The sequence below is a fragment of the Macrotis lagotis genome, chromosome 6 (assembly GCF_037893015.1).
Source record: "Macrotis lagotis isolate mMagLag1 chromosome 6, bilby.v1.9.chrom.fasta, whole genome shotgun sequence".
In the NCBI taxonomy this organism is placed as follows: Eukaryota; Metazoa; Chordata; class Mammalia; order Peramelemorphia; family Peramelidae; genus Macrotis; species Macrotis lagotis.
The window spans coordinates 30,867,534-30,993,265 of record NC_133663.1 but is presented as its reverse complement, the minus strand read 5'-3'; the positions used below and the strand labels follow the sequence as shown (position 1 = coordinate 30,993,265).

The window sequence follows — 125,732 nt, the reverse complement described above, 5'->3', positions numbered from 1 at the left end:
AACAGGATGAATAGAACTTCTAAAATACATTTTTATTAATTGACTGATTGAAATGGGTTCTTAAAACACCTTTTTAAGACAAACTCAATTGACAGTGGGGATCTGCTCCAAGACACCGACTCATGTTGGGGCGATCAAAATATCAGAACAAGATTAAAGACACGTCTGGGAAGGAATTGTGGGGTAGAAGGATGTCATATCCAAGTTTTCTTCTATGCTAGGAGGAAGTTTGAGTCCTCTCAGGCCCTCTCCCAGTTGCCTCACCCTTGCTGGTGGTGTTTAATTCAGCACTTCAGGGAACCATGATTTCTTCGGTGTGGAAATTTTCCTAATGACAAGCTGACCATAGTAGCTGTGATTTTAATCATGGCTTAATAACGAATGATTTTATAACTTCTCTGAACCTCAGGTCTTCCTTCTATAAAATGTCTACATGGTTTCTAAAGTCCCATCCGACTCTAAATCTGTGATCCTATGGGATTTAAATGCAGAAGAAAAGACAAATATACAAATAACTATGATTCAAGGGAGCATGAAAAAGTGCAAAGGAGACAGGTCAGTCCCAGCAGTGTTCGGAGTAGATTGCTTAATTTATTGGGCTAATATTAAACATTGACAGTTTACCGAGACAGTTTACAAACCACTTTACAGACACGTTTCATTTGAGCCTCCCAATAGTCCTATAGGGGAGTTACAAATATCATCAACCTCATTTTACAGAGAAGGAAACAAAGAGCCTGAAAGGTTAAACAGCTGGCCTAGGAAGTACTGGAGGAACGATGTGAAGTCCTCATCTTCAGGAAGAAATTCTGTAGCCCTAACCCTTGCTTAAAAGAAGCAAAGCAACAATGGTAGGGTAAGAACTGACTCCTAGGACAAAGCTCGGTCCAGACAAGTCAACTTGCTTTGGTTACTTGTTATTTTAGACCAGTGATTCCATTGGTTAAAGAGAACTCTTGCGGGAGAAATGTCTTCCATTGGCGCAGGTTAATAACTGCTCCATAATTTATAATCTTAGAGAACTGAGAGGAATGGTGAAAGGCTAGTAAACTTGCCCAGTGTTGCTCAGCTGGTATTGTCGCAGGAAGAACTTGAACCCAGATATTCTTCACTTGCAAATCCAACCGTCCATCCACTATCCCATGACCACAGGTCAGCCTATACTACAGTTTAATTCTCTTCGATGGTTTCTGTACCCTAACCATTGGAATCAAGCTATCTCCTTAGCTGGAGAAGCCTAAACAAACCATTTCCATTTTTTTTTAAATGTCATTTATTTAAGGCAATAGGGTTAAGTGATTTGCCCAAGGTCACACAGCTAGGTAATTATTAAGTGTCCAAGGCTGGATTTGAACTCAGGTCCTCCTGACTCCAGGTCTAGTGCTCTGTCCACTGCACCACCTAGCTGCCCCACTTTCCATCTTTACAGTTATGTATTTGCATAATGATAGTTTTGCATAGTCTTCTAAAGTTTAAAAATAACTTGTAATTCTTTATCTCATTTGACTCACAACATTCCAGTGAGGCAGGTATTAAAGGTTATTTTTAACAGAAGAAGAAACTGAGACCTGAGCAATAAAATAACTTTCTGAGGGTCATACAACCAGTAAGCATCAAAGAAAGTGTTTGAAGTCAGTTCACCCCTGACTCTGTATTATGCCTCAAAACCTTTCTCTACCAAAATCTAAATCTAAATTTAGAAGGTCCCTTTCAGACCTTCAGTCCAGCCTCCCAATTCCCCTCCTTTTTTTTTTAAAGATGAGGAAAGGGGCAGCTAGGTGGCGCAGTGGCCCTGGAGTCAGGAGTAACTTGGGTTCAAATCCGGTCTCAGACACTTGATAATTACCCAGCTGTGTGGCCTTGGGCAAGCCACTTAACCCTGTTTGCCTTGCAAAAACCTAAAAAAAAAAAAGATGAGGAAACTGAAGCTGAGGAAGTTGTCACATAGGTAGGAGGCATCAATAGTGAGATTTGAACTCAGCTCTTTCCATTTTACCACACTGGTTCAACTTAGTGCTCATCTTCATTCCTTTATTAAAAATGAAATGGAGACAAACAATGGCAAAGATATCAGACTTTCTACCGCAGCTACTTCCCTTCTGTAACCCTGGCCAATTTATTTCACTCTCTGCTCCAGTAGCTTCATCTAATTCATAATGGAGGCAGAGTTTAGAGTTCAGTCTCCGAGGTCTGCCTGGCCCGACTAGAATCTATAACCATCACTGAGTTTGGAATCAGGAAAACTCTTCTTCCTATGTTCAAATCCAGCCTCAGACACTTACTAGCTGTGTGACCCTGGGCAAGTCACTTAACCCTGTTTGCCTCAGTTCCTCATCTGTAAAATGTTGTCATTTGTTTTGGAAGAAGACCAGTGACATCACCTGGGTGATGTCTTGATGTGAATTGGATTTAAGAGGCAGAGCTGCGCAAAGTTCTCAGCCTCACTCTTCACCAGAATCACCTGAGTCCCTAAGCAAGACAAAAGCCAAGGACCCTGCAGATGGCCCGGGTGGCCATGGGTGAGCTTGACCTGTCTAAAATTAGATCTTTCCCAGGTCTCAGTGTGTCTGAGGCAATACCCATTTAGTGACTAAAGGCTCTATAAGAACTGAAACAAAAGACGACCTAGTTTACTATCATAAAAAATCACTCTGGGAAGAGAGGGCCCTCAGAGTTTCTGATCAGAGCAGAAAACAATTGTGATTTACAGTTACCTAAGCCATCAAAACCCAAACTGTGAGCAACTGTGCTTGGGCTGCCAAGGTAAGGTTGGGGGCACTGGGGAAATGCCTATTATCGGCAATTCAGTGAAAGCCAGATTGATTTAGGTTTAAAGGCATAGTCGAGGAACTCCATTTGGATCACAATTGGCTTTAAAAGCCTGTTTTTACAGAGCTATATTTCTTTTTTCTTTTCTTTTTTTTTTGCAAGGCAAATGGGGTTAAGTGGCTTGCCCAAGGCCACACAGCTAGGTCATTATTAAGTGTCTGAAACTGGATTTGAACCCAGGTCCTCCTGACTCCAGGGCCAGTGTTTTATCTACTGTGCCAACGAGCCACCCCTACAGAGCTATATTTCAAGAAATCATAAATGCAAGCTGCTTAGGACAAACAGTAAATTGTCCCAGCTTTTTGAAAATAATAATAATTTATTTATTTAAGAAATTTTTCTAAAATCTGCCCCCCAAGTCCCAAAATATCTTATAAAATATAATTAACAAAACTGATATTCTTAAGAACAGAGCACCCACATATAAGGATATGGTGCTCTGAATGGAGAGAAGAACCACATATGGTGAAGGAAGAAGGAGGAAGCCTTGTAAAATGAGCTGGAAAAGGAAATGGCAAACCACTCCAATATCTTTGCCAAGAAAATCCCAAATGGGGTCATGAAGAGTCAGTCATAGCTGAAACTACTGAACAATTCTCTCCTTCACTCCCTCCTTCCTTCTTCCTTCTCTCTCTCTCTCTCTCTCTCTCTCTCTCTCTCTCTCTCTTTATATCTTTACATGTATGTGTGTTTGTATGTATGTATGTATGTATATTTGTGCTGTTTGTCCTTCATTCTCAAAGAAGACCAAGATATTAGGGAGGTGATAGCATGACATTTAAGTGAATTGAATCTAAATGAGGAAGGGCTATACAAAGTCACCAAACTTACTTTCTTATTTCTCCAGATACGGATCAGGGCAACTGGCCCTGGATGCAGTGGAGGCCTTGGTCTTTTTAAGTTGAGGTCTTTCCCAGGTTCACACACACACACACACACACACACACACACACACACACACACCCCTGTAATTTCATTAGATGCTCCTAACAACTCTCTAAGGTAGGAGCTGTCATTGCCCATATTTTATAGCTGGAAACTGAGATGGGAGTGTGTGGGGTAGGGGGAGTGATGTGTCCAGGCTGCTACGGCTATTAACTATCTGAAGCAGGATGGTCACCCCAGATCTGCCTGGCCCCAGGTCTAGGACTATCTAACTGCCATATACCAGTTAGCAAATGACCCCTCAGTACAAAATTTAAACTCCATGTTGCTGAATGAATTCACAGAATCATAGCTGCATAGTCCAACTCCCTCATCCCTGAGCACCAGAGAGAAAATGACTTGCTAAGTCCTACATGTGCATAGGGAGAATCAGAAGGAACATTTGAAGTCATTAGACCCAACCTCCTCATTTTATAGAGGAGTAAACTAATGACCAAGATCATACATGTGAAGGCAAGTGATTGGATTTGAAAAAAAAGGTTAATAGAGGGATTTGATCCCAGATCCTCGGGCTTTAGAGTCAAGTTAATGCAGCTTCCCAGGAGCTAAGTACTTGGCTCCAAGAGAAATCAATTGAGTTGTTTTCTCAATAACTGGGGAAATGGTGATTTCCACTTTGGGAAGGGGCACATTGGCATATTAGATAGAGGCCTCAGACAGCCCTGGATTTTTAATCTTGTATTGCCCACCAGCTGTGTGATCATGGGCAGTCACTTCATCTCTCTTGCCTGCACCTCTTTGCTTGCAGGTTATCTCAGCCTTCAGACTATGAGCTCCTAGGAAGCAAGAACCACCTTTTGCCTTGCTGTGTATTTCTTGTGCTTTTGTTGCTCACAAAAGATTTTTAATAAATGTTTGTTAACTGACTGACTAAGCAATATCCTTGAAGACTGTAAGTTGCGAAAGAGTTGCTGAGTTTCATCAGTGAAAGAAATTAATATATCAAGAATTTTTATATTAAGATCACAGGTCTAGACCAAAGTAAAAATTGTTTTCAAATCCTTCTGAAATATTGGTCATATTCAAATCTTGGGGCCAAAATGTAGATGGAAAGCTCACCCTCTTAGTATGAATCATGTCACCTAGTAGATGAAAAATGGTCCATCTACCTTCCACCACCAACTCCCCAAGTGCCATTTTGCCAGAGGATCTAACAAAGTTGACAAATAGCCTTTTGCATTAGTTATGAAGAAAAGACCATGACTTCAGAATGGTATATTAAAGCTTCTATATACAACTCAGAAGAAAGAAATATAATCTCAGATAGTAATTTATGAACATTACTCCATTTGACCTAGATTAGACTAGAACCCAACTTTCAGCTCAATCCAGTCTCTTTCACCATCACCACGCTGCCTTTAATAGAAGAGAACAATAGTAGTTAAGCATGATTTGACCCATAGCAGGATTTAGAGGCTCAGGAGTCAGTTCAGATCCTAAATCTGCCATTCTCTGTATGACCTTGGGAAAGTCATTTAACTTGCTCAGATCTTGATTTCCTCATCTATAAGATGAAAAGATTGTACTAGGTCTTCGAGGTTTCCCATTGGGCCGATAGAACGTGTGTCCACTTGGCCATCCTGTGTTTATAAAAATTATTTATGTTCATTCTTGAGTTCTATTTATAAAAGAAGAAATGGGTAAATGATTGTGAGCATTAACTGCCATAGTCAGAGAAATTCAATTCAGTTCACATGAATAGTTTATTTTTGTGTCTAGGTCTGGCATAATAATATTGTACTTTTGTATAGTGTGTAGTGTACAAAGCATTTGAAATCTGGTACTCATTTTGTCTTCCCAACAGACTTAGGAGACATAAGTTGTACAGTGAATAGAGCACCAGCCCTGGAGGCAGGAGGACCTAAGTTCAAATCCAGTCACTTGATGCTAACTTGCTGTGTGATTGGAAGCAAGTCACAACTAAAAAATCATTATTCTTCCTTTCTATTCTAAGCATTCCTATTTCATGAATGAAAAAACTGAGGCCCAGAGAATTTGTATGATTTTTCTGTGACCACATAGCAAAGTCAGAATTCAAAACAAAGTCTCTTGATTTCCTCTTTCAGGGTTGGTTTGATTCTTTGCCATTTCTCTATTTATTTATAGAAACAAGGAGGAGCTTTAATGGTGAAAATCTGATCTCTTGGAGGGCAGGTCCTTCATTTGTCAGTGGTCTCTGATATTTTAAGGTCCTCCAGAATTAAACAGCAAGAATGGAAGCAATATATAACAGCAAAAAATTACAATTACAATAATAATAATAATAATAATAATAATGTAGTCAGAAGATCAGAGTCCAGATCTTAGCTCTGTGACCTTGAGTAAGTCATTTAACTTCCATGCATCTTTTTTCATCTATAAAATGAAAGGGCTGTACTAGATGATCACCAAGGTTCCTTCGTCCTCTAAATTTATTTTCCTAATTCTTTAACACTTCATGTATGGCCTACCCTCCTACATAGGTCATGATCCATCCACGTCAATGAAATCAGCCTTTATTAAGTGCCTATTATATGCCAAATTGTACTAAGTTTTAGTGATATCAAAAGAAGCCAAAGCTTGCCCTCAAGGAGCTTACTGTCTAATAGGGAGATAACATGCAAATATGTACAAAGCAAGCTATATTCAGGATCGATAGGAAATTATTAACAAAGGCTGGTTGTAGATAGCCAGGAATTGCAATGGCTGAAAAATTCATCCTCTGGAGATTCACCCATTAGTCATGAGCTTTTCTGAACTCAGAGCCCCAAAACAACCTTATGCAATAGGTAATATTTTTATTATCCTCGTTTTAATGGTGAGGAAATTGAAGTGAAGAGAGAATAAGTAGTTGTGATCCAGGATCACACAACAAGTAAGAATCTGAGGCACAATTTGAATCCAGATCTTTGGGGTCCGAAGTCAACCACATCTCATCTATTTATAAAAGCTCAGCAGTGTCCAGAGCACAGTAATGTTTCTCCTTCGTTCTCAAAGAAGACCATGACATCAGGGAGATGATTTGGATTGAATTTAATAGGATTTAAATGAGTCTAAGTCACCAGCCTCACTCTTTCCTCAGGAGTCATCTGGGTCTAATGGACAGAAAGGATGAGGATGACTGGAAATGGCCCTGGATGTGAGGCAATCAGGGTTAAGACTTGCCCAAGGTCACACAGCTGGTAAGTGTCTGAGGTCAGATTTGAACTTGAGTCAGGCTAACTTCAAGGCAAGTATTCTACCTAACTGCCCCCTTAGAACACAGTAAGCACTTAACAAATTCTTGTTCCTATGCCATAAATGTAATATCCGTGTAAAATCCAGGTAATAATTATAATAAACTGCTGTACAATTTCAGCCCAAATAAATCCCTGCTCTGACTTCCAACCCATGCAGGGAAGGACAGGCTTGCTGGGAGATGCCAACAACTCTGTGTGAGAATGACGCATGTCCCTGGCTCTGGCTCTTGTCCAGAGACTTTGAAATGAGGGGACGCTACTAACTGGCCTCTGACTGACTTGCCTTGGACTTTCTCATAAGCACATTAAACTGCAGAGGAGAAGGAGGGGGAATATTGGAGGGCTAGACCTCCCAGAAAGGTCTTCCTCCTTATCTCCACCGGCCTGGAGCCACGCTGACTCACGCCTCCTTTTATTGTTCTCCTATTGAATTGCTTCATTGACGTCACTGCTTTGCTGCAGAACATGTAACAGAATCGGGGCCTTCTAAGCCTCTGTGGCGGGCTTCCTCCTAGTCGGGGGATGGACAGAGGAGGAGGGGAGGAGATGAAGCTCTGCCTGCTCCTGCATCCCTTCCTCTCCCCTCACGCTTTCCACTGGGTTATCTTTCTATCTCAGGCACCAGGCTTGCTGGTCATTTCAGAATCACCAGATCCTACAACTGGGAGGGAGCTCAGAGACCAACAAATCCATCCCCATCATTTAAAACATGAGGTCCCCCTCACAAAGGAAGCAATATCCTGTAGAAACAGAATCATTCATTTGCTCCAACGGCAAAACTCCTGAGTGACCAGAACCTGACTAAAAATTGGGAGTTAATAGAAAATTAAAAAGATATAGTCAGATTTGAGTGGTTCTCATTCCTGATTTTGATTCCCTGATTCCCTTTTGGGGGGAAGAGACGATATAGTATTGTGAAAAAGTGTGTGACCTTGGACATGTCACCTAGTATCCTGGACCTCAGTTTCCTCATCTGGAAAACAAGGCAGTTATTATTAAATCACCTGTGAGGTCCCTTCCAACCCTAAATCTGCAATCCTATGATTCAGATTCTGACGGCTTCAAACCAGTTTGCTATTGTCTTCATTTCTTTGTCCATCTGTCCTCAGTCCTCAGACTTTGCTTCTATCAATATGAACACAAGGAAATAAATCCTTGGGTACAGTGTGAGCAGTCAATATTTCAGGGGAGCTGGGGCCTTTCATATTTAATGAGTAGCTACTGGTTTTCCAAAGAGAATGACAAACAGTTTTATTAAAGGAAAGGAGAGAAGACTAAGCAATTAACTGCCTTCCATCGGTTCTCAGTAGGCATCTCACAGCTCTGGATTGAATTTACCTTGTTTCCCACATGAGGAAATTCAGGTTTTAATTAGACTGCATATAATCAGACTGAAAATCCAACCCAACCCAGTAGACGTTGATTAAGAATCTACACTGTCAGATGGAGAATCAAGATGGTGGAAAAGGTCGGTGAGCTAGCCTCAGAGTGAGGAAGACCCGTGTTCAGGTACCACCCTTAACCTATACCATCGGACATTTATTTAGCTTACAAAGCAATTTATAGGGGCGGCTAGGTGGTGCAGTGGTGAGAGCACCAACCCTGGAGTCAGGAGGACCTGAGTTCAAATGTGACCTCAGACACTTCATAATTACCTAGCTGTGTGGCTTTGGGCAAGTCACTTAACCCCATTACCTTGCAAAAACAAAAACAAAGCAATTTATATGCAATTGATCCTCACAACAACCCCATGAGGGGGGAATCACAAGAGTTATAATCTCCATTTACACAGATGAGGAAACTGAGGTCAGAAATAACTTTCCATGACTCCATCACCAGTATCAGAGGTAGATTTGAACCCTAGTCTCCCTGAATCTAGATCTAAAAATGAGAGTCAATCCCAGGTTTTGTGACTTCAATTTAGCATTCCTTAACCCACAAAAGGATTCTGAGGTAAGTTTTCCACTATGTTTGGGTATCTCTTATATGGTGTCTGAACCAACGATTTCTCTGGGTTTTGGAACAAGGCAGGCTTTCTGCCTCTGCCCCCTGGGGAAATCACTCCAGATTGTGTCTGGGCTGGAGCTGGCTCTGCTTGACTGGCTGGGGCTAGCACAACGTCGTGACGTCTGATTTTTTTCCCCTAATTACTTATATAAGGGGAAGCTATGTTATGTAAACACTGGAAAATTCAACCCAGATTAGCCCAGGAAGAAGGCTCTGGGGGATTCGTGCAAAGATTATATTGGAAAAATGGTTGGACCTTGCCAAGGGAGGTTTTTCATTGTATATACTGTATTTTCTTCTCTCAGGGAAGTAAAGGGTCCCATTGCTGGATGAGAGAAGGGGGTCCCAATCCAGTCTGTCCCTGGGGATAGCCTCAAACGTTCTGCTCCAGGTTACTGGTCAGCATTGATTATAAACTCATGAATAGTAGAGCTGGGTGAGATTTAGTCCACTCCAACAAAATGTTCATGCTCTCAACAGGTTTATATTCTATTGTGGGAGTTTGACATAGAACTTGGACAAGTAAATGCAAGATAATTGGGGGAATATGAATTTAGCACGAAGTCCTTGGTGGATCCAAAAGGACTTTTTCGAAGGAAGGGGCTCCTGAACTGGGCCTTGAAGGGAGCTCAGGATTCCAAGAGGTGAAAGGTAAGAGGTGAATTTCACACATGGCGAAAGCTTGGATGATTCTACAGAGCCTGGAGAAGGAAAGACAAGTTCAGGGAGTAGCTATTAGACCATTTGTTGAAACCTTAAGGCATAAGAAAGAAAATATATCAGGGTATGAGGTTTTGAAGTCAGTCAGTCAATCAATAAGCATTATTATGCCACTTTGCTAAGTCCTGGGGGATACAGAGAAAGGCAAACAGCCCCCTCTCTTAAGGTCTAATGGGGGAGACAACTTATAAACAATTATGGAAAATTGGAAAAAAATTGGAGAGGGAAGGCACTAACATTAGGGAAGATCAGAAAAAGTTTCTAGTAGAAAGTAAAATGTTTGCTGAAGAAAACCAGAAAACTGAGATGGGAAAGGAGACGATTTCTAGCATGAGGAACAGTCAGGCAGAATGCTCCAATTCAGGTGATGGAATGTCTTATGTGAGGAACAACCAGGAGGCCGATGAAACTGGATTGTAGAGAGGATTATGGTAAAAGGAGATTGAAAAGCCTGGGGAATGAAGGACTTTGGATGCCACTAGAAGGTCCCAAGCAGGATGATTATAGCAGGATCGGTCACAGAAGGGAAAAACTGGAGGAAGTTATTACAAGAAATCAAAGTGAGACATGATGAGAGCCTCAATGGGGGTCGTGGTGGCCTAAGGAGAGAAAGGCAGATAGATTCAAGAGGGTTCAAGAAGAAAAATTGGCAGGTAACTGATTGGATTTGGGGGTGAGGGGCAAGAGAAAGAAAAGAAGCAAGGATGATTATGAAGGTGAGTACCTGGGTGACTACCACGCTACTTTCAGATGTTAGGAAGTGTGAGGAAGAGAGTCACTTTGGGGATAAGAGTTTGGTGCCATTTATGAGCCAAGTGCTGTGTAGGATTGGTTCTAGAGTTAGAGATTTTTAAAAGGGGATTAGGCATTGTGGGAATTTGTCTGGCTTGCCTGCATATTTGTTGCAAGAATTTAGTTTGGGTTTTTTTTCTAATTGGAGTGGGAAGAGGTGGGAGGCAGAGATGAAGTAGAGAAGGCAACAAACTCCCCTCCCATCCCAAAAGTTAAAAAAAGAATATAATATTCACAGACACGCATTGTAAGTTGCATGTTGAGCTTCTTTATAACAGATTCACAGTTTCATGTGCAGTCTTCTTTTTCTAGTAAACTATATATTTGGAAATACTCATTTCATTGCATGTTTGTTAAATTTTGGAATAACGGGACTTTTTATTATTAGAGTAAATTATTAAATGGGGGGGAGGTAAGGGTTTCTCTGAGCTCACTAAGATTTATAGTCAGGGACTTGGGTTCAAATTCCAGCTCCATCATTTGCTACCTATATTTCAGAGCTCAGTTAAGTCACAGACCTTTCTGGGCTTCAGGGTCCTCATCTGTGAAATGACAGTATTGTCATTTCTTTCCAAGACCTCTTTCAGCTCTAAATCCTATAATGGCCATAACTAATGTCGTCCTAAGGCATTCATATGGGTTAATCAAGGAGAAGATGAGAAATCCTAGAAGAATACTGTTTCCCAAGGGGGTCAGAATGAGAAATCACAAAATTGAAGGGCATCCTGGGAACTAAAGCTAGCAAATAGCTCAATGAGCTGACCTAGCAACTTACTCCATTCACAAAATAGAATTTCAGGGCTCAAAGAAGCCACCTATGCCAAAGGGCATTAATTAAATGAATTAATTTTAAATTAAATTAATTAAAAATGATCCTGTAGTCTTTTCTTAAAGACCTCCAATAAAACAGAACTCAGTAGCTCCCAGGTCAGTCCATTCCCCTGGGTTAGTTCTGTGTATCTTCTACTTATTGCTCCTAGCTCTATCCTCTCAGGCTTACAAAGGAAACCTTACCTCCGACTCCAAGCTTCTTGAAGACAGCTAGTATGTCCCTGCTGAGTCTACTCATCTTCAGATTAAACATCTCCAGTCCCTTCAACTGGTCATCATACAACACGGACTCTAATCCCTTCTCTTTCTGATGACCCTCCCATTCTCTAACTTATCAATGTTCTTCCTAATATGTTGTGCCCACAAGCGAATTCAATATAACACATGTAGTATGAAGAGGGCACAAAACCATAGAATCTCTTAATAATTGCATTATCAATTATAGTCAATTGAGAACCCCAGATCTTTTTCAGATGAATTGCTCTTACCATCTCTGCCAATATATGTTTATGAAGTTGATTTCTTAACCTGTCTGAGATTTTACATTTATCTCCATCAAGTTTCATCTTATTGAACTTAGCCTTTCTAATTTATCTTCATATATCATTTAAGGATTTAGAAAGTAGATGATCTTACCTTTGCAAATTCTTTCTGAATTGAGCTGTTCCTTTTCATTGTGAATAAACCCTAGAAAATCCATATTTGTAACTTAGAGTGTAATGCAGAAAAGTAAAAGGAGTGAAGAGAGGAAGCTAGAACAGACCTCAGTATTGGTGATTGTACATATAAAGGTAAGTACCAACTCTAAATCAGCATCCATGATATGTGGTATCTTAAAATCAATGCTCCATCCTGTAGTTGGTGAGGTTTGGCAAACAAGAAAGGGATGGAGGAACTGGGATTTCATTGGTTTAAGGAATTCCTGGTGTGGCTGCTCCCCACACCAAAGCAGCTCCCCAAATTCTCAGCTAACTACAAGTCTTAGAGTTGCCCCAGGAAACTGAAACATTAAAATGACTTTGTCTATTATCCCTCCTGTCAGAGGCAGGACTTTCTCTCTCTGCTCTCCACCCCAGCATGCCTCTTTGTAGAAATCATTCTCTGGTTACTTTATTAAATTATAGACCAAGATGGAAATAGAACTGAGATAAAAGCCAATGAAAAAAGATATTTTTCATATCTGATTTGAAAAGTGAAGACAAGCGGGTAGCATTGGCCCAGGAGCAGGGTAGGGGGTCATCGTCAAGTCATTCTGGACAAGGTGTGCAAGCACAAACAAGGAAGGAAGGAAGAGTTCTTTTTTAAAATGAATTCATCTCTCCTTGACAGGTAGTTGATTGATTCTGTTCTTAGCCTTGTTCATGAAAAGAGGATTGTTCTGTGAGCCTGTGGCTCTGTGTCCGTCCTTAACTGCCTCCTCCTCTCGTTGGTCACTTCCAGTGAAATTTGACAGTGGGACACAAAATTCAAAAGCAAAAAAAGGACTCATTGAATTTCACAAGAACAAGGAGCTTTTTGGCCCCCTTTATAGTTGAAGATTTCAGTATCATAGGCTTGAGAATTGGGGATAATCATGTAGAGTAATCATTTTAATGATTTTTTATTCATTCATTCAAATTTAATACACTGCATTTTTATTGTCATACACATGAGGGGATATAAGGTACAGAGGATACAATAATATAAATAAAACAGTGCCTGCCCTCAAATATCTTGCAATTGAATCTAAGGGTATATATTGCTCCTTCCTCTCCCAATGCAGCTCCCCAACTTCTCAGTTAACTACAAGTCTTAGAAAAGTTACCCCAGGAAATTGAAAGATTAAAACGGCTTTGCCTAGGATCCCTCTTGTCAGGACTTTCTGTCTCTGATCTCCACCCCAACATGGCTCTTTGTAGAAACCATTCTCTTGTTACTCTATTAAATTATCGACCGAGATGGAAATAGAACTAAATAGAACAAAGATAAAAGCCAATTAAAAAAAAGATAAGTAAATGTAAGGTAAACTGAGGGAGAGAATGCAGCCTAGAGAGGTTTGACCCTGAATCCAAAGTGCCCTTCTTCATTGTTAATGAGAGAAAAAAAGATGAAGGCTAATGTGCAGTTATTAAATTACATGAAGAAGTAAGGAAGAGCTCCAAGATGACTCATGATAGGAACTGGCCATAAACATCACTCAGAATAAGTAAGATTTATAAATCGCTTGACAAACATTATCTAATTTGAGCTGCACAGTTACCCTGTGAGGTAATTATTACAGGTATTATGTCAGTATATATATCAGGGATCTGCAATTTCATTACTTTTGGAATCACAAGGGGGGAATTACCAATGGTTCTTGCCAAGGGGATGCTGACAAATGTTTAAGAATTGTATCTCTAGAAAAAAAAATGCACACATGAACCACTTTTAATTTAAATCTGTAGTTTTAGCACGTACTTCTAGACTAAAAAGTCAGCAAATTACTACCTAAGGGATGACTCCTCCTTCCTGCTTTTGTCCACAGCCTGTAACTAAGAATATAAAAACAGAATAGGGGGAGATTTGCCTGCAGAGATACAATTTGCCAATCTGTGGTCTGGATGATCACAAAACAATAAATCAAGTCTTGATTTGTAGCACTTTTCTATTTTCCATTTGTAAATGAACACAATGAAAATTTAACAATCAGCTCCAGTACATGTCTGGTTTTTGACCTGAGAGGGCAAGGAAGGACCAATGGGATGCTTCCTCAGGTCTGCAAGCACACTGGCCCAACTATGGTGAGGGCGCCATCTTAGATGTGAATCACGAGTCTATGATGATGATATTTTTCCTTTATTCCTGAAGAAGACCTTGACATCAAGGAGGTGATGCCATGACAAGCACATGAATTGGATTGCAGGGAGGGGGCTGTACTTAGTCACCAGCCTCACTTTCTCCTCCAGAGCCATATGGGTCCAGTGACCAGATATGAATCAGGACAACTGGAGATGGCCCTGGATGCAAGGTATTCAGGGTGAAGTGACTTACCCAAGGTCACACAGCTAATAAGTGTCAAGAGTCTTGAGGCTGGATTCAACTCCCATCTTCCTGATTCTAAGGCCAGTGCTCTATCCGCTGAGCCACCTCACTAGTCTATATCTTAGTAAGGAAATCAGAGAGTTGCCAAAGCTAGAATATGCCAGAAGCAGGATTCTTCTCACTTCCCAGGATCATTTTCTACCCCTGTGCCTCATTGCCTTTCTGAAATGTCTTCATGGGAAAGGATATAGGTAGAATGGCTATTTAAGCCCTTTTGCATGATCCCTCTCTCTACCCAGGCCGCGGTCATTCATTATTATTCAGCTCCATTTTAACTTAGGAAATAAAATTTCTACTTAACTAACTGGATGTGGAGATTTCCCACATGTGTCTAAGTTGGAAATTCATTTCAAACCACTATCATGAAACCTGGTTCTCTGCAGGCAAAGACTAGTGATGGGAAAAGATGCTTGCCTCAGTTTTCCAATTGTTTAATGGAAAAACAAAATGATAGCCAGAAACCAAAGCCACGCTGGAGAACACTCTTCTTGGTTTTGGATTTAGAGAGTAGCTGGAGGGCTATCACCTTCGTAGAACCCAACAAGATTATCTTCAAAGGGAATTTGAGGGCTAGAAATGAGCAATGCACAAAGCAGAAGAGATCAAAACCCCTTATTTTTTTAACTAGCCTTTCAAATCCTCCAGTCTGTCAGAAGCATCAACTATTTTTCTTTGAAAGAAAGCAATGGTGCGAATGTGACATAAATAGACCTTCTTGTTATAGAATACACCTTGTTTCAGAAGATCTGAGATTCTACTCCTCATGGCATCAAAAGATATATGAGAGGGGGCAGCTAGGTGGCACCGTGGATAGACCTCAGACACTTCATAATGACCTAGCTGTGTGACCTTGAGCAAGTCACTTAATCCCATTGCCTTGCAAAACCAAAAATAATGATATTTGGGAACCCCAAGTCAGGTCAAATGAGTGAATTAATGAAGAATGAATAAGCATCCTACCATGTGCTAAGTAAGCACTGGGATAAAAAATGGTTACAAAGATGACAGCCAAAAAGCCAATAGTGTCCAAGTGAATGGATACTAGAAAAGTGCAAGTGACAGCTTGACAATTTGTTGGGAAAGAGTCAGAAAGACCTGAGTTCAAAGCCAGCCTCAGGTACTTGCTAAGTGCATCACCTGGGGCTAGGCATGGAACTTTTTTGAATCTCAGCTTCCTTATAAAACGGGTGTAACAATTGCTCTTACCTCCTGGGATTGTCGTGAGGGATAATATTTACAAAGTGCTTTGCAAAACTAAAAATACCTCATAAATGTTACTAATTAGCTCTTGCCATAACTATATGCGATTATACATTAGGTATATGCAAGAATACCTGTTAACTAACCGCTATGTTGTAGAGCAGAGGTGGGGAATGTCCAACCTGTGCCATGAAATCATTTGATCTGGCATTGCCAATGGATGGGTTCGAAATTCAATAAATCTGTGAGCTTTTCAGGGGTGAATTAATTAAATGTTTGACCAAATAAACAGCCTAATTCTTAAGTTGATAGTTTTATATGACCCAAGAATGATGTTATAAGTATCCAAATGACCATTGGAAGATAAGAGATCCCCCATCCCTGTTCTGGATGTATTCGTAGTTAGACACAGCTTGGACATTATTGCCTCCAAGATGCTCTGAACATAGAAGTGATAAAACAATGACCCTCGCTCCAAAGTCCTCTGTTGGGTCACTGTAGAACAGACATGGCCTTCTAGCTTCTCAAAAATCACACTAAAGGCCAAAAGCGCCGGTCCTACTAATTCAATTTAATAGGCTTTTACTCAGAAGCTACTATGTGTCAGATACTGTTTTTGGTTCTGGGAATAGATAAAGAGAAAAGGGCTGATCTCATAGTTTCATTGTTATGGAGAATTCCCAAATGAGAAATCTTTGTCGAATAATTCAGATCAGAACCTTTTCTACTAAAAACATCAAATCAGAAAGAAAATAGTCCTCGTCCTCAAAGAATGTATGTTCTTCCCGGGGGAAGATGCAATATATCTATTATTATTTCAAAGAATCTTGGGGCATCTAGGCGATACAGTGGATCAAGCACTGGCCCTGGAGTCAGGAGGACCTGAATTCAAATCTGGTCTCAGGCATTTAATAATTGCCTAGCTGTGTGACTTCGGGCAAGTCACTTAACCCCATTGCCTTCAATAAATAAAATTTCATAGTTTTATATAGGTATATCTTGTTGGAAGACAAGCTATAAGAAAAGTAGTCTGCTCTACCAAAGCAAAAGCTTTCATAATCAAGAAACAAAAAACACAGCAGCTCTGAGATATCACCTCTGAAAGTTGACTTGATCCCCACACATACTTTCATCGAGGATACCCTCAATGTCATTGGAGATTGCTTCTGGAAAATTCTTCTGTAAATAAAAAATCTACCAATAGTCTCTTAAGTCTTTTATTAAGCCAAACACCTTGTGAAATACTGGGAGATAAAAAAGAGGCAAAAATATCAGCCCTCAAGAAGGGCACGATCTATTGGGAGAAATAACAAGCAAACAAATAACATACAAACAAGTTAGATAAAAGATAAATAGTAAAAAGTTTAGGGGCAGCTAGGTGACAGTGGATAAAGCACGGCCGTGTGGCCTTGGGCAAGCCACTTAACCCCATGTGCCTTGCAAAAACCTAAAAAAAAAAGAGAGAAAAGAAAAAGTTTAGAGAGGGAAGGCACTAAAAATAAAAGATTGGGAAAGACATCCTGGAGAAAATAAGATTTTAGTTGGAACTTGAAACCAAGAAAGGCAGTAGGCAGATAATAGTTATTAATGTTTCTTCAGTCAACTTTTTTTATTTAAATATATTTTATAGGTGTGGCTAGGTGGGGCAGTGGATAGAGCACCGGCCCTGGAGTCAGGAGTACCTGAGTTCAAATCCAGCCTCGGACACTGAATGATTACCTAGCTGTGTGGCCTTAGGCAAGTCACAGAATCCCACTTACCTTGTAAAAAATAAATAAATAAATATATTTTATACATTTTATATATATATATATATATATATATATATATATATATATATATATAATATTTGATTTTTCTCCTAAACCTTCCTTTCACATTTATGTCACTTCATCTATGTACAGTTGTGCCAGGTGCTTTTCCCTTATTTTTCTCTTCAGAACCAGGTCTACCTCTTCCACAAGCAAATCTACAACTATGATGCTCAGTTCAAGAGGGCTGATTCTGCTGATGGGGTTTGATATAAAGTCTTAGCAGTTTTTCTTCTGGTGGTTATTTTCCTTCTAGTTTTATCCATAAATGCCATCAGGATCATGGTTCATTTAGATGAGTCTCTCATCAAGCTTTCTTTAAACTGATTTTGCCCTCCCATCTACAAGGAAATAGTTCTGACAATCTTTCACAATTCTATGCTAAATTTTATCAATTAATTTATAGTCTTGCCTTATAGTGTACCCTTGGCTGCCATGTCTCTCCACTTGACAAGCAAGGTCAGTGCTGACTAAAGAGCTTTGGAGTTTCCTTTTTTTAATTTTCTCATGATGCCAATTAGTTATCTCTGTATGAAATTGCTGTAATCAGTGTTTATATCCTTTCCCTATCCAATTTCCATTTTTCATTGTCAGTGACTTGGCTTAATGGGTTACATTGAGTTACTCTAATTTCATTTCAAGTCTTTTACTCTTTTTTCTCTTCTTTCTTTCTTTGTACCAATTCTATTCTTTGCTGTTCCACGTCAGTGGTCTGACTATACCCAGTCAGCTGAGTGACTCCCACATCAGGAACGAGTCATTTCCCGTCTGCTGAAAAGAAATCAATCTCATTTCTTGTGACATTGCTCAATACTCACCATTCCGTAAAAATTATGCATTCTGCAGAGGCATGTGGCTTCTGTGCTGCTGACAAGCCTTTCATTCTTTATTCCTGATTCCTATTTTCCAGCATATTTTTCATTATTCTCATCTATTTCCACTTAAGCACTGAAGTCCCCAAGTATAAAAGTCAAATAAATTTATTCTGGAAGATCTTATCTAGGTCTTCATATAATTTCTCTACCTCTCCATCCATTGCAACAGATGTTAATGGAATATTAAAATGGGACATTATTCACAGTGGTCTTTTCTCAAATTCTGTAAGTATTGTAATAGAAGCAGACAAAACAGTTGATGAAGTAATGATATTTATTGCCATTGTTATCCATCAACAATCATTAAGCACTTTCTGTGAGTCTCTCTTCAAAGAGAGAAACAATTCCTACCTTCAAAAAGCTTACATTCTTTTTTTTTTACAAGGCAAATGGGGTTAAGTGGCTTGTCCAAGGCCACACAGCTAGATAATTATTAAGTGTTCGAGGCTGGATTTGAACTCAGATCCTCCTGACTCCAGGACCGGTGCTCTATCTACTGTGCCACCTAGCCACCCCTAAGAGCTTACATTCTAAATGGAGGAGACTATCAACTCAGTGGATGAAGCACTGGATCTGAAGTCAGAAAGACCTGATATCAAATTCAGCCTCAGACCTTTGCTAGCTTGTGACCCTGGATAAGTCACTTAAGCCATCAGCCTCAGTTTTCTTGTCTGAAAATTGAGAACAATAATAGTTCTCCAAAGATTGTTGTGAGGATCAAACAAGATAATACTTGCAAATTATTTTGCAAAACTTAAAACACTTTAAAATGTTAGGTAATATGATGATGATGATGATGATGATGATGATGATGATGATGATTGTTTAGTGGTAGACCTACCATTCCTTTTGTAATCATGCAAGTCGCTTAATTTCTCTAGGACTCAGTTTCTTTATCTGCAAAATTAGGAGGTTGGACTAGAGTAGTACCCTTAGCTGATTCCCCCCCCACCCCAGAATCTGTGAATTGATTTCAGGTGTCCATGAAGAGGAATGGGAGAGAAATACAACTTGATTTCAGCATAGTTGATTTCCTTGTAATCCTCTGTGTTTTATTTTATGCATTGAAGAATATCCCTCTGACAAGATGCTCAAAGACTTCAGCAGACTGTCAAAGGGGACCATGACACAAAGCAGATGAAGAACTCTGGACCAGAGCCACTCTCAGAGCCCATCCGGTTCTAACATTCCACTTATCTCTTTCTATTTAGCAGCTATTGCTGTAGCATTGTTTACTATGCTTCCAGCAAACAGATTCATTTGGGGTCAAAGGATATTAGCAGCTGAGGCATCTACTATAAAGAGCATGCTGTTTCTCCATTTTCAGAAAAGAAAACCCAAAACCAAGAGAAATCAAGTAATTTGTCCAAACTTGAGCAAGTAACAACTGGCAGCTGGAACTAGGACCCATTCTGTTGATGACTTCCAATGCAGTATAGTCAAGTCACCAAGCACATATTAAATACCTACGATGCGCCTAAGCATGAAGGACACAAAGAAAGGCAAAACAAACCAACAACCCAGCAGTCCCCTGTTCTCAAGGAGATCACAGTCTGATGGAAAAACAAGTAAACAACTATTATAAATAAGATGTGTATAGGATAATTTGGAGATAAACAATAGAGAGAAGGCGCTAACTACCACGCAGATAGTAGTATTTTGGTTAGGACCTGATAGAAACCAGGAAAACTGAGAGACAGAGATGAGGGAGAAAATTAGAGGTATGGATAATCAGTAAAAATGGCCAAGGTAAGGAATACAGTACGTGAGGAAACAGCAATGGGACCAATGTCACTGCATGATAGATAATGCTGAGGATAGTTAGGTGTTAGAAAACTGAAGATGTAGGAAGGGACCAGGTTATGAAAGGCAGAGGAGTTTATATTTGACCCGAGGTTAGAAGGAAACTATCTCATGAAGTCACTTATGAATGAGGGGTAAAAACTGTGATTACAGCTGCACTTTAGGAAGATCAGTTTGACAGCTGAGAGGTGAGTCTTCAGTGGGAAGAGATTTGAGGTAAGGAGACAACCAGAAACCTATTGCAATAGTCAAGTATGAAGTGATGAATCCCTGCCTCATCGTGGTGGCAGTATCAGAAGAGAGAATCAGGTGTATACAAGAGACATTATGAAGGCAGAATTAAATTCCACATCTAAAGGAACAAGGATGAAACTTAGCCTCTTTGTGCCTAAGAAAATTCCAAAGACTCAATTAAAAAATTTGTTGAAACAATAACACAGTAGCAGGATGTAAAGTAAATTCACATAAATCATCAGCATACCACACACACACACACACACATATATATATATATATATATATATATATATATATATATATATATATGTGTGTGTGTATATAGATAGATAGATAGATATAGATGTAGATAGATACCATAAATAAAACTCTACAAGAAAAAATAGTAAGAGATATTCCATTTAAAATAATTCCGGACAGTATAAAATACCTTGGAGTTTACCTGCCCCAGAAAATCCAGGAATTATATATATGCAAAATGATTTTTAAAAACTTTTTATACAAATAAAATCAGATGTAAATAATTGGAGAAATATTCATTGTTCATGGGTAGGCAGGGCCATTATTATAAAAATGACACTTTTATCTAAACTAATTTATATATTCAATGCCATCCCAATTGAATTACCAAATAATTATTTTATTAAATTAGAAAAATATTAAAATTCATTTGAAAGAATAATAAGTCAGGAATATCAAAGCAACTAATGAAAAAATGTAAAGGTTTAGCAGTACCTCTTGGGCAAATCTTTAAGTTTATAAATTGAGGGGGTAATTGCTGATCTGCATTGATTGAGGTTGTTTCCTTAGCAAGAGTTTTATATGTCAATGTCCCAATTGAATCAAAGGTTGGAGTCTAGTTAACTAAATCTTCACTATATATCAAGTATGTGTAAATGAGTGTGTGTGGACACAAGTGCATGCATCTGTATAGGGTTATTTGTCTATAAGGCTTTACATTTTCCAAAACAATGTCATATTAATTATCTAATAATATATCCAGAGCAGATAAAATTTAGTTTCATTCATTTCCAGTTTCATTCAGAGCGGCACACAATTTGGCCAAGACCACAGAGCTAAAACCTGAGAACCCAAGGGAAGATCTTGCAAGCTCCAAGTCCAATGTCGGAGAGAATGTATGAGGGGATACATAATATGAGATAGGACTAGAAAGTTAGGTCATAGAGGGTCTTAAAGACCAGACTGAGAATTCGGCATTTAATTCTAGGGACCCTAAGCAGACAATTAAGAATTTTGAGCAGGGGTGTAGCAAGGTCGGATTTACTTTAAGACTACCAATTTGGCAGCTGTATAGAGAATGCTTATGATATCTAAGAAAATAGCTGGGCAAGTGGCAACAAGACTTTGGCAACTTTTCTCATCATTCATCTTGAGAAACCTTTCAGAAAGAAAATCTCACAGAGCAAGAAGCTCTGTGTCCAGCTCTGCTGAACCCCAATATAAAGACCACATCAGTCTAAATTTCCATTTACTTATGACTCTTCTCCATAAGTCAAGTATCTGGAATTCATTTTATATTGAGTGTCTTCATTGAAGAAACTGTTGGGGGACCCCAAAGGGGGCTTTCTCAAACACTTTTCCAAAGGCTGAACAGTGGTCAATGCCTATCACAATGTTACCCAAAGTAAGAGTGTTTGTTGAGCTGAAATTGAATTGGAAGAATAAGAGCCCTAAGTTTAGGGAATATCTAGTTCAGTCCTTCACTCAACTGAATAATTAGAGGAGTTGAATCGGACTAATAGGAAAAGCAAATGAGGAAATGACTCTAAAGGATAGAAGCCATATCCTAGATAGAGTTAAAGTCCACTGACCATGTAGTGGTAAACAGGTTTTGTTTTTCTTAAAAAGCAAACAAATCTAAATGGACTTTTCATTGTATTTTCCCAGCCTACTACCACAAGATGAGTTTCAGATTCATTTCTTGCATTAGGGGAAATCAATATTTTTAGATATCTAGAAGCAAATTAACCGAAGCAAAGAAACCAGGGTTTGTTCAGAATAAACTGAATTCATCCAAGCAGTGGAAATTTAATTTAGGAGAACAACAATGGGTCCAAATCCTGGGCAGCTTCCTCATCTTATTTGTATGAGCTCCCATCCATGTTAATAAAGGTCATTTGAGAAGCTAAGCCAATAACTTGGCTTTTATGGTGCCACTGCATCTGTTGCCCTGTTACTCTGGTGTCTTATGACAAAACTGACCTTTACAGACATCCCAAGTAGAACAGCAGTGACTGCTTAGGTGACTCAGTAGCCCACAGGCAACAGTGCTTAGTACAGACAGTGCTATCCCCATCGTCAGTAGGAATGTTTACAGAATGATGATAACAAGAGTTGATGTTCATATTATGTTTTATTCTTTGCAAAGAATATTTTACCTGTCTTATCTCAATTGATCATTCCATCAACCTTTGGGTGGGGGGATCATAAGGACTATTCTTGAAAATAAAACTGACACTGAGAGAGATTAAGGGACTGGTCACCCAGCTAGTGAATACTAGTAGACTGAAGGAAGGCAAAAATCCCAATGTTCATAAAAGAAAAGAGAATCCAGAGTTTACAAACTATAAGCCAATGAACTTGATTTGAATTCCTGGGAACTTTGTAGAATAACTCATTATGGAGGTGGTTGGTGAAGACCTAGAAAGAGAAACACATTATAAAAAGGCAGCCCACTTTTTCAAAACCAACTGAACTGGACCAACCTTGTTTCCTCTTTTGGTAGTATTACTAAATTGAAAGATGAGGATAATGCTCTTATAGATTTGGGTAAGGGTTCTCATACACTTCCCCAAAAGGTCAAAGAATAAATTTCAGGATGGCCATGAATTTGGGTAGAAAAAAATGGACATTCATTTACACTGACCTCTAACTAAAATTTTACATCCCTTTTAACAATTTAAAAACATATTCTGAGGAAGGATTCATAAACTTTTCCAGGATGCCAAAGGTGTGACAGAGAAGAAAAAAGGATATAATCCTCTGTTAGATAAACAGCATATTGTATACTCAGATTTTAGAAAAACTTTTGCTGGATCCACATTAGAGTTAGGGGAGGTAGGTATTACTGAAACCCATCATTTTAATGTTTGTTCTTCATTATCAAAGAAGACCATGACATCAGGGAGGTGATGCCATGACAAGCAGGTGAAGCATTTTACAGTTAAGGAAACTGAGGCAGATAGAGGTTAAGTAACTAGCCCAGGATCATACAGCTAGTAAGTGTCTGAAGCTGGATTTGAGATCAGGTCATACTGACACTGTCCAAATACTTTTAATAAAATATCTCACAGTATTATGAAGAAGGAAAGACATGTTGATTGGATATGAACACAATTAGATGGAATCAGAGTTGTTTTCATGACTCAACACAAAAAGTGGTCATTAATGGTTCCACACTCCCATAGATTCAGTTCACCTGAGCGGGTTCAAATGGAGAGACAGTTGATATGCACTCCCCACTTATTTAACTTGAGCTCATCTCATTCTATTCTCAGAAATTTTCTGACAAGAAGGGAACCGATCTGCTTCCTGTCTGTCCCAATCCAAGCGGTACTGGGAGATGACATGAACAGAATAAAGCTGTAAGGCACTGTCACCACTTTCCGTTCCCATTGCAGAAAATTTTCTGGGCTTCCCAATGGCATTTCTGGTTATCAAGAGAAATAGACTCAAGTAAGAGCTACCAGATCACTAACAAGTATGATTTATTTCCTACTGTCTTCTATGATAAGTCTTGACGAATGCCCCATCAGGACCGATAGGCCAGTGATGAATCCAGGGACAATGGCAGGTTTAAAATCCTTAACCCCCTAGGTAGATATGTCCAACATGCCAGGAGAGGAGCACTTACTGCCTCTGGCTGACTCCACAATCATACAAGTACTATTTCTTTTTTTTTAGGGTTTTTTTTTTTTTGCAAGGCCAATGGGGTTAAGTGGCTTGCCCAAAGCCACACAGCTAGGTCATTATTAAGTGTCTGAGACCGGATTTGAACCCAGGTCCTCCTGACTCCAGGGCCGGTGCTCTATCCACTGCACCACCTAGCTGCCCTCGATGCAGGTGCTATTTCAATGCCTTCATTACAGCAGGGTGCATTTTAGGAATTACACATAGTGTAGGGTAGTCTAGACAGCCGGAAAACCTTTTTTTTTTTAAACCAATTCACAAAAGCTGGCACTGATCCTTTCTATGTCTGCCAAGGTAGGTTTTCCCTCCCTCCTAGCTGCATATACAGACTCTTTTAATTTCTTATGTTCACAATGGCTTTTTTTTTGCCATAAACATATTTAGGCTGAATTATAGAGGACAGATTCTGGAAAGTGTGTCAAGGAGATGAGTTTCATCTCTGCCACTCATTAGCGATGGAATACTGAACAAATTACTCTTCTTTCTTCCTCAACTGCAAATTAAGCCTACATCATCTCTAAAATCCCTCCAAGTTTTAAAAATGGAGACATATTTATTTAATCATAATATTTACAAATGTAATAAAGCATTTAACTTCTCTAGCACTAGGTGTCACTGTAGAGAACAAAGGAAGGCCGGCTCTCCTCATTTGTCCCCTCTTCTGGTAGGGGAGCAGAGTGAAGCCGTGAGGAACCTTATCCTCTTGCTCCCAGTGACTCCATGTGCCAATAATTGATTTTGCCAGGGAAAATTTAAGTGCATCTCAAGTTCAACTTTTAGGGTTCTACTTCAAAGAGTTATGGGATCATTCAGACAACTAAATGGTGTCTCAAGTCCCAGAGAGGTTCTTTAACTTCCCAAGCTTGAGTTCCAAGGTCCTAGCACAGATAAGCTGTGAAAAGCAAAACCCCTCAATGCCCTTCCCCGAGACACAATCTCATCTCAAGTAATCAATTTGCTTGCAAAGGGAATGGTGGTTGTTGCTGTGCAGTCATTTTCAGTCACGAATGAGGCTTCATGATTCCATTTGGTGTTTTCTTGGCAGAGAATGGTTTGCCATTTCCTTCTCCAGTTTATTTTACAGATGAGGAAACTGAGGCAAATAACTTTTTTTAGTTGTTTTTTTTGGCAAGGCAATGGGATTAAGTGGCTTGTCCAAGGCCACACAGCTAGGTAATTATTAAGTGTCTGAGGCTGGATTTGAACTAAGGTACTCCTGACTCCAGGGCCAGTGCTCTATTCACTGTGCCACCTAGCTGCCCCTTGAGGCAAATAACTTTAAGTGACTTACCCAGGGTCACATCTAACAAATGTATGAGGTCAGATTTGAACTCATAAAGATGAATCTTTCTGATTTCAGTCCTTGCTCTCAATTTGTTACACCACCTAGTTGCTCAAAGGGAGTGGATTAATAGATGAAAAGGAATTTTTTTGTCTAAACCAAGAGGGAGGAGAGAGGAGAAGAAGGAACATACCCCCTGAGCTGCCAAACTTCTTGGGGGCATGAGTTCCCCTGGCTTACCAACTAGGGAATCTGGGAAGGGCTTTTGAAGGAGATAGCACTTCAGCTGAGTCACTATTTTCTTCCAGTGTGCCAAAACTGAATGTGCTCTATACACTTGGGGAATTCCAAGAGATAAAACATCTAAGGTAGAGACTGCTCTATTTTCTGTCTTTCTCTCCCTGGTGCCTAGCTCTGTGCCTTCCAAACAGTAGGAGCTTAATAATCATTTGCTAAATAGAAAAGCACCAGGCCATTCTGTAAGCTGGTCCATTAATATATGCAATTTAAGTAAGACAAAGAGATAAACGAGGAGAAGAAATATATACTGGGTAACAGATGGCAGAAGCTGGCAGCCCAATGGGAGTTTTTTGAGAAAAAAGGGGCATCATGATCCACACTGAGAAATAACAATCCAGGTTCCTGCTTTCCCCACCTCCAATCTGCCTTCTTGAATATTTGTCCCTACTTTAATTTTTCCAACTCAATGAAGCAAAAAAAAAAGAAAGAAAAGAAAAAGAAAGATCAAGAAATCATTGGCTTGAGATGTAAATAAGCATAAGAGGTAATTGCTTTACAAAACAGGCTTGAGTTCTATTTGCCAAAACAGTCTAAGTCCCCCAATCTAAGGGTATTTTCTTTGGAATCCCAGGACAGAGAGGGTCCAAAAGAGCCCTATGGAAAACCAGACTGGAGAGGACTTGTTGAAAACTGGAAGAATACTCATTAACTTACGTGGTGCTAATTGGTGCTCCTTGGTCTTAACCGGTCTTAAGGCCAAATAGGCTGGAACTTGGTGCGCATGGGGGTAATGTCAGATGCAGCAGCCAGGCAGAAAAAGAGTTTAATGGCAAAGGAAATTGTCTTTGGCCATAGAGGCAATAGGGAAACACCGAGACTTCTTGAGCAGGGGAACCATATGGTCAGATCTGGACTTTAAGGATAGAGTTGGGTTCCAAACCTGAGTTCTTCCTTTACACCATCTCTCATCAACATGCTGTTTGCTAAGTATATTCATTGATACTCCTTTACCAACCTCTGCAATCATCCATCTCCTAAATGACGTGATCTTTGGAAAAAGATCATGGCTAACATTTAATTGCTTTCATCTCATAGTCTTTGCCAATCTGATGAGTTGCCTTAATTTGTAATAATTAGTTTAACTTTAGTGATTTGGAGCATTTTTTTTAACAAGGGTAGCTTTCATTTCTGATTATTAAAATTTCCCAGTTACCAACTTTCACCCCTTATTTATTAGAGTATGGTCTTGTTCTAATATAGTTTTATTGGTTCCCTATGTATCTCAGATATCAGATGTTTATCAGTTATACTGCAAGCACATTCCTCCAATTAACCACTTCTCTTCATAATCTAAGTACATTTATTTTATCCAAGGAAAAAGTTTTAGAATTTCATGAAAGTAAAATCAAGTAAACAGATTGGCAAATTGAGTCAATGCCTATTTTGTCAATTTTTGTCCATTTTATTTTCAGCCATCTCCGATCTCTCTCTCTCTCTCTCTCTCTCTCTCTCTCTCTCTCTCTCTCTCTCTCTCTCTCTCTCATTTAGTTAAGAATTTTTTGCAAGTTAACAACCTTCTATTCTTCTCTAATTTCTTTAACAATGATTTATTGTGATAGGTAATATAAGTTGCTGTTCTAAACCTAGTTTCTACCAAACTACTTTCCAGTTTTCAGCAACTACCAAGTCTTTATCCCAATAGCAAACAAATTTGAATTTCAGCAAATATTCATTTTAATTTTAATACTAATAATCAATATCAATCACCTACTATAAGGTGTTGGAAATATAAAGTCAAAAAATTATCTGAGATCTGCTGTTTAGTTACTTACAATCAATGGGGGAGGGAGAGAGAGAGAGAGAGAGAGAGAGAGAGAGAGAGAGAGAGAGAGAATTTCCAAAAAGTACTGTATAAGTTAGAGAGATACAAGAAAATCTGAAGAAGGATCTAGAGCTAATGACTTGAGTCTATCATACATATCATCTTTTTTGATCTTGTGGTAGTAGATAAAAAATACTTTTCTCTTTCTTGATATGAGTGATGTTATCTTAGAATAAGCCTCCATTTTATTTTTAAATGGTCAGTTATATCTAATGCCATATCTTACTCTCCTTTAACTCAGTTCTTTTTGCTAAGATGTTCAGGAACAGAGGCCACCTCGGCTTAGACCCTTGAGGCCAGGGACAGACTAAAAGATTAACAAGTCTCTCGGACTCTCCTTCACAGGAAAAAAAATTAATGCCTCCAAGGTCTGAGATTGACAGTTTATAACAGCATAGCTATATATATATATATATATATGATGTTATGAGAAATGACTTGTTGGCAGATCAGATATCCATCCATAAAGATAAACTACCTGCCAGTTGATGCTTTTCCCCACCACTACACCCCCTCCACAGTGTTATAAGAAATTCACAAGGAAAATTTAAAAAAAAAACTTTTTACTAACTTGTATTCTAAATTTGAATGAAGTGGGTTTTCCAGCCACAGTAATCTTCTAAACAAATCTGTGAGGTCAGCTAGCTGGCACAGTAAATAGAGCACCAGCCCTGGAGTCAGGTCCTCCTGATCTGAGTTCAAATCTAGCCTCAGACACTTCATAATTACCTAGCTGTGTGACCTTGGGCAAGCCACTTAACCCCATTGCCTGGGGGGAAAATCTGTGATTATTATCCCTATTTTAACAAATGAAGAAACTGAGTCACTGAGTTGCCCTTTGGTAAACAGCTAATAAGACCCCCAAAGTGAGATCTGATCTCAAACTTTTCCTGCTTCTAGATGGGGGCCTCGTTCTACTCTGCCACCTCGTTTCTCTAACCAGGACATACATCTGAAAGTTAAGACATTTTCCCAGACATATGTGGTGCCATTGAGGTATGATTCAGACAAGAAATACACAAAGAAGGTACATGCTCTAAAATTCTAATTCATCTGAGATGTGAAACCAGTAAACTAACACTACCCCCCTGTGAACCAAACTGCCACATTTCCCCTGACTCTGTTAATGAATCAGTGTTTCTAAATACACTGAAAGCTGATAATCATTGTGCCAACTGTAAAATAGTTTGAATTAATGGTGTTAGTAGAGTTCATGGCAAAACCATTCCCAAAGGGACTTATCACAAGAGAGGCAGTCTAGCATAATGCACAGAGAAAGGGGCCCTTGGAATCCTAAAGACCTGCGTTCAAGTTCTGATACCAATTAGCTGTATGACATTGGATAAGTCACTTAACCAGGTAGTGCTTCCTCCCTAAGATTGTAAGATGCCCATCCATATTGACTGAAGGAACTCCTCACCCCCAGGAACTTTGTACATGTTTAAAATCATGGATCTGGTTAAAAAATATTGGTAAGAAAAAAATCTTGGTCATATAAATCATATACCTAGAATAAATAATTGATTCTATTCTGGGTGATTTTCTGCTAAACTGGTACATTTATCATATATTCATATTCCAAGAAAATCATCATGATTTTTAGTTAATTCATTTCAGTAAGAATTTATTTCATGCCTGTTGTATAAAAGATACTGTGATGGCCTCTGCAGATAAAAAGATGAAAATGAAGCAGTCTCTGCCCTCAGAGAGCTAATATTCTGTCCATCCTCCTCTCGACTGGCAAATTCATTTTCCCAAAGCATAGAGCTGACCAGGTTGACTTTCCCCTTCTTCCCCCCATTTCTAGTGACTCCTTCGTACATCTAGCAACAGATTTAAAATCTCATTTGACTTTGAGAGCCCTTAGCAACCAAGCTCTCTGTCCATCTTTCCAGTTTTTCTTACTCCTTCCTCTCCTGTCCCCATCCAATGACACTTCCCTCCTTGCTTTTCCTAGAACTAAACATTCCATCTCCCAATTCTCCAGCTGTTTTCATCACTGTTTCCATTGTTTCCTCCATGTCTAGAACTTTCTCCATCCTCAACCTCACCTCCTGTCTTCTGGGACTTCCATGAGTCCCAGTCAAGTCCTCCCTTTTCCCTTCCCTATTTTATTTGTCTCCAATTGATTCTCTGCTTAACACAGTGACCAATACAGAATAGCCACTTAATAAAAGCTTACTGCTTCACTGACAGGAAATACAATATATATTACAAGGTTATATAAGACAATTTTAAGGGAGGAAGATCAGTTTAGAGCTGAAAGAAGTCTTGGAAGTCATTTAATCCAATTCTTTCTTTCCCAAGCTGAAGAAACTGATGTCCAAGATATTAATGACTTGCCCAAAGTCACACACCTAAGAAGCAGAAGAGCCATACGTTGCTATTCTTTCATCTTATTAGAATTATTAGAATGTCTTGGGTATTTCAGACAGCTGAAGTCTAAGGGAGAACAAAAGGGACTTTGACTCGGAAAACCATTTCACAGAAGTAAGATTTATCCTGTGCAAGCTAAGGATGGCCCTGAAGAAAAACAAGCCCTAGACTCCCTACATTCGAGTAGAATAACCCACATTTATGGGGGACACATAGTGCAAGGCTTTTATATCCAATTTCCAGGTGGGAAAAGTAATGGGGAGAGGACCCCAAGTTAGGACTCTAATAAGTCAGTGGCCGAATCAAAGCAAGGAACACAAGATATCCCATCACAACAAAGACAACCAAAGGGGTTAGAGAAAACCATTGGAAATGAGAATCCTTAGCAGGAAATACCTTGAGACCCCACCGGTGGGGTTGCTGATCCTTATAGGCAGAGATCTTGAACCCCAATGAGGCCATAGCTAGAGAGGCTGATTCCAGGGAATTAGGCAGGGCTGGGCCAAGGAAGACCTGAATTGGAGGGGGGAAAACACCCATCTTCTAACTCCCTATTTTAAGCAATTATCATTTGTGTATGTGTTCGTTTGTCTTATTTGACTATCTATAATTGTTATAGGGGAAGGTTTCTACTTAAAGGATAGGGGAAAATGAGTTAGGGGTAGTGATAAACATGAAAAAAGAGCATGAATAAAACTTTCTCTTCATTTGTAAAAACAATTAAAAGATGCAGGAGGGAAGACAAATTGAGCAATTTTGCTAATTAACTTGTCATATTTAGCACAAGCACACACTTCCAAATATGATTTTTTTTAATCAAAGTCTGTAACATTAATTATTCTTCCTAACTACTTGCTAAGTTCATTTGTTTCTATATGACTAAAGGAATGTAATTATCACCAGGGCCTTACTTTCAGTGCTCTGCATCAAAGATCCAATTGACATACTCTAATTATGGCCCTAGACTGAGTTGAGACTTTGAGCCACAGTCCTCTGGACCCTAAGGTTACTTCCATTTGATCTCACACACCCTTTTCTTTTGTCCTTTTCCTTCTAGGGTTTCCCACAAGACCCTAAGCTTCAGAAAAAGGAGGAAGTCCTTGGCTAAACCATGTGGCTGTGGGACTCTCTGGATCTCTTCTGAAAGGAGAGTCTCTCCTCTCTTGAAGTTGATGTACTCCTGAACTATTGACTAAGCCCTCCAATCTCTCCAAGCAGCTGGGCACTTGCCTCCACCCCTCTCCCTCATAATGAGTGGCTTCTTGGCCTCTCTGGACCCCCGGCGGGTACAATGGGGGGCTGCTTGGTATGCCATGCACTCTAGGATCCTTCGCACTAAGCCCGTGGAGTCGATGTTGGAAGGCACAGGAGGCACTACATCTCATGGAACCAAACTGGCCCAGGTGCTCACCACCATGGACCTCATCTCCCTTGGGGTTGGCAGCTGTGTGGGCACTGGCATGTATGTGGTTTCTGGACTGGTGGCAAAAGAAATGGCAGGACCTGGTGTCATCGTGTCCTTTATCATTGCAGCTGTGGCTTCTATCTTATCAGGTGAGTATCTAGGCCTTGGGGTCAACGTGGTGGAGGTTGGGACAAGGGGGAATCCCAAGGGAAATCTGTCTTCCTCAGATAACTCAATTTAATTCATCAGTTCCAGTTGCCCTCTAGGAGCTGAGGGTGATAAGCTAGCAGAAACAGGACGGTGGGCTAAGAAGTAAGATGGCAAAGAGTAAAGCTATTCTGACTGGCACTTCAGTGAATGAATGACTGAGTGAGTGAATGAATGAATGAAATGCATTTATTAAGAAGTTACTATATGAGTTTAAATTCAAAGAACATTTATTAAGCACCAGATGCTTTGTTGCAAACTGAGACAGAAAGGTAAAATGAAAACAAATTGCAATGAAGTACAATTATCAAACTATGGGGGTTTTTTCAATTTCTTATTGTTGTTTTGTCATTTCAGTCATGTCCAATTCTTTAAGATCTTTCTGGAGTATTCTTGTTAGAGATAATGTAGTGGTTCACCATTTCCTTCTCCAATTCATTTTACAGATGAGGAAACTAAGGCAAACAGGGTTAAGTGATTTGTAATGCTGAGTTTTTGAGACTAGATTTGAATTCATGAAATGAGTTCCTGACTCCAGGCCCAGTTTACCCCTTGCTACTTCCCCCTTTCCCCCTTTTTTAAAATTACAAATGTTTATTTTTTTCTCCTCACCCACAGTGAAAATAAAAACAAAGTGTCTTAAAGAGATACATAGTTGTAGACCCAAATTTCTCCAATAAAGATTCATTTGCAGTCTATAGAAGGAATCCCTTCAAATTTACACTAAGAGCCATTCCCCAATTGACAAGTGGTCAAAGGACATGAACAAGCAGCAATTCATATCAACAACTGGTCCCACATGGTTAGAAGCCCATCACCAGTTCTGCCCAGTAGAGAGTGAACTCACAGGGACTGTTTTATTTTTACTTCAAAAATCTTTAAACTATGTTCCCTAGTCACAGATTACAAGCTTCACATACACGCCCTCACTTATACTCATCACACCGACACTCTCACATACTCATTCTCATGTAAACTCACATACACATTCACATGATCATATGTACACTCATTCTCACACACACTTTCACATACTCCCACATAAACCTATATACTCATACATACACAAACATACCTATTCATAAACACACATTCTTATACTTACACTTACATAATATATATGTACACACAGTGGAATAATGGGATAAATCATAAGTATGGCATCAAGCTGGTTGGTCTTTATCCACTGGAATCCTTCTCTGATGACTCCCCATTGTGCAGAGATGACCCTGGGTGACCAAAGTGAAACCAGTTGGCAAGTCCTATCAACCTGCCAATTATCCATAATAATAATAATAATGATGATGATGACAATAATAACACTGATCGTTTCATGTTTATTGTTTAAGGTTTGCAAAAACTCTTCACATATTTCATTTGGTCTTAATAGTCACCCTGGGAGGTAGGTTCTATTAATAAACCAGACACTTGTACACATGAGGAAACTGAGGCAAAGAGAAGTCAAGTGACTTGCCCAAGGTCACATAGCTATTAAATGTCTGAGATTAATGAATATTTTTTCTAAAAGGCTGATGATTTCACGAACCACGAGCAATGAAAATTAATGTCAGTAAAGTGGGTGCCATGGTGGAAAGGATCCTGCTCTGGCGTCAGGAGTCCTGGATTAAAATGCTGCTTCTGATGCTTACTGCTTGTATGACTTTGGGCAATTCTCTTTCCCTCTCTGAGACTCAGACTCATTATCTGTAAAATGAGGAGTTGGTTGGATGGTTTCTGAGGTCCCCTCCAGTGCTAGATCTATGACCCTGATTTCCTGAGAGATTTCTGGTTTTAAGTAATGCTAAGGGTCAGAGCTGTGGGATGCTGCCTTTAAGCTATTGAAGAATTCTGCCTAGTAATGAGCCCATCCTTTTCACTTAGCTTTTATTAATACTCATTTCCACTCTCTGCTGCTTCTCCATTCATCCTGAGCCACTCTCCTCCAATTTGCTGAGTTCGTCATAACAATGGGGACAAATAGCACATTACAATGTGTGTTAGGCTCAGCATTTCCAAAATCACTTTTGTTAATGGGCAATGATGACAAGTCAAAGGCTCCTGTGTTTTCTCAAAGTCTGAGGTCAGAGAGCAACCTCCTAATATTTTTGCACTGTCTTTCAGAATCTAGAATTGACAAGAGCTCTGTGACTGAGGGTTAGAAAAAATTTCAATAAGGTTCTTTAAGGTTGTTCAAAAATGGGGTTCTGGGGCAACTAGGTGGTATAGTAGATAGAGCTCCAGCCCTGGAGTCAGGAGTACCTGAGTTCAACTCCAGCCTCAGATACTTAAAAATTCTCTAGCTGTGCGTGACCTTAGGCAAATCACTTTACCCCATTGCCTTGAAAAAATGGGGTTCCAGATACATTTCCTAAAGATTGATGTCTAAATCTAAGGATGGTAGATCTTTTTTTACAGTGAGAGTGTAATGGACCAGAATACTACATTACCCGGGTCTTCACCTGTATTCAGGGGTGTGCTTGTAAAATGTTTAACATCCAGATCTGTGAAAATCAGAGGAAGGGAGAACCACATCTTTTTAAGCATGATCTGAATTAGTAATGCTTCCTAAAGTTTAGATAATCACAAAACCAATTACTTCAATCCTGGTTTATATTGTTTGCTGGTTTAGGAGATGTGGATGCTCCCACTGAAAATTTGGTGTTCATCTCCAGTGAACTTGTATGAGCTGCCTCCAGCACATCCCTGCTTGTATTCAATGTTTATGTTTTATTGTTTTATTGGTGATTTTCCAAACCATCGTCATCTCCCAGTGCTGTCCCCACTCAACCAAACTCATCTGTAACAAAGAATTAAAATTAAGCAAAGTGAACTGACACATGATCCATGTCTGAAGAGCTTAGTTATCATTCTCCGACTGTAGCTTCCCTCCCCTATCAAGAAGAAGGATATATGTTTCCTCACTAGTCTTCCAAAAGAAAGATTATCATTGTGTTCATAATGTATTTTTTGTTTCCATTACTAAAAAATGTTCTCTAGCTGCTGCGTACTTTGTATCATGTCAGACAAATCTTAAGTCTCTCTGAATTCTTCATAGTTTTCATTTCTTACTGGGCCATGATATTCATAGCATTCACATACCATCATTTGTCCATCCATTCCCTCATCAATGGGAATCCACTTTTTTTCTGGGTTTATTTTATTGCTACAACAAATAATGCTGCTATGAATGCTTTGATACACACACACACACACACACACACACACACACACACACACAAGAGAGTCAATTTTCCTTTTGCATTATATTTTGGAGAAAATGATCAATATTGGTATTACTCAATCAAAAGATATAAACATTGAGTACATCATTCCAAAAAACTTCCTAGATGAGTTGGACCAAGTCACTTCATCAACAGGATAGTAATGCTACATTTGACTCCTAGGGAAACACAAATCATCAAACAAAGAAACCCATCTCTAGGATTTCATCATGGGAGTGGGTCAATCCCAAGATCAATATCTTGTTTTATTGAAATAGAGAGCTCCCAATAAAACACCCAATTCCTTGTTTCATTGATGAGTAACTACTTAAGTTTGTAACTTAAACTGAGTTTGTACTTTGTAACTTAAAATTCCTCATTGCCAAGAGCACTAGGAAATTAAGTGATTTGTCTAGGGATATATAGTTGGTCCAATGAATAGAGCATTGGCCTTGTAATCGGGATGGGAGTTCGAATCCAGTCTCAGACACTTGACACTTACTAGCTGTGTGGCCTTAGGCAAGTGCCTTAACCCTGATTGACTCATATCTAGAGCCATCTCTAGTAGTCCTGATTTCTATCTGGCCACTGGACCCAGATGACTGGAGGGGAAAGTGAGGATAGTGACTTAGCACAGCCCTCCCCCCCACTCAAATCCAGTTCTTGTGTTTGTCATGGCATTACCTCCCTGATGCCATGGTCTTCTTCAAGAGTGAAGGACAGGGCAGCTAGGTGGCATAGTGGATAAAGCACCGGCCCTGGAGTCAGGAGTAGCTGGGTTCAAATCCGGTCTCAGACACTTAATAATTGCTTGGGCAAGCCACTTAACCCCATTTGCCTTGTAAAAAGAAAGCCTAAAAAAAAAGAGTGAAGGACAAACATCACCATGTTGTTGGTATGTATTGGAATCAAGATTTGAATTCATGTCCTCCCAATTCCATCATCAAACTGAACATCACAGAAGCAATTGTTTAAAGAGTACTTGCATTCCAAGTCTAGTCTACACCTTCTCCAGTACCCTACAAGAGTCTCCAATATCCTCACCCAAAAAGCAAAGACTCAAATATATTCATCACCCTGGACTTGCTGAATCAGATAAAAGACTTTCAGCAAATGATGAAACAAAATTAATTTTCTACTTAACCTTCAATTCACTCAAGAATTTTCCTATCCCACTCCCCCAACCCAGGGCAGCTAGGTGGTACAGTGCATAGAGCACCAGCCCTGGAGTCAGGAGGGCCTGAGTCCAAATTTGCCCTCAGACACTTAACACTTACTATCTGTGTGACCCTAGGAGAGGCATTTAACCCTGGTTGCCTCACATTCAGGGCCATCTCCAGTTGTCTTGATGAATGCCTGGCCACAGAACCCAACTGCTTCTAGAGAAGAAAGTGAGGTTGGTGACTTAGGACAGGACCCTCTCATTCAAATCCAAATCACTTGCTTGTCATGGCTTCACCTTTCTGATATCCTGGTCTTCTTTGAGAACAAAGGACAAACATCATCATCACTCCCCACTCATAGTGTGATTGTTTTCTGTATTTTCTTTTAATACAAATTAATTAGTTCATGAAGAGTTGAGTATGACTCAGCTGAGTTTTATGCACTTTGAACTTAAAGAGGGAAATTTTGTAAGGTCTAAGTATGTAGTACATAGATCATTTTATATTTACAAAGATCACTACCCCGTGCTGATCTCTAAAACCAGCTCCTAATTCGACTAATACGTGATCCTATGGGAGGTAAGGCGGTGTGGTAGAGAATCAGCCTGGGATCCAAAAAAGATCTGGGTTTAGCAAGTCACTTAATTTCTCAGAATATGGTCTATGACAGGGTTCACCCTTTTTTTGCCTCCTGGACCCTTTTGGCAGTCTGGTGAAGTCTATGGATTCCTTCTATGAATAATGTTAAGTGAACAAAATAAAATAGTAAGATTGCAAAGGAAACCATTATATTGAAATACAGTTTATCAATATGGAAGGAAGAAGGAAGGAAGGAAGGAAGGAAGGAAGGAAGGAAGGAAGGAAGGAAGGAAGGAAGGAAGGAAGGAAGGAAGGAAGGAAGGAAGGAAGGGAGGGAGGGAGGGAGGGAGGAAAGGAGGGAGGGAAGAGGAAGAAAATTTTTTTAAAAAACATTTTATTAGGGGCAGCTAGGTGGCACAGTGGATAAAGCACTGGCCCTGGAGTCAGTAGTACCTGGGTTCAAATCCGGTCTCAGACACTTAATAATTACCTAGCTGTGTGGCCTTGGGCAAGCCACTTAACCCCATTTGCCTTGCAAAAACCTAAAAAAAACCATTTTATTTATTTGTTTTTCCAACTATATACAATGATGGTTTTTAACCAATCATTTTTTGAACTGTTTAGAGTTTTACAATTTTTTCCCTCCCTCCCTTCTCTCTCCCCTCCCCCGACAGAATGCAATCTTATATAGGCTTTACATTTATGGCCATTCTAAACATCGATCGATATTGAACATGTTGTAAGAGAAGAATCAGATCCAAATGGAAGGGAAAAAATTAGGGGGAAATGACATAATACATAAGACAACTTGTAAAAATTGAAGATGGTAAGCTTTTGGGGCAACTGGGTGGCACAGTGGATAGAGCACTAGCCCTGGAGTCAGGAGGACCTGAGTTCAAATCTGGCCTCAGACACTTGATATTTACTTAGCTGTATGACCTTGGGCAAGTCACTTAACCCCATTGCCTTGCCAAAAGAAAAAAAAAGAAGATAAGAAATTTTGGTCTTCATTTAAACCTCACAGCTCCTTTTCTGGATATGGGTGGTATTTTCTATCACATATCCCTTGAAATTGTCTTTGGTTACTGGGCTGCTGAAATGAACAAGTCCATCATGGTTGATCATCACCCCATGTTGTCGAGAGTGTGTGTAATGTTCTGGTTCTGCTCATTCACTCGGCATCAATTCATGTTGTTTGTCCTTTGTTACTGAGGAAGACCACGATGACATGAGGGAGGTGATGCCATAATGGCTGTGGACTGGATTTTGAGAGAGGGGGTGGCTGTGCCTCACTTTCTCCTCCAGAGTCATCTGGGTCCAGTGGTCAGATATGAAACAAGATGACGGGAGATGGCCCTAGATGTGAGGTAATCAAGGTTAACTTGCCCAAGGTCACACAATTAGTAAGTATCAAGTGTCCAAGGCTTGGATTCGAACTCCCATCCTGACTTCAAGGCCAGTGCTCTGTCCACCGCATCACTTAGCTACCCTGCATCAAAGCATACACATCTTTGAAGGAAGAAAAGTTTTAAAAAATAAGGAAGAAAAGCTCTCAGAGCCCAAGTTAAAAAATCCTGTTCTAAAACTGTCCATTGTAAAAAAAGATACTGATCTGCTTTGACAGAGGGAGTTTACTCACCAAGGAGTTCCATAAACTGGTGAATTCACTGGTCTTTGAAAAACATTTTACCACCCACAGTCAAAGGACTCTAGATGAGTGTACCTTGGCTGCCTGGCTTATTAGTACCCACTTCCCTTTGACGGGCAAATATTTCATACACTGGATGTTCTCTCCTCTCAGAAAGAGACATCAGGAACTGGATGTTCTCTTCAATGAAAGATTCTATATAGATCCCATCTTTGGGGTATAAGAGGTCCCAGCAGTCATTCAGTTGATTGGTATTTAAGGACTTATTCTGCATCTGTCACTTTGCACACACTGTACAACAAAGAAAAGCAAAATTCGGACGTTGTCCTTGAGGAGTCTATAGACTAATGGGGCGGACAACAAACAAACAGCCCTATAAAACTGGATAAATATGGGCAGGATAAACAGGCAATGAGCTCAAAGGCAAACGTGATCTCAGAAGAAAGGCGCCAAGAATGAGGAAGGGCAGAGATCACCTTGTTCACCTCCCTCATGACAAAGATGAGCAAACTGAAGCTCAGGGAGTCTCTGGGAGAATGTGCAGGTGGAGAATACAGTCAAGCAGAGCCCCACAAGGACGCAGGACCAGATGAGCTGGTGGCCCATCGCTAGCACATGTATCTATTTCTCTCTATGAAGGGCAAAGTTTCTATCTGAGTCTAAGCAAAGTCTCTAAGCTTGGTAAAATAGGTAGAGAGCTATGGAGAAATTGATAGAGAAAAAAGAGAGAGATGAGATAGAGAGAGAAATGAGATGAAACAGAGATAGCGATACATCTATAAATATATATTATATATATAATATATATATATATATCAATTTCAGGCTTGACTATGTTCAATTCAAGCCAACAACCAATTATTGATCACCTTATAGATTTCAGACAAAGGAGTTATAACAATTTGGGGGGAACCAATATATCCTACTGAGAGATATCATCTGTAGACACCTACGGGCAAATGTTCACACATATATTACATATATATATATAATTGCATCTATCCATCTATTTGCACCTTCATATTAACTCACATTACACACACACACACACACATATATTCATATACATGCATGTGTAAAGACAATTAAATAGAAACCGTGGTTCTTTCCCTTTCTTTTGTTCCCAATGCTTACATTTGACAGAAACTAAATAAATATTAACAAATATTGGTTGACTAAATTAAAAATACGGACAAAGTAAATTCAGAGCAATGGGAGAGAGGAGAACCACTCACTACTCATGGGATCAGAAAAGGTGCTTTAGGGAGCTAGTGATTCCAAAATTGAGTTAAGAAGAGTCCTCAGGACTTGGAGCCTGTACAAAGGCTTGGAGAGAATTCATGTCCAGGCAAGAGTAAAAAGCCTATAGGCAAATCCAGAGAATGAATGGGAAATGGGGGAGATAATGTATTACCAACCTGGAAACAGATACTGGAGCCATAATTTAAAACCCATTCATAATCAGAGGGGTTTGTTCTAGAGGCTCTAGAAAGCCCTTGAGGAGAGAAGTGACAGGATCAGGACTGTCCCTGTGGCAGATGGGGAGAAGGAATCAGAGGAAGGAAAGACTTGAGGCAAGGACATCAGTTCAGAGGTCATCACAATAGACCAGGTCCATGAGAGGTGATGAGGGGTTGACTGAGGTTAATGGCCATGTCAGCATATTTTTCTTGAGTTTGGGGCTCAGTTATTGAGTTTCCTATTTTTATTTCCTGCTATAGTCAGATCCATAACTAGGGATTCCAAAGTCTGGAGAAAAACAGTTGTGGGGTATACCTGAACAGAGACCTGGTCCATGATGGCTCATGTCTCACAGGGAGGCAACTGGAGGCTGCAAGGGATAAGGAAAGTTTCATGACCTCACTTTCTCTAATACACCCTGAACATCACAACATGAAGGTAGAGCATGGGTCCCTGTGGCATGACATGAAGTGAAGAAAACAGTCTATTTCTACCAAGTACAGCTGCCTTGCTTCATGTGTGGCCCATTCCCAAGAAAGTCCATGTGGCCCCTGTCATGAATAACAATCTGCATTCCCTTATGTTTTAGCCTTGAGAAAGTGGGGGAGGGGGTGACTAGGTGGTACAGTGGATAGAGCACCAGCCCTGACAGGAGTACCCGAGTTCAAATCCAACCTCAGACACTTAATAATGACCTAGCTCTGTGGCCTTGGGCAAGTCACTTTACCCCATTACCTTGAAGAAAAATAAAACAACAAAAAAGAAAAAGGAAAAGGAAAGTAAGTGGGGGAAAGGCAGATCCAGGAAAAACAACAGGGGAAGGGAAAGGGCTAGAGAAATGTGAACCCTGGAAAAGTGGCACCATAGCAAGGGATCCTGGGGGCAGTCACATATACCACAAGTAAAGCAAGTCAGAGAATTGTCACAGGGATGAAGCACAATCCCCCTACCAGATGTTGGCATCCTGGGATAAAGTCCAAGCTTCCCCGCCCGAGTTATAACTCTGCAATCCTCTAACTTTCTTTAAAGTGGTTGATCCATTTACCAAGCTGAACCCACAATAAGGACCTGGAGGAAATGGCCATAGGCAGCAGAGAGTATAGAACAAAGACCGTGAACTGACCTTGAGGATTGTGATGGGAAGAGTCTCCCTTCCAAGAGGTTTGTCCTGGGGTTCCCACATAGTTTAAACGTGGTTCTCCATGTTCCGACTACTCATCTTGGGTTGTTTTCTCAAAGCAGAGAGACTATTGTCTTAAGAAACAGAAATTATTTAGATAGCTTAACAGCAAGTTAACTTGTTTGGTTGTTCCAAGTCTTTGCCAAACTGAGGCGGGATGTGGGCATTGGACCCCAGGAGTCCAGTCGGTCGCCCGGTTTTTATTTCAGTCTCACTTTTCAAAGGCCTCTCCCCTTCAAGGAAATTAATGTAGTTCAACAGTTCTGCAGCTCTTGGAACCAACATCTCAAACATGCTTTTCAGGCTCAGTGATGCTGGTACTTCCCATAGAGCTCCATCCACCAGAACCCCACCTCCATCCCTTTTTCTCTATAGTCACTGGACAGAATCAGACTCATCAAGACACCCCACCCTTTTGCTTTAAAGAGACCCCTTCATTCTACCCTCTTCAACTTGGGCCAGGGGGTACATTACCTATAAACCAGGACATGAAAAGAGACTTCCCAACACTCTGTCAACTGTCGTGGGTAGAGAAAAGGCTACCATCAAGAGTATCACAATCTCTTCTAGGGTGCTGATTGTTGGAATGCTTACTCTGTCACTTATAGGTCCAAAGGGGGTGAATAGCTATTTTAGGAGGGATTTTGCAAGGCAATGGGGTTAAGTGACTTGCCCAGAGTCACACATCTAGGTAATCAGTGTCTTAGGTTGGATTTGAACTCAGGACCTCTTAACTCCAGGGCCAGTGCTCTATTCACTGTGCCTCCTAGCTGCCCCTGAATAGCTATTTTAACACAAATTTTTGCAAGATCTTTAAACTCCTCTAATCATAAAGTGAATTTAGCATGACTTGGATGATAAGGACGTATGATATAGTGGAAAGAGCCCTATGTCTGAAGTCAGAGGAGTTGAGTTCAAGGATCACCTCTGATTCTTACCACCCATGTAACCTTAGGCAAACCACTTATTCTTCACGGGCCTCGGTTTCCTTATCTGTAAAATGACAAGATGCTCTGCAAGGTCTCTTCTAGATCTTGGATCCTATGATGAAATAAATTACGTGACCATTGTATTCTAGGGGATTCCATCTTTGGGAAAGCTATATTCTCTGCTTTTTCTTATTTCTTTTTTAAATTTTCTATATCATCTATAACATCTATAACAATGAGTGCCCTAGTATAATAAAGGGTTATTAAATATACTTGACTAATGATTTTTCCCTAGCATCTGCTCTCTTGCCCAGTCAGATAATCAACCAGGCAGTATTTATTCATTCCTAGTGCCTTTCCTCTCTTACTACCTTGTGTTTATTTTGTATTTATTCTACATATAATTCTTCCGAAGGTACGTGTTATTGAGCTCTTATATTAAGCATCTACTGTAAGCTCACACTGGGGTACAAAGACAAAAATAAATACTGAGGGAGTTCAGAGAGGATAGAAGCAAACATAAAAGAAGACGCAATGGAAGGGGTGAGCACATTGGCCCTGAGCTCAAATCCTGTCTCTGACACTTACCACCTGGATACCCTGGCCCTCAATGTCCTCACCGGAAAAAAAGATTTAAACTAGATGGCTCTGACCTTCTGATTATAGAATAAAGGAAAGATTATATGAAAGCATTTAGGAAATGTTTACTTCTTCTAAAAACAACATCAATCCCACACAGGTTTATTGATCCTAAATTGGTCTGGTATCGACTGAATCAGCCACTGCTTGCCACCTGTGGACAGCTCCAAATGTTGCTATTGAGTTTTTCTATGATTCGTAGACTAGTCCCAGACATTATTAATCATGGCAAAGTCTCGCTAGCCAGGCCTGTGAGAAACTAAGAGAAAATCAAGGCTGGGTTTGTAATCAGAGGACCAGGGTTCAGGCTCCTGAGGGACCTTGGCAGGTGCCTTCACCTTCACTGGGCCTCAGTTTCTTCATCTGTAAAATTAAAGGGTTGGACTCAGGAGACTGTAAGATCTTTTCCAACTCTCACTCTCTGACTTTGTACTTTAACATTTGCAGAACACCTTATATCTCACCAACCCCCCTGAGCCCTATGAAGGGGCTATTTACTGCAGGTATTAGTTGGTGATGTTTTTGTCCTTCATTCTTGAAGACTATGACATCAGGGAGGTGACAAGCATATGCACTGGATTGGAGTTGGGGGGGGGGGGGGTGTGCTAAGTCACCAGCCTCACTTTCTCCTCCAGTATCATCTGAGTCCAGTGGCCAGACAGGAATCAGGATGACTGGAGATGGTCCTGGATGCCAGGCAATCAGGGGTAAATGACCAAAGTCACACAGCTAGTAAGTGTCAAGTGCTTGAGGATGGATTCGAACTCAGGTCCTCCTGACTCCAAGGCTGGTGTTCTGTTCACTGTGCCATCTAGCTGCCCATACAGTATTAGTTACCCATGTTGTATATGAACAGAGATTCATAAAGACTAAGCACTTTGCCCCTGGTCATGAAGCTAATAAGCAATAGAATTTGAACTCAAGTTTTCCTAATTCTGGGTCCAGTGAGCTATCCACTTGGACAGGGCGCCTTCTGCAATGGAGGCACTGTGTGAGTGATTAGCCCTCTCTGTCACAACATATTTAAGTATACTAAAAATAGAAGATAGACAAAACTCATTCTATCAATTCTTTAAAAATAATAGCTAATGGGGCGGCTAGGTGGCGCAGTGGATAGAGCACCAGCCCTGGAGTCAGGAGGACCTGAGTTCAAATCTGCCCTAAGACACTTAATAATGACCTAGCTGTGTGGCCTTGGGCAAGTCACTTAACCCTAGTGCCTTGTAAAAAAAATTAGAAAGCATGAATGGCCTCAAACCCAGATGGCCACCGAGAGCCCTTTAGCTCTGGGAAGTGGTGATTCTTTGACTTTCTTTTCTCTTTGGGCCATTTGCTAGAAACTGGTCTATGCGATGACAGGCTAAGCACTAAGATACATCAGTTGTTGATGTTTTCTTGATTCTGTCAGACTTTAGCGCATTAGTCATTCTATTCAAGCTGAGAAGGATCTAAGCTACAGTGGAGGTCACTTGGCCAAGCCCATAGCACCTAAGTCAACAAAGGATGTGGTGAGTCTGGCCCATGGCCAATGGCAAGAGAGTAAGCAATGATCTAGGGAGAGGATTATGGGGCAAAGGCAGTGTACTTGGATATAAAGGAGTCCAGATTCCCTGCAAACACCCCAGTGGGGCTTCGGCATGCACCACTCTCAAAATAAATAAGAGCTCTTACCTGCCCCAAAACCCACAGAGGGACTCCGTGGACTTCTGAAGAGATCCTGGGATAGATATTCAATTCCAAATAACTTCAAGTTATCACAGTACATAGAGGGCTAGCACTTCCACCATGGAAACTTTGGGGAGACGGGTTGAATCAGACACAGAATCACAAACTCTCAAGAACTGGGAATGACCTCAGAGGCCACCATCCAATGGAAAACTAAAAATGAAGCCGCTCCACAACACCACGTAGCAACTATCCAGCCATGTGAAAATATCTAGTAAGGGGAATTCACTACCACCAAGAAAGCCCATTCCAGTTTTGGATAACTGCAATTGTCTGGAAGCCTTTCCTTTTATTGAGTCTAAATTTACCCCTGTTTGATTTTCCTTCATAATTTCTAGCTCATCCTCTAGGAGCTGTTTCCCCCTTTTCATCCACTTGACAATATGTCATTTCTCTGTATCTCTTCATCTCAGATATAATATACCCGTCACATGAAAGAGTTTTTCCCTAGTGATGATTGCTAATATCAGTTTCACATTTATGAAATAAATGAGGTACATGATGGCAACCAGAGGTTGACACCAACTTGTCAACTTGAGTCTATATTTCTAAGTGTATCCGCCACTCCTCAACTATCTATGTCAGCAGTTCTGGCTTCCCCCATTCCTGCAAATAAGTTGTGTATACATAGGGGAGCCCAGATAGAATTGCAAAACTGTAAGATTTTGTCCTGGGGGGAGTTATACTATCATCGAGTCTGACCTCTCCTTTGACAGATGAAGAAATTGAAGGATGAGAGCAGTTAAGTGACTTCCTAAAGGTCATACAGAAAATAGCAAGAATTCAAACCCAATTCCCCAGTCTTTAAAACTGTTATGTTTCCCAGCTCAATCCAAATAAATAAACATTTATTAAATATCAACATTTACTAAATATTGGCACTGTGGTTGGCATATGGGTTACAAAAGACAAAAATGCATACATACTTAAATGCATTGAACTCACACCCTCCTTGCTTCAAATCCAGCCTTCTATATGTGAATGAAAGGGGAAAATAACCCCCAAAATATCAGAATTGTTGAGAAAAGTTCTAAAGTTCTAAGTTCTAGAAAGTTCTAGGGGTGGCGTAGTGGTGTAGTGGATAAAGCACCAGCCCTGGAGTCAAGGAGTACCTGGGTTCAAATCTGGTCTCAGACACTTAATAATTACCTAGCCGTGTGGCCTTGGGCAAGACACTTAACCCCGTTTGCCTTGCAAAAACCTAAAAAAAAAAAATTTTTTTTAAGTTCTAAAGGGCAAGAGGCCATTTGAGAACTTCCATTTCTTCTGTTATCCAGGAATACACAGTAGGATCTGAATCACTATTTCACAGATGTGGGAAGGTCTTGGGTCAACTTACAACCTTGAAAACTAAAAGCTACTTAACTAAATCTCTAAAGCCTAATAGATCAAAATTTGCCCTTTTGGGGAAAAAAGGAAAACACTTTGGATTTTAAATCGGAAAATCTGAATTCAAAACATGATTCTGCTAAGTATGGGCTATGTGACCTTGAGCTAGTTGCTTCAGCACTAAACCTCAGTTTCCTCGTCTGTAAAATAAAAGGGAAACTAGAATAACTCTAAGCTATCTTCTAGCCTTGAACTCTATGATTCAATTAAAGTTAATGTTAGTCTTTTCCCACCCTGCTATTGGAGAATTATAGAAGATATGAGAGAAACAGACAGGCAGACAGAGACAGAAATATATAGATAAGATTAGAGATGAGAGAGAGAGAGAGAGAGAGAGAGAGAGAGAGAGAGAGAGAGAGAGAGAGAGAGAAAGAGATATGATATATGTTGGGCAGAAGGGGCTAAGAATTCTAGATCTCTAAAGAGAACCATTCAGGTTTCTATCCAGATTAATATCTGAAGGAAAAAACCCTCTGGCCATCACAGAAATAGAAGAGATCTTTGTGAATTCCAAGCTCTCCTCCTATAGACAATCCATTAGCATGATAATCTAGCCAGCCTTGTAATTCAGAAGGGAAAGGAAAAAAAAAATAACAATGCCAAAATAATTCATATTGTTATGAGAAATCTTTTAAAAGTTCACCTTTTGGGGTGGCTAGGTGGCACAGTGGATAAAGCACCAGCCCTGGAGTCAGGAGGACCCGAGTTCAAATCCAGCCTCAGACACTTAATAATTATCTAGCTGCGTAGCCTTGGGCAAGCCACTTAACCCCATTGCCTGGCAAAAAAACTAAAAAACAAAAAGTTCACCTTTTCTTTTGGAAGGAGGGCACTTTTTCAAACTTTACTTTCCATGCAGTTTTCAGAGTGTAGGCAGTTTAATAGCTATCATAAAAAACTCCATTTCTCTTTCGTTTTATGTTTAAATTGTTTTTTCTATTTTATTTCCCAACGACATCCTTTTAAATAGCATCGTAATTAGAGGATCCTCATAGAGATAAGGTGGAACCTGGTTGGTAAAGTGGATATAGTGCAGAACCTGGAGTCAGGAACACCCATCTTTCTGAGTTCAAATCTGAACTCAGTTATTTACTAGCTATATGACCCTGGGAAAGTCACTTAACGCTTTTTGCCTCAGTTTCCTCATCTATAAAAATGAGCTGGAGAAGGAAATGGCAAAGCATTCTAGTACCTTTGCCAAGAAAACCTCAAATAAGGTCACAAAAGTCAGACCCCAAAACTGAACAACAACATGGGGACATGGTAAAAACCATTACAAGCAGCTGTAACCTTTCATGGTGTGTGCAGGAGAAGCATCACAAGAATAGAAAAGACTGGTCTTTTGGATGACAGTAGGTCAGCCACAACTTTGCTGCCTTCAAGTGAATTTGATTTTTCATGGAGAAAGGGCCAGATTCCAGATATCCCCAACTTCGCTCACATTCAATAAAGATGCCAATATCCAAAAGAATATAAACTGCTTGAGGGCAGGGACTGCTAAGTTTTTTACTTTGAATCTCTAATGCCTATCCTATGACAAGAGAACATAGAAGGCACTTAATAACAAATGTGTATTCTTATTTATATGTTTATTATTTATATTTTTTACATTTTTTCTTCTTAAATTTTGAATTCCAAAACTCTTTTCCTCCCACCTCATTCTCCACCCACTGAGAAGGCAAGCAAGATATCAATTATACATGTGAAATCATGCAAAGCATATTTCCATTTTAGCCATTTTTTTCAAAAAAAATAAAGTGAGAAAATGATCATGTGATTTGCACTGAGAGTTCATCACCTCTAGAGAGAGGTGAATAGAATTTTTTCATCATGACTCCTTTGAGATTGTTTTGGATCATCAATTGTATAGATAAAATTATTAGTCTTTCAAAGCTGATCATCATTAGAACATTGCTGTTACTCTGCACAATGAACTCCCAGTTCTTCTTATTTCACTTTTCATCAGTCCATTTAGGTTTTGCAATTTTTTTCTGAAACATCTCCACAGTTATTCAGCACCATAGTAATCCATCACAATCATATGCCACCACTGTTCAGTCATTCTTCAACTGATGAGCATCTCCAATTCTTTGCCAGAACAAAAAGAATTGATATAAATATTTTTTGTATATGAAAGTCCTTTTCCTTTTTCTTTAATCTCTTTGAGGACCAGACCTAGTAGTGGTATTTGGGCATATTACCAAATTGTTCTCCAAAATGATTGGACCAGTTCACAACTCCACTAATGAACTACAGTTCATTAGTGTACCTTTTTTTTCTTTCCTTCCTGCATTTCTCATTTCTGATAGGTACAAAATAGTACATAGAATTAGATTAATTTGCATTTTTAAATCAATAGTGGCTTCCCTCTGCCATCTTAGCTCCCCCCCAAGATTATATATTCTAATGGAGCAGGCAGATTTAAATAATAGGACTCCTGGTTCATAGGTCAAGGGCTCGAAAGGACCTAATACCAATTTTTTTCATTTTTCTTGTTTTACAGAAAAAGAAACTGAGGCTTAGGGAGATAAAGTGACTTGCCTAGATCACAAAGGTAATAAGCAACAGAGATAGGATTTAAACCTAAGTCACCTGACACTAGGGCCAGTGTTCTTTCTATTGTAACAGAAATTAATTTCACAGGGCCCTATGTTCACTGGGGAACCTTTTTTCAAGATTCTATTTTTCTAAAAGTGTACCATGAAGAATTGCAGAGCTATGTGAGGTGAAATTTCACAATGCTGCTTTAGACAGTAGGTGTTTAAAAAAATTCTCACTGTTTATGGGCTTCTAAAAGAAGTGAGTCTATTTTGCCTGTAATTAGATTGCTGTCCCAGTAACATATTTGTGGGTAATATTCCTGAACCCACAAAACGGGATGAGAAGGGGACTGGGTTTTTGTTTTCATCCTGGGAGCTTAAAATATTTCTGTGTGTGTGTGTGTGTGTGTGTGTGTGTGTGTGTGTGTGTGTGTGCATTTGAAACCAGCATTGTTTGAGTCTGTTTCCTCTTAAAAATAGAAGCTGTCTTTACACCACAAGGAAAATTCATCTTACCCTTCAGTTTGGGGAATATTTTAAGGGGTTGATCTATGCCTTCTCCTGAGCAAGGTTTTGATAGAGTAACTGGCACTCAGCAAAAGTGATTGCAAAACCACATCAAAAATATTCCACAAAGAAGCACATTCAGTAGATTCTATGGTAATCATTATTATATATCATTTATCAAGTTATAAAAATGCATATATCTATGTATTGATGTATATTTATATTAACAACTTCAAAGATGGCCATAAATAAAGGATAAGGAAAATTATCTCACACTAAAAAAGGGGTGCAAGGAAGAATTTTATGTGACATGGGCAGAGTGAGCAGTTCTTGAACCTTTCATCAAAATTGGTTCAAAGAGGGAAGAATATACATGTGTCTATATATGTGCATATGTATTTATATTTATATATAAAAACTCACATACACACACTCAGTTGAGTATTAAAATCTATCTCCCCAATAAGGAAGCAGGGGAAGAAGGAGAGAAGAGAAAGGGGCAAGCAGACTAAAGGAGGTGGTGGTCAGAAGCAAACATACTTTGGAGGAGAGATAGGATAAAAAGAGAGAAAAATGGAATAAACTCACCCATACAATAGAAGTGGATAGCAAAATGGTTTAGAAACCAGAAACCTACAATATGTTATTTACAAGAGACACACCTGAAACAGATGTTTTTATACACACAGTTAAAATTAGGAGATGGGACAGAATCTATTATTCTTCATCAGGAATAAAAAGAGGAGCACCAATTACAATTTCAGACAAAGCAAAAGTAAAAACAGATCTATTAACAGATAATTAGAGAAGCCATTTTGATTTTAAAAAAATAACAGAATGAAGTAATATCAAAAAATTTTATAACCAATTTCTCTAATAACATTTGAGTAATTTTTGTAAGTAAATAAATACATACATGCATACATTATATATATATATATAATATATATATACACATACACAGTTGATGAATTGTCAATAGATAGTTTTCAGAAGAAAAAATCAAAGCTATTGTCAGGCGAGCAAAATGCTCTAAATCACTATGGATTAGAGAAAAATAAGTTAAAAGAACTTTGAGGTACTACCTTGAATCTATCAAAAATGACAAATATTAGAAGAGATGAAGGAAATCATACACTAATGAATTGTTGGTGAAGTTGTGACCTCATTTTGGAGAACAATTTTTTTTTTAGATTTTTCAAGGCAATGGGGCTAAGTGACTTGCCCAAGGCCACACGGCTAAGTAATTATTAAGTGTCTGAGGTTGGATTTGAACCCAGGTACTCCTGACTCCAAGGCCAGTGCTCTATCCACAGCGTCACCTAGCCATCCCTGGAGAACAATTTAGAACAAAGTCCAAAGATCTATAAAACTATGCATATTTTGACCCAGCAATACTACTGCTAGGTCTGTACCCCAAAGACACCAAATAAAAAGGAAAAATGTACAAATGTACAAAAATACTCTAGTGGCTTTTTGTGGTAGCAAAGAATTAGAAATTGAGGGGATGTTCGTCAATTGGAAAATGCTTGAACAAATTGGACCACGCAATTGTGATGGAGTACTACTATGTTATAAGAAATGATAAGCAGTATGATGTCAGAAAAATATGAGAGGACCCATACGATCTGATGTAAAATGAAGTGAGCAAAGATAGGGGCAGAATTTGGAATCAAAAAATATTTAAATAATGTTAAAAATAAATAATAAGTTTTTAAAAGCAAGAATTTACATTCTAGGTTGAGAAGTAGTATAGAAAAGGAGACCAAGGACTCACATGAGTTTGGGAAGACCTGGGTTCAAATTGCTCCTCAGATGCCTACTAGTTGTGTGACTCTGAGAATGACATTTAATCTCCCTCTATCTCAGATTGCTTATCTATAAATTGAAGAGATCAGACATGATGGTCTCAAAGTTCTCTTCCAACTCTTAAGCCATGATCCAAGGTATGACTATTGAAATCTTTTGGATTCTAATTCTCTTGTGGATCTGTGATCACATCAGTGTGCACGTTCCCTACAAGGAGGCAAATGGCAGCCCCTGTGTGCCAATCCATCTTGTCCACCTTTGGTCCCTGTAGCCTCTGGAAACCACTCAATATAGTGGGAGCCTTTCTCAAATTCTCTTGAAGTTTTGAGTGTGGTCCTAGCAACAAACTGTGTCTGCTTTCTAGAGAGTAGCCTCCTCAAGAATGGAAAACTCAGTGATCTAAGTAGCCAAGTGAATAAGGTGATGAACTTGGAATTAGGAAGATATGAGTTTGAATCCTGCCCTCACTATTCACTTAACCATGAGACCCCAGGCAAGTCAATTAGTTTCTCTCAGCCTCAACTTCCTCATCTGTAATTGAATCAAATGAAATAACATATAAAGTGTTTTGCCAGTCCGAAAAATGCTATATAGAAGTTAGCTAGCAGCAGCAGCGATAAAAGTTGATAATAGGAGGAGGTGGTAGTGGTAGTAGTGTTAGGAGGAGGGGGAGAAGGAAAAGGAGGAGGTGGTGGTGGTAGGTGGTGCTGGTGCTGGTGCTGGTGCTGGTGCTGCTGGTGGTAGTGGTGGCTTAGCTAATAGTAGGAATAGGATAACTACTTTGTGATTAATTCTTTGACCATGGAAGTCCATGAAACTACATGTATACATATATATATATATATGTATATGCATATAGATCATAGGAAAAATAGTATAGATATATAAATGTTTACAATGTAAATACATATACACACATATGCATATATTCACATATGTATTATGTAACCTATAAGGTCCCACATACTTTTCAGACATTTCCTTTATCCTATTGGACTCAGAAATAGCTATGGATTGCAGAAGTTGACCTATCTTGGTGATGATTATTTCAAATGCTCATATTTGACTCTTTTATAGTTTAAAGAAAATAATCGATATAATGTTCTCAACTGTCTTACCTAACAAATGTTAACACAAACACAATCATGGACACATTCCATCTCAAGAATACTTCACTGTGAGAAGACCCACACATTTTTGTAACTCAAGCTATGAGCACTTGGTTTTTCCTTGCCTAGGAATGGTTCTGGGAGAAGTCACTTAAAAATCCCATGAGTATTCCTATTCTACCCACTGGGGCTCTATATTAAAGGAGTCACAATGTGACACAATGTGACTTCTGGATACATAACCCTGACACCTAGCACCTGGCACCAGGTAAAGGTTCCTTTGAGAATGATGACAATATGGGTAGTTTCTATTGGGCATGGAGCCTACTGCTCATTACAAACCAATAGGAGGTAGTGCTCCCTTCACCAGTATTTTTATTGTCCCCCATTACAAAGATTCTGGAGGGGAGTTTCATTGTCTAAGGAAGCCTAGATAGTACAACAGTGAGGAGAAACAGAGGCAAGGGATCATTGGTTCTGAGTTGAGGCCAAGATCTCTTAACCATTTTTGTGTCATGGACCTCTTAAAAGAGAAAAAAAGAATAGGTGTGATTTCTACCCTTACATTTAAATTCTTGCACTTTTATGGAGCCCTTTCTTTATTTCTTAGGATCCATCCTAGATTAGAGCATCCACCTCCGGTGTTCACATGGACTATTTGTGCCCAACCTGTGGTAGAACATTCCAAGCTCGTATTATTGTAATCATCCATAGTTGGACACGCTGTCATTTGTCTCTCACACGCAGTGATGTCACTTTGGTCTTCCTCAATTACGAAGAACAATAACCAGTCTTGAAGACAGCCTTGCCCCTCGCCATTAATTAGATATTGAGAAGGAAATCAGTATCTAATCTTATATGGAGAGAAGGAATTTCTCTCCACTGTTCAGGGAGCCACTTATCCATGCTCACAGTCCTTTCTGCCATTGCCCATCTCTCTGCTTCCCCAAGTCTAAATCACTTCTCTCTGACCACTATTCCTCTGTATATATAGTGCTTCCCTACTATACATAAGGTCTTTGAAGGCACGGAGAGGCTTGGGTTTTTTGTATTTGCATCTCCAGTCCTTTGTGCATAGCAAATTTTTAATAAATACTTTTTTATTCATCAAGGACAAGCACATATTAATAGCTTACTATATATTGTGCACTGTGCTGAACACAGGGGCCACAAAAAAGTTTTTTAAAAGTCCCAACCATGGGGCAGCTAGGTGACGCAGTGGTTAGAGCACCAGCCCCGGAGTCAGGAGTACCTGGGTTCAAATCCAACCTCAGACACTTAATAATTACCTACCTGTGTGGCCTTGGGCAAGCCACTTAACCCCACTGCCTTGCAAAAAAAAAAAAAGTCCCAGCCACAAGGAGTTCACATTCTAGTGAAAGAGACAACACGCAAGCAGCAATGCATAAACAAGATGCATATGGGATAAACTGAAAGGCATCTTAGAAGAAAGGAAAGGTGTCTTATAGAAGGTGAAATTTTGACTGAGACTTGGAGAAAGTTGAGGAAGCCAGGAGGTGAAGATGAAGAAGAAGAACATTCTAGACATGGAAGCCAACTAGTGGAAATGGTTGCATTTGGAGACAGTGTCCTGTGTAAGGGACAGCAAGGAGGCCAGTGTCACTAAGGCACCGAGTACAGGGAGAAGAATAAGATATAAAGAAGGAAGGATAGGAAGGGGCCAAGTTACAAAGGGCTTTAAAAGCACATGAGAGAATTTTATATTTGATTTTGGAGGTAACAGAGAACCACTAGAATTTATTAAATGAGTTAATGGCATGGACAGGCCTATACTTTAGGAAGATCAATTTGATGAGTGCAGGATGGATTCAAGTAGGGAAAACCAGGCAGGGAGACAAACCAGAAGGCTATTGCCATAGTCTAAGTGTGAGTTAATGAGCGTCTACCCTAGACTGATGACAGAGTTAGACTAGAAAAGGGAGTACAGACAAGAGATGTTATAAAGGTGCCATGGATGGGATTTAGCAATTTATTTGATATGGGAGGGTAGAGAGTGAGGTCACAGATGGACCTGGGTTACAAGCTGAGGTACTGGAAGACTGATATTGCCCTCAACAGTAATAGAGAAGTTAGGAAGAGAGGAGGGTTCAACCTTGGACATGTTGAATTTAAGATGGTTATATCCAATTCAAGATGCCCAATAGGCAGTTGGAAAGATAAGGAGAAAGGAGAAAAGAGAAGTTAGGACTGGATAAATAGATCTTAGAATCATCTGCACAGAAATGATCATTGAATTTGTGGAAGCTGATGAAATTGCTTAGTGAAAGGGAAAGAGCAGAGAACCTCGGACAGACTCTTGAGACACCTTCAGTTAGTAGACATAATCTAGATGAGGTTAAAGGAAAGCGAAAAGTAGTCAAGCATGAAAGAGGAGAGTCAAGTGAGAGTCACATCACAAAGACCTAGAGAGGAGAGGGAATCAGGGGGCTTTAAAAGAAACCCGCAACAGGGTCAAGAACAATGAGCAATGAAAACAGACTATTAAATTTGGCAAGTAAGAGATCATTTATAATTTGTTGGATGATGAGGTCAGAAGCCAGACCATAAGGAGTTAAGAAGAAAGGAATGGAAGTGGGAAAAAAAACAGTTGGAGAAAGTTTTCTCAAGTTGTTTAACCACCAAAGGGAAGAAAGATATGAGTTGTTATCTAGCAAGATGGATCAATAGAGGAAGAGGTTTTGTGGAGCAGGGAAACATGGGTCAATTTTTGGCCATGGGTAAGCAGCTGGTAGGCAAGGAGAGATTGAAGATAATGGGGATGGCAAAGTGGGATGGGAGAGGGAGCAATGATTGAGGAGGCAATCTGCTGAGGGAGATGAGATGGAATGGAACCACTTAGGCATATATATAGAAGAGTTTGTCTTGGCAAGGGGAAGGGTCATCTCCTTCAGTGAGTTGGGAGTATGAGCAACTGGTGTATTCCAGAGCTTGATTCACTGGCATTCCTTCCCAAGTGCTGACTGCTTCTCTTTCTCCTGGACCCCTGTATCTCCATGTTCAATGGAAAAAGACATAAAGGTGTTTTTTCCCTTACCATGTTCCTGAAGATCCTGAAATTCCCATTATCCTATTTTTAGGTGTTTTGAATGTTTTTTGTGACTCCATTTAAGTCTTAGTTCAATGACTCATTGGAGAGCCAGGATGACCCCAGTTTCTTAAAGATGTGCCAGTGGAACACTGATTTGGGCATGTCCTACTCACCGAGTGATGAACTATCTGTGCATCTGAGGACCAGTCTAGTTAAGCTCTGAGAGGCTCATCACTTGTGCCACAACTATGTGTGGCACAGTGAATGGAGCACCGGCCCTGGAGTCAGGAAGACCTGAGTTCAAATCTAGTCTCAGACACTTAATACTTAGCTGTGTGATCTTGGGTGAGTCACTTAACCCTATTGCCTTGCAAAAGCCAAGAAAGAAAGAAAGAAAGAAAGAAAGAAAGAAAGAAAGAAAGAAAGAAAGAAAGAAAGAAAGAAAGAAAGAAAGAAAAGAGAGAGAGAGAGAGAAAGAAAGAAAAGAGAGAGAGAGAGAGGAAGAGAAAAAGAAAATGAATTGTTCAGCTATAACAACTCACAAGGACTATCTTCCAACTCATACAGTGGTAATGATCTGCCCAGATGGAGGAAGCACTAATACTAATTACAAGCAAAGGACTTTATAACTAAGCATTTATGATATATATGTGTGTGTGTGCCCCCATGTAAGAAGCATATGTCCATATGGGCTGTCTAAATGTGACTCATGAGAGAAAACTGATAGAGAATATGTGGCACCTGCTCTCCTCTCTCCAAGGAAGAGTTGATTCTGACTTGAGGGAAATGGGAAAAGGGCCCCAAGGTTAAGCATCCTTTTCTCCAGTCTTGGAGAAAGGTCCTGGACTAGAATTATAGCTATTTTCTCTACCCCACCCCCAAATATTATGCTTTTGGGGATTTAAAACAAAAGTTTCTTAGCTACTCAGTAGTCTTTGAGTAGGGATTACAGCCTCAAGCTTATACCCATTGACTTGACCCCTTCCCACCAAATTCTGGCAGTTCAAAAGGCCATTCCTATTAGCAAATAGTGAGCAAACCCACTTATCTAAGCAAAATAGTAAAGAGGAATTGGAAAAGTTATACAGATTAGAATACATCAGAAAAAATATAAAAGAGTAAATGAGTTCTTCTTTTATAGTAACAAGAAAAGATATCAGCTCTAGCCAAGAGAAAGAATCCAATCTCATCCAGGGGAAAATTACCATCTAGTAAAAAGAGATTGCTTCTAAGGAGTCAAACTAGAAATCAGCACTTTTTAGGGTTCTCATCCATTTCTGCAGCTTTGGTCCCAAAGAAAGTCTGCAAACACATTTATCTCTTTCCCCAAAGGTCTGACTCAAAGAATATTTTGAACCAATTCTGCCCCTTATATAAGTCTACAGTGTGAAGTAGATATTCACCCCACCAATTAGGAGTCACATTAATAGGTATATCTCCTTCCCAAATATAGCAATATCCAAAATACCCCAGGCTTACAGGCTAGCATTCATTCATTCATTTATCCATCATCAATTTAAGTGCCTACTGTGAGAAAGAAACTGTTCTAGGCACTAGAAATACAAAAAAAAAAGTCTAAAACTAAACAAATCCCCTGCCTTCATGAAGTTTACTTCACCCAAGATGGTTACAATATAAGGGAAGGAAGTTGCAGTCTACAGAGGCCTTAAACAATACATTTATGTGGAATCAGGCCTTGCTTTTTCTTAATCTTTCTTCTTTGTCCTCGTTGATCCCCTACTTCCACAAAGTCTTATCCTTGCGGTTATCTGGCTCAATCATTTCAGTTCCATGTGAGATCAGTTCAGGCAATGAATCAATAAACATTTAAACACCAGCTAGGTGTCAGACATCATGTTAGGTTCTAGTTACTGGTCTCTAGCTAAAGTCTCAGCTTGGCAATATTGGTGGGATCCAATTCTCCTGGAATCAACTTCCCAGCTTTGGCCATGACATGTTCTCCTTTCCTTACCAGACCCCTCTGTTGATGATTTCATCTCTACCCATTGTCAATAGCCCTGATTGGTGAATCTATCCTTTCTTGGCTTCCTGGGAAAAGAGTTCCTTTCTCTGATCTGGCTGGATTATTGGAAGCAAGTTTGTGAGCTGCTTCCTCTGACTAGTTCTGCCCTTATTTATGAAGTTGATGTCTCTGCCCAATTGTCCTAGACTGGTGTCTGGACCACCTCCTCTCCCGAGGTCATATAGCCTTGTGAATCCATATACTCAGTTCACTGTGATCTCTTCTGATCCTGGCCTCTGTGTGATGCTCCCAGCATGGGATCCCTCTCCCATATTGGTCTTCATTTCTTGTTCTGGACCCACCCCTCTTAGAGATGCCCCCCACCCCATTCTTGTTTCTCACACACCCTGGGAAAGGTAAACAATGCAAACCTTCTCTTGGCTCTGCTTCCTCAAACCCTTTTCCTTTCTCTCAGAAGGTTGAGTCCTGGTTCATGGCCCTCCCTGGGACAGCTGCTTCCAAGTTTCATAACAAAAAATATACATATTGGCAGACACAATACATAAAAGCAAACAATTCCCACCCTTCAGTACAAAGTCTCCACAAGAGGAATTATAATTGGATCATTATGTCCCATGATCCTTGGGAAATACTTAAGACCTACTCTTCTGTTCTGCACCCCAGTCACCTCCCTACCTGCTTGTGCTGTTCCTGACCTGTAACCAGTACCTAAGGCTCATTTCAATTTCCTTAGATTTAATCAGGGTTTCCTGCTATGTAAAGAGGTTGATGGACTAGGACTCAGAACCTTGTCTCTAATACTAACTATACTATGTTGAATAAGCCGTCTAAATTCCCTAAACCTTAATTTCATCTGAAAAACTGGAAGAAGAAGAAGAAGAAGAGCCACCTTACAAGATTGTTGTGAAGATCAATCTCCATAAAATACTTTGTAAACCTTAGAGCACTTCACAAATAAGACCTATTATCTTTACCCATTATGTTCTCATGAGGGAGCATAATTGGGCACTGATATAAGATCATGGCTTCAGAAGCCATGCTTTAACCCCCTCCTTTCACAGATAAGGAAAACAAGGCCCATTAGGGCAGAGGAAAGATGGAATCCCTGATTTTCCTGACTCCAAGACCAGCTTTCTAGCTATTATTCTATCCTCACCTCTTGTCCTTGCAAAAGACCTTGAGCAGGAGAGAAGATAAGGTCGGGGCAGAGTTCCATTTTCTCATTCTCAATATAGTCACTTGGTCTTTGATCCACTAACCATAATTTCCCTAAAGGAAGAAGGGTTGGGGGCAAAAGGGAGAAGGGAAGGAGAGAGTGATTTATAGTTCCTTATCTACCCCTAGAGTCCCATGCTGGAGACATGGGAGGGAAAGCTATATTTAAGGTGAGAACTAGAAACTGAAACCCCTAAGCCCAGAGACTAAGATACGGCTGCTACCAACACAGATCAAAATTCAAGGAAAATCCACACACTCACATAATGGACTATACACAGCACTTAAAAGCATTTCAAAAGTATTTCACTGGTCTTATAGATGGGACAAAGACCCATTGTAATATATGACATTAGCCACCTACAAGCTATATTCACATAAGAGTTTTGAGGGACCCTAGAAGTCATCCAGGCCAATGTTCTCCCTTGTTTTGCAGATGAGGAAACTAAGGCTCAATATCTCAATATCACACCAAGAGAACCAGAGTCGCTTTAGAAACAGCTTTTTATGATTTTGGAATGTTACTCTAGTTTAACTTTCTCTTCTGTGATTTCATCTCCTACATAGGGTGAATCTTATGGTATAATGGCAAAAGTAGTGTCTCTGTGGCCAGGAGACCTAAGACCTATTGCTCACTACTGCAAATTACATCCCTTTTCTGGGTCTCTTCTATAAAGTGAAATTACTTTGTAACTCTGAAGTGTTAATCCTTACAAATTTTGGTCCCAGGGCTCATAGATCTCTGGTTGAAAGAGACCTCAGAGATCTCTCTGTTCAACTTTAGGAGTTTATCTTCTAATTCAACCTTCTCATTTTATGAATGAGGAAATTGAGACTGAAGGAAACCAAGTCACTTGTCCTGGATCACAAAGATGATAACAGCTGAGATGTTGTCTCAGATCTTCTGACTCCAGATTCATTGCTCTCTCCACTGGCCCAGATCACCTAGTAAGGTCCTTTCTAGATCTCAACCATATGATTCTGTGATTACAAAAATAGCCTAGACTTCAAATGGGGAATGAATCATACACAATCCATTAACCAAAAAGGGGCATGAAAGAATTTCCTACAGTGGTTCTTAGGAGCTGTCTAGATTGGAGACTTCATGGCTAAGCAGGTTATTCAGCTGGAAGTTCTAATCCATTTCCATGAAGTTAGAAAAATGTTTCTTGTGCAATTTGAGTTAGGTCACCCCTAAGTGACCAACAGAGAGATATATGCCAGTGGGTTAGAAGGACAAGGAAGGAAGAGACAGTACATGATGATAACACATCTATACAGGCATTGCCAGCTTCTAAAGTGCTTTGCTTTACAGCAGCTCTAGGAGGAAGGTAATACAAATAATATTGTCCCCATTTCCCAAATGGGGTGATCCAGGTTCAAAGTGCTAATAATAGTAAGCATTTACTTACACTTTAAGGTTTGCAAATCTCCATATTTTATCTTATTTGACCTTCACAACAACCCTGGGAGGTAACCACTATTATCATCATCATCATTATTACTATTATATTCATCTTACAGGTTAGGAAACTGAGGTTATAAAAAGTCAAATGACTGGCCCAGGTCATGCATAAGTAAGCACTTCATGCAGGATTTGAATTCAGATTTTCCTGACTTCAGGTCCTGTAGTTTATCCACAGCTAGGTCACACAGATCTTTGAGTCTGGAGTTTGAAACCAAGGATTCCAAGAATAGGACTCTTAATACACACCAAAAAATTAGATGGACACCTGAGCTCTTTAGAACTCAGTAATCAAGTAAAAAGAGTTGTCCAATATAGTCAGAAAACATAAATGAGTCACATTAGACCAGGGGTTCTTGACATTTTTGAGTACATGATCCCCTTTAAGCAGTCAGTATGGTATAGCCTATGGACCTCTTCTCACAATTGTTTTTAATGCATAAAATACTTGGGATTACAAAGGAGACCAATCTTATTGAAATTCAGTTATAAATTTTTTTCATGGACCCCAGATTAAGATTACATGGTTAGCTGTGTGGTCTTGGGCAAACCACTTAACCCCATTTGCCTTGCAAAAACCTAAAAAAAAAAAAAAAGATTATACGGTCCCTGAAGTTCCTTCCAGTTATCAAATTCTATAATTATGTGATTCTCTTCACCTAAAACACCATGAAAAGTGACAATGAACATCACAGGCAAGTGAACAGATGGAATCTGGAATCATGAGAAACTAGGACTTAGATCCTGCCGCTAGAAGTCAACTCAGCTTTTGGTGTCTCTGGGCAACTCTACCATTGTTAATATGCTGTTGGTTTGTCACAGGTGGAGGAAGCTTCCTCATCAAAGATTTCACCATACGGGTCCAGACGTTCCCCCTATACACTGGAACACAAACATTCACATATATACGCATTCAAATATAGATGCTCATTTACATAAAGATACACACACATTCACATATCATGGTTTTAGAAGAGATACCAGTAAACTACCAGTCAACCAGTAGAACTTGGGCTGTTTCCTATGCGAGAGCACACACCACTCTTCCTTTTCAAGCATTTGAAACCTTGCCACTCTCCCACTAAACATAAAAAATAACAGTAACTTCCCCAGTTCCTTATGGTTTTCAAAACAGGTTCACATTCAATGGCGTGTTGAATTACCGTATCATTCCAGTGATGGAGTCAGAGGAAATGTTTTGCTCTCCTCCCATATTTCAGATAAGGAAACTGAGGCTCAGGAAAAATTAGAAAAGTTGTGCAAGATCACAAATTAGTGCAGCTAAGACCAGAATTCAGATATTCTGATTCTTGCCCAAGGGTGCATTCCACTCTACCAAGCTACATTTCTCCCACATCCTGTGAGTCTCATTGCTAGTAGGGAATGTGCTGAAGGAAACTGAATTGGCTGAAGGATCAGTTGTATATATTTCAACCCGAGCATCTATAGCTTAGAAATTAAAATTATAAACCAGGGCTAGATACAAAATCAATGCAAGATAACTCCAGTGGGGAAAGGTACTAGTAGCTAGGAGGATCAGGAAATGCTTTTCTCTGATTTACTACCCGTACCTAAATTCTACAAACTATAGTATAGAAACTACAAACCACAGTATATCGTACCAGCTCCCCTTACAAACACAGAATTCACAAGGCTTAAAATATAATGAAGTTTAACTTGGGAATTAAGAGAAATCAGTAGCTTACTATGAGAACTAGTAGAAAATATATCCACCAGAGATTACCTTCCCCTCAGAAACTGATATAATCTCAGTCCCTTATAGTATCAAGTCAGATAGGACTTCCACTTAAAGGTCTCTCCTTCATATTTCCTTTGAGTATCCTCTGATAGCATTGTTTTTCTTATAACTCTCAATTCTAGTGACCACTCTCTTAAATGTCACCAATTGCTGCTCCCTGCCAGATTGTTTTTGCCTCCTATATTGTTTTGCCTGGAGTTCATATCCCCTAAAGTTCTCTTTAATTCTCGGGAGATAGTAGCCACTCCCTTCCTGAGAGGACCAGCTCTCCATCTCCAAACTCTCTTCATAAATTTCACAACACTTTTTCATGTAGCTAAGTTTCTAAAGCCTTCTCTTCCTTTTCCAAAGGTCTTTTAGTTACAATCTGCTTATGCAAGAGAGCTAATGGAAGTAGACCTCTCCTCGCACCTTACAAATATATCTCTTTCCTTAATTTTATATTGACTCATATTTTAAAAAACCAGTTTGTATTCTCTCTTTCTCAGATTCTGGGTTTGTTGCCAATCTTTGTCTTCACTGCCAATGGGATAGAGGATAAAGAAAAATAACTCACTCTCCTCAATTATTTCTGTCCATTAGGATTTCCTCTTGGAAAGTTGGGTATTTTTTTTTCAACTCAATCAGAATATCTTCTTGAAATATCTAGAGGAGGGAGATGGCAATGGACTGACTACCTTGAAGGAAATTAGTGGGGAGAAGTGCTCAATATATTCATGATGAACAATGAACAAAAAATGACAGGGTTTGTTTGGTTTTTAGCATGCAGCGTCATCCAGTTCTCTCACTTTAAAGATGAGAAGAACAAGATGGAGAAAAGTTAAGAGGTTTGTCCCTAGGTTATGGAAATAGTAAGTAGAACAAAAGAAAATTAGAATTATTATGAGAAATGTTCATACAAAAAAATGGGCATGAAAAGACAAAAAAAAAAGGTAGAGACTTAACAGAGGAAGAAGAAATTAAGAGGCAGCAAGAATACCAAAAGACTTTTATAAGAAAGATCTTAACATCACAGATAACCACAGTGGTGTGATTACAAAGCTAGTGGAGCTGATGGAATTTCAGCTGAGCCATTTAAAATTCTCTAGGATGATGTTGTTAAAATGTTAAAAAAAAATTCAATGTGCCAGCAAAACTGGAAAACTCAGTGGTGGCCACTGAATTTGAGAAAATTAGTTTAATCTCAATTAAAGAAGGGCAATGCCAAAAAAATTGCTCAAATCACCGAACAATTGTGCTCCATTTATTTGCCGGTAAGGTTATACTTAAGATTCTACAAACTAGGCTTCAGCAATTTGTGAACTAAGACTTACCAGAAGAGCAGGCTGACTTTCAAAGAGGAAATAAAAGTTAAATTGCCAACATTTTCTGGATTCTGGATTCAGGGAGTTCTAGAAAAACATCACCTTCTATTTCATTGACTACACGAAAATCCTTTGACTGTGTGGGTCAAAACAAAATGTGGCAGGTTCAAAAACTGCATGTGGACCAAGAAGTTAGAACCGAATATGGAACAACTGATTGGCTTAAAACTGGAAAATGAATATGACAGGGTTGTATGTTGTCACCTTATTTAGTTTACTTACATGCAGAATACATCACATGAAATACTAGGCTGATTGATTCAAGAGTTGGAATGAAAGTTGCTGAGAGAAACATCAACAATCTCAGATATGTAGATGATACTACTCTGATGGCACAAAGTGAAGAATTAAGAAGTCTTTTAATGAAGGTGAATAAGCTGTTAGAAGCTTAACGGCAAAAATAAAACCCTAAGATCTTGGCAGTTGAGTATATCACTTTCTGGAAAAAAAATAGAAGTAGTGTCCGATTTTATATTCTTGGACTCAAAGATCATTGCAAGCAATGAGTACAACAATGAAATCAAAAGATGCTTGTTCCATGGAAGGAAAGCTATGGCAAATCTGGACAATCTACTAAAAAGCAGAGACATCACCTGGCCGACAAAGATCCATATAGTCAAAGCTATGGTTTTTCCATGACTGTGAGGGTTGGACTATGAGGAAACCTGAGCACCAAAGCTACATTTTCAAATTGTGGTGTCAGAGAAGAATTTTGAGAGTTGGTTGGAGAGTAAGAGGATAAAATCAAGCAATACTGAAAGAAATTAATTCAGACTATTCACTGGAAGATCAAACACTGACGATGAAGCTTAAATGCTTTGGCCACATAATGAAAAGCTGGGACTCATTGGAAAAGACTCTGATGTTGGGAAAGATTGAAGGCAAAAAGAGAAGAGGGTGGCAGAGGAGATGAACATATAGTATCATGGAAGCAATGACATGAGTTTGAAGAGACTTCAAGAGATAGTGAATAAAAGAAGGGTTTCCTGTGCAATGGTCCGTGCAATCACAGAGTTGAACATGACAGAAAAATTCAACAACAGCAATTAGCAGACATAGAATTTGAACCCAGAACTGATTCCAAATCCAGTACTCTTTCCAATGCTCCACACTGCCTCCCATAATAACCATTATTCTATAAAAGTTCTCCTCTGATTCCCATTTGTTGGAAGGAGAAGAACCTTGGTTCTCAAAGACTTTGTCAGTCAAGACAAACAAATCACAAAACTAAAGACTTCTAGTAGGTGCCTAGGAATGAATTATATAATGTGTATTCCTTGCAAAGACTAGCCTGGTTAAGTTTAGAAAGGTTTAATGATAAGCTATCTCCAAAGGTGATGTACTCTGAAAGACCATCTACAGAGTCATAAAGGGATTGCAATTTGAATCAGTGAAGTGAGTGTCATGTCTCAGAAATCATGGATACTAAACCAACATTTCTTTATGAACCACATTTGTGAGTTTATTAGGATAGGGAAGTCTCAGGGAGAAACTCTTTCTAACAGTGCAGTTTGGTACCTACTCTTCCACTCAGAGAATTGTCTACAGCAATATAACATTACTGACTTGCCCCAGGTTACCTAGGCAACAGGCATGAGGTAGGATTTTTAACTCATGCCAAAGAAAATACGTCCCCATCCCCTGTTCAACATTTCTCTCCATGTGGGTTATACAAGGAAGAGTCCCATTGTTAGAATCAGCCAACAATAATGCCTAGGCTTTCACTTGACTCAAGTCATCATTAATTCAAGGGCACCATGCATGATTTTAAAGCCATCCAAGTGAACCTCCCTCAGGGGTTCCTGTTACAAGAACCTTCCAGGTGCAAGATGATCTTCTGAAGTCTGACATTTGGAGCTTACATGCCTATTAATTCAGTTTTGAAAGAACACATCTTGTTTTTTGATGTGAGGTTAAACTGGGGACTTTGGGGAGATCGTGGCTGCCTGATTTATAAGAATCCATTATCAAATATACTTCAAGAGGCTCAAATCAGAGGAGGTCTCTCACAAATTTCAAATACTAGCAAACACTGAAAAGAAAAAGATTTGTGGAACTGGGGAATGAGGGACATACAGTAGGATGATGTAGTAAATTTTGAATGGATGGGGGATCAAAAAATGTGGATTTGTATCCCTGTTAAGTTATGTATCTTGTGCCATTAAGCAAGTCATTTAACTTACCTGGGTCTGCATTTTCTCATCTGGCAATTGAGAGATTTGGAGAAAGTAGTCTCTAAGATTCCTTCCTAGCAGGCCCTAGTCTGATCTAAGTGGAGAAAGGTGAGATAAGCTTGGAGAGAAAAATGCAGGATCCTTGTAAGCACTGAAATTTTAAGCCTGCTATAGAATCTAGCCTGTTGACAGAATTATATTCAACATAGTTCAGGCAAAAGAAATGAATTTGGAGAAAGGTCCTGGGTTCAGATCTAGTTCTGCTACTGTGAGAATCACAAAGCCTATCTAGTCTTGTTTCCTTATCTCTAAAATGAGGTGATAGACTGGATGATCTTTAAAGTTTCTTCCAGCTTTAAATCTATGCAAGGACCTGTGATTCTGTGAATCACAATGTAAGAATTTTGCACTAAAGAAAAACTATAGAGTCTTCACTGTTCATTATTGAAAATCATTCTCAGCCTAATGATAAGTCTTTATTTTACATTCTTTAAGAATCTCAATAGATCCTTTTTAAGTGATGTCCATTGTGTCCCAATCAAAGACTCAGAAAGGTTCATAGGAAGAGGGCAAAGATGTGGAGTTGGAAGGGACCTAAAACATCATCTAATCCAACCCTCTCATTTTATAGATGAAGAAATGGAGGCCAAGAAAGATGGATAGACTGACCCATGATCAAAGACTAGCAAGTGGTTGAGCTGAGGTTTGAACCTAGATCCTCTGACTTTTAAATAAAATAGTCTTTCACTATCCTCTAATTTGAAATAGCTCAATCCTCCCTCTGTTGAGTTACTTCACTCACTTATGATTCATTTTTAATAAATTATATGTCATTCTTTCAAAGTACTGGAGAGTTCCCCATTCACTGGCTTACTTTGATTATAGGATGTCACTCCTTGGTTGCAACAGAGCTCTTTGACTGATGGCAGGCCCTGCTCTGTAAACATCTTCTGTTGCTGTATTTCTGGAAAGCTCTACCCAGATTTCTCTGCTCAACCAAAGGGAAGGAGATGAGAGAAGACATATTCACTACCCAGACAAATTACTTTTCTTCCAGACATATTTGTAAAAACTGACTGGAATCCACTTCATCACAGGCGATGTAATGATAAAGTCTGGCAAAATATCCTCCATGGGGGAAAAAAGGACAGACAGTCTCAGGGAAGCAGGAGAAGTTGATGGATTATTCTCTGGAAATGGAATCAGCCATTTGTTTAGCTAAACAAGACTATCAATCATGGGATCAATAACTTCAACCATACAAGGACAAGTAGAACCAAATAGATTTTTCTCAAAATCCAGCAAAGTCTGCTCCCCAGAAAAAAATTAAATTGGCAGAAGCATTTTATCCTTAAGTCATCGGAAATTCACTAATGCAGAGAAAATGATATCCCAGAGGTTTTAAAGAATCCATTATTCCTTTTCTTGATATTTCCCTAGCTTTAAGGAGTTGGGTGTACAAAAGCTAAGATTGTTAGATTTGGAGACATAAAGACCTGAATTCAAATCCCCTCTCAGATACTTACTAGGTGTGTGATGCTAGGCAGATCATGTAACTCCTCTCTTTCTCAATTTCCTCATCTACAAAATGAGGAGTTAGAATTTGTTGACCTTTAAAGCTACTCCCAATTAGACCCAGAGTCCCTTTGTCTTTTGTACTTTGCCTTTCTTTGTAGCACCAGGACTTAGCACAGTGCCTTTAATAAATGTTTATTGATTGATTTCTAACTCTAAATCTCTGGTCTTATGTTCTATTTATGAACTAAAGAGGAGGTTAAACCTTGAGAGCCTTTAGAGTAATATAATGGAACTCTTTGCAAGTTGACTCTCCTCCCTTTCTGACCCATGGGCCATGTTTATACCCATGAAAGGAAGAGCTGGCAGGCTTCCTGAGTCCAAACCTATCTAGAAATTGTCTCTCAACAATTAGCAGCCTGAGGGTAATGGGGATCTATATCTCCTGAAAGGTTTGCAGTTTAGTTGTAGTGGGAATGACCTCTAAATAAATGTCCTTTATCAATTGGAAGATCCTTTAAATAGGCAGCATCAATGATCCCAGGGTGGAGACTGTGATGGCTGCTGGGTCTTCTTGGAGTTCTTTAGTTATCTTTCCAGGGAGCCTCAACCCTTGGAGTCTTTAATGTTTTTCTCTTCAGGGTGAAGTTCTGTTTCAAGTTGGTTCAGAAACCAGACATCTAGGTTTAGAAGATACAAGAGCTCAGACAAGAGGTTCAGAGAAAGAACTGGAAGAGACCTAAGAAATCATCCCAACAACCTCCTCATTTTATAGATGGGATGAGATCCAGAGGGGAGTGACTTGTCCAAGGTCACACTATCAATAGGTAGCAGAGCTGGGATTCAAAACTAAGACCCCCAATTCCAAAGCTACACTTGTCATTCCACTAGCTGCCTCTCCAATCCAATTGACTAGGAGTGATCCTTCAATCATCATTTCCAACTAAAATGGTGAAATCATCAGTTTGTTTTTTCCATTCTTCTGAGCTCTCCTCCACCCCATGCCCTTCCCTGGAATATTTGTTCTCATGATGTCCCTACATAACTAGGGGTAAACCAGGTTTTCCCAAACTCCAAAATTACCCCTCAGGTCCCATTATAACTCCATAAAAATTCCTATTCCCTCAAGGTTTTGGTTAGTTAATTCACAGATAAAACATGAGTTAGGAAATTAATTTGTAGTAATTAGTAATCAATTGTCATTAAATGTTGGGGGAAGATATCTGTTAAAGGAAGATGCTTAAAAAGTTAAAGGAATGAATCTCTTGATGGAAATTTGGTTGCAGGAAATAATAATAGTAACCGGAATTTTATGTTTTGCAAAGTTTTATATATTTTATCATATCTATTCTTATGAGATAGGTACTCACCTACCTGTGAGATAGGCACTATTATTATAATATACCCTTTTACAGAGAAAGAATTGAGGCACAGAGAGGCTAAATGACTTGCTCAGAGAAGTAGAGGTCATATTTGAACTCAGGTCTTCTGGATTCCAGTCCTCTATCCACTGTGTGAGAGCAGGAGTGTCTAAGGATACCTGAGGGTGAAAGGACATACTGTAATAAGGGAAACAACCAGGGAGGTCACAGACCATCAGGTTTAATTACCTATAGGTTGTGGCAAGAGGAGCACAGGGGTCATGATGAGCCTGGATGAGGTTTCCTGCCTTCTAAAGCTGCCCTTCTAGGCAACAAGAAGCTTTCATTACTTTCCTGGATCTTTCACCCTCCAAAATAGTAGGGTCAGGATAATTCACAAAAGCAGGGTAAGTCACTGGTTTAATGATGTTCTTATCTAATGACTAAAGTCATTGGTTTAGATGGCAATCTGACAAACTTATCTAATTGGTTTCCCAATTATGATGCCACAGGAAGGGAGATGCTGAGGAACTGCCAGAGAATGTCCAAGATATCCCATCTCCATATCAATCACAGAGTTAGGAAGTCTTCAGCAATGGGCAAGTCTTGAAAAGGGATAGGTGGACTCAGAAAGAAGAATGAGAATATTTAGAACACAGGAGCCCAATGTATCTCAAAGGCAGGAAATACAATTTCTAAATTACCACAAATACCAGACCCATTCAGTTGGTTCCAATTTAATTTCAACAGACAAAGGAAATATAAATATACACACAGATTAACTCAAAAAAAGGAAATCCACTAAGGTCAGAAAAGTATAGCAAGACTGAAGTAGTCTACATTCTTTTTTTTTTAGGTTTTTGCAAGGCAAATGGGGTTAAGTGGCTTGCCCAAGGCCACACAGCTAGGTAATTATTAAGTGTCTGAGACCAGATTTGAACCCAGGTACTCCTGACTCCAAGGCCAATGTTCTATCCACTACGCCACCTAGCCACCCTAGTAGTCTTCATTCTTCAAAGGATTTCTAATGGAGAAAACATTTTGGTTTGTTTTATTGATGCCTTTTGTTTCTACATCACAATCATTTCTAAATCTATCCCTTTCTCCAATCTCTTCCCAAGGAATTTTTATTTACAAAGAATAATTTAAAAAAATAATTCAAGAAGACCAATCAATATATCAATTTGTATTTGACAATATCTATATCTATATCATTCCATAGCCATGGTCTCCCAACTATTCAGTTGTCTCTTTTATGTTATTATAATGACACAGCAGTTGGGAAAACTGGAAAGTGGTCTAGCAGTTTGCAAGTCTTAAGCCAATACTTTAGGCCATATTCCACAATGAATTCTAAAGCAATATTTTATCTTAATATTAAAGAAAATAATTAAATCATATTCTCTTCAGAGCTATGGGTAGAAAATGAATTGCTAGCCAAACAAGGGATAGAAGTAATTACAAAAGGAAAAAATGATTACATGAAACTGAAAAAGTTCTGCACAAATAAAATTAACGTACCTAAGATAAGAAGAAAAACAGTAGATTGGAGGGAAAAAAATCTTTGTATCAAATTTCTCAGATAAAAGTTTGATATTTAAAATTCAGAAGCAATTCAGTCTAAAAGTCTTCCCCAAACAAATAAGTAGTTAAATGATGTGAAGAAATAGTTTTGAAAAGAAAAAATGTAGACTATTAACAAACATATAAAAGAATGTTCCAGATAACTGATAATAAAGGAAATGCAAATCAAAACACTGAAGTTTCACCTCACATCCTACAAATTGGCAGAGATGACAAAAGATGGGAATAGTCAATGTTTGAGGGCCTATGGAAAGGAAAAAAAAATGTTGATTGTTGGGGTAGTTGTGAAAATAATTCAAATTGTCTACATAAAGTGGAATAAAATGTTCATATTCTTTGATCCAAAGATTTAATTACTAAGTTTATATCTCCAAGGAATTTATTATAAGAAGAAGCTTTCCAAATACACCAGAATATTTATAGTAGCATTCTTGTGTTAGAAAAGATGTAGATTAGGGAATGATCAAACAAATTGGAGTATAAGAATGTACACAGTAAACAATATTTACTGTGCTGTAAAAATCAAAAAATATGATTTAAAAAACAAAGAAGTGTGGAAAGATTTACATAATCCAATGTAGGATCAAGAAGAGCTCAGAAAATAGCAGTTTCAGGGCAGCTAGGTGGCGCAGTGGATAGAGAACTGGCCCTGAAGGACCTGAGTTCAAATACACTTAAGAATTACCTTAATAATAACAAAAAGAAAGAAAGAAAATAGCATTTCCAGGGACTACAAGTATGTAAATGAAATGAACAATTGTAAAACAATCAGAAATGAATATTGCAAAATTATAAGAATAAGCATAGCTCCAAAGAAGAAAGATGAGGAAAACATCCTCATCTTAGGTCTTTGCAAAAGAGGGACATTCACAGTTGTGATACTTGCACATCTTTTTCAGACTTTTTCAATATATTGATCAACTTTGCTAATTCTATCTTATTTTTAAAAATATTTATCACATATGATGGTTCTCAGGGGGGAGGATAAAGGGAGAAACTATGTCAACATAAAAAAGATATCAATTAAAAATTATAATAATCACAACGAATTTGAGTTTGTCTTGTTCTTTCTACTTAAATCATTGTAGTCACTGTATATTCTTTTTCTGGTTCTACTTTTTTCTCTCTGAATCATTTCATAAAAATTTTCTTATGCTTCTCTAGATTCTTCGCATTCATTATTTTTTAAGGAGCAGTAATATGTCATGATGTTCATATACCACAATTTGTTTGGCCATTTCTTAATCCACGGATGCTTTTTTTTCCATTTCTTTGCTTCTCATAAAATGATACTTTTGCTGTGTATATGGGGACTTTCTGTCTTTGACCATCTTTTCCAGAAAAGACTTTAAAGAGGATTCATATTTGTAAAGTGTATATTCTTATAAGTATTATATTCTTTCAAATAATGATCATTTGATCCAAGGGGGATAACAACCTTTTAAAAGGCTTTCTCCCCCTTCCAATTATTTCAGTCTCAAAGAACTATCTTGTATGTGTGCCCCATGCAGGTGTCTGCTATGCTGAATTTGGAGTACGAGTTCCGAAGACCACTGGGTCAGCCTACACCTACAGTTATGTCACAGTGGGAGAGTTTGTGGCATTTTTTATTGGCTGGAATCTGATCCTGGAGTACCTGATAGGCACCGCAGCAGGAGCCAGTGCCCTAAGCAGTATGTTTGACTCCCTGGCAAATCACACCATCAGCCGCTGGATGATTGACAGCGTGGGGACTTTAAATGGTCTGGGTAAGAATCTGAGAAAACACTTAGACTTCAGCAGATCCTTGCATAGCCATCTCTTCAGACCCCATGCAACAGATACATCCTATGAGATTTCAGACTCATTCTACCTCTTACTAATCCCAATCAAATATATTTATTCATTCCCTACTCTGTGCTATGCATAATGGAGAAAAAAAGGCAGGTTAAAAAAAAATCCTACCTACAAAAGTTTGTAATATAGTTCAGTTGAATTAAATTTATTCCATTTAACTAAGGTGAACTTCTGGTCACAAAGGAGACTGGATCCAAGTTCAAAGGACCTGAAAAAGCCTCTTTTCAACCCTAGTATCTGATCCTATTATTTTAGAAGGAAGGAGAAAGATTTCATTCTCTTTCCTGTATCTTCTCCAGGACATTTCTACAATAGCAGGCAAGTCTCTTAGGATCATAAATTTAAAGCCAGAAAACACCTCAGTCAGTTCAACTCCCTTATTTCACGAAAGAGGGAACTGAGTCCTAAAAAGGTGACTTTACTTGCCTAAAGCAATGCAGGTAGTCAATATCAGAGGTGTAATTTGAACCAAGGTCCAATCTCATCATTAATATTATGATCTTATATTTCTTAAAATTTGCAAAGCACTTATAGATATTTTCTCATTTGGTACCCATAATAACCCTGTCAGCTGGCATTACAACTAATATGATTCCCATTTTTAGAGATGGAGAAACTGAAGGTTAGAGATAAAATAACTTACTTATATAAGTGGTGGGATTTGCACTGAGGTCTGAGATAATGCTCCACTATATCAAAGTCTGTTTCCCTCTATGAGGTTGCTAAGAAAAAAAGAAGAAAAAGAGACTATACTATCCAGCTATCTTTAAGAAGAACAAATACATCAAGCCAAAATGAGCATCTCCACTTTTTGCCATATTGTCCAAATAGATCTCAATTATGGACTCTGCAAACATTTTAGAGATTATTGAGTCTGACCTCTTCATGTAAGAGATGGGGAAAGTGAGACCCAGGGAGACTGAGTAACTCACTCAAAGTTCCACTACTAATAAATGATAACACCTGAGGAGAAGCCAGGTCCTCCAGTGCTCTCAGCTCTGCAGTACTGAGGGGCTTCCCTTGAGTCTCTCTCTCCTGTTTAGTTCTAGAAGAAAAGAGCTCACATGCCACAGAATTAATTTGCTAATGAACAAATCGAAGAATATCATGCCCTCCTCCCACCATATATTTTTTAATATTTGTATTAGCTTCCATGTTGTATTGCCTTTTAACCAATAGAAAGTGTATTCCTTGACAACAAATACTATTTGTTTTTATCCCTTTCTCCCCATTACCATACCCATCTACCACAGCAGATGCTTAATCAAGATCTAAGTCAACAAATATTTGTTGATGCTAAACTCTGGGGATACAAAAGAAAGGGAGAATGCAGTCCCTACCCTCCAGATGTTTACAATCTAATGGGGAAAACAAAGCATTAAAAAAAAGGTTTTGGGGAATAGGCTATAATAATAAACACTTGTTAAATGATTAATAGGTTGCTTCAAGGCCAGGGGGTAGAGGTTTAAATATGCAAGACTTAGAGGACCTGAATTCAAATCTTTCATCTATCAATCAGTCAATTAATATTTATTAAGTAACTATTACACTTCAGGACTGGTGCTAAGGGTTGGGGATAAACAGAAAGGCAAAAGACAGTCCCTGCCTTCAAGGAGCTTACAATCTAAAGAGGGAGTCAGCTGAATAACACACATGCCATAGATAGGATAAATAGAAAATACTCAAAGAAGAGAAAGTACTAGAAAGGAGGAGAAATGAGAAATGCTTCCTGCAGACTCTCTGGGACCCAATATCCTCATCTGTAAAGAGAGGGAGTTGGCTACATGACCTCTAAAGTCTAGATCTATGGGCCTATTAATTCAATTAGATAGCAGATAGAACAGTGGACCTGGAGTTTAGAAGAACTGAGTTCAAATCCAGCCTCATACACTTAGTCTTGTGATCCCAGACAAGTCATTGAACCTCTGTCTGACTCAGCTTCCTCCTCTATAAAATGAGGATAATAATGGCACCTATTAGCAGGGTTGTTGTAAGACTCAAAGGACATAATAACTAGAAAGTGTTTAACTCCATGCTAGTATACAGCAAGTATTGCATAAATGGTGTGTTATGACTATACGCCTACTATTTGTCAGGCACTTCATAAGTGATGACAATACAAAGACAGAATCAAAAAAAAATAATCTCTAATCTTAAAGATCTTATATTCGACTTTCCATTGTCTCTGCACATTCATACACACAGGCAAAATCTGTTGTAGTATCTTCCAATGGTTCTCAATCTTCCTTATACATTTACAAAAACTTAAGAAGGAAATGGGAAAAGGGTGAAGCCAAGAGTAGAATCTAACATTTTTAATTAATGATATTACAAAACCTTGCAAGTAGGAATTAAGAGTTTTGCCACATAAATATTATACCTATAATTCTAATTTTAGAAAGACAAAGTAAATAGAGCAAAGACGGTTTTGAAAAACCTTAGATGGAAAATGCCATCCACATCCAGAGAAAGAACTATAGAATCTGAAAGTAGATCAAAGTATACCATTTTCACCTTTTAAAATTTATTTTTTGTTTTTTTCATTTTCATAGTTTCCCCTTTTCTTCAGATTCTTCTTCCACAGCATAACTAAAATGGAAATATGTATGAAACCATTGTACATATGTAACCTAGATCAGATTAATTGCTTCTCCTAGGGTAAGGGAACAAAAAGGTGGAAGGGAAAAAACTCTATAAAAACGAGTGCTGAAAACTCATTAAATACATGATTTTTTTTTAAAAAAGTAAAGTAGGGAGTAACTAGGTGATGCAGTGGATAGAGCACCGGCCCTGGAGTCAGGAGGACCTGAGTTCAAATCCGACCTCAGACACATAATAATTACCTAGCTGTGTGGCCTTGGGCAAGGCACTTAACCCCACTGCCTTGTAAAAAATAAATAAATAAAAAGTAAAAAGTAAAGTATATTCCTCATAACAAAGGAAATTGGAACTACTACTTATCCCCATTTTTCAGATGAGAAAAACTGAGGGTCCTAGAAGTTAAGTACTTTGCCTCCAGTGAATTAAATGACAAGGGAATTGTAAAAACCAAAATTTTAATCTTCTGCCTCCAAGCCAGGCATTGTTTCATGAAAAGCAATATACCTCAACCAGTCTGCAAATACGCAAATAGGCAGCCTACAAATATGGGCTGCAACACATGTGTACGTACGCACATAAACAAACAGAAAAGATTTCTAGTCTTCTCTAATCCATGCTCTAATCTCCCCAATATTTCTAAAGCAAATTGGTGTCTCATGGTGGAATTCCCATGGCCATTTTTCTCTGACTATGAAAGTAATTGGTGCCTGCCTCCTCCGTGTTACAGGAAAAGGAGAAGAATCATATCCAGACTTGTTGGCCCTTGTCATTGCTGTCATTGTCACCATCATTGTTGCCCTGGGAGTGAAAAATTCTGTGGGCTTCAACAATGTCCTTAACGTGCTCAACTTGGCCGTGTGGGTGTTTATCATGATTGCTGGACTTTTCTTCATCAATGGAAGCTACTGGGCTGAAGGACAGTTCCTGCCTCATGGATGGTCAGGGGTAAGTTTCTTCCAGAGTTATTGGTAAATGAGGTTGGTGATTGAAGGTATTAAGGGAAGGACACACCAAGAATTGGAAGGATCAGAAACAGGTACATGAAGAAAGTGGCAATCCTATCTGATCTCAGTTCTTTCATCAATAAAATAGCTGCAGTATCTCCCTAGGTAGGACCAAGTTCTTTATAAACCTCAGTGTTGTCACTGTCAGCTGTTCCTTGCAAGAGAAACATAGGAAAAAGGTCTAGTTCATTTTTGACAAAATGACCCTGGATGCTTATGCAAAGCTCATGAAATTTGTCAAGAAGGCCTCTTGGGGGGGGGGTGGCTAGGTTGCACAGTGAATAGAACACCAGCCCTGGAGTCAGGAGGACCTGAGTTCAAATGTGGCCTCAGACACTTAATAATTACCTAGCTGTGTGGCCTTGGGCAAGCCACTTAACCCCATTGCCTTGTAAAAAAAATAAGTAAATAAAGAAGTCCTCTCTGGGTGATCAGTGGATGCTTCCTTCCAAACTGACTGGTTTTGTTATTTTAGAGTTTGCTGAAAGTGCCCTCCCCTCAAAGATAAAGCAGCTATAGTGTGATTGAAAGAATTATGAATACAACACCAAATGCTTGTGATCAGAATCTTACTCTTTCTGGGTTTTTTTTTTTTACATGTGTGATCTTGGGGGAGTAATTTTTCCATTTTTCTCATCTATAAGATGACAAGGTTGTTCAAGATGATCTCTAAGGTTCTTTCCATCCTAATTCTATATTCCATTATAGTGCAGGTCCAGAGTGGCAATATGACTTGTCCACGGTCCTGCTGGTGACAGAACTAGTATTTGACTCCGATGCCAATCTACAGCTATAGTAAGAACGTGGAGTTATATAACCTCCTATACTAAATCTATGGTCCAATAACCAGAGATCACATGGAAAGATATGAAATAATTTTTCATATTTATTCTAAAGTTCTTTTAATTTCCTCCTTAACACCTCATCATGGTGTAAAAGTGACCCCAAGATGGTGCCCAATGGCTGTAGAAGAGTAGTACAAACCTTCCCAGGCCCACCAAGCAGGAAATTCTTTCACTCTACTCATTCGAACATAAGAAATGGATTAAAAGTTCAAAAATAAGTCAATAAAACACTCAGATGATGTCGTTTATCACCCTACTTTGGTTAGCCTTTTAAACTCCCCATTTTAAATTCCCCATTTATCCATTAGATGAGGATGGCAAGTAATTGACATCAGTTATTTTTAAAGACATAGTTCTTACTTTTGAAGGGAACTTAAAAGAATGTGGCGTGATAGCTAACATCTATGATGATGGATGAGTCATGCCTTGAAGTATGATGTTCAACTGTTAAATTTTTATTTCCCTAAACAACCTCAAAGTGACATAATTATAGGCTATTGGCACTGGGAAACATTTTTAAAGATCTTTCAGTTCATTCCATAGTCTTCAAACAAGATTACTCTGGAATAATCCCAAATCAACAAGGGTGGCTTCTGGTTTTTTGGTTCCCCATGGAATCCAAGAATGAAGGGACAGCTAGTCCAATCCCACCATACCTCAAGTAAAAATGCTCTCTAGAGCCTCACCAACAAGTGATCATTCAATCTTTTCCTTCAGTTTCTTTACTAATAAGAAACTCACTACTTATGAAGCATTTGCCTGGCACTTAATAAATGTTGGTTGACTGACAGTCTTTATAAAAGGAAATTTGTTTCATGGGACTATGTAGATATATGTTGTTGAGATATGTATTTGGGAGGCTGTTTATTTTTTAATATAGTCAGAGTGGAATAGTAAGGGAAACATTCATTTTAAATACTTTTTACCCAAAAAATTAGAAATAATTTTAAAATATTGAGCCAAATTGACTTCCATGTTCCTTCTATGCACTAATCCCATTTTTAATCCAAAATGGCTCTACCAGAGCCAAGACTAGACTTATTCAAGACAATATAGACTAAACGTAATCATGCTTCCATTTAACAGCCTTTCAAACTAACCCCTCCCAGTCTTCTCTTCTCACTAAATATTCCAATATTTCAAGTGCCCTTGACATCCCCATTGCCGACTTCTGGAGTGACAGTCAATCTATGGTCCAATAACCAGAGATCACATGGAAAGATATGAAATAATTTTTCATATTTACTCTAAAGTTCTTTTAATTTCCTCATTAACACCTCATTGTGATGTAAAAGTGACCCCAAGATGGTGTCCTATGGCTATAGAAGAGTAGTACAAACCTTCCCAGACCCACCAAGCAGGAAATTCTTGCAACACCTTCTTTCATTATACTCACTCAAACATAAGAAATGGATTAAAAGTTCAAGAATAAGTGAATAAGTGACCAAAAATAAGTGAAGTGACATTCTGTCACTAGTTTAAAAACATGGTGCCAAAAAGGAATGAAATGCACTCATATTTCCAGACTTTTATACTTTCAGTGCAGTTTTTCTCATGTTCAACCTGAGTGACTCATGCTCTTAACTTCAGTCATTTCTTGGCATCCAACCTAGATTACTCATGATCTTTTATATCTTCTCATCTGAAAGGCTTTAGTAAATTCAGGTTTCTCATGATCTCCAAACTGCAAAATTTGAACTCCTTGAGTATGTTTCATTTCCAGTCCTTGAAATGGATTTTTGATAGTTGCTCTCTGATACTTTCTCATCTACCCACAAGTTTATCCACAAATGAGAATTCTAGGAAGGGGTAAGCCATGGCATGAGTAGGAGTGAAGAATTGACTCAGAGATCAATGCTCTTGATGTTATGTAGTAGAAGTTAAGTATAATTTGAATTCAAAAGAGTGGGGTCTGAATCCCAGATCATCTTTTTAGTTTTGCTTTTTTTTTGGTGGGGGGGGCTTGGATAGGTAGGTAGATAGGCAGGCTCTGTGCTACAGAAAGGGGTCTGGGGAAATGCAACAGATGCACTCTGATGTCCATATTCTATGTTCTTATGTATGTATCCAAACCTCAGCACCAGACTCAGTTTATTTATGGTAAAACTGCATTGCCAGGGGCAATTTTCTCTACTGCCCAGACATATGAGATTGAAGTTCCATTCTTAATCAATGGAGCCAGTTGGCTTTCATTTCTTCCCTGACTCAGTCTATATACCTAACCCTAGCTAATTATCTTATATAAAATGCCATTGGTCACCCTAAGGACCAGGAAAGAGTATGTGAGTGGTCCACTGTAATGCCTTCTTCTTGACTGGAAACTAAATGCACAAAAATCATTGATGAGAGGGGAAGAAACATCAGAAGGAGACATTCCTTTCTGAACATGGACATTTCCGTGGACAAATGGAAAATTTGTTTTGCAGGACTCCATATATTTGTTATTGGGATTTTTTCTTCTTTATTTTTAATGTTCAATGAGAGGGACAAGGAGAAGTATTTGTTTAAAAACAAATGCCTGGGGGTTGGGGGAGGTATTTTACAAGGCAATGGGGTTCAGTGGCTTGCCCAAGGCCACACAGATAGGTAATTATTAAGTGTCTGAAGTCACATTTGAACTCAGGTCCTCCTGACTCCAGGGCCGGTGCTCTATCCACTGCACCACCTAGCTGCCCCTAAAATGCTTGTTTTTTTTAAAAAGTGAATTAAGAAGCAACATCTTTGTCTCCAAATATGAATATCAAAGTCGTTCAATAAGCAGCATCATATAAGAATTTTATGTAGAGCACTATGTTATTTGCTGAGAATGCAAAAATTCACTCTCCCAAAGCAGATCATCACCTTCTCTTTAATTAATAATGTTAGAGAATCTTGGGGGCACCGAGAAGTTAAGTTGATTAAGTCAAATAGCCAGAATGTCTCAGAGGCGACACTTGAACCCAGATCTTCCTGAATTAGAGGTTGACCTTCTGTCATGCTACTTTTTACTGGGAGAGATATAGAATGACAGATTTAAAATTGGAAAAGACCATAGATATGACCCATTCCAAACTCCTCGTTTTGCAGAAAAGGAATCCGAGGTCAAAAGGTGAAATGTTTTCCCAAGGTAGTATGGTTAGTAATGATACAGCATGAATTAAGGCCACCTCTGACTCCAAATCCAAAAGGTTCTTTCCATTGTACCACACTCTACCCAGAAAGGTAAGACATGATCTCTACCCTCAAATGACTACAGTCTAGAAGGGGAAATGAGACATGCATGTAAGATAAATAAACTATAAATTATTATATAAGTCATAAGAGGTCTCATAAAGTGCAATGAGAAGAGCTGAGGGAGAAATCACTTCCAAATGAGTATATCTGAGGGTGGCTAGATGACGCAGTGGATAGAGCACCAGCCTTGGAGTCAGGAGGACCTGAGTTCAAATTCACACTCAGACACTTATTAATTACCCCATTGCCTCACCAAAAAAAAAAAAACCCACAAATGAGGATATCTGGGAAAATTTTATGGGAAAAGTGCCATTTGTTCTGCACCTTGAAGGATAGGTGGGATACAATGTCCAGATACAGGAAGAATATAAACAAAGTTATTAAGATAAAAAATATCATAAGGTATTTGCAGGAAACAGAAAATAATATAGGCTGGCTAAACTGTGAGTGTGAGAAAAATAGTTGTCAGGCTAGAGAGGTCATTTAGATCTAGGATGTAAAGGGTCTTGAGTCCCAGGATTATAGTTTGGACTTTTTTTGATTGGACAGAGCCAGCCTTTAGAGCTAGGCATAATGCGTTTTTTTCCTCCCCATGTGCATCATTGTATGTGTTACCTTTTTTAAAAAAAGATTCCTGGGCTCCTGGCCACTTTTCCAATTTACTAAGGTCACTTTGAATCTGATCCTATTTTCCAAAGTGCTGGACACCTGCCATCATTGTATCATCTGTAGGTTTAATGAGTTCGGTCTACATTTCAGTAGCCAGGAACAAAATAAACAATTGCTAGGGAAGTAGTGATCTCATGGATGAAGACATTTCCTTCATCGAGGTGATTTGCAACCCATTCATGCCCACTCTCCCTATGCAACTTTTGTCCCTATTCTCTAATAATTTCACCAAAAATGATTCACCCAATATGGGAGGTGGGACATTATTTTTTTTGACATCACAATGGGGGTTTAATGACTATCCATCACTTAAGTCTACCTCACTCTTGCCCCATATCCAGTGCCTTTTTTCTTATGTCTCATATATAGCTTTGATTACATACTTTCCATCATTTTTCCTTCAGAAGTCCTTATATGCACTGTACAAGTCTGATGGTGCTTAGCATGAGCCTTTGTCCTTCTCTATGAGGGACCTCAAGTTTAATTTTTTTGGAGATCTCAGAGTGCTACAACACAAAGCCACATACCCATGAAAGCTTTAGGTTAGATTTATGAAAATTCTTTGAGAAACTAATAAGAACTGTTCCCTTTATCAACTTTTTAGCCTTTGGAAGATAGGATGAACTGAAAAAAAGTATTTTGTGGACCGGGACTTATTTGCAAGGCAGTAAGAAGACCCTATTGAATCATAGAAGTAGATGTTTAGAGTTAGAGGGACCTCAGAAGTCATCAAAAAAAAAACAACATCCACTCATCCTCCTTGCTTCATAGATCCAGACCTTGCAGACATGGATCACTGAGTCCAGCTCCCTAATTTCACAGATGAAGAAACAAGTGAAGTGATTTGCCTGAATTCACAAAGCTAGTAACTATTTGAGGCAGGATTTGAAGTCATGCTTTCCTGACTACAGGACTATCTACTATGCCACCTACCTGTCTTATTTTTTTTTATTTGACAAAACTAAGGGCTAGTAAAGTCATAACATTCGTCCAAGATCATTTGATTCCAGATGCTATGTTTTTCATGACACTAAGGTTCCTCTCAAGATGATGCCACAGAGCTATGAGTCCACAAATGTCATTTCTTTCAGATGGCATTTATCTCCTTCTGCCCTTTCAGACAGTCACCACCTTACTTCAGCTCCCATCACTTTTCACCTGGACTATGACAATTGTCTCCTAACTGGTCTTTCTGCCTCAAGTCCCTCCCCTCTCCAATCCGTTTTCACCTCAGCTTCCTTAATCGCAGACTCAGTTATGATCATGTCACCCTCCTCACACATACTTGGGAAACCCTAGCTTTATTTACAATCAATTATAAAGTCCTTTGTTTGACATTAAAAGCTCTTATACCCTTGGTTCCATTCATCCTCTCCAAATTTCTCCTTCCTCCATTTTTTTCAACTTTCCAAATGACTGTCCCTCTTGCCTGGTTCCAAGGTAAACGTGGCCCACCATTACCCAGGGCTTCAGGTTTCTTGTCTTCAAAATAAAATATCTATCTATATAATAAAGTCCCTCTAAGCTCTCAGTGCTCTAGTGTTCTCAGGGTCTCCATAATAATTTGAAAGGGTTAATGAACATTGTGTCCATCTCCTCCTGCCCTTTCCTCTCACCTCCCTACACCCATCACCACCTTTCTTGGTTCTCATGAACTGAGGAACAGTTTACTCACTTACAAGATCTGGGTCAAATGCTTCTTTGGTCTTGAACAGCTCAAGAAAAATAAACATCCCCCACCCCCATATCAAGTAACGGCTGTCCCGCAGATGAACTCCGACTACCATCTGCAATTCCTCAGCCTCCGGATACTATTTAATATGTATGTGCCTTAGATTACTTGTTCCCGATGCTATCTTTTGTATTTTTCTTTAACCAAACAAGATATTTTAACTGTCCAAATAATTCCTGGGAAAAAGTCCCTCATAAGTGGTACAGGGAATGTCTGTAATGTCCAAACACAGCAAAAATGGTTTGAGTGGGCTCTATGTCACACTGCATTTATCATACTTATTAACACATTCCCCCACCACCACCACCATGCTAATGGGCAAGGGGACCAGAAAGCTACAAATTCCCATTCATTTCAGAGCGGGGTCTTTTTTAGCACTGAACAAAAGACACTGTGGTGGCTAATTAAAAACTTAGAGTCTGGTGAAGATGGTTGGCCAAAGACTTGACCTACTCATTGACAGCTTTTTGCCACCCCACACCCAAGCATTTGGGGTAGCATAAATGGCATGGTTGATTTTGCCAATTAATGAAGCACCAGTGTTCCAGACACTAGGGTCCATGATATAATGGTTCTGTGGAATGAATGACTTTCTGTCCTGATTCCCATTGGAATTCAATTCGATAAACATTAAGTGCCTGCTGGGGGCCCACCATTGTGCTGGGATGCAAAGAGCAAAACAAAAATCCCTGCCCTTAAGAAGCTTATTTTCTAACAGAATATACACAGGTAATAATTATGTGTAACTACATATGAAAGAATGTGTATAATAAAATACTATGTGATCAAAGTAGGATCACAGATCCAGACCTCAGAGGACATCCTGTCCAACCCCATCGTTTTACAGATGAGGAAACTGAGATCCAAGAAGTGATTCACTTGAGATCACACAAGTAGGAAATATAAGAACCTCTCTTTTGTCTACTGTATCAAATAAATACAAAATAATTTGAGGAGAAGGAATTTCTAAAACCCAGGGGAATCAGGAAAAACCTCATTAGGAGATGTGCTTAAGCTGAGTCTTAAATAGGACTCTGTATTTAAAAGGTAAAGATAAGGAGGAGGAAAAAACATTCCAGACAATGCTTCAGGATAAGACATTGTGGAAAATAATTCCAGAGATTAGATTAAAATCATAAACACCATAATTTTCATCAGTCTCTTCCAGAGAAGATTATACCTGAGTGGGTCTGGGAGTCCTAGAAGTCATCTCATTCACTCAAGACACTGGACTTCATATTCCCTGACTCTAGAAAAGAATTGGCTCTCTTGGAGAATGTAAGCTCCTTGAAGGCAAAGGTTTTCCCATTTTTGCCTATATCCCTAACGCCTAGCATGGTGCTTGTCTTTTTTAAGTAAATTAACTTGAAGCAAAAATATTCACAACAAGCAACTAAATAGAAACATTGACAAAGCCATAAATGTCATAGGTTCTAACCTTAGAGCCAGGAAGATGGATTTAAGTTTCATCTCTTCAAATAGGCAAATCACACTCACCCATCCAAGGCTCCTTTTCCTCACTCAGCCTAGCTGTGAGGATCAGATGACTTAATGGAAATAAAGTACTATACAAATTTTAAAGGATTCTAGAAATGTCAGCTTTTACTATCATCATCAGCAGTAGTTGAAGTAGTTTGACCTTCTTCCCCACAACACCATGGATGACCATCCAGAAGACCTGGATCCAGGTGCCCTTCTGATGCCTACTACCTGTGCCTTCTCAGAAAGTGAGGGTGTTGGCTTAGATGGTCTCTGAAGTCCCTTACAGTTCTAACTAGGAGGTTACAATGCTATGTTGGTAGCCATCAAGGGGAAGCTCCAATTTCTTTGTGTGAGACAACCCTTTTACTCTTTATTTCTGAGAAGAGCTGGAATCCTGTCTTCCTCTAACTTTAATTCTTTAGTCCTTGATTTGCCCTCTGAAGCCACATAGAAAGAGTCCATTGACTCTGACATATGGCAGCCTTTTGAATACTGAAAGGCAGAGGGAGTTGAGTTAATGGAGATTGGGTGGGCAGAAGCCCCTGGGAACGGGGACAACTGATTCAGAATACAGGCAGAAAACACAGAAGTAGGATCTAGGAGGGGCGGTCACTCTCAGTATCTCTCCCTCTCTCCTAAAAGATAGAAGGCACTTTTCCAGATTCACATTCTACTTTAATCTGATGCTGGAGGAGCCCATACAAGTCTATTAATTCTACTTTAAGGGATTCTCTGGAGGAGAAAATAAACTCTCAGATCAGTATTTGAAGTGACATGCTTCAATTTATGAAATCACAATCCCACTCTCATCTACTGGAGACAGCTGTCAGCTAAACTCTCCTCATTTAAGTTGTATGTCATCGCCTCCACTTTTGGGACATCCCACACACCCAAACTTCCATCTTCATTGTCTCCTCATATTCCCTCAGTCGCCCCCAAAAAGGTCATCATTAGTTTGCCAAAGAAAGCAGCTCCAGCCTCAAAAAGGAAGGGCAAAATCCTACATTCACAAAGACCAATGATTGCATCTATCCTTTTTGACCCTAGAGAAAGTTGCCTCAATCCAAGGAAGGAAGGAAGGAAGGAAAGAAGGAAGGAAGGAAAGAAGGAAGGAAGGAAGGAAGGAAGGGAGGGAGGAAGGAAGGAAGGAAGGAAGAATGGAAGGAAGGAAGGAAGGAAGGAAGGAAGGAGGGAAGGAGGAAGGAAGGAAGAAAAATAGAGGGAGAGAGGAAGGAAGGGAGGAAGGAAAAAAAGAAAGGAAGAGGGAGGGAGGGAGGCAGTAAAGAAGAAAAGGAGGTAGAGAGGAAAGGAGGAAGTGTTTATTAAGTATTTACTATGTGCTGGACATTTGGCTAAGCAGTAGGAATTAAGTACAAAAATTTAAGACAATCTCTGCCCTCAAAAGCTTATATTTAATAGGTAAAACCATCACATAAAGGGAGGGGTGATTGAATTTGAGAAAGAAGAGCAGTGTTGACTTCATCCTTGTTCCCAGAGCTAAAGGAAATATGGTGGCCAGGCTGGTAAAAGGAAAATGATTGGAAACAGATCTAAGTAAGATTACTTCTGGTGAGGTCCCACAAATCCCATTGCCTCTGGCTGAGATGGTACACCATGTTGAAGCTGGAGGCTGATGGACAAGACTATAGTTTGAAGCTGACCTGGGAACAGCAATTATCCAGAGGCAGGTTTTGAATCCAGACCTCCCAAGCACTGGCCACTATACTATCTGAATTTTTGATAAATGTTTATAAATCTTTGAAATTTAAAAGATGCTCAAAGCTGATAGACCCCTATGCAATCATCTCATTGAGGAGTGCAGGAAATTGGAGCCCAGTGACATTTTAAGTGACTTTCCTAAGGTCACATGATTACATAGTGGCAGCCTCCAAGCAAGAACCCCAGAAATCCAACTCTTGAGCCAAAACCCAATCACGCTGCCTCTCTGACATTCAAAGATTAGCAGAAGCATTCAGACACTCCCCTTTATCGGCAAAATAATGAATATCAAGAATAGAGATCCAGCATAATCTTGCTAATATATGACAGATCTCTTTTGAAGTTATACAAAGCAGCAGTTGCAAACATAGAGAGGAAGGTTTTTGGACATTTTTCAAAGCTCACCTAACCATTTGAAGATTGGCAGGCCCTGGACGAAGCCTTGGAGATACAGAGAGGGTCAAAAGCTCCAGAAGTTCACAGTCTAAGGGAAAGAGTTGACATTCAAGCAAGTATGTGCAAATAGGATAACAGGGCCCAATGGAAATCATCTCAGGGGGAAGGCACTAAGATTAAGGAGGACTGGGAAAAGGTCTCTTCTAGAAGGTGAGGTTTAGCGGAGACCAGTAGAAAGCCAGAGCCAGGAGCAGAAATGTAGGGAGAGGGTGTTCTAGGTCTGGGGGAAAGCCAGTGTAGACACTCAGGCCTGAGAGATGGACTAATGTGTATGAGGAGGAACAAGTGTTACTGGATCACAGATTATGGAGGAGGGGTAAAGGTAGGAAAGGATCAGATTATGGGGAGCATTATATATTTGATTCTAAATACATAAGAAAACCCCTAGAATTAGCCAGACAATATGGTCAGACTTGAACTTTAGGAAGATCAGTTTGACAGCTGAGTGGGGGCGGGGTGGATAAGGCAGGGAGACCAACCAATCAAGTGGCTGGGACAGCCCAGACAGAAAGCGGTGAGGGCCTGCGCCAGGGTGGTGACAGAGTCCGACAAGAAGAGGGGGTTGCCAAGAGGGGACTGGAAAGGTGAATTTGGCAGCAGTTGCCAACTAATTAGACTTGTGAGAAGGAGAAAAAAATAAAATGACCCTGACTTTCAAGCTTAAGTGATTGGAAGGACAAGGAGTGCATGAAAAAGTAGTAAGGAAATTGGGGGAAAGGGTAGGTAACTCAGTGGAAAGTTCACTGGACCTAGAATCAGAAAGATCTGAGTTCAAATCTAGCCTAGGACACTTAACAGCTATGCGACCCTGGACAAGTCATGTAACCTCTTTTTACCTCATTCCAGTGAAGAAGGAAATGACAAAGCACTCCAATATCTTGCAGCTGTGAAGACCCAGTGAATATAATGTATTTGTAGAGGACCTACTCAGCACGATCTCACGATTTTCCCCATCTTTGTTCAACAATAGTAAAATGTCTTATAGATGAGGAACCTTGAAATGAGAGAAATTAAACGAGCACATACATGACTAGAAAGGGACTGAAGATTTCTACAAGATCCAAATATTCCTATTGATGTCAGTGACCGTCCCTAAGGTAGCTGGGTAATACAGTGAATAGAGCATTGGCACTGAGTCAAGAAAGTCTGGGTTCAAATTCTGATGCAGATACTTACTAGTCCTGTGACCCCAGATTCAGTGTCAGTATACCTCAATATAAAAACGGAAAAAATGTGTAAAATGGGGAGAATAGTACCTCTAGAACCTTCCTCGCAGGGTTATGCAGAAGCCCAAGTAAGATAATGTGTGAGATACATAAATTCAGATCTTAATAAGAAGAGAGGAAGTGAGGTATACCTGAGATAAAGCCAGAGTGCAAGTCACCTAAAATCTCTGGGCCCCCAGCAACTCTAAAGACTACAAGTTGTGGGGCAGCTAGGTGGCGCAGTAGATAGAGCACCAGCCCTGGAGTCAGGAGTACCTGGGTTCAAATCCGGCCTCAGACATTTAATAATTACCTAGCTGTGTGGCCTTGGGCAAGCCGCTTAACCCCATTTGCCTTGCAAAAAACCTAAAAAAATAAAAAGACTACAAGTTGCGGATCTTCACTGAGCAGAGCCCAACTAGGAGCTCCCTTATCCTGTTGAAATCACAAAATCACTCAAAAAAAAAGAAAGAAAGAAAATACATAATGAAAGGAAACTACTATGAATTCAATAATTGTTCTTTTGTTAAATAAATTGCTACTTTGCTTATCACACTAGGGTCTACATACATTTGAAAAATATAAATAAAGACTGTCCTAAAAGTCTCTGGTAAGCTTTAGTAACTTAAAACTTTCCTAAGATTTGGGGGGAACCCTATATTTCTGCACTTAATTATTCCATACAGGATAGACATTTGCTCATTTATGGATTTGTGCACCAGCCCCTTACAGACTATGGTAGGGGAGGCCACTGGACAGGATGACCTTCAGGTCCCCTCCAAGTCTAGGTCCTGTCTACGGCGCTAGTGGTAGTTGTTCTATCCACGGCTTTGAACCAAGCCCACTCTTCCATGACTTACCATGTTCCTCACCCATCCAGGTTCTCCAAGGAGCAGCGACTTGCTTCTATGCCTTCATTGGTTTTGACATCATTGCCACAACAGGAGAAGAAGCAAAGAATCCCAACACATCCATTCCTTATGCTATTACTGCCTCCCTGGTCATCTGCCTCACGGCGTATGTATCTGTAAGTATGAAGTCACAAAACCATGGGAAAGACAGAGGGGAGACATGCTACAGAGGTCCCTTTGGACCTCCTTCAGTGACTATGAGTTGTGTTTTCTTCTCTGTTATCTCAAGATGTTTTTTTTTAGATTGTATGGATAGCTTTTACCCTTATATCATCTTCATTTCAAAATAAAGTCCACCCTCTTTCCTAAGAGAAAGAAAAAAAGCAGATCAGCAAAACTAATGCAATAACCAAGTCTAACAATCTATACAACATCCTATACCCATAGTCTCCCACTCTTGCAAAGAAGAGATGGACATTCTCCAGGGCTAAATTGGAGTACTAATCTTAGAGTGTTCACGTTGATTTGTATTCTTTCCATTTACATCACTGTCCACTGAATTTCTATGACTTGCATCAAATCAGTGCAATTGAGGTGATAGAATATTGGACTACATGGTTTCAGTCTCTAGTCCTGTTAAATGAAGCCCTGGGGGTCATGTGAAAACCCCTTAGGCCAAGAGGGAAAGAGAAAATGTGGGGCAGCTAAGTGGTGCAGTGGATAGAGCACGCGCCCTGGAATCAGGAGGACCTGAGTTCAAATCTGCCCTCAGACATTTAATAATTACCTAGCTGTGTGGCCTTGGGCAAGCCACTTAATCCCATTGCCTTGTAAAAAACCTAAAAAAACAAAACAACAAGAATAAATGTAACAGTCAACAACTTACAAAAGTTTTTGAGACTTGCTTCACAGAGTTTGTTGTGGTAAGTTTCTATCAGAGACAGCTCTGAAGTCATCTTCTTTGGCCTCAGTCTCAGTCATTTCTCCTCAGTATCCACATAGCCAAAAGCCTCTCAGTCTGCTGAAGGTGCCCTTCTCAACTTCCACTGAAGAGAAAAAAAATCACAGTCTGGTGTTACTTCAAAGAACTCATCGGTCTCTCCTTCAGAACCCCACCATTCCATTTAAATTGTGCTATTTCCTCTCTAGGGCATGGGAAGATCAAGGATTTGGACTGGAATAATGGGGTTGTTGGGTTCTCAGAGAAGATCATGACATCAGGGAGGTGATACCATCATGACAAGGACATGAATTGAATATGAGTGGGGGGGGGGGGGGGCCTCTGTTAAGTCACCAACCTCACTTTCTCCTCCAGGGCCATCTGGTTCAGTGATCAGATAGGAATCAGGATGACTGGAGGTGGCCCTGGATGGGAGGCGATCAGGGTGAGGTGACTTGCCCAGGGACTGGAATAAGTAGATAAGCTGAAGACCCTAAGACAGACAGAGAGAGAGAGAGAGAGAGAGAGAGAGAGAGAGAGAGAGACAGACAGACTACCCATGCTCACTCCCCTGTTCACACAGTTTCACTTCTGATCTCTGGACCAGAGTGACCCTGGAAAATACTTCAGGTTTGGGCTGCTGTCCAAGGCATCCACATCATCGACTGGCAGTATCGGGTGTGCAAGGCTGGGGCATTGTTCAGTCCCCGTGCAAGCGCACGTCAATGAGCTTCTGTCTTTGGGGCCTGCCAGTGCAAGAGAACCCAAATGGGCTGCCAGGAGAACACAAGGTCAAAGAGCAAGTCATGCCGAGAATCCAACAGGAGCACCAGCCTCTCCCTACTGGCCAAGAGAGCTGTCCCTAGCAATTTTTGAACCTGGGTGAATACACCAGCTTTACCTGGGACAAACTATGCCCTTTGTTTAACAGGAGACAGAAAGACAGAGAGACAGAGGGACACAGAGAGAGAGAGAGAGAGAGAGAGAGACTGAAGCAGAGAGACGGACAAGCAGGCAGACAGAGAAAAAGAGGGAGGGAGAGAAGAAGAAGAAAGAAAGACAAACAGAGAGGGAAGGAGAGACAGAGACAGAGATAGAAAGAGAGGGGGGAGGGATGAGAGAGAGAGAGAGAGAGAGAGAGAGAGAGAGAGAGAGAGAGAGAGAGAAAGAGAGAGAGAGAGAGAGAGAGAGGAGGAGAGAGAGAGAGAGAAAGAGAGAGAGAGAGAGAGGAGAGGAGAGAGAGAGAGAGAGAGAGAGAGAGAGAGAGAGAGAGAGAGGAGGAGAGAGAGAGAGAGAGAGAGAGAGAGAGAGAGAGAGAGAGAGAGAGAGAGATCTCATGAGACACCATGAAGCTGCTTCTTGGGAAGCTGCCATTCAGGGTGGGAAGGCGACAGGATGAGCTGGGGGAGGAGCTCATAGTGACCCATCATTTTGTAGCTTCTTGTTTTAATAAATGATGTGAGCTAAGGGGGACCTAAGCTCTCTTGGCTCTAGGCTTCTGGATGCAAGCACTATATCAGGACCAAAGCCTGAATCTCTCATCCTTGTTATGACTTTGTCCTTGAACCTGTCTCCAACTCCTCGCATCCCTTTTGCCTGGGATCTTCCATCTGGTCCCTTCCTCATTTGGCAGCACTGCTAATTAATCCCCTGAGGCTCTTCCCCAGATGTGGGAGGCTCCCTGCTTTATCTGCTAGGGTCCATATGCAGATGCCATGTGGCTTTAACTAGGATTGTGCTAATATTTTTAAGACTTGGCATGGCCTAACACCCAGAGCAGAGACATGTCTGTCTGGTGCCAATGGCCATAACAGAGGACTCCTGACTAGCTAATGGGTCATCTCATCATTCTAATCACTTTGGGTCAAGAGAGGCAGCATCATTTCCAGACCTCATTAAATAACATAATAAAGTCTTTGGACTTCTGTTAGTAAATCACAACTGGGAGTGATGGCCCATGCTTCCCATGCCTCCTGCCTCGCCCTCAAAGGTAATACCTCTTTCCTCCTGAGAACCCTCTTGAGCAATCATCCCCAAGGAATAACCAACTGGCTAAAGGAGAAAAAAAAGATTGGCAGGAAGATTTGGGGGAAGCACAAATCAGGCTTGGAAATGTTAGTTGTTTGGCTCATGGGCACACAGATTTAGAGCTATTAGAAAACAATTCAACAATTCCAAGCACCTCATTTTCCAGATCAGGAATCTGAGGCATAGGTAAATAAAGTTTCTTATCTGAAATCAAATTGGTAGTAAAGGCAGATCTGAGATTTGGAAAAAAACAACCTTCTACTGGGTCCCATTGCCTCATTGATGCGTGTGTTTAATTCCACTCACCTCAAAACTGAAGGCATTTTTCATCTGTACTACTTCCCCAAAAGTTTCAGTTGGGTTTTTTTTTCACAAGCTGAATAAGGCAGTGGATAGAAAAACTAGAAGATATGGGAAGACTTGAGTTCAAGTTCTGATGCAGTCATTTTTAATCTATTTGACCAAGAACAGGTCAATTCCTCAGTTCCCCCAGGCAGCTCTCTATGATTTCTGTTAACAAAAGGTGCCATCAATCTGCATCAGTGGAAAAGAGATCATCTCATCAGTGAAAAGCTAGGTCCAAAATAAAAATGATCAGTTAGACATTACTTCACCCTCTCTCCTGTCTTGGTCATTTTTTATAGCAGGAAGTGAGATCTCTGTGTGGAAGGGAGGTCTGTTCCCAGAGGCTGGAGGTTTTTATTTGTCTGTTTGTTTGTTTAAGTTTCTAAAAATAAAGGCACCCTCTGATTGGCAGCTCAAAGTGAGCAAAGATGGGAATCATTGAATTTTCCAGCTCACACTGGTCTTAAAGGCAAAGCCATTTAGTCAAATCCCTAGTCCCAACCACCCTAAAATCCTATCATCGGACTTGGAGAGGATGCTACTCCTAAGTATCTGGAGATGAAAGAGTAAGAGAAATAGCAAAAACATAGAAGGATCTCTAGGGAAACCCCACCAAGCCCATTGGTCTCAGTGATGCTTGGCTACAAGGACCAGCATCAGCAGCTAGCATCCAGTAACCACCATGATAAACACATATGAGACACCTGCTGTGTATGGAACATTGTGCCAATTAAAGAGATACAAAAGAAATAAGATAGGATTTCTATCCCCCGGCTCTTCCTAGTATGCACTGTCATTTCACTTCATGAAACTACATAATTTGAGAAAATTAGGAAACAGTGTCTCCCAAGCAACCAATAAGAGCTCTAATTATATGAGAAAACACCTATTCTTCCCTGAGATCTGATTAGTTCCACCTTTGGTGACCTCCTAGAACCCTGTAAAATAATCCTCTGTTGGTTTAATATGTGCCTTCCCCATATGCTTCTCAGCTGGCATCTCTCTCTCCTTGAACAGGTGAGCGTGATCTTGACCCTGATGGTTCCCTATTACGCCATTGACACCGAGTCCCCCCTCATGGAGATGTTTGTGGCCCATGGATTCTACGCTGCAAAATTCGTTGTGGCCATTGGTTCTGTCGCAGGCCTTACCGTCAGCTTGCTGGGGTCTCTCTTCCCAATGCCCAGGGTCATTTATGCCATGGCTGGTGATGGGCTTCTCTTCAGGTCAGTGCCAGGCTCCTGGAAATCTGCACCATCCTCATGTCCATCATGATCCCAGACTCAAAGTGGCTGTGGGTCAATCCCTCAGTTACTGTTAACCACTTTGGAGAGGTGCATGAGGAAAACGGAAGGTTTTAAAGGACTTTGCAAGAAGAGGGGCAGGATTTGGGTTTTCTTTTGAGAGGAAGGAGAGGGAGGTAGGGAGACAAAAATAGATTTTTGTTAGACTAAATCGATTTTTTTCTTGTTTTTTGGCAAAAAAAATTCTTGTTTGTTAGACAAAATAGATTTTTCTCGTTTTTTAAATTCAATTTATTTTTCAAAAAAAATTTGAAAAATTAAATTGAATTTTTTAAAAAAAACAAGAAAAAATTAGGGATATGATTAATGAGCCCCTCCAATGGGCCATCTTCCTTCCTATAATCAAAGTGTCCTCAAAAATTATCAGAATGACTCAAATGGCAAAGGAAAAAAGAAAGTAACCACGAGAGCCCAGAAGAATTCTGGAGCATCTAGATTCTAGAACAATATCCCTCCAACTCCTTCCAAAATAGGAACCACAGTGATTTGTTAAAAATAATCACCTCTCTGTCTCTGTCTCTATCATCTCTCTCTCTCTGTCTCTCTCTCTGTCTCTCTCTCTCTCTCTCTCTCTCTCTCTGTCTCTCTCTTCTCTCTCTGTCTCTCTGTCTCTCTGTCTCTCTCTCTCTCTCTCTCTCTCTATCTCTCTCTCTCACACACACACACACACATACACATGCATGCACACACGCACCATGGGAACCACACACCCCTTTGTGGATACTCTTTGGATTCAATCACCCTGTCATGTTAGAAATTAAATCATTAAAAACCTGGTCATGATTCCAGGTGGGTTGCCTCTTACTATGGAGGCGTTTTCAAGAGCCCGATCCTGGAGTACAAGCAGATGGGAGTTTTAATGGAACTATACTTAACATGTCTGTGAGTGGGAGAAACTTTGCCTTAGGATCCAAATCAATAGCCTTTGCTGTCAGTCTGGATTCTGCCTCCCACTCTTCAGTCTCGGAACCTCCCTGCCTTGGTTTCCTCATCTGTAGAATGAAGATGATCAAAGCACCTTCTTCATAAGGTTGTGTGAGGAGCCAATGAGAAGCTTGTGTAACGGTGGTCTCAGTATCATTATTAACCCCTGCCTCTCTCCCTTTAGATTCCTGGCCCACGTCAGCTCCTACACAGAGACGCCAGTGGTGGCCTGCATCGTCTCTGGTTTCCTGGCAGCTCTTCTCTCGCTCTTGGTCAGTCTGAGGGACTTGATTGAAATGATGTCGATTGGCACTCTGCTGGCCTACACCTTGGTCTCTGTCTGTGTCCTGCTCCTCCGATACCAGCCAGAGAGCGACATTGATGGTTTTGTCAAATTCTTGTCTCATGAGCACACCAAGAATAAGGAAGGTGTTCTGGCTGAATGTGAGAAGGAAGCTTGCTCTCCCATGAGTGAAGGCGAAGAGTTTTCAGGCCCGGCTACAAATACTTGCGGGGCCAAGAATTTACCATCATTGGGAGACAATGAGATGCTCATTGGAAAGTCAGACAAGTCTGCCTATACCGTCAACCATCCCAACTATGGCACCGTGGATATGACATCTGGCATAGAGGCCGACGAATCTGAAAACATTTACCTGATCAAACTGAAGAAGTTGATAGGACCTCGATATTATACCATGAGGATCCGCCTTGGCCTTCCAGGCAAAATGGACCGACCCACGGCAGCGACTGGCCACACGGTGACTGTCTGTGTGGTCCTGCTCTTCATCCTCATGTTCATCTTCTGTTCCTTCATCATCTTCGGTTCAGATTACATCTCAGAGCAGAGCTGGTGGGCCATCCTCCTGGTTGTCCTCATGGTCCTACTCATTGCTGCCCTGGTGTTTGTGATCTTACAGCAGCCAGAGAACCCTAAGAAGTTGCCCTACATGGCCCCCTGCCTCCCATTTGTACCTGCCTTTGCCATGCTGGTGAATATCTATCTCATGCTCAAACTCTCCACCATCACCTGGATCCGCTTTGCTGTCTGGTGCTTTGTGGGTAAGTAGGCCTTTTCCTTCAAGAATGACATGTTCTTTTAGGAAATTTTTGTAGGGTTGACTCAACACTCTTCTGGTGGAACTGGGCCACCTGCAATGTGAAAGAGGTCAGTGGACCCCAGGCTTCTACATTAATAAACAAATTGACCTTTTCTCATCCAGATTAACAACCTGTTCATTCCAGTGACCTTGACTCTGACAAACACTCTATTCAACAAGTATCCGTTGAATTCCTGCTACCTGCAAAGTGATGCTCCAGAAATACAATATAGCAGGGGAGCAATAACACTGATTAGTCATTGAGAGATGTGAGCTTGAACCCTGTAGCTACCCCTTAGTACTTGGTCCCAGGCAAACCATTCTCCCTTCTCCATCTTTCATTTTGTCATCACAAAACCAAGGGACTGGAATAGAGTAGGAGGTGTTAACTCTCTGATGACTTGGGCCCAGTTTGTAATGATTAATAATAATAGCTAGCATTCACACAGCACTTGCTACATCTTCGCTCTTTCAATTCTCACCGCAGCCCTGTGACAGGTAAGAGCCATTATCACGTCCATTTTGCTGATGGGAAAATTAAGGCTGAAAGATAGTAAGTTACTTGCATGAAGTGACAGAGGTAGGTGTCTGAGGCAGGATTTGAATCTGGGTCTTTCTGACTCCAACGCTAACACTCTATCCATCACACCACGTATCCATCTCTCTTTTACAAGCTGGGGAACCCTAATAACTCGTCCTCAGAGTAATGTTTTTCGTTGCATATAACAAAATTCATAGGATTACCAAGAAACCTGAATACATTGAAATAAAAATGCAATTATTTTCCCCATTCAAGTTTATAGATTCCAGGCTAAGATTCCTGGACAAGAGAATCTCTAAGATTCTTTCATCCCTAAAGTCTAGGCAGTGCCTAGAGATCTGGCATTAGTTTTTAAGAGAAAAAGCCCTGGTTTCAAACCCTTGCTCTGACACTACATACTATCTGAATCCCTCAAACATTTAACCACTTGGAGCTCCCTGGCAGAACAGTTGGTGATCTGAAGTAGACGTGTTGCTCCAGTGAAGGAGGTAAATAAAGACAAGTAGATGATGGTGATCGTCCTTCATTCTCAAAGAGGACCGTGACATCAGGGACCATGCCAAGCGCATCAATTGGATTTGAGAGAGGGGAGGCTGCGCTAAAGCCCCAGCTTCACTTTCTCCTCCAGAGTCATCTGGGTTCAGTGACCAGAAAAAAATCAGGATGACTGGAGATGGTTCTAGATGTGAGGCAATCATGGTGACGTGACTTCCCCAAGGTCACACTGCTAGTTAGGGGTATGGGTCTGAGGCTGGATTCGACTCCCATCTTCCTGACTCTAAGGCCAGTGCTCTATCCACTGCACTACCTAGCTACCCTACCTGGTAGAAGAAACCGTGAGCCATAAGCAGTCTGAGAGTTCAGGAGAGATGGAGATTTTTCAAGCTAGGATTTAAGGAGGAGACAGAATCTGAACTGAGCCTGGAAGAATGAATAGAGTTTAAATAAGATAAATTAAGAGAAGCAGAGTTGAGAGTAGATAGAGGCAGGAGGATGGAAGGCAAGATGAGTGGGAGCATTCCTTTCCCTGCTTCTTATACTTTCAACACCCACTCCTGCCATCCACTTTTTCAACATTTCACTTCCCTTCTCAGAACCCCAGTTTCTTAAAAAAAAAACAAAAAAACAACCACTCACTATGTGCCAGCCACTGTGAAAATCATTGGGATACAACAACAACAAAAAAGAAAGTGTTTCAATGAAGGTTCTGAATTATTCAGAGAATCATGAGGATCATCTAGTCCAACCTCATTTTTTTTTAGGTTTTTTTTTTTTTGCAAGGCAAATGGGGTTAAGTGGCTTGCCCAAGGCCACACAGCTAGGTCATTATTAAGTGTCTGAGACCAGATTTGAACCCAGGTACTCCTGACTCTAAGGCCGGTACTTTATCCACTATGCCACCTAGCCACCCCAACCTCCTTATTTTAAAGCTAGAGAAGGCAAATGGTAGCAAAGATAGGATTCAAATTCACATCCAGTTATAGATTTCATGGCAGACTTTGATATCTGGAGAATATTCAAAGGAAAACAATTGGAATGAATTTCCAATTCATATCAAAGCAGGATCAGCTAAAAGGACTAAAGTTGGAGAAAAGACTACTCAGTGAAGTAGAAGATTCTGAATAGCTGAAGGATGGATTAAACTTGCTCAGGGTGGTCTCCAGGGGCAGAACCAGAATCAATGAGTACAAGTTACAAAGAGGTCAGTCCAAGCCTGGCAAAAAAAAAAGAGAAACTTTCTCATGATTTGAGCAGTCCAAAAGTCAATTGCTTTGGGTAGTAGTAAGTTCCCCATCCCTGGGAGTCTCCAAAAAAAGTTTGAAAGACCATTTGGGGAAGATGATGTAGAAAAGATTCTAATTCTATATGGTCTACAACCCTTGAGTTTTCTTCCAAGTCCTGACTCCAGATTTGGGTCTCTTTATCCTGGACTATATGTATTTGCTTTATCATTAAAACCCTTTCAGGCTCAAACATTTTGTTGTCCTTGTGTCCTCTAATCCTAAGAATACATTTCACTGGCAAAGCTGTAATAGACACCAGATTCTCAAGAAGTTGCCATCACTCCAAGAGAACCCTTTAAAATAGAAATGTTTTCAAACTCTCTTCCTTCCCAATCCTGCCTTCATTTGGCTCGAAAAACAGTTGGTCAGTGGAAGCTATCTATTCTAAGAGAGGTAACCGAAGAGGGTACAATGATGGATTATTTTGTTTTATTCTTGTGGATAAATGATTATAGCATTCAAACAGAATTACAGAACATTAGAGATGAGAGAAGCCTTCCTGATCCTCCTATTGCAGATGAGGTATCTGAGGCCAGAGGGATGAAGTGATGTGTTCAAGGTCACACAGACCGGCAGAGGCAGAAGTGAGAGCAGAATTAAGGTTATCTAGTTCCAGGAAAGGGTTTTCTTCTGCATCATGCTGCCCCCCAGTGGAAGCTGTCATTTTACTCTGGCTTCAGATCTGAGTTTGTTATTTTTATTATGATTATTGTTACTATTTACTAATCTGTACATAATAACATTTTCTTCTTGCTAGAATCAGAAAGGACTGTCTTTACTGGAATACATTTGTTGTCCTCTGCAAAGCCTATGGACTTATGATTTCATCAGTATGAGATGCAGTGATGCAGATGACCCACCTTATGATTGGTGACCTATCACTTAGAGATTTTGAGTCCTCTGAAATGATTCATCACTTGTGGTCAAATATATAGGAAGTAGGCAAGGAAGGATTGAATTCAGTTCTCTTCATTTCTTTCCATTATACCATAGATAAATATCCTGCCTGTCAAATAGCTTTTTTAATATAGTCATTTCACAAAGATTGTCCTTTAAGAATCTAAGGCCAGAGGCACACTGTGGCAAAATAGAATGCTGAATACAAGCTGTGTGACCCTGGGCAAGTCACTTAATCTTTATGGTGCCTTGATTCCTACATATGTAAAATGGAGGTTAAAGGAGCAACTACCTTAGAAGGTCGTTGAAGGAATCAAATGAGATAACAAAGATAAAGTGCTGTGTAAATGCTAGCTATTATTATTATGACTGTATTCATTTCTAGCCTCTCCTGTGGTACAAACTAAAAACTATTCTCTAGAAACTTCTTCCATTCCCTACATGTCTAAGGGTCAACCTTAGGTCGTCCAATATAGGGAAGACTCTCTTGTAGAATTTTATGCCCCAGAACTTTCCATCACAGTGAAGCAAAATAGTAGAGCCTGACCACCTGCTGCCACCATCTGTAGATATGGGGTTTCCTTCTCACTCTCCTTGGTCATTGGACTCCTAGTTTCTCGAAATCACAAAATCCCAGGAGTACAGACTGTTCGAGTTGGAAGAGATCTCAGAAGCTATCACATCCAACCCACACCTGCTCCTTGTGTCTTTGCTGACGCAATTCTTGGAGTAGAGAATAGTTTCATCTGGATAGAATGTGTGACTTAGAGCTGAGCAGATAAACAAATGACCCCTCTCTTCTTGGTTTATTTTGTATAACAGCCACCCCATCCCCATCCTCACCCCCACCCCAAAGTAGGCTTTAAAAAACCTTACCAGGTGACATAGAATAATCACCCATTATCTAAATCTTTTGGCCTAAGCCTCAGCCTTTCCCCTTTCAAATCTCTATAAAGCTGCCAAAATAGTACTGCTAAAGTATAATTCAGGCCATATCACCCCAAAGCTTTGGTAGCTCCCTAGTGCCCAATGACAAAACTCTATTAGCTAGTGGTTTTTAAACCATGGATAGATGTCAATGGGTTTTTAAATTAGGACTTTTAAAAATATGTTGATGACCATATTTCAATATAATTGGTTCCCTTTGTAATCCTTTGTATTTTATTTTGCACATTTAAAAATATTATTCTAAAAAGAGGCCTGTGGGCTTCCCCAGACTGATAAACACTTAAAGCTATAAATTGATTCTATCCTGTCTTTCTAGGCTTCTTACAGATTATTAACCCTTCATATACTACATTTCCAGCAAGGCGGTCTATTTGCTGTTCCCTGAACTCAGCACTTCATCCATATCCTACTTCCAAGTCTTTGCCCATGTCTAGAATGCATTCCCTCTTCATTCATACCTTTTAGAAGTCTTAGCCTCCTTCTAGACTTAATCCATATTTATCTCATATGGGAAACCTTCTCTGATCCAACTAGTTATTAGCGCTTTCTTCCTTCTCCCCTCAGATGACCATCTACATATAGATTTATCTGATGACATGTTATCTTCTCAATTAGAATATAAGTTCCTTGAGGGCAGGGACTGTAGTCTGGTTTTTCTACTTTGGAACCCCAACAATTTAACATTGTGCTTAACCTTACAGCATGCGCCCAAGTGCATGTTGGATTGGATGGGGTTGAGTTGGGTTGGGTTCAGTTGGGTTACAGTTGGGTTGGGTTGGGTTATAAACTGTAGGATCACAGGTTTGAGAGCTGAAAGGCTCCTTTCTAGTTCACTCCCTCATTTTTCAGGGGAAGCTGAATCCCAGATAGATAAAAAGATTTACTCAAAGTCACAAAAGTTACAAGTAGAAAGATTAAAGATGCAAACTCAGGCCCCAGTACTCAAGATCTAGTCAACTTTCCCCTGAACCACATTCTCTTTGGAAGACCAGTAGAACCATTTCCGAATGGAATTTCTCACAAAATCTCCATTTCTTTGGAAAGTGGGGGTTTCTATGTTAGTTTCCATGCTGTCATTACTTGATAAGCTTCCTTTTTGTACATTTTTCTTCTCTCCCTTTTGATAAGCAAAGATTCATCATATCATATTTTGCAAGAATGTTTTTGCTAAAGTTTTGACCTTCAGAAACAACAGAACTCGTACAACATAATGTAGCCAATGTCCCTACAGAATCACCCAGCTTTTGTTTCTTTTTTTCCCAGAGCTGAGAAAAGGAATACAAATATCAAATGTTCATTAAGCCCCACAAAGGGAGCCCCAGCCAAAGAATATTTTTGTTTTGCTCACTGGTAATACATTTGTGTAAAAGAAAGTCTAGTATTGTTCATATGGGCTTCAGCTGGGAGAGATTCAGCAAGTGTGAAAACATCGTTAGGGAAGAGAGAGCACAATTGTCTTTCCTATGGCATCTTTCGAGTCCCCGGGGTCAGTCATTCCCTGAAATTCTTTAGCAAAAATCATATCTTTCCTGTCATCCCAAGCATCCAACTCTTGCCAGTTCTTCATATTTTTAAATTATCTTTTTTGATATAATAGTGAATATTTGCTTAACCAAGTACCCCAGTATTACCCTGTGGTTTGAGAAAATGATACTCCAAGTCCTTTTTTATTTAATCCAAGCATACAACTCTTGTCAACTCTTGATATAAAAATTGCTCTATTTAATATATGGGGAAATAACAGAATGAATATTTACTCAACCAAATCCCTCGGATCACCATGTGATTTGTCTTAGATATCTGGAATTCCCCATTAAAATAGAAGTACCCTTGAGAAAAGGACAGAGTTTAAAAATCTTATATCTGCCAATACTTTAACCACCTTTTCACAGAAGCAATGTAATGTAGTAAAAAGACCTTTGGATCTGGAGTAAAGTAGTCCAAAGGGCAGTGGATAGTGTAATGGACCTGGAGTCAGGAAGACCTGGGTTCAAATCCAGTTTCAGATACTTACTAGCTATGTGACCCTGAGGAAAATCATTTAACTATTTGCCTCAGTTTCCATATCTGTTAAAGAAGTTGAAGGATATGGCAAACCACCCCAGTCTCTCTGCCAAGAAAACCCTAAATGGGGTCATAAAGAGTTGATCACAATTGAAAATAACAACAAAAGTCTTGGGTTCCACTTTTAATTCTTAGGACTCAAAGCTGGTGATTTCCCCTAGAGGACATCTAGTCTAGAACCTTCACTCTGGAGACGAGAAAAGCAGCAAAAGAACAGATCAAAGTCACACGGCTACTAAATAAAAGCTGGGATTTCAATCCAGGTGCTCTGATTCCAAATCCATTCTACCTTATACCAGCCACATGAACATGTATAAGTCATTTTATATCTCTTGACCCTGACTGAATTATTTGTAAAATAGAAGAAATGATGCTTATACTTCCCCTGGTGAGGGGAAAAGTGTTGGTAAATCTACATATATGTGGCTTGGGGCCATTTTAAATCCTAGCTAGGATTAGAAGCATGTCTCCCCACCCCCTCCCTAGCCTCCTCCCTTGTAGGGGGACAAGAAGTGCCAGTAAAGGATATTGGGAAATCCAGGTTCAGTTCAATTCAATAGAATTTATTTAGCACCTACTAAGTGGCATAGGGAGACAAAAATAAAATAGCCCAACTTCCAAAGTGCTAACAGTCAGCCAGGAAAACACATACAACATTTACACAGATGGATATTTGCACAATATAGACTCAAAGAGTAAATAAAATGTAATATTGAAAGTCAGGGAGCATGAGAACATGGAAACTGGAAAGGCATCCAAAACTAGGTGAAGACAAGCCAACAAGTATTTATTAAACTTTTACTTTGTTTCAGGAACCAGAGGCACAATTCAAGGTAGCATCTGAACTGTGCTTTAAAGGAAGCTAAGAATTCTATGAGGTGGTAATGCCCAGATTTGGGGTACAGCAAAGACATAAAGGAGGGAGATGGAATGTTGTAATATGGAGTCCTAAGAATCCAGTTTGGCTGTAATAGAAATTGCATGAGGGAGAAGTAATGGAAACAATCTGGAAAGATGAGCTGGAATGAACTAGAAAGAATTTTAATTGCCATAGAGGAGTTGTATTTTATCCAAAGGGCAAGAGGGAGTTACACAAGTTTATTGAGGAGAGAAGTAACATGGTCAAACCAGCACCTTAGTGATTTCAGATTAGTGGCTATGTAAGAGATTTGTTAGAGAAAGGAGAACTTGGATATAGAGAATTTAAGTAGCGATTGTAATAGTATTGAGGATGAGAGCTGAATTAGGGCAACAGCCATGTGTCCAGAAAATAGAGGACAAGGATGCAATATTGGGACAGTGGAATCCAGGTAATTCTTCATATTCCTTTTGCCCACAACCATAGTCAGTGAGGTATCAATAAAACCCATTTCCCCTCCCACCTTTGCTAAGCATACAATACTTCTCTGATTCATATAATAGAATCATAGAAATTAGAAAGGAAATTGAGAGCATTCTAGACCAATTACCCAACATCTCCCCTTCACCATGCCCAATAGTTGGCCATCCAGCCTCATCTGGGACATTTCTAATGATGGGAGCTTGTTATCTTGGGCAACTCATTTCTACTTTCAGGTATCTCTTAATGAAAATCTCTTCCTTCTAATGAATTAATATATACTTCCACATAATTTCTATCCATTATAGGATCACATATTTAAACTAAAAAGGACCAACTCCCTCCTTTTACAGATGAAGAAACTTAGACTGAGTGGGAATAAGAGATCTACCCAGGATCATACAGTGTTTGAAATGGGATTTGAACCCAAGATGTTCTGACTCCTGGTTCAGTGCTCTATTCACTATTCTGTGATGCATGCTAAACAAGAGAAGTTTAAGTGTCATTTCGTGAATAGCCCTTTATATATTTGAAGATAATACTCCCATTATCTTCTCTCAGACTCACCATTCATATTTCCTTTATTATCCCCTTATAGCACATGACTCAGAGCTCCTTCACCTTCTGATTATGTTCTCTGGAAATGCATCGGCTCACCAGTGTCATTCATAAAATGTGACATTCAAAATGGAAGAACATACCTAGATGTGGCCTGATCAATACTGAGTATCCTTCTCAGTGTTAATTGGGTTGCTTTTCAGTCATGGCCAAGTCTTCATGACCCCATTTGGGATTTTCTTGGCAAAGATTCTGGTTTGCCATTTCCTTCTCCAGGTCTTCCTGACTTCAGGGCCAGCACTTTAGCCACTGCATCACCTAGCTGCCTTACAGTAGATATATAGAGGATATTAATTGAGAGATATAGGGATAGAGATGGGGATTCAAATTGTGATTTCACTTCACTACTGCTTAGTCTTAGAGTCCAGAACTTTGTGGAATCATTTCAATTGTTTCCAACTCTTATGACCCCATTTGGAGTGTTCTTGGAAAAGATAATGGAGTGGTTTGCCATTTCATTCTCAGGTTCATTTTCTAGATAAGGAAACTGAAGCAAATATGATTAGGTGATTTTCCCAAGATCATACAGATAGTAAATGCCTGAGTCTAGATTTGAACTCAGCTCTTCCTGACTCAAGAGCTAGCCTTGGCTCTTCTATTCCACCTAGCTGCCCCAAAATCTAGAGCCCTGAGAGGTTAAAATGACTTGCTGAGGGTCGAGGGCAAGGGGCAGGGGAAGGACTTTATAGCTTCAAAGCTAGCTCCCTATCTTTGGTGGAGGCAGAAATACCATCCATGGTATAGATAGAAATATTATCCAGAGAGGGTATCTCTGTGGACACCACATTACCAAGGAAAACAAACTGGCATGACCTAGAAACTGAATAAGAGATTAGTAGAAAGGAAGTCAAACAATATACCTATTGGTGAAATGGTGAAGTCAGAAAGATGAAAGATAATAAACTTAGAATATGGTGAGACATCCAGATGAGCCCTGTCTTGTAGGCAGTAGATGAAGGTCCTAAACTCACAAATGTCATCAAGACTGGAGATAAATATTGGGGACTAATCTGCATGGGGGTGGAAGATGATGTTAAAGGAATAAACAAGATTGTCAAGAGAGAGGAAGGCCAAGGACAGATCCTTTGGGAAAATCCACATTAAGTCATCAGAAAGAAGATAAGGTACAAGTGAAGGAGACAGAGAATGTACAATTAGTGAGATAGGAAGAGAGCCAAGAAGGCATGATCATCTTTGAAAAGATAGTTTCATTAGACTGGTAAGGGTAGATTATACAAAAAACTGAAGTAGTGAGAAAGTGGTAACATCAGATGTTGGCAACTGCTTTTTAGAGTTTACAGTGGTGGGGCAGCTAAGTGGCGTAGTGGATAGAGCACCAGCCCTGGAGTCAGAAATATCTGAGTTCAAATCCTGCCTCAGACACTTAATAATGACCTAGCTGTGTGACCTTGGACAAGCCACTTAACCCCATTGCCTTGCAAAAAAAAACAGCAAAAACTAAAGTTTACAATGAGGAGAAGTAAAAAGATAATAGTTTAATAGTTGGATCAGAGAGAAGGATCAAAGAACATCTTAAGGGAAGCCCTTAATGTTTATACAGCAGAATAAGAAGTAGTCGGTGGAGGAAAACTTGAAGATTCATGAGAAAGTGGAGTTAACTGTTGTACCAAAGATTAGGAACAAGAGAGGTCTCAGTGCTGCTATGTGAAGGATTAGCCTTCATGAAAATTCAGGATGCCTCTTCCTCTGTGAGGAAAGGGCAGGAAATAAGAATGTGTGGTAATGTTGAGAATTTTTTAAGAAAGTAGGAAGGAAGGTGAGAGAGTTCACATTGGATGACTTCAATCATCTTAATGAAATAAAAGATTGAGAAGACAAAAACAGCTTTAAGAAAGGAAAAGAAAGGAAAGACATGGGAGGCTAAATTATATACTGCAAGTTTGGAGAACAGGGTGAGTGAAGAGAGTGACAGGTAAGACTAAGAAGAAAAGGTTTGGAAATCACCTATAGAAAATAAAATAGAAAAATCACAAATGTAAATAAAAGAATAGATTTCCAAGCAGCAATAAAGACCCAGTTGAACTATGAATTGATAGTGGGGAGAAAGACTGAGAATGATGAGGGTCTTTACTGTTTCCCCTGGTTTGACCATAAGTGGAACAAGCAACACTCCTAATAGAAAGGTTTTGTCCAGGAAGCAAAGACCATCACAGTTATTGGTACAAAAAATATGATGACCTACAGATGGTGATGGAACATAGATTAAAGGAAACACATCCAAAATCTAGAAATTCAGGTCAATAGTTTGAAGTAGTTAGATGGCTCAGTGGATAGAGCACTGAGACTGGAGTCAAGAAGGCCTGTGTTCAAATCCAGTCTCATATACTTATTAGCTTTGTGACCCTGGGCAAGTCGCTTAACCTCTGTTTTCCTTAATCTACAGGAGAAGGAAAAAGCAAATCACTCCAATACTAAGAATACCACATTGATGATATTGGTATACAATGGTCCATGGGGTCATGAGGAGTCAGACACAACTAAATAAGTCTGAGATGACTGGATTACAAAGGGCTAGAACTGGCAGGCATGGTCAAGGATTAAGTAAGAATTCAGAGAAGGAAACCCAAAATTAGGTTGGGCTCATCCAAAAGGGAATTATTTTGTCTCCATTTATTAAATATCTCTATAAGTTTCTTGAACATTCTGTCAACAACTTATCAAACACTTAGAATGTGCTAAGAGCTACCATTCTTTTAAGGCTCAACATTTTGATTAATAACTTCTGCAGAAAGTTCCTTTGCCTTAGTTTCAGCTGTTGCCCATTGTCTTTTTTATCGAAGCTCTTTTTAATATATAACTGGAACTCTGGGTAAATGCCTATCCACCCCCCATAGAGAAATTTCTTGTTACAGAGTAAAATTAAACAAAAGGAACACTGACACTATTTGACTTATTCTGAACTAATGGTCAATCACCTCCCTATTGAGAGAAAAAGAGGCACATCTTACTGTCAGTTCTCTGAAGACACAACTGATTAGTGTTCTGAGGCCTTTCAATTGTTACTGTGCAAATTGCACTGATCCTGCTCACTTTATTTAGTTCATTTAGGTATTTCCAAGTTTTTCTGAATTTTTCACCTAATAATAAAATGAACATCCATGTATTACTTGAAGTTTGCAAAGCGCTTTACAAATATTGTCATTTAATCCTCATAAAATCCTAGGAGGTAGATACTATAATTATGCCTATATTACATTGAGAAAACTGAGGCAGAGGTTAAGTGACTTTGCCAAAGTCACATAATCACTAAATATCTGAAGCAGATTTGAACTCAGATCTCTCTATCACCTGTGTCACCTAGTACCTGTTGGCAGCCCCCCACTATCACTGTTTCCTTAAAGTAACAAAGGCTTTCAAAAAGTCAGACTTGCCCGGGAATGAGTGTAAAGTTAGTCCAAAAAGAAAGGACACATGGAAATGGGGAATGAGGCAAATGAAACTAAAGAGAGGTGACTTGGTTGGACTCTTCCAAGGGATTTAGGGGAGATGGGTAGCTACAGTAGGGCGCTCTTCACCAAATGGCATCTGGAAAGCTGGCCTTTTATTCAAGGGGGGGAGGGAGAGAGCAGGATCACAGCAAAGGCAGAGCAGAGAAGTAACTCAGGTATTGGACCTGGTCTAGAAAGTGAGCTTAAAACAGATATGTGGCCATAAGTGAGGTAGGAAGAAGAAAGCAATGTCTGCTCTGATCCAACACAGAAATTAAGGGGAACAAATCTGATCACATGGATGGTATTTCCATCAGTGGAGGTGGACCGATTGGAAACAGTAGAATGATTTGGAATAGTGACTGCCCTCCTCCCACAGTTCAATTATAGTGTGCTCACAGGAATGGAGAATTAAAATAAAAGGGCAAAGAGCTAACAGAGCTCAAGTCTAATGGACAAAAGATTCTAGAACTAGTAAACATTTCTTGAAAAATAAGAGATATGGAAAGAAAAAGGAGATTTTGTAAACCTGTGGATTTTATAAAATGTTTTTAAAAAGTATGAAATCTCAGAGAAATCTGAAAAAGATTAAGTGCAAATTCACGCTGTACTTAGAAGCCAACGGTTGACTTGCAAGCACAGGCAAAGGATCTCAGAATGTTATTTCTGAGAGCATCCTGCCAAAGCTTCTCATTTGACAGATGAAGACATTTGTTCAAAGTAACACACAGAAGAAATGTGTTGAGTTTTGGCACAGTCACAGCTCAGATCCATATCTTTTGTCCCCAAATCCCCAGCATTCTTTTTGCTAAATTATACATCCCCAAGTGCTAAGACCCAGCTCTTGTCTAGTCCTGTCCCTGACTGGCTAGATGTCCTATAGCAAAACCACATCCATCTCTCCCTGTCTAATAATTGCCACCCAGAATCACTGAATTGGAATACTAATTAAAAACTTATACCATTCTTCCCAGAGTCCTAAAATTAAGGCTCTCCAAGGGGGAAGATTCTAATCTCCCCTGGAGAACTGTTCTTCTGTTTTCAATGGTTAATTGTCTTACTCAGTTCTAGCAATCTAAATTCTCCCTGTGCATGATTATTTTTTTTCATTCCAGTAGTCCATGAAACTTTCATAAACATCTACCACAGAAAAAGCATACATGTTTCCAGGTTAAGGTCAATGAGGCAGTACAGTGGATAGAATGCTGCATTTGGAGTCAAAAGACCAGTTCTGCTCATTACAGTCTGGGTGACTTTGGTCAAGCCATTTAACCTCTCTCTACTTCAGTTCCAAAATGATAAAATTAGGAGGTTGGATTATATGTCTTAAAAGTCATCTCTTCCAGTTCTGTATCTCCAATTCCATGCTGGTATATAAAAATAATATCATAATAGCCATTATTATTATTATTATTATATTTACTAGGTGTTATTAACCCAACACCCACTTGGGTTGGCAAGTTAGATCCCCAGAAGGTAGTTGCCATGGATTCTAGGGGTAGATCTGAGGAAGTTGGGTGGTATCTTTCTAATCCATGAGTCCCCACCAATGTTTCCTCTCATTATTTTTTAGTTGCTATCAATTAGTCAACCAGACTTAATTTTTAAGAAAGATTTAGGATTTTTATTAGCATTAAATTTTCATTAGAATTTTAAAAATTAGAAATTTTTAGAATTGCCTATTTACTAAGATGCTAAAATAATAATAATAATAGGTAAACATTGGAGGGCATCCTCCTGGCCCCACAGGCACAGATCTCGGCAAGCATGGGTGGGTCAACCAACTGAATCATTCAACTCTTCCAACAGGGATGTAGAACATTAAGATTTTCAAAGCACTACAAATATTTACACATTTTATCCTTACAATAATTCTGGGAGGTAGGTACTATTATTAGCCTCTTTATACAAACAAAAAAACTGAAGCAAAGATTACAGTGACTTACCCAGGGTCACACAACTAATGAAAAGTCTCAGGTCAGATTTAAATTCTAGGCTTCCTGATTCCAGGTCAAACTATCTTCTCCACAGCAATTGGCACAAAACAACCCCTCTAGCAATCTGGCATTCTCTCCCATCAGTATATACAGAGTTCAAAATGAAAGTGGGTTTAATCTTTAAGCACATATAGCAAAGATAGTAACTCAAAACCCTTAAACATACTTTTTTTTATGGTGTTTAAAATATGTACTCCTTAGGTATTTCTGCTACTCTTTAGAGTATCAAAATGATCTTTTCCTTAGTATATCTAATTCCTTAGTATAATCTAATATCTAATGGCTCCTGATACAAATGGTGTTCTGGGAAACACCAGGGAACAAATTCAAGTATCCCAACATTCCAACATTCATGAGATCTTCTCCAGCCAAAGTGGGAGTTGGGGGATAGGAGGGGAGAAAACTGAAATGGGGGGTGGGGATGAGACTCCAGCCTTCTCCTTTCACCAAGTGATTCCTTCTCAGGGACTTGACCTAGGTTCCCATCACCAAGCTGACATACATTTGAATGTTCAATTTTGAACTAGTTTATTGGTTTCACCAATCCCATCAGACTTTCTATCATGCCTCCTTGATTTGCTAGGATTCAGATTGAGATGGATTCTCATCTGATAAAAGTATAGAAGCTAGGGTCAGCTAGGTGGCACAATGAATGGAGCACCACCAGCCCTGGAGTCAGGAGGACCTGAATTCAAATACAGATTCAGATATTTAATAATTACCTAGCTGTGTGGCCTTGGGCAAGTCACTTAACCCCATTGCCTTGCCAAAACAAACAAACAAACAAAAAACTAAAGTATAGAGGCTACTAAGTGGAGGGAGGTAGAGTAATAGTTTGATTCAACTGACCCACCCAAACCTCCACTCCCACTCTTACACTATGAAATTGCTTTCATAATTTTTGATAAGCATTAGCAAGACTTTGTTAAAAACCCATAGAAGTCACATCTCCCGAAAAATAAGGTAGCAGAGTCTAGAATTCCTCTTTGCAGACAGGAAACTGAAGTGAGAAGTAGTGAGTTCTTTTAATTTAGCAAACATTTATTAAGCCCCTACTATGTGCAAAGCCCTGGAGCTGGACTCTAAGGATACAGGGACAAAATGAAAGATAATCCTAGTCTTCAATGAATTATGTTTTTCAAAAGGGGAGGAAGAGGAAGAAGGAGAAAATACAGCATACAAAAAATAAATTAATATGAAATGACACCTGGGATTCTTATAGGAGGTGAGCTACAGGAAGGTTAGCATTCTAAGAGAACCAACAGAAATGGAATACTGAGTTCTGAGGACAAAGGTTGGCAAGAAAATTGAATGTATGAATGAGAACCATATGAAATAAGACTGGAAAGGGTCTAAATGCCCAACTGAGGAGTGATAGTTTATCCTTGAGCAATAGGGAGTCATTTAAAATTCTTGAGCAGGGGAATGACATAACCTCTCCCATAGGAGGACTGCTTTCTCATATTGACTCTTTGTATATTGAAATGTTCACATTTACTGATGTTTATTTAGTTGATAAGAGAGAAAAAATAATGAAGATTACTTTGGCAGAGTGTGGAGGATGGTTTGGAGAAGGAACCAAATGGAAACTTGAAGTTTCTAGTTTGGAAGCTAACATAATAGCCAAACTGATATTATTTAGAGACTAAAGAGAGAAATAAAAGATAATGTGGAAATTAAATCCACCAGTTGGTTGTAAGGGTGAGAGAGAGAAAAATGAAGGAAGACTCCAAGACTGCACAACTAGATGATGGGCAAAATCATAGTTGCCTCTATAGAAACAGGGTTTCCAGGGGGAGAAAATAAGCTCCTATGGGGCTGTTGAGTTGCATTATATCAACTAAAAAGTAAATTTGGTTCAACATTTTGCCTTCCCACCCTCAGTGATCCTTTCTGGCCACATTGAGTTATATATAATAAAAAAATAAAATAAAATAAAGCCTAATTGCTATTGAAACTCATCAGAAATACATGATCTTTTTTTTTTGAAGGAATTCAGTGACCCCACTGGGGCACCCACCTCATTACCATCCTCTCTCCATTCCTCCATTACACTGTCCTAAACACGCTTGCTTTGGAAATTTGATACCAAAGTAATAAAATTTTTAAAAAGTCACAAAACAAACAAAAGGCCTTTGGTTATCTGTGGCGGGCAGGGTTTCCTGTAGGGAAGGGACTCCCCAGGAAGAGGGGGACCCACCCAACCCAAGGTCAGGTGGGCCTCTTCCCTCCTAGGCCCTGCTGGAAGAGTTGAATGACCCACCCATGCTTGCCGAGATCTGTGCCTGTGGGACCAGGAGGATGCCCTCCATTGTTTACCCAAGCGCACCTCTTTTTAGAACTGGATCTTTGTCCTGGATTTCTTCCAAGGGCTTTGGAGCCCACTGAGTTACAGGTCTTTGGCTTAACTTTTTGAGTATTGTGCTTGGGGAGGAGAATCAAGTTTCCTACAGAAGAGAAGTTATTTAAAGGTGTTTTGAATTTAAGTTTTAAGACCCCAGGCCCTGAGAGAATATCGGGTGTCTCTTTCTCTCCTTCCTCCTCCTCCTTCCCAATCCCATCATCAGCCTTCAGAAATAATAATAATAGTAGGGGTGGCTCAGTGGTGCAGTGGATAGATCACCAGCCCTGAAGTCAGGAGGACCTGAGTTCAAATCCAGCCTCAGACACTTAATAATGACCTAGCTGTGTGGCCTTGGGCAAGCCACTTAACCCCATTGCCTTGCAAAAAAACCTTTAAAAAACAAATAACAAATAACAGAAATAATAATAGTAACAACATTGATCAAGTATAACAATAATCTTAAGAATAAAAAAGTAAAAATGAAAACTGAAAAAATAACAGTAACAACAAAAACAATAGACGGCATTTGCGTAGCTGCTCTATCACCTAGCTGCCCTGAAATCACAATAGTTACTCGTGATTATCGAATATGAATATACAGCATATATTCATTTATAGAATATATAGAGATATATAGAAATACATAGCATATATTCCATAATATAGCAAAAATGATTTCCTCACGACTCCAGAAGGTAGGTCGTCTAAGTATCATTATCCTTATTTTTCAGAAAAGAAGCTCTGTTAGGAAGTACGTAATAATGCTTGTTGACTGGCTATTAGAATCATTGAATCCCAGAGTCTCAAGGTTGGAAAGGATGAGCCTGACATGCCAGGCAGAGTAGCTGATAGTATATCCTAGAGGCCATAGGGAGCCATTGAAGACAATTGAGGGAGGGAATGAACAATCAATCATACCTATAAGAAGATTATGGTCTCATTTTGATTCTTTGTGTACCGAAATTTGTAATGTTTGTTGAGATTTCTTAAGTTCCTAATTTTTAAAAAACTATCATTCTTAGATATCATTCTTTTTATATCATTCTTCTTTCTAGCCTATCCTAATAAATTGTAAGTCCCTTGAGAGCAAGGAGCCATTACATTTCTGCCTTAATATCCCCGATGTTAGCACAGGACCTGGCCCAGAGTAGATACTTCATAATACTTGTTGACTGATGGATGGGTGGCAAGAATACGGATGGTTCCTATGAGCGCCTCACCAGTGAGGATGCAAAGTGGATTATACTTGGAAATGATGGAATGGTGGAATTTCAGAGTTGGAAGGGATCTCGAAAGCATCTGGTTCAGCTTATGTTTGAATTAGAATTCTCTTTATAACTGCTACAACAGATAGTCTCTGCTTGAAGACCTCAAGTAAGGGGAAATCCATTATCTCCCCAGGCAAGTCCAAGGAAAGTGTGTTTGAGGAGTTTTTTGCATCTATGGTATCTGATCCCCAATTTATTGTCCCAGGGAAAGGACAGCACGTGTGAATGAGGGGAGGCTTGGCTTCCTTGTCACAGTCTGCCACTTAGTCTTTTCTACTTGGGACTGTGACCTTGCACAATCATCCACATGTACCAGGACCTGGACAAGACCAACCTTTCTCTCTCTCTGTCTCTCTCTCTCTCTCTCTCTCTCTCTCTCTCTCTCTCTCTCTCTCTCACACACACACACACACACACACACACACACACACACTCTCACTCACACGGCTCCATTTTCCTCATCTGAAACAACAAAAATAACTTCTGTTTACTAGTACTTTGAGGTCTGCAAAGCATTTTATCTGAAAAGAGGCCTAGGGTGGCTGGATGGCATTTCAGGTCTCTTCTAGCTCAGTATTCTGGTCTATAGAACACGCCGTGTTCACTTTGCTCAAATGAGAGTTTCACAGGCATGTCCTCTGATTTTCCATTCCTTGGTGAGAATTCTTTGTCTGAGGCAGGGTTTGAACTCCTCACCCAACTCAGAAGCTCCAGACCTGGAAGCAGAAGACCTGTGTTCAAATCCAGCCTCAGACACTGACAAGTTGTGTGACTCTAGACAAGACACTTAATCTGTGTTTGTCTCAGTTTCCTCAACTGGGAAAGAAGGAAATAATAATGCCTACCTACCAGGATTATTGTGAGGATCAAATAAAGATACTTTAGGGGCCTCAGCCAAGTAACTGGCACACAATAAACAGTTAAATACTTGTTTCCTTTCTTCCTTTCCCCTTTCCTTCCTTCTTTCTTCCTTTCTTTTCCTCCTTCCTTTCCTCCTTTTCTCCTTTCCTTCTTTCCTTCCTTTCCCCTTCCTTCATTCCTTTCCCTTTTCCTTTCTTTTCTTCCTTCCTTTCCTCTTTTTCTCCTTTTCTTTCCTTCCTTCCTGCCTTTCTCTTTCCTTCTTCCTTTCCTCCTCCCTCCCTTCCTTCCTTCCTCCCCTAACCCTAGCATTCTCTTCATTACACCATAATAACTCATCTTTGTATCAGACTTTGGGACAATGGACCTTGTAATGAAAAGAAGGCTCCCCTTAATAAAGCCAGAAAGATCTGGATTTAGGTCCTGCCTCAGGCCTGGACTCTCTGGATGATACTAAGCAAATCACTGAATCTCCAGAGGTCTAAGACAGTGGGGTCAAATGCAAAGAGAAATGAAGGCCACTAACCCAAACATACCGATCCCCTTGGGGCTCATATTGGCTTGGGAAGCCACATGTTACTATTATCCATGTTTTGTTTTATCTTTATTTATTTTGTTCAGCATTTTCCAATGATGCTTCAGTCTGGTTTGGGCTGTATTTGGGAGTGGTGGGGTTGGCCCACAGCCAGTAGATCACATGTCTGACCCCCTGCTCTAGATAATTCTCCAAAAACAGAAATTGAAGAGAAGAGGATGGCTAAGTGACACAGAGGATAGAAGCAGGATTTGGAGCCAGAAAAACCTGAGTTCAAATCTTGCCTTGGACACTATTAACTGTGCTACCCTCGGCTTAAGTTACTTTCCCTCTCTGTGCCTCTCTTTCTTTCTCTGTAAATGGGAATAATAATAGGACCCTTTCTATGTGAAGACTGAATGAGCTACCACATGCAATGTGCTTTGCAAACCTAAAAGCCTCTATCAATGTTTTTATTATTATTATTATTAGGGGTAGTCCTGCATTGGGAGAGGGATTGCTTCAGCCAAGAGTTTCCCTTTGCCAATGATACAAAGGTTCCATCCCTATCCCCAAATTGCACTTTATGGATGGATTATGTGATTAATTAGTTATGCTCTAATTATCATTTTATGTATTCCTAAGGTATTTTAAATTATTAAAATATTTAAATTTAAAATTATTCATTAATAATAAGACAACATTCAAGGGTCAGATGCCATAGGAGCTAGAGGACTCATTTGGAGGAAGGAAGGAAGGCCTGAGTTCAAGTCCTAATACATACAAGAGATCTAGGTTCAAGTCCTGATGCCTACTGATTGCTTGACCATAGAGAAGTCATTTTTCTCTTTAGTGCCCCAGACATCAGTAGAAAGATTAGCACACACTGAGAGCTCCCTATGCTGATAATCCCAAAGGTCTAGACTTCCGTGCTCCTAAGAGATATGTATGTATGTATATATATATATATATATATATATATGTGTGTGTGTGTGTGTGTGTGTATATGCATATTTACATAAAAATACAGTGCACGTATGGATATACGTGTGTTGTATATGCATATGTGGACATATAAATGCACACCTGCATACAGTGTGCATTGTGGTTATAGATATAGATTTGGGTATATATAGACATATAGATATGCATATCCACATAAACATATGAACATATTCATATTCATTGATTTCTACCTGGAAGAGACCTAAGAAATCCTCTTGTCCAATCCCCTCATTTTCAGAGACCGAGAAGGTTCAATGATCTGCCCAAGGTCACCCAGCAATTTTAGCCCAGATCCTTTGATGGTGCTCTGTATATTCTGCTGCCTCTCTAAGAGAAAATGAGTCTTTGAAGACTGACAAAATAGCTTGCCTCACAATCATCTAAGTCAATAAGGCAAGCATTAGCATTCAGGGAACTGAGTTCCAATCCTGTCTCTGGACCCTGGCAAATAGTTCATCTCTCTGTACCTCAGTTTCCTCTATAAAATAGCGACCATCCTAACCTCCCTGGCAGGGCTATAGCAAAGCTCAAGAGATGATAGATGTAAAAGATTTTGTAAACATTCTGCAAGCTTTCTATGTGGGTGAGCTATCCTCAGCAATGTCTTTACTTAGGATTTGAAGATCTCCCAGATCACCTGTTCCAACCCCCTCATTTTACAGATGAGGAAATCTGCTCAGAAAAGTGTGTGCCTCACCCACGAGCACACAGTTCCGACTTCCTGCTTCAGTGAATCTCTGATATCTGCCTCTCCTGTTCCTCTGCACCAATTCTGAGAGAAAACAAAACAGCAAAGGAGACAAACCTTTGAGACCTTCCCCAGTTGTAGCCTCATTCATCCCCAGGGCCATCTTAGCCCTCTGTCTGATGAACAATAGCCAACCCACAGTACAGGGTCCTCAGATGAGGAACTTGCATGGTGCCAGTGTTCCTAAACAGTCTTTCCCCTCTTAAAATAATTTTGCTATTGTTGTATATAACATTCTCTTGGTTCTGCTCATTTCACTCTTCGTTATTTCATGCAAGTCTTTCCATAGTATTCTAAAAATCAACCCACTCATCATTTCTTACTTCTTTTTTTCTATTAAAGATTTTGTTTATTTTGAGTTTTACAATTTTTCCCCCTATCTTACTTCCCTCCCCCCGACAGAAAGCAATCTGTCAGTCTTTACATTGTTTCCATGTTGTACATTGATCCAAATTGAGTGTGATGAGAAAGAAATCATAGCCTTAAGGAAGAGACAAGAAGTCTAAGAGGTAACAAGATCAGACAATAAGATATCGGGTTTTTTTCCCCAAAATTAAAGGAAATAATCTTTGGTCTTGGTTCAAACTCCACAGTTCTTTCTCTGGATACAGATGGTATTCTCCATCGCAGATCCCCAAAATTGTGCCTGATTGTTGCACTGATGGAATGAGCGAGTCCATCAAGGCTGATCATCACCCCCATGTTGCTGTTAGGGTGTACAGTGTTTATCTGGTTCTGCTCATCTCCCTCAGCATCAGTTCATGCAAGTCTTTCCAGGCTTCCCTGAATTCCCGTCCCTCCTGGTTTCTAATAGAACAATAGTGTTCCACATCATTTCTCACTTCACAGTAGCATTCTAACTTAGATGATTGTGAGGCAAGCTATTTTGTCATATACCATATACCATATACCAATCATATACCATAACTTGTCCAGTCATTCCCCAATGGATGGGCATCTCTGCAATTCCCAGGTCTCTGCTGCCACTAAGAGAGCTGTTAGAAATATTTTAGAACATATCAGTTATTTTCCGTTTTCCTTAATCGTCTTTGGAAGTAGACCTAGTAGTGGTATTGTGGGGTCAAAGGGTATTCAAATACATACTGCTTGACACAAGTCAGAAGTTCCCAAACTGACAATGAAACCTAGTGTATGGGGGGAAAAAATAGTGAGCCTAGGAGATAGAGATTCCAATAAGTACTCTATCATAGATTGATTGGATGACCCTAGGCAAGTCAATTAAATTCCTTGAATAATCTCTTATATTTTCTATGCCTCCTATTTACTCTCAAGAGGTTAAGAGATAGAATCATGGATTTAGAATAAGGGCCCGTGAACTTGGGGGTTTTTTTATTTTTATTTTTTATTTAAGGCAATGGGGTTAAGTAACTTGCCCAAGGCCACACAGCTAGGTAATTATTAAGTGTCCAAGGTTGGATTTGAACTCGGGTCCTCTTGACTCCAGGGCTGGTGCTCTATCCACTGAGCAACCTAGCTGCCCTATGAACTTGTTCTTAAAAATAATTTGATACCTATGATTTAATAGTCTTTATTTCCTTTGTGATCCTATATATTTTATTGTGTGCATTTAAAAATATTATTCTGAGACTTCACCAGACTAACAATGGAGTCTATAACATTTAAGAAAAACAAACTTAAGCTTATCTAGAACTAGAAGTCATTCAGCCATTGTACAAATGAGGAAACTGAGGCTGGGAAGGTTAAGTGGTTTGCCCAAAGACCCATAGTAATTAGTGGCAAAGGTAGATCATAGAATCCCAGATCTTGACCTAGAAGGGACCTTAGAGGCCAGTAGTCTGACCCCTTATTTCACAGATGAGAAATCTGAGGCCCAGAAGTCCAAAGTAAGCAGCTGGGATGGGATATGAATCCGGCTCCTCTGCCTCGGGACAGCACTCTTTCCGCAATCTCCAGATGCAAATTAAAATGAGTTAGCATTTTTCTTACAAATGATGCTTCTCAGAAGAAAGGCACTATTTAAATCATCCTTTCTTCTAATGCCTCATCATAGTCAGGTGCTGCCTAAAGCAGAGAATATTTCAATTTCCCCTAATCCCCACATATTTCCAGAAACTGCCCTCTTTCCTCAAAGTCAACAAGAAAAGCAGCAAAAACAAATAATGTTGCTACTATTCAGAAGCCTTTCAGCTACTGTGTTTTTTTCTCCAACACAAAACCTTCATTTATGAGAAAGAGACAGAGAGACAGAGACAGAAGCAGACAGATACATGTTTCTCTATCCCTCCTTCCCTCTTTCTCACTATCTCTTCTACCCTCTTTTCTTTCTCTCTCCCTCTTTCCTAAGCTACTTCTCTGGATTTCTCTGCCCCTCTGTTTCTCTATTTTCTTCCCTCATTCTCTTCTTCTCGCTCCCTCTTGCCTTCTCTCCCTCCTCCTATCTCTTTCCTTTCTCCCTCGTCTTCAATCTCTCCCTCCCTTCTCCTCTCACTCCCTTTTTCCTTTCTTTCCTCTATATCTTTCCTTTTCTCTCTTCTGCTCTCCTTCTTCTACCTTCTTCCTTCTTTCATTTCTTCCCTCTTTCCACAGCCCTTTCCTCCCTCTATTTCTATCTCCTTTGCCCACCTGTCTTTTCCTCTCTCTTCCCCCGCCTCTCTGCTTTTCCTCACCTTTCCCTCCTCTTTCCCTCTCTCTTTCTGCTTCCCTCTCTCTATTCCCTTTCCTTCTATCTCTCTCTTCCCCTTTCTCCTTCCCCCTCCTTCCCTCTATCTTTGGCTATTTCCTGCCCCACCACCACCACCATACCACCTCATCTCAGCTAAGTCAACAGGATCCAGACCCTTAAGACAACATGGGCACTAAAATATCCAGAAACCAAAGAATCTTTGGATCTAAACCTAGATTCCTAGCCTTCTTTCCTCTGACCCCTCCCCCAGCTGCTTTATCTCAATGGGTCATCTTCAGGTGCTGCTACTTCAATCAGACAGCAGGTCTCCCATGTTGGACAGCTTTCTCTTTTAAAATAGCTCATTTGTGCCAGTGTTTTCCAACCTTTCAGGTATAAGGTACTCAACAATAGTCCCAGAGCCACACATCAAAACCATTGCACTGGCAGTATCTATTGGCTAGAATATTTGATGAAATAAAGCTACATGAATTGAGTAGCATGCTTAAATGTGCTTGTGTTTTATTCAGCCCAGCAACCACCAATTAAAAGTATTTGTGAAGCACCTACTAGTGGCAGGCTATGCTAGGTCCTGGGGATCCAAATACAGAAAATTGAAACCATCCCTGCCCTCAAGGAGCTTATTTTCTTTTTTTCTTTTCTTTTCTTTTTTTTTTTTTTTTTGGTTTTTGCAAGACAATGGGGTTAAGTGGCTTGCCCAAGGCCACACAGCTAGGTCATTATTAAGTGTCTGAGGTCAGATTTATACTCAGGTACTCCTGACTCCAAGGCCAGTGCTCTATTCACTGTGCCACCTAAGCGGCCCCAGGAGCTTATTTTCAAAAGAGGAAGATACACGTGAAATATATATAATTTTAAAATAGAAGGAACAAATATAAATATGTAATTAGGGAGAGGGGGGCATTGACAATACTTAGGAAAAGGTTTCATGAAGAAAGATAGTAGGGGTGGCTAGGTGGTGCAGTGGATTAAGCACCGGCCTTGGGGTCAGGAGTAGTACCTGGGTTCAAATCCGGTCTCAGACACTTAATAATGACCTAGCTGTGTGGCCTTGGGCAAGTCACTTGACCCCATTTGCCTTGCAAAAACCTAAAAAAAAAAAAAAGATAGTGTCTGGGCTCCATCTTCTAGAAGGAAGGGCTCTAAGAGGTAGTAAAGGAGGAAATGGATTCCAGTCATGCCAACACAAAACCTAGGAGATAGGGATGGAGAGTTGTATGTGAGGAATTAAGAAATGGTCCTTTTGACTGGATACAAAATGGGAGCGGGTAGTATTGTGCAATGAGGGCAAAAAAAAGAGATTGGGGCCAGGTTGTATAGGGTTTTAAAAGGTAAACAGAAAAAAGTTTTATTTTATCCTGGAAGCAACAGACTTGCTAGCAGTTGGTTGAGCAGAGAGTCATGTGGTCAGATCTCTACTTAAGGAAAAGGACTCTGGCAGCATTGCACCTGAGTGATGCTTGTGTCTCCCTGAAAAAGAACAGCACAGCCTTGTATGAGGCATGTTGCTTAATCCACTTTGGTGGGCTTACTGGCATTTTGAAATAACTCTGTGTCTCACCGAGAGGTCATTTTTCCAGGTCAGAATTCACTGGTCTGAGCCATGTAAGGTCATCTAACAAGGCTGTGACTGGCTAGTGCAGGACTTCATCACCTCATTAGTGTCACGGACCCCTTTGGCAGCCTTTTCTTAGAAAAATGTTTTTTAAATGTATTCAATGGAAAATGTAGGGTTACAGCAAAAATCAGATACATTAGGATACAGTTAGCAAAATATTTTTTTAAAAAAGCCTGCATCATAAGAACCCTGGTCTAATGGATTAACAATAAATACAAAAGAGAAAGTCATTTCCCTTCTCTAAGCCTCAGTTTTCCTAATCTGTAAAATAGGGATAATAATATCTCACAATGCTGATTGTGAGGATCAAATGAAATGACATCTATAAAAACACCTCACCAACCTTAAAAAGCTATAGAAATGTCAGCTGTTATAAATGAATTGTTCTTTCTATTGCAGAAGTGACAAGAGTTCAGCACTGTTCTAGTGCCTTTAGGATTCACTGATATATAATAAAAACTCGCATTTATGTATTGCCTTCAAGTTTTCAAAGCACTTTACAAATACTGTTTCATTTGATCCTCACAACTCTGGGAAGGAGGTGCTATTAATATACTCATCATTTGACAGGTGAGAAAACTGAGGCAAGCAGAAAGTAAGTGGCTTTCCCAGAATCACAGAGCAAATAAGTTTCTGAGGTTGAATTTCAACTCAGGTCTTCCCGACTCCAGGTCCAGTGCTCTATCCACTGCATCCCCTCACACCTATAAAGAATGGTGGCTGATATTGCTATGATACTTTATATTTTACAAAATGTTCTATGTACATTATCTCATCTGAGACCTGGGAAGAACATATTCTACCTATAATAGCTTGAGTTTAAGTGACTCTCCTAGGGTCACACAGTCATCCAGAGTCAGAGGCAAGATTCAGCCCCTGGTGTTCCCATCTCCAAGTCCAGTCCTTTTCCTACTGTGCCCCACTATCATTAAACAGTTTCTGGAAGACTTCCTAGTTATCCAGTCCCAAAATTAATCGACTTCAGAAGAAATGGCACTGGAGCTATGATTCCATTGCCATAGGAAACTCCCAGAGAAAGAAACCCCTTTTACCAATTTAGATGGCATCTTTCTACTACTACGAGTATTGAAGAGTTCCCTAGAGCCCTGAGAAGTTAAGTGACTTATCCTTAGTCATGAACCAGTAGAGATTAAAACCAGGAATCTGTGTCTCCATTACCAGGTCTCTGTACCCGCTGCTTACAAAACAATATAGCCAACCTGAGTTCAAAGATTGAAATTCATGACCTGCAGGTAACAAAAGATAGTAACAGAGAGACACAGAGACAGAAAGAGGAGAGAGACAGAGACAGAGAATCAAAGAGACAGAGAGAGATAGAGAGATATGAGATCATCATCATCAACAGCATCCTCATTATCATTACATAGGATTTAGAAAGTGCCTGGTTGTAGTAGAAAAGGCAAGAAGATGGAGTGCACAGAGTATCGGACAAAGTCAGAAGAGACTTAGATTCAAATCTTACCCCCCCACACACACACACACACATTTACCAGCTTTATGACCATTGACAAGACACTTCATCCCTGAACCTCAGTTTCTATATCTGGATAAACAAGCATCATAGGATTATATGGCTGGAAGGGACATGAGAGATTCACTAGTCCAATTTCTTCTTTTTACGAGGATACTGAATCCAAAGAAAGGTTGGTTAAATGACTTGCCCAAGGTTACACAGGTGAACTCATCTCCTCCCTTTACCTCCGGAATTCAAAGAAGAGCTGTCAGATTTCCCAAAAGTTAGAAGGAAAAAGAGAAGCAAGGGATTCAGATAATCCTCACTCCTAACTCATTTAGCAATGCTATAAGAGCTGTTCTTGCCCATCAAATGATTCTATCAGGTCATCAAATTAGTCTTAGTCAGTTAATAAATATTTTTAGGCACAGGCTCTGTGTCAACATTATACCAATTTCTAGGAATATAAGACAAACTATACTATTCACTATGTTTTTTTTTTATTTTTTTGCAAGGGAAATGGGGTTAAGTGGCTTGCCCAAGGCCACACAGCTAGGTAATTATTAAGTGTCTGAGACTGGATTTGAACCCAGGTACTCCTGACTCCAGGGCCGGTGCTTTATCCACCATGCCACCTAGCCACCCCTTATTCACCATGTTTTAAAGAGAACAAAATGATTGAAGAGCCCTAGGATCCTAAGGCAGTTGAATGATACCACAGTGGATTTTGCACCAGACCTGAAGTAAGACTCCTCTTCCTTAGTGAAAATCCAGCCTCAGACACTTCCTCATTGTGTGACCCTAAACAAGTAGCTTAATGTTGCTTGCCTCAGTTTCTTCATCTGTAAAATGAGTTGGAGAAGGAAATGGCAAACCACTGCAGGATCTCTACCAAGAAAACACCAAATGGGATCATGGCGAGTTGTACACAACTGAAAATGACTGAATAATAAACCCAGCTCATTTCAATCTTGCTTCTCAAAAGCACCAACTTCCATTGGTGAAAATCTGCCTATACTACATAATTATTACAGATGTGAATCAGAAATGGGGGAGAGACAGAGAGAGAGAGAGAAGAGAAAAGAACCTTTGTACCATTCTTGTGTTTTCCTAACTTAAAAGTCAATAATATTCAATACTTCCCACTCACAGGAATTGAGGAACCAATCAGGATCAGGTGTTACTCATATCCTTTAGCAAGGGGCCGGAACACCTTTTTTCCCCCAAAGGAAGGTCCAGAGCTCTTGTCAAGATTCATAGTCCAACATTCAGACCCCAAATGCACACACACACACATGCATGCACACAGAGAACTTTGCAAATTTTGAAATACTATTAAAATGTCAGTAAATAGAGGCAGTTAGGTGGTGCAGTGGGTAGAGCACCGGCCCTGGAGTCAGGAGTACCTGGGTTCAAATCCAGTCTCAGACACTTAATAATTACCTAGCTGTGTGGCCTTGGGCAAGCCACTTAACCCCATTTGCCTTGCAAAACCTAAAAAAAAAAGTCAGTAAATTACTATTTAAGGGAGAAAAATCAACAAAGCATCAAAAATACCTCACCGCTCCCTTGATTTAATTTGTCTCTGCTGCTTCCATCATATGATTCAAGCCAGCTTCTAAGATCCCAGATTCCACTTGAGAGGAATTATTGGATAATGTTTATAGGAGCTAGACTTGGGGTTCAAATCCCATCTCAGATGCTTTCTAGCTTGTGACTGTGGACAAGGTGCTTAGCTCCTCTGAGTTTTGTCTTCTGTGAAATGAGGGGTGGACTCAGTAGTCTCTAAGATCCCTTTAAGATCCACACCCATAACTACAGTTTCTTCATTTATAAAATGGGAAGGGACACACTCCCTGAGAAGGGAGCACAGGTCCTTTCCAACTCTAAATCTTTGCCTCCAAATGAATATCTTCAAGTCTAAGAATCTTAGCCCCTTTATTTAAAAAAAAAACTCTCTCCATTTTCCATAAAGATTATGTCTGATTTCTGACACGTTCTCTCTCTTCCCCATCCCCCAGACTGCATCAGAAAGAGAAAAGACCAACTAAAAAGATGAAACTGCAGTTTAAAGAAGTAACAGGCCACATCTGCAGATAATTAACTCTAGGATTCATTACCAATTAGGCCTATAAATCTCTGCTTACTTTGGCTCCTGGAAGGATGATTTCACTAGGGTTTTTTGGAGAGTCAGATGAGACATTAGGGAGAAATTCAAGCTTGAAAAGGAATACTTACCATCCAAAAGAGGACAGGATTTCTCAGTTGTCCAAGTTTGACCTTCTGGATCTTGGGCACACAGTAGAACAGTATGCCAGAAGGCAAAGGAAGAGCAAAACAATGGATGCCAACTCAGCAAAGGGGAGGCAGGAATGGTGAGACTAGGCCAAGGGGCAAAGTTACCAGCTTGCAGCCCTTTCATTCATGGAGGGGACCGTCCAGATTGGCCTTGCTACTGGCCCCACCAACTAAGAGGTAGAGATTTAACCATTTAGTGAATCATATGTATGTTTCTTGGTTGATTTTTCTCATTGGATTGTAGCCCTCATTGGCTCTGCCATGAAAAAATCACCAGCTGATGCCATCTGTGTCTTTCCCTATAGGTATGCTTATTTACTTTGGCTATGGCATATGGAACAGTACACTGGAAATCAGTGCCAGGGAAGAGGCCTTGCACCAGAGCACCTACCAGCGCTACGATGTGGACGACCCCTTCTCTGTGGATGACGGCTTCTCCTATGGCCCAGAGGGTGAGGGCCAGCCGGACTGGGGAGGCGCAGCAGTGGAAGACAAAGGCTTCTATTACCAGCAGATGTCAGAGGCAAAGGAAAACAGCCGGACGAGTAGCAAACCCAAAAGTAAAGGCAAACACAAACAGAACTCGGAGGCCCTGATTGCAAATGATGAGTTAGATTACTCACCAGAGTAGGAGCGAATAAATAAAGGGTGGAAGATACGATGATTATGGGCAAGCTAACCTGGGGGTTAGGAGGTGAAGGCTTTCTCAGCTCTCATTTTGCAGTGTCCCATAAGTCAGTTTCCCAAATCATAGCCTGTACCTTGCTATTTCCCTCTTCAAGATAATTCTGTAAAAAAAAGGTTTAACCTGAACCCTATAATTGACCCTCTTCTTCCATCCTTCCTCCTTGGCCCCACGAAGTAACGCAAAACCAAACCCAACAAGACTGACAGAGAATCTCCCTTCATTTCATCTGTCAGAAGAGATCTCAATGAGAGTTTCTGACCCCTTTGCTTTAGCAGTTGGCTATGACCCTGATGAGACACCAAGAAGCATAAGATAAGCTCCCTGGGCAGCCCAATGCTTCATCCCAATGAGAGAAGTGCCAAAGCTGGTAGGAACAAGTCCACCAGATTCTGCCCATCCTCTGAGTGGGGGAGGGCACAGGCATGTTCTCAGTCCTTTCAGCTAGGAGTCCCTCACCAGAGTTGAAGCAGTGCAAATAAGTTAGCTGGCATTTTCTTAGCAAGGAATATTATAGCCTGAAAGCTCACAAAATTGAATTCCTGGACAGGTGCCTCTTTGTGTTTACTAAGGGACTTACCCATATGCACCAATGGACCAATTAAAGATCAATGGATCTGAGACATATCCCCCAACAGTCCAAGTCTGCAATGATGGAGATGTGTAGACTAAGTAAGGGGCATGACCTGAGGTAATGTAAAGTTTTCAATTTAAAATATGATAGGTTTCTGGGGCAAAAAACAAAATTCAAAGAGCCTGGGCAGTCGACAGCAAGGAAGGACATACCCATTCCCCACACTGATGAAATCTTCAGTCCATAAAACCATTTCCTTTCAGAACAAGCTCAAGATATCTGACCAACATTTAGGTTTAAAAGGTAAGACAAAGGTTACAATCTCATGGGACTCAGTGAAACATTAGGCCAAATTTGTTTTATCACTGGATAAAGATCTTACCAAGTAGAGGTACCCCCCAACCATGAAGGTCTCCCAGAAAATTCTCTTCTATTTTTAAAATAATCAGTTATGTAGTATTTGGCTGTATCAAACCATTTGACTAGTGGGTGCTACTCTGAAAAATATTGACATATGGCTAGTCAGATAATAGCATTCCACAAGCCTCCATCCTCCCCCCAGAACCAGCTGATCTAAGGGGTACACACCTACAGACCAGTGCTGTCTTCCAATACATTTCCCCAAGCAGTATTACTGATGCCTCAAGGGAGAGGAGAATCTCTCACTGGGGGAAGGTACTAGATCTGGGCTGTAGTAGGTATTCTTACAAGGAAAAACTCCCCCCCCACACACACACCACCTCTGCCCCAAACAAAGTAATGGTGGAAGTATAGAGTAACACACTATTAATTGGAAATTCTCCCTTTAGGTTACTGGATGCCTTTCCCCCAGACCTCACTCTTCCTTGCATGCAAACTTCAACAGAAGCGTTTTACATATTTCTTTGCAAGAATAATCCCCAAAAAGGGGAAAGGGGAGTTTTTTCTCCATCCTGATGTTTTTCTAACTCCATTAACCAACAATATGCCCTGGTCCTTCCCCTTCTAAACACCTGGGCTTTTGTGTTCTCAGCCTAGTTTGCTTTGGAATGATGGTGAGCAGACATTTATCCTTTACAGGGACAAACAGGGTTGTCTCCCATAGAAAGGCTAAAGCCTCCCATCTCATCTGACCATCACTATAACCAAAGCATGGACTTAACAGGTAGAGCTATTCCTTCAAAATCACCTTTGAAATGATTTCCCAGGAAAGTACCATAGTGCATGTAACACTATCATTACTCTTCTAAAGGAAAAAAATCCTTTGTGGTTATTGTTTTGAAATGTTGATTGCCTGTTGACTTCACTGGGATTCTGACCTCCAATCAACAATATTATGTTTCTCTCATCTGAACTTCCCTTAGGGAGATAGTGCTTGGTCTGAAAGAAAGAAGAATCTGAGAGAGCAGATGGGTAAATGAAATTTATCCTTTTATGTTCATTTTGCCCACTGGAGGGAAATAATCTTTGGTAGCCTTTGTGGGAGTTGGGGAGAAGATGATGGATTTATTTTAAGACTCATCAAATCTACCTTGTTTGAATATATCCAATTGCATTTTAGATCTAAATGGATAGGGAGAAAGTAATTATTAGCATCACAGCAGGGAAAAATTGGGGGGGGGAATTGCAAAATTTTTAATGCAGAAAATAAAGATTGGCAGAGGTCTGTTGGAGGGATTGGTAGATCGCAGCAGTAATCAAGAGTGCATCTATTAAAAATCTACTGTGTGCAAATCACTGTAACAGGTGCTGGAGTTACAATAACAAAGTAAAAAGTAATCCTTTCCTCAAGGATCTTAAATTCTACTAGAGAATCATTGCAGTAGAAACTTAGAGACCACATAGTCTAATCCCCTCATTCTACAGGCAGAGGCATTTCTGGATTATAGGATAATAGATTTGCAACTGGAAGGGACCTTAGAAACTATCTTATTTTACAAATGAAGAAGCTGGAGGCCAGGGAGGTTGTGATTTGTCCAAAGTCACCAAAGTCATAAACATCAGATGCAGAATTTGAATACAGACCTTCCAACTCCCAAGTCAAGAATCATTCCACTGTGCTACACTCCCCTTCCCTATTGGTATGCAAATAAAGATCATTTGAGAAAGAAGAGGATATTAATAAGAAAAGAAAGGTTTCCTATGGAACATGGTACCAGAGAACAGCCTTAGAGGAAGCTAAAGATTCTCCAAAAGAAAAGATGAGGATGAAAGGAATTCTAATTAGGCAGAAAAGTTTGAGCAAGGCCCCAATGATAGGAGATGGCAGAAGGTTGAGAGAACAATGACCAGTCCATTCAGAATAGCAAGTGTGTAAATGAAAGTAATGAACAATCAGGGTTAGGTGATACAATGGATAGAGCACCAGACCTGGAGTCAGGAGGACCTGAATTCAAATCCAGCCTCAGAAACCTGATACCTATCAGCTATATATGACCTTGAGCAAGTCATTTAACCCCATTACCAAAAGAAAGATGTTTTATGTTATAGTTGGCAAAGTACATTTCTTTTGCATAGATCACCAATGCTTCTTTGACAGTGGGAGAACTGTTGCAATAGAATAAAAATTGCTCTTTCTTCCTAAAAATGAATAATAATAAAGTGTGGATAATTGGAAAGTACTGATAATCCTCAACTATCATTTTAATCCATCATCCCACCCTTCTCTTCCATGAAACATTTTACTAAATTCAATTCATATCCATACAACAAATATGTATTAAGGATATGCTGGGGAGAGACACTAGAGTGAGAAAGATGAAAAGAGCAGTCCCTGTCCTCGGGAAGCT

At 39.8% G+C, this 125,732-nt stretch overlaps 1 protein-coding gene across 1 annotated transcript; it reads left to right on the top strand.

Moving 5' to 3' along the window:
- Nucleotides 1-31,125: 31,125 nt before the first annotated feature.
- SLC7A14 (solute carrier family 7 member 14) lies at nt 31,126-122,336 on the top strand. The gene is made up of 7 exons (XM_074192519.1): nt 31,126-31,595; nt 70,534-70,770; nt 74,187-74,404; nt 86,665-86,811; nt 90,966-91,174; nt 92,361-93,238; nt 122,011-122,336. The coding sequence occupies exons 1-7, from the start codon at nt 31,292-31,294 to the stop codon at nt 122,334-122,336; spliced, it is 2,319 nt and encodes a 772-aa protein (XP_074048620.1). The 5' UTR covers nt 31,126-31,291.
- The last annotated feature ends 3,396 nt before the right edge of the window (nt 122,337-125,732 follow it).

Bases quoted from the DNA above. Each gene is read 5' to 3' on its own strand.
- SLC7A14 (XM_074192519.1), top strand. From the start codon at position 31,292: ATGAGTGGCTTCTTGGCCTCTCTGGACCCCCGGCGGGTACAATGGGGG. The intron at 31,596-70,533 runs GTGAGTATCTAG...TGCCCCATGCAG, and splicing joins TGTGGCTTCTATCTTATCAG to GTGTCTGCTATGCTGAATTT. The intron at 93,239-122,010 runs GTAAGTAGGCCT...CTTTCCCTATAG, and splicing joins TGCTGTCTGGTGCTTTGTGG to GTATGCTTATTTACTTTGGC.